We start from the raw sequence: 139468 nt of genomic DNA, 5'->3' as shown, positions 1-139468 counted from the left end.
GCTCTATCCACTGAGCCACACCGATTGGGCTATGGAGCCTCATTTTACAGATGAGGACACCGAGGCCCAGACTGAGGCGGCTTGCCTAGGGGGGCACAGGGTGGGGCGGGAAGTAGGGCTGCTGCCACTCCAATGTTGTGTACTGAGGCAAGCTGTTGCGGGTGTTTGGAGAGGACTGCCTGGACTCCCCACCGTCCAAAGTGAAAAGTTGTGGGAAGAAACTATAAGGTCTAACATCTGGCCTTTCTTTTGCAAAGGAAACTTCCGGAGCGGCGTGTAGAAGCAGCTTGTTATTGTGGCTCCGCAGCAGAGAAAGGGTCGGCGAAGGCGGTGCAAAGGCCCCTCGCCCCACCTCGCCGCTTAGCATCCGGCGCTCACGTCCGCCGGAGGTGACTGGGGGTTGGGGGCCGCCGAGGGCTCCTTATCGCCGAGCGTCAGTGGTCCCCGGGGGCGGAGCTAAACGGCCGCCGGCGGGGGCGGCTGGGTCACCACCATCCCCCGGCTCCTCGCCCTGAACTGGCCCGACGCCCGGCAGCGCCTTCCGCATCCTCGAGCCTCCGCTGGAGCTGCCAGCACCGAGCCCAGAGCCCCGGCGGGGGCTGGGGAGGCCACCAGTCAGCCCCGGTTGGGACCCCCGGCTCTCGGTTGCTCACACTGGGGACACACACACACACACACACACACACACACACACGAGCCCAGCTCCCAGCCCCTCCCCCCTCTCCGGGCTCAGGCGCTCGGAAGCCCAAGGCGATCGTAAGCTGCACTGAGCCGGGGGAGAGTGGGGGTGCAGGGGCCTCGCCGCCCTCGGCTTCCCGGCGTCCCCGTGCACGCGGGCGCCCCTGCGGCGCGCAGCCAGGCCTGGGGATTCCGCCGCGTCCTCCGCTCGGGGAAGTGGCCGCGGCCGGCAGGGACTTGCCAGCTGTGTTCCTTGCTGACCGGGATCAGAGGGTCGGGTCGGCCTGTGGTGGGGAGAATACGCGCTCCGGCGAAGCTTGGCTCGACCTCGGGCGGCGGCGAGCAGGCGCTCAGCCAGCATGTCTTGGATTGACCACAGCCTGTCACCCAACGACCCGGTGTGTGTGTGTGTGTGGGGGGGATGTTCGTGATCCGAGGTGGCGTGGGATGATCGCCTCCCCACCTCCTCCAGCCTTTACTTTTTAGCTCGCGAAGACCTTGGAACGAACTGCCCTGGCCACCCCGGGGCCGCTGCCCGCCCGACCGCACTTGCCGGCGGTGCGAGGGGCGCCGGGAGCTGGGCGGGCTGCCCAACGCGGGAGGGAGCGCAGCAGCCCGCGCGCCTCCAGGCAGAACACACGCCTTTCCCGGAACCTTGAAACCCAGGGGAGCCGCTGCCATCTTCGCGTGACGAGCAGCGACACGCCGGTGATTAAGTGTTTCTTTCCGGCTCCCTCCCCGGTTGCGGCTCTCCTTCCCGCAGGGCTGGGAGAATAAAACCCGGGGAAACACACACACAGCCGCGCTCTCCGCTCCACGTCCCTACTGATCTCCCGGGGCGAGTCCACGCTGGGCGCCGCCTGCCCTCCACACCTTGCCTCGCGGAGGATCGAGGCTTTGGGGGTCCAGGGCCACATGCCTCGGTTGCCATGGCCTAGGCCTGGATCTGGGAGTTTAAAGGGGAGGGGGCACCCACGGCTGAAGCCACCAGACCCCCATCTCTTAAAGGATTAAACCTTAACCCAGGAACCCTCCCACCACACACATCAAGGGACCAATTCTATCGCCCCTCCTGGGATTACTTGGGCTCACGGGTCCATAAAACACTTCCGGCCGGGCAGAGGGTCTGTCTGCAGAAATACTTAAAAACGGTCCTCCGGGCCTGGGGTGGAATTGACCCCCTGGAGGGAATGAGTAAACAGACGGCGGTTTGCAGGCTGTGGAAGGAGCTGCCTAAAATGGGGGTGGTGGGGGCTGACTCAAGCCGGATGGTGGCCTGGACCCCAGTAGCTAGACCTCAGAAAAGGGTGTAGCATTCACTACGTGACATGAAGCTGGGGGAGGGGATGCGGGAAGGAGCAGGCCAGTTTCACCTGGTTCTGGCCCCAGCTCAACAGGCCTAGATTCCTGAGACCTGGGGGAGGAGGCGCTCAGTCCCCTCATCTTGGCGTTGGGAGGCCCCTTACCTGCCCCTCGCAGGTGGGGTTCTGAGGACCAGCGTGTTAAAGCTCTTTGTAAACGGGGCGTGACCTCTGCACTTTACGGTGACGAATGCTCAGTTTCACCCTGGAAAACACAATGACTTGCTGATTAAAAGAAAACAAAACAATGTGAAAAGCAGCCCGACCGCCAAGCCAGGCAGGAGTGCGGGAGATAAAGGAGATCCAGAAGCAACTTCATTTGAACTCCTCTCCTTCTGCATCACTCCGAGTTAAGTTTCTGAAGTAATGGGAGAATCTTTGGAATGTTGTAAGAAAACTCCCGGTCAAAAAATGGGGGGGGGGTGTTAAAGGAAGAAAATTGGGTCAAACCACATTGTACAAAGGAAACTGGATAAAGAACATCAATGGCTAGGTACCCTCCTGCCAGCCGGGAGAGCAGGTGCCAGGGATACCCACTCCACCCCCGGGACCCCCGAGGTGACGTAGGCGGTCAGGGTGGGGACAGCGACGAAGGGCAATCATTTGCTTCAAATGCACATCAGAAGGAAGACGTAGGCCCGCCTCCGCCTCCTGAAGGCCCAGAGCTACTAAAAGCGCCCCGTGACCTCCTTCCCCGCAGATGGACTCACGGCAGCGTGACCGGCCCCAGGTGACGCCCAGGCTGCGCCCTCACCCCGCCGGGAAGACAGCGAGAGCGGGCCTCTGGCTGGACCGCCCGCCGACCTGCCTGGCCCCGAGGCCTCAGGGCAGGGTCTAGGCCGCTGCCCCTGGTGCTGCGCCCTCCCCGCCCTGGCACGGAGCCGGGATCCCGAGGCCTCCCCCGCCCGCCGCCCCCCTCCGCCCCTCGTGATTCATTCAGCCGCGGAGCCGAGAGCTGTTTACCTCTCCGCCCAGGGCGACTCGATCTGCGTAAAAAGCCCGAACGCCGGCGCAGACCAGTAGGGGGGGATTGTCCTATAGAGATTATTTCTCCTCCTGGGCTTTTAAAAAAAAAACAACGAGAAGGCTCGGTTGGAAAGGGGGTGGGGTGGCGTGCTGCTGCTGTTTTTCAAAACACCGTATTTGAAAGAGAAACAAAAGCCACACAAAAGCTGTTTCGGAGGGACCAAGGCTTTTTTTTACATATAAAAAGTGCAGCGAATACCTCGGGGGCCCCCAGCAGTGATCAACTAAATGGATGGCCGATTCCGACCATTAGCAGTTAATCTGTTATCTGCGATCAGCAAACAAGTTTTGAGGCCCGAAGGACACCGAATTCCGGTTCTAGTCGGCGGCGTGGTATCGGATCTGTGGGGCACGTCCGGTGCTCTCGGTTTCTCGGGTGCGAACCCACCTTCCGCAAACGTGGGTTTCCCAGGGTGTGTGTTGGGGGGGGGGGGGGGCGGGCAGGCTTGAGCCACAGCAGATTCACGGGCGGCCAAGGTGCCTCCACCTGCATCGCCCTCGGCCGGAGCTGGTCTGGTTCCGATTGTTCCAAATTGGTTTGCACCCCCGACCCCCACCTTCACCCCCCGTTTCGCAGACCTCATTTTACTCGAGGCCAACAAACGTGGAACGAATGACAAACTAGAGTGAGGCTCTGGGCCCGGAAGGCAGCTCGGCGCGCGGCCTCGCCCTCGGAACCCCACTCTGGTGCCCAGAGCCCCCGGCCGCCCCGCCGCAACCTGCCTGCAGCTTCGCCCCGCGCCGGCCGGGCGGGCGGGGAAGGCCGGGAGGCGCAGCGCCCGGAGCTGCACAATGATAAATACTGCGCAGACAGCCCATAAATAATTTGCATTATGTTCAGCTGACAACGCAGGGCGATTAATTTTAATAGCTACATATTTGCCTGGGCTGCTGCTTTCGTAGGCCCAGTAATGAAAGGCGAGAGGCCGCCCTGGCTCCGTGCTCGGGGTTCCGCAAGGCAGCAAAGAGGTGCGGGAGGGCAGGACGCGGCATCTCCTCCAGGCAGCCCTCCTGTCGCCCTCCGCGCGGTGTTGGGGGTGGAATGCACCCCCCCTCCCCCTGCCTGGAGCAACAGGAGCCGCCGTAGTGACACTGCACATTTGTCCCGGTGGGAGCCACTTGTGGGCCGGGAGACCTTCCCGGAGGCGGTGCCCACACCCCCTCCCCCCGCCCCGCACAAGTCCGGAGCGAACTCCGGAGGGGATTTCACGTTTGGTTTGGTGGGGGCAGGGGATGCTGGTGTGGTCTTTCCGCCCTCGGGACCCCGGCAAGGGACCGAACAAAGGTCAGCTGCCCCAAGGGCCTCTCCGCGCGTGTCCTGAGTCCTGCCGTCCCGCGCCCCGCGGGAGGCCCCCCCTAAAATGCTTTCTGAGCTCCTCGATTGAAAGGTCCGTACACATAAAGGGCAGGAGAAGGGGTTTGGAAGAGCTCCTCCAAAGAGGGGGAGGGGGGGCGCGCGGCGAGGGAGGACGCGGGGCAGCCGCCGCGGTCCCGCGGAGGCCGGGTGCGCGCGTGTGCGTGTCTCCGTGCGTCCGGATGACAAAGCCCCGCCGCCGCCAGCGAGCGCCTGCCGGTGGGGGAGGGGAGGGGAGGGCGGCGGGAGCCAGCGCGCTCGGAGGTGGCGGGGAAGCGAGGGCTCCCGGCAGAAGGGGTTCATTCATGAGCTGGAGGCCTCCCGGCCGGGCCAGGCGCAGCCTCCGGAAGCCAACACCTGCGTATTTTCAGTTTTGGAAAGGGGCGAGCGCGCCGATCATTACCATATTTTAATTGCCTTTCGCAAAGGTCACCTCTAATTATGGGTTGCGAGGAGGTTGGCCAGAGGCTGGAGCCCTTTATTGTTTATGTGTGTGTGGGGGGGGGGGGGGCGCTGCGACAATGCGCCCGGCTCTTCTCGAAATGCCAATCCGTGGGTGTCCGCGCGCCTGCGAGGCGGTCACGACGTGCTGGATCCACGCAGACAGACCGGGCTGCGCACACAATAAAAGCCGAGCAGGCGGCGAAGGGCCGCGCAAGCCCCACGGCTTTTCTTAGAAACGTGGTGCGAAGAGACTTGGCAATAATAACACTCAGCAGGCTGAAATCAGGGCGGGAAGAGGAACACGCGCTTTCGTTTGTAGCGCCACAAGCTGTGCTTAACCCGTCTGATCCCCCGAGAGCTGCTGTGCCCACGTGGAGTCGGTCCCGCGCCGGGACAGGTGCCGGCGCCCGGCGGCTCGGGACTCCCTGGCTGGCCGCCTGACTCGAGCATGAATCTCTTCCTTTAATTCAGCGTGCTTGTCAGTTACAGCGCCGGGGGATCCTTAACGATGTCTGTTTTATGGAAAATGATACCCGGCTAGTTGAAAAAAATGAGGGTTTTTTTTTAACTTTTAAAAGTTTGCATTTTCTTACTTTTCACCACTTGCAGAAGCAATGGAGGCAGAAGCAGCTCATCTTAACCTGGAGGGAGGGAGACGAGCAGTGGGACGGTTGCTGGAGGGTCAGCGTCCCTGGGAGGATATGTTGGAGATGAGGGGGTGGAGATCACTGAAGAGCTGGTGGGTCAGGGTTGGGCAGAGGCCACTCTGAACTTGACTTTCTCCAAGGAGTCTGGCCTCTCTGAGCCACCGTGCTGTTTCTGGGGGTCCCACCTGGCAGAGTCAAGAGCCTCGGAGAATTGGGGGATTTTGTACTGGCTTTGCTTCCTGCCTGCCCCCCACACCTGGCCTCCCCAACAGCCAGCTCTGCCCAGAGAAGGCAGAGCCAAATGACTGCTCCAACCCCCCAGAGACCGCCTGGCTTTCTCCTCCCCTGTAATCAAAACCAGATGCACTTACGCGCCTTTCATCAGAGGAAGCCCGGGGCCCTTTAACAGGCTCCAATAAAAGCCCTGCTAGGGCCTACCAGCCTGCTGCGGGCCTGGGCCCATTGCTCTGCTGCAGAAGCCTGGGGCTGCCGTCAGGTTCGCCCGCCCCGGAGCCCCAGAGGCCGAGGACATCTCCCCACCCAGGCAGCCTTTCCAGGCAGGTAGGGGCCAGGGTCCCTGCCAGGTGTGTGGGTGCAGCCATGGGAGGGAAGTCAGCGCAAGCAGAGCAACCTGTGAGACCACCGGAGGGGCTGAAAGAGTTGAGGTGGGGGCCGGGGTGGGGGGGGGCGCGTGATGATCAAGGTATTCTGAAAGGTATTCTGAGTCCCTAGCCCACGCATGCGGCGTTTCTGTCTCTCCCACTAGCCTACGAATTCCCCAAGGACAGAGAATGTCTAATTTACCTTTGTAAGCCCAGCACGGGGCCAGGCACAAAATATGTGATCGGGTTCAGCATCGACCTATGAACCAGGAGGTCACAGTTCGATTCCTAGGGGTCAGGGCACAGGCCCAGGTTGTGGGCTTGATCCCCAGTGTGGGTGTGTGTGGGAGGCAGCTGATCAGTGTTTCTCTCTTTCATCATTGATGTATCTCTCTCTCCCTCTCCCTTCCTCTCTGAAATCAATACAAATATATAAAAAAAGAAAAAGAAAAAAAGATGGGAGTTTCCTGGTCTGTAAAATGCGCATGAGAAGGCCTCCATCACAGGGCTGGGGAGAGAATAGGTGAAGTTACTGCGTGTAAAACACGGGGAAAGGTTGTGTCCTGGTTCTGGAGCCGGCAGGGGGGGGCGGGGGGGGGCTGGTGCTGTTTGAGTGTTGGAAGGTCCTCGTTGGGGACAGCCTCACTGACCTGGCTGGGATTTGGGTCTGAGGAGAGAATTACTTCTAAGATGTCTGTCCCCGTTGCTCTTGTGAATTGGGAGGGCAGCCTCGCCAGCTGTGGGATTCAGGCTCCGGGGGAGGGGCAGGGCCCAGGCCCTGTGCTTCCCTGCACGCGACTGACTGTGCCTGAGCCCTCCTTGTGCACTGAGGGCCGAGCCACCCCAGAGAGTGGCGGGCAGATCAGCCCGATGGTGCTGGCTCTCTGTGGCCAGGGCGGGAGCTGTCCCTTCGCTCGCCCTCTGCTCCACTTTCATGCAGTATTTGATCTTTGGCAAGTTCATCCCTTAACATTTGGCAGGTGGGGATGGGGTGCTGCCTACTTTTCTTTGCTGCTTGTCCCATTCTGGCCTGTTCAGTAACTCCCCACCTACTCCCTCCCCCCCACACACACACATACACACACACACACACACACACACACACACACACAGTTTGGCCTATTTATCTCCTGCTCCCCGGCTGCCCTGCTTGGTGGGGTAAAGGTTAGGACCTGGGCTCCCCCCACCCCCCTCCACAGCCATCCACATTCCTGATGTCTTGCAGCCCCTGCCCAGGTCAACCCTGAGCTCAGCACCCCCAGGAGACAGTCCGTGAGCCCAGCTTCAGGGAAGGGACGGGAGGAGGGAGGGGCCAGTGGCACCACCGACTCAGTACTGTAAATGGAAATGCATGTGCCTGGCCCTAGCTGATTTGACTCAGGGGATAGAGCGTGGGCCTGCGGACTAAAGGGTCCTGGGTTCAATTCCGGTCCAGGGCACATGTCCAGTGGGGGCCGTGCAGGAGGCAGCCAATCCATGATTCTCTCTCATCATGGATGTTTCTATCTCTCTCTCCTTCTCCCTTCCTCTCTGAAATCAATAAAAATAGATTTAAAAAAGAAAACAAAATGCATGTGTCTGGAGTATGACACAAGTCGGGGAGCTGGGGTCAGAGATGGAAAATAGTGGGCTTTGCAGGAGGGTGGATTGAGAAGAAAATGAGGTAATGACAGTCCTTCCAGACTTCACCCCTACCCGTCCCTGACCAGAGAATCTTCGAGAAGCAGCAAGGAAAAGGTGGGGAGAGAAGAGAATAGAGGGACAGGAAAGCTCACCCAGAGAAAATGCTTGTCCCTCCTTTTAGGGGAGATGTGAGATCAGATGTGCGGAGGAGGCAGGTCACTGGCCAGCGGGGCTCAGTGGTTGAGTGTCAACCTATGAACCAGGAGTTCAGGGTTCAATTCCCAGTCAGGGCACATGCCCAGATTGTGGGCTTGATCTCCAGTGTAGGGTGTGCAGGAGGCAGCTGATCCATGATTCTCATCATTGATGTTTCTCTCTCTCTCCCTCTCCTTTCCTCTCTCTGAAATCAATAAACACACACATATATAGATATACAGATTTTTTAAATTCCTCACCAGAGGATATTTTTCCATTGATTTTTAGAGAGAATGGAAGGGAGAGGGAAAGACAGAGAACATTGAGAGGAGCCTGCAACCGAGGTACATTCCCTTGACTGGAATCAAACCCTGGACTCTTTGGTCCGCAGTCTGATGCTCTAGCCACTGAACCAAACCGGCCAGGGCAATAAAAACATATTAAAAAACAAACAAACAAAACCTCATCTCCCCCACTTACTGTCCCCAAAAGAAGGGCCAGAGCATGTGGGCAGCCAGGGGGCTGGCTGGGAAGCAATTGGCTTCTGCTCGTGGATTCTGTGGGTGGGGGTTTTGGTGGAAAGACTCAGCAGCTGGGGACTAGAATCATCTGGAAACGCCTCCCTATGTAGCCAGCTACTGATTGGGGCCTCAGCTGTGTTCCATACACACGCCTGGGCGGCCCCTGCGGCCTGGGCTTCCTCCCAGCAGGGTGGCTTAAGGGTAGTAGGACTGGAAGTTACTGGCAGCTCAGGGATTCTAAAGCAACGCATGTGCAGCCCACAAACAGCTGGGAGCTGGGAGCTGCGTCACCTCCTGACCTGCCCTCGGAAGTCACCGAGCAGCAGCGGCATTCACGCTGCCGTCTAGTCTAGTGTTTTTACAGTAAGTCGCGGGGCCACTCAGATTCAAGAGGAAGGGACACAGACCCTCCCTCTCAATGGGAAGAGTGTCAAGAACTTGTGGCCATTGGGAAAAAAGAAAGCAAGCCCTGCCACGCACTGCTGAGAGCTAAGCTTAATTAGCAGCGGCCCCAAACAGAAGAGTCTACGTTATAATAGGAGCTTGTACCCTCCAGAGGGTGGGTGGGGGGACAGGGAGCTGAAACTAGGCCAAGGTCAGAGAAACAGAGCCATGAAGCCAGTCTGGATCTTCTGAGCAATAGCAGATCAAAGGCCAGCTCCTCCATGAGCTCGTGCAGAGTGGGGAGGACAGAGGAACGTGGGCGGTGGGCCCTTCAGAAGCGAAAGGGAAAGTGGGTAGGCGATGCGAATGGCAATCTGGTTGCCACCAGCCTTTGCCCACCATCTTGGGGGGGAATCTGTGGTAACCCTTTATGGCTCCAGGCAATTATTTTCACTGTTTGTTTACAAATCAGTTTTTTTCCCAACAGACAGATACCTTTACGTACAAAGCTGGATATGTAGTCAGTGTATTTCCTAAAGGAAGTGTGGAAAACACAATACATTATTCTAATAAGAAATTACTCTAATACTTAATGTGCCCCTACCCCCAAGGTGTGGTTTTCAATAACCAGCATGCAGCTCGGCCAGTGTGGCTCAGTGGTTGAATGTCAACCTATGAACCAGGAGGTCACAGTTCAATTCCCGGTCAGGACACATGCCTGGGTTGTGGGCTGGATCCCCAGTGTGGGGCGTGCAGGAGGCAGCTGATCCATGGTTGTCTCTCATCATGGATGTTTCTCTTTCTCTCCCTCTCCCTTTCTCTCTGAAATCAATTTTTTAAAAATATCCAGCAGGATACGTTGTGACTGCAAGGGGCTGGGTACATCTCTAGGGCCCCAGGTTCGCATTCTCCTTGTCTCTAACCCCTGAATGGAGAGTTTGACTTCAAATTTCATGCTCGGGGTTTCACAGGCGGCATAATTGTATTTGCCTTTGCCTTTGATCTGCTATTTGATCTGCTATTTCATTGTGGCTCGACTAGGAGATAGAGACACGGTAGAGAAACCTGATTCTGTTTTGCTTGGGAATCATCAGTTATTATTTTCTCTGCTCCCTTAACACGACACACCTTCCCTAAGATGAAATCTACTCATTTTCCCAACAGGCAGGCGCACCCTCTGGCCTGCTTTCCTTTTCGCTCATCATTTCCTTCTCAGCCCGGCTTTGGGGCACGAGGTTCATGCTTTGGATGTTGATGCAAATGGAAGCCCAGAGTTCCTGGAGAGTTCCTGGGTGAACTCTGACCTACCCGTCTGGCTCCTGACCTCACCCTGATTTCCCAGGATGCACCTGGCTCGCCCCTGCCTTCCTTCAGGTGATTGGGGTCTGCAGGGCCCAGTCTTTCTATGACCCAGGAGACCCAGATTCAGCCAGAACCTTGGGGCTCAGAACTGAGCCATATTCGGGGTGGCCCCTCAGATAAGCTGGCTTCTCTGGCAGGACCCATGCGGCAGGCTGTGCAGTCTGCACACTACACCCAGGTCCCAGCCAAGATGAGGCGTTAGGGACTGGCACGCAGGCCCATGGGCACAGTTCTCCGCTTCTCACCAAGCCAAGCCACGGGGTAGGTTAGTGGCAGCTCTATTCTCAGGGCAGAGGAGAAGCAGAGTCTCTCTCTCTGATCAAGAAGAAAAGAGATGCTGACACAGGGCCGGATGGGGGTCAAAAGGGCATCTTGGCAGCAGAGCAGGCCTAAGGCTGCAGCCCGGCCCAGTGTTGACCCAGCAGGTTGGTTCAATAGGCCCATTGACTCGATCTTTGTTTTGTTACCGCTCATCTGCTGGTCCAGTGTTCATAAATTACTGGGTCACTTCTAGGCTTGGTTTGGGTGTTAAAAAAAAAAAAAAAAAAAGACTGCGGTGTCACCCTAGCGAAGTGTCTTGTTTAGCTAGCAAGGTGGGATTTGGGGGTCTGTTTTCTTTGGTTTGGAATGTGAAGCCTTTAAGTGTGGGGTGTCAGGTATAAGGTGTCTGAGTGTAAGACCCTAACGCTGGTGCAATAGAGTTTGACATCCTAACAAGTTACCTGTGAACAAACATTCACACTCACGTGTGGCGGATGAAGAGAATTTGCATTTAAAAGTGCAGGATCTCCGGGGAAAGCAGCTCCTAATCAAATGAGGGCTTTGGTGGGGCCAGCAGTGCTGGTGCGGGAAGCCTCAGGTCACTGGGTTGCTATTGGGAATTCCATTAATACTTAGCAAGCCGTTTCCACAGTAGGAGCCATAAATGGGGGGTCTCTTGGGAAGGCCACATTCAGGGCCTGCTCTCCCCTCATCACCAGGAACGTGTAGCCCCGGGCCCCCAGCCCACTCACCTCCCCTCCCGCTTTTTCTACACTTTGGGTAATTTGAGTTGGGTGTTTTGAAGGAAGAGACTTTCAAAGGGCATTCATTACATCATTGTCACTGGGATTTCTCAGAGTTTTATTTTTTTATAAATATATTTTTACTGATTTCATAGACGAAGGGAAAGGGAGAGAGAGAGAAAAACATCAATGTTGAGAATCATTGATTGGCTGCCTCCTGCACACCCCCAACTGGGGATCAAGCCCACAACCCGGGCCTGTGCCCTTGACCAGAATTGAACCTGGGACCCTTCAGTCCGCAGGCTGACGCTCTATCCACTGAGTACACCACCTAGGGTTCAGAGTTTTATTCTTCTAAGTCCGTGTGTGTTTAATTTTTAAAATTTGTATTTTTCATAAAGGCATTATTTCCCCAAAGCTTATGAAGCCAAATAATAGGGAAAGAAAGACTTGGTGCAAAAAAAGCAGTCCCCCATCATATTTCTAAGTAATGTGTAGGTGTGGGCTCTGAAATAATCCATGGCGACTATCATGTGTTGATTTCCCCCGCAACATACTTCCCCTCCCGCATTCTCACAATAGAACTGTATCATAATTTGTTACTAAATTCATATCCAATGGTTACTTTGTGACTACATTCATAGTGTTTGTTGCTGAGGCAATTACGCTTTAGTGATTGTATATACTTTCTTGTACGGACCCCCCCCCCCCCCCGCCCCCGAGTTAATAATTGCCTCATTTTTAAAATTTGCTTAATTTTCTTGGACCTGTGACTGATTTTCCTACACTCTCCAACCTCTGGACAAATCATCTTGGAGAACATCTGTACATAGACGGATCTTTGTGCTTGTGTGTATTTCTTTTTTTAATTTCCCCTTTGTGTTGTTGTTAATTCTTGCCTGAGGATATTTTTCCATTGATTTTTAGAGAGAGTGGAAGGGAGGAGGAGAGACCAAGAGAGAGAGAAACATCAATGAGAGAGAAACTCCTCTGATTGGTTGCCTCTTCTGCAGGGCCCAACCAGGGCTGGGGATGGAGCCTGCAACCAAGGTACATGGTATGTGCTCTTGACTGGAATGGAACCCGGGACCCTTCAATCCGTGGGCTGACGCTCTATCCACTGAGCCAAATTGGCTAGGGCTAATTCCCACTTTAAGTCTGAAACCTTTCTAGAAGTTTCTAAGCTTCCCTTTAGTTTTATTTTCTAAAACTTTTCTTTTTATGGCGTGGTGGGAATTTCACTGATTTCAAACGGGTATTGTGTGTTGATGGCGGTTTGCATCTCTACCACCCAGTTAATGTCAGGAGCTGAGAAAGGAATCCAGTTTCTGATTCTCAGTATTTTGCTTAGTTTAAATAAACTTTCCCCATTTTTCCTAAACATCAACCTTTCAGAAGTGATGACTATTCTCCCCTGGAATCCTGGAACTAGCCAGTGTTAGTAAATTTTTATCTTCCCCGTCCCTCCTAGAACGGAGTCTACATTTTTAGAAGTAAAGGTTATTTTTTAAATAATTAATTGGCCCTTCCCCAGGCCATTTACTTCAGGATTCATGCCCATTGTTTACATTCGTTTCACGTTGCTTTTTATTTGTTTGGTTAGTCATTTACAAGTCTGCCTTTTGTACTTCTTGATTTCCCGGGACCTAAGGCAGCGCCTTGCCCATAGCTCTCCGTAAACACATTCCCAAGGTGGACAAATAGGGTGACAGTGTTCTCCAGTCAACCCAGGAACCAAGAGGTTGTTGGTTCGATTCCCGATCAGGACATGTGCTGGGGTTGTGGGCTCCATCCCCAGTAGGGGGCGTGCTGGAGGTAACTGGTGACGTTGCTCTCTCGTGGATACTTCTTTTTTTTCTGTTTCTTTTTGTTCTTTTTTATTTCTCATCGATGAATCTATCTCTGTGTCCCTCTTCCTTTCTCTCCAAAATCAATAAAAGCTATTTTTTGAAAAGATCCCTTAAAGAGAGGTAGCTTTCTCATCCTCTCTTGCCCTGAAAGCTCCTTGCAAACGCCTAGCACGGAGGGGGTGCACTGCAGGCGTCGCCCCCAGGGCACTGCCTCCGCGGGTGGCAGCAGCCCAAGTCCCAGGGTTGCTGCCGGCCGCAGCCGCGGAGCGCAGGAGAGGCGACAACGTGTTGATCAGTTAGGAGTCCGGGCACGAGAGGTCCTTTCTCGGAATTGACATCCGCCCTGGCGTCGTGGGGACGGCAGGCCGCGCCCTAACCAGGAGCAGCCGCCCGGGTTGGGGGGCCCGGGCGCGGCTGCGGCTCCGGGTCCCATCGCGGGGGGGGGGGGGGGGGGGGGCAGCGCCGCCCCGGGGCCCGGGCCAAGATGGCGGCCGCGCAGCTGCCGGGCCGCCCGCGGGGACCTCCCGTGCGCACAGCTGTGTCCCCGGGGGAGGAGGCGGCGCTCCTCCTGGGCCCACAAGGACCCCCCAGGAAGCCTGCGCCTTCCTCCGGCAGGCGACCTACCCGGGCAGGCGCTAGAGGCATATTGAGCACCCAGCCCCCCTCCCCTTCCCTCCCCCCTCCCCCCGCCTGGAGGAGGTAGGGACCGGCCTTGGCTGAGACAAGACCTGGGAGGAGGATGGTGGATGGGGGACCAGCGAGTACCACGGGTTGCTGGCCTCACCTCGAGCCATCTCTGCCCGCCGTGGCAGCCTGGCCAGTGACTGCAGGTGGGATCACACCCTGTTGAGACACAGGGCCCAGAGCTCCTGCGATGAGGAATGTGTTGGAAAATCTGGTTGTGAAATCCCAGCATTATCTAGTGGAGGCTACAGAGTGAGTGCCGCCCAGCACACTCACTCTGACGGGTATGTGCCAGGTGTAGGCAGCCTTTCTCCCAGGACACTCCCAAACCTCCGTCCGATTTTCCCCAAAAAGGCAGCGATGGATGGAAAGGCAGCGATGAACGCGGTGCTTTCGGAGGGATCTCGCCTGGGGCTCGGGTTGGGAGGTCAGCACGGCCCCCCGGGGAGGAGCTGCCGCAGGTAGAATCACCATGGGGGGGGAGGGAAGTTCCTGGAACAGCCCCCCATCCCCTTTGTAAGCCGGGGCGGGCGGATCCTTCCCTCTGGTTCAAGGTCCCATCCAAAGCCTACAGGTTGCTTATCAGCTCAGCAGGAGGTTGAACGTAAACCTTTCGGTTTTGTTTTGGTGAAACTGAGTCATTCTGCAGAACGCTTCCCAAGCCTGTTACTCTAAGGGCCACCCCTTTAATTACCTCTCAGTTGCCCCCGTTTAGGCAGCACCCAGAGCTTTGTTCAAGTGCAGCAAGAACCCCAAGGCTGGGCCTGGTCTGCCCTGGTCCTGACCTTCCCTCTAGCGATTCCGGAGGCTGGCCGGCAGCCAACTGATTAGGGCCAGAGATGGTGTTGTGTTGACGTGTTTTCTCCCCTCGGCACACTTGTTGGGACTTCTCACAGACCGCTTTACCGCTTCACCAAAAATAAATCGTATCCAAGAAAAAGTTCAAAGTCACCCTTTGGAGCCAACCGGCTGGTTTCTAAACCTAGAGCCCCCCTCCTGCTGTAGCGCCAGCTCCAGCGGCCCAAGCGCACCCACCTCCCAACGGCTCGGCCCCAGCCCCCTCCCCGGGGCGCAGTGATCTTGCACAAGCGGCGGGCCGAGCTGGGTCAGTGATGACTCCCAGGAGACCCCCGCCCCGAGCGCAGGCCCCACCTGCAGTGCAGCTGAACTAGCTAAGCTGCCCCCAGCGTGAGCCGCCTGGGTGGGGCCTGAACCAGAAAGAAGCTGCGGGAGCCCCGGGGAGCCCCAGCCTCAGCCTCTGGAACCCCAGTTACAGAACTGGGTGGACCTGACTCGGAAGGGCTGCGTGGAGGCCTGGAAGAGCCCTGTCAGTGGCTGGGGAGGCGGCCTTGGAGCGGGGCCCAATGGAAGGTCGTTGGGGGACCTTGGAGTCACAGAGCGAGTGCATTGGTCAGGGCTCCCGGGGCAGGGAAGGTGCTGCCAGGCCAAACTAGCAGCCTGGAGCTTCAACACCCGACCCTCAAGATACAGGCGGGCCAGGGAGGCGCGGCTCTGCGCAGCCCCAGGTGCGCCTAGGTTACTGGCCACCTCGGGACAGCCCGCCCAGCCGGGCCACCTCTGACCTCCGCCCTCGGGCCACCAACCTGGGGCCGGGCTCCACCCCGCCTTGGCCTCACAAAGGCCGCGAGTGGCTGGGGCTGAGGAGGAGCGGCCATGACTCTCAGATCTTTAATTACGCCCCTACCCTTCCCCCCACCCCGTCGCCGGCTTCCAGCCCTTTAATCAATTTCACGATATTAAATATTAATTTCCCGCCAGCCAGGCTTTCTCGAAGGAGGGGGAAGGGACAGGCAGAGTAGTTCCGAAGAAGGGACGGCTTTGTAGGGTGTACTGGGAGCCGCCGGGTACTGGGAGCCACCGGGTCTGCGTCCCGCAGCCTGGGAACTTGGAGAGCTCTGAACACCGGAGTGCAGGCCTCCGGGAGGGGCAGCGAGGGACTCCGAGTCCCAGTGCGATAGGCGACCGGCTCCTGCGCCGCGGGCCCCCGCCCCCAGCCCCGAGCCAGCCTCACGCGGGCCCGCGGCGCGCCGCGATGATGGATCGCGCCTGGCGGGGGTGATTTGGTGTTGATCGCACATTATCACTGGCAGGTTGGACTGGTTGCTGATGGACGACTTCTAGCGGCGGCAGCAGCGTCTTCAGACACTGCGCGGGGACTCGCTTGCTCTGCGAGGGCCTCTCCTTTGCCTCCAAGCACCCCTCGCCCCACTTCCCTGCGTCAGGGGGACCCGAGAGTCCGAGCGAGGTCTGGCCGCACCCAAGGCCGCCTGCCCTTGTCCCGGTGCTATTGTGGGCCGCAGGCCGGGAGCCAGGACGCCTCTCCCACTTCCTCCCATTCCTCCTTCCCTCATCGCCTGCCTCCTGCTCCCCGTCTTCCTTCCTGCTTCCCCATCGAAACCGGGAGGGCCCGGGTCACTGGCCGGGTAGTTTCCCCGCCGCCAGGGGTGGGGTGGCGAGCTCCCCCGCCCGTCTCCCGGGGCTCGCAGCAGCGCGGCGCTGCGGTGCGCCCCTCCTCGCCTTTCTCTAAAGTGCCTGCAGATACAAAAGCGGTTTCGTAATGCCTTCCGTCTGCGAGAGCCGGAGGACCTTGGCTGACCTTTCGGAAACTGATTGCAACTGCCTGTTAACAGCCCTTACTGACCGCACGGAGCGGAGCGGAGGACAGTCATTTAAGTGACAGACGGCGAGGTGGCCTCGGCTCAGTCGAGCGGCCTGGTTAAGCCCGCCCCGCCCCTCCCCCCTCGAAACCCCCCTTAAGCTCTGGGCACACCGCGCGCTGTGGCGGGCGCCCGGGCGGACGGGGAGGGCTCGCCGAGCACGCGTGTGTGAGTGTGTGTGTGTGTGTGCACACGTGTGTACGCGTGTGTGCGTGCGCGATCACTGGCCAACGGGTTAACCCTTCGCCAAGCAGCCGGCCCCTTTGAGGCTGGACGCTGTCGGCCTGATCTGCCATCTGCAAAGGAGGGATAAAGGGTCAACTGTCCCCTGTCTGTGTGACCGGAGCTGCGTCCCTGGTGCAGCCGTGGACAGATCCCGACCCTCGGCTCTTCCGGCACGTCCCCAGTCCTCTCCCTCCTCCACACACAGTGACACTGACACCGGGCTCCAGTGGGCGTGGGTGTTCCGAGTGTTTGGTGTTTGGGAAACGGGAGAAAGGTGGGGAGGGGGTCTGCACGAGGAAGGCGAGGTGGGGGAGGGGAGGCTGGTGGCCGGGCACCTCGGGCTACGCTCGCTCCTTCTGTCGGGAGAGATCGCCAGCTGCTCTCCAGCAGGCAGCGCCCTGAAATCTATTTAAAGAGGGAAAGGGGAGGAGAACAAAGGGGGAGGAGGGGGTGGCGAGCGGAGCCGGGGCGAGAGCGAGCGAGCAGGGAGGATTCGCGGCTCCGCGGGCACATCAAGCGCTCACATCTGTACACTCCGCGATCGATGGGGAGAATGGATAATATTTGTCAGCTGCAGACCTTTCTCTTCCCGGTTCTTGGGAGGGAGGGGAGGGAGGGGGCGAGGGAGGGGGAGGGGCGGGCAGACCAGGCGAGAGTCCGCCTCAAGGACAGCGCGCTTCCCGCTGCAGCCACACGGAAACCCAGAGCCATGAAAGCCCGGGGATTTTTCTCTGATTATCATTATTAATTATTTTTTATTATTCCGCGGCAGCCAGCGAACGCTCGGCGGCGCCCCTCCCCCGCTCGCCCGCCGCCTCCCTTTGTTGATTCTCAGCTTGCGAGCGCGGCGGACCCGAGCCGCCGCCGCCGCCGAGCACGATCTGCTCTTGCGCCCTCGGTCGCAGCTGCGGTCCAGGAAGCCCCGGCTGCGTCCCCGCCCCCCGCCCCCCACGGCGTGGCGGCCCCCCTCCCCCCTCCCCCCGCCACGAGGCCGGCCCGCCGCTTCGCCTCTTCTCGCTGCGTCTCCGCGTCCCCAACGCCGAGCGGAGGCACTGGCTGCCGCCGAGCCTCGGCCGCGCGGGCCCCCGCCCCCCCCCCCCCCCCGCGGCTGCACTCGGAGGCCGCCGTCCCCACACATGGTCTTCATTTCGCACACCAGCCGCGTGCTTCCTCTCGGGGCGAGGAGGGAGGTGGAGAGGAAGTTAGAAACACAGCGAGCCCCGGGGAAGGGGAAAAACCCTCGCTCTCGGTCGGAGCTTCCGAGGCCGAGGGGAGCGCCCCGCAGGGGTGGGGCAGCGCTGGGGCGCCCTCCCCTCTCTTAGGTGCGGGAAGGGCGCGTGGGGGGCGGCGGTCGGAGGAGAAGAGCTGGACAGCCCCCCAGTCCGCTCCCACCGCCAGGAGAGAGAACTGACTCGCCCCCTGGGGCAGAGCTGGCCTGGGAGCCCCGATCGGACCAGCGGTCATCAAAGGAGCCCAAAGACACTCAAGCCTGCCCCCCGCCTTCCGCGCCGGGGGCCTGAGCCCTGGCCCCCACCCTCCCAGGTCGAAAGCCCCACGTCGACGAGCCACAGGCCCGGGGTCTGGGTCCACTCTCAGGGCTGGTGGCGGTGAGGTGCAGAAAGTTCTAGCCTGGGTTGACTTGCGGCTTCGCACCCCCACCCCACCCCGCTGGCCTGAGATTCCGGGCCAGCCTGCGGCGGCGTCCCCGGCTGCTCCGCGGTCCTGGGCAGGGCAGGAAGCTGGCACGGCCGCCCGCTTGGGCCGGCGCCACCTGGCCGGGCGGCTGCTCGCTGGAACTCGCGCGGCACCTTCGCGCCGAGTCGGGTTCCCGGGTCTGCCGCCCGGTCACCCTGAGCGCACCCCCCCCTCCCTCGTTCCCTCTCCGGAGTCTCCCTGTCTCCGCCCGTCCGCCCTCTCAGCTTTTCCCCTCCTCGCTCTGTCTCGGGAGCCCCGTAGCGCAGTCAACCGCCCTTCCCGAGATTCAAAAAGAAGTTTTGTGTTTCCCCGGGGGCAGCGGCCTAATGCTTCCCTTGTTTTCCGGAACAAAGCAGACATTCAGTGGGGAGGGGGCAGGCGCTGGCTCCTTCCCCTCCCACCGCACCCCGCACCCCGCACCCCTGCGGGTTCTGAACGCCGCCTCCCAGTGGCCTGGGGGTGGGGGACTCTCTCTCCCCAGACTCAGCTACAAAAGCCTTGCCCCCTCCCCCCCCAGCCTCGGCTGGGAGCTGAGAGGCGGCGACACGGTGTTTGGGTGAGGCTCTCAGCCCGGGCAGGGAGGGCGGCACGCAGCTGTTTACAGAGCCGGTGCCGCTGGGAGCTCCCCCGCCGACGCCCAGCGGCCCGGGCACCAGCGCGCTCCCAGCCCCGAGGAGGCGGCCGCGGGGAGCCTGCGGCGCTGGGCCCGAGGCCTCCGAAGCCCTGGGCCAGGGCGCGCAGGGAAACTCGAGGTCTCCTCCCGCGCCCCTCCTCTAACCCACAGATCGCCCCCCCCCCCAACAATGGCCGGGATCGGGTAGTATATCAAAGGCACTGGGGGGAGGGCGGCAGAGCTCACCAGGGGCGCCCTGAGCAGCCCTTCCCCTCCCAGGGGTAGGTTTTCTGGCCCCAGCGAGCGAAAGCACCGTGTTCTTGAGACTCGAGGGATGCTTCGGCCCCCGGGTCGCGCCTCGCAGCACCCCCTGACCCTGCGCACCCCGCCTGCTGGGCTGCCCCCGTCCCCCCCCCCGGGGGGAGCCCGCGGCCCTAGCTGTGCCCACCCGCGCGGGGCCTGCACGTCCGCGCCGCGCGGCCTCAGATCCCGCTCCAGCTCTTCCCCTCTCCCGGGCCTGCGGCCGGCCCCCGGCGCCTCCGGCGCGGCCTGAAACTTGATCCCGTGTCGGAAGGACAGTGTGTAAACACCGGGCGCGCTCCGAGGGCCGCGGGAGGGGCCGGCGAGGGCCGCCCGCCCGCCCGCGCTGCTCCGCGGCCCTGCGCCTCCGCCCGCCTGCTCGCCCCAGGCACGATCGCGGGCCATCGCCTCGCTCTCTGCCTTCCCAGTTGGCTCAGCTAATTGGAGCCGCCGCCGCCCCCAGTGCGGCAGCCTCTTGTTGAATTTCCTAGCTCGCCACCGTCCAGTCCTGGCTGCCTTGGCTCCCCTCCCCCTCCCGCAGCTGTGATCTGGGCTGGCAACTTGTTGGTGGTGGGGACGGTCCCTCCACTGCCCCTGGCCTCAGGCCCCGGGGTCACCCCAGCAGTTCTGGGGGGCGTGGGGTGGGAGGTAGAGTCTTAATGGCAACTGGGAGGTTTTGCGCCAGAATCTGTGGCTCCTTGTTTGGTGAAATCAATCCAGTGGGAATACGGTGCGGGCCACCTCTCCCAGGGAGCCATCTTCCCCGCTGTCTTGCATCAGGAAGGAATGACAGTCCCCGTGAGGCTTGGGGAATAACTCCACCCGCACCGCCAGTTCCTTCCAGGAAACGTTAAAGAAGTGGGGTGATGGGAGGCACAAAGGTACCGCCTCTCCTGCTCCAGCCCCTTCCCGCTGGCATTTGGGACTTCATGTGTGCGTCCCTCCTGCACCTTGGGCCTGGCCCACCCAAATCGGATAAGGACACTTGCCCTCTAGGTTTGAAGTACCAGGTGGGTCCAGGGGGGGATGCGTGGGCCTTAGTGGGTTCTGGAGGTGCAGCTCCCCCAAGCTGGGTCCCCCCAATCTGAGCTTCTCTTCTCCCCTGGCCAGCTGTCTTATACCTTAACCACATGGCCCCACCAGGTGCTAGCTGTCAGGTCGACTGGGTCCGTAGGAGGCCCAGAGCCTGGCCCACAGCCAAGGTGGGAAGAAGGGAGGCGGCGTGGTAGTGCTGAAGGACTCCAGAAGGCGTTGCTAATGGCTGCTGCAGTTGCTTTCTATCCAGCATCCACCTTAGAATGTCCTTTCCTCCGAAGAGAACTTTCGTTGGTGGTTTCACAGGCCCGGCGCCTGATGGTGTAGAAGGAGCTGCACCCCAGCCCGGGAAATGCTTCCATACACACGGGCTGGGGGTCACCTTTTCCTGCGACGGTTCTGTGAAGGGGACCTGTTCCCTCCCTTTGCTCCTCTGACAACTGTACTGGTAGGGAACCAAGAGATGAGGCCACTGGCTCCTTTGCTGTCACTTTTACCCAAATCACCACTTCGGGGGTTTCCTGAGGTGTCTTTTGAATCTATTCATAAACAGCAAGATTTTCAACTCGGTCCCTATGCGAGTGAAGCTGGGATGAAAAGGGAATCTGTAACGTTAATATTCTAACTTGGTGTCTCGAATGGCACTTCCTTGGTGTCTCAAATGGCACTTCCGTAGGTCAAGTTCACTTGGTTCTTTAGTGTCCAAAAGCCCCCCAGCCTTTGCAGTCAGATAACCAACATGTGTCTCCCACTGTGAGTTTCTCTTCTCTTTCTGTAGTGGAAAAGGTGAATCTGCTCAGAGATGTTTGTTCTCCTCCACCACTACCAGCCAGCCTGTGAGGACCTGGGTTCTGGGTGGGGTGAAGTGTGTTTCTCTGTTTTGCTGTTCCTCTTCAGGCCTGAAAAGAGAATTGTGTCCTGGCTCTTTAACAGACACTCTGGGTTCGCATTCAATGTCCCAGCCTCCTTCTCAGGGTTATTGTCCCCTTCCCTCTGTCAGCACCCAGCCACCACCAGGCCCTGGGGCAGGTCACGTGGCCTGAGGGTTTCTGTCTTGAAGGCTGGTGGTGCCTGGGCAGACCCGGCCCCTCTGAGCCTGGTATCAGACATTCGCACTTCTTTCACGGTGCACAGAACCTTCTGAGCCGTCGGCATGCCTGTTCCAGCTCGCTGAAAGCTTGGCCAGGAACTCCTGATGGGACCGATGTTGATGGATGTCTCGAGAAGCCATCATGGTGGGAAGAGCTGAGAGTTCACCTGCAGGACTCAGATCCAAACCAAAACCAAAGTGCAAACAGCAACCAAAAAGCACTCCATCCACCTGGTAGCTTGTTGGAAAACAAACCCTACGCCATGCCCCCCCCCCCCACACACACACGTGTAAAGCCTGAGACATGGCATTCCTTTGGCCTCCCCTAGCCGGGCTTAGGAGAATGCGCAGTTAAGCAGCTCCGGAAGCTGAGAGGCATCCACCGCTCCTCACTTCCCCCGGCGCTGGGCTCGGCTTGGCTGAACTTGCCGTCCTTGTGTCAGAGGAGCTGGTTGTGTTCCTGAAGCAGATCGCACTGTGCCACCTCCCCACGGGTCCTTCGCTATTGATTTTTAACATCCTATTCAATATTGTGTATTAAATATTGAATCCATGCACGAGAGGATGTGATGCAAATCGCCAGCCGAGCCTGAGACTTTAATAGTTGTTTTATTGCCCGGAAACCACAGTTGGACGCTAGGCATCCTGCAACCGAGGCTGGGGGCGGGGACGGTAGGCCGAGAGGAGCGCTGAGCAGCCCGGCAGGAGGGTGGGGGTGGGGCGATCTGAGCCCTCGGGAATGGCCACTGCCTCAGGCTCAGCCAGGCACCAGGCAGTGCTCCCCGCTGCTGGGGAGAGAGCCTGGGCCGGGGCTGTCGTGTGAGACCTGGGGAAAGGAAGAGGCGTGGGGCTGTCTGTGTCCTTCCTTCCTGGATTTCCCTAACTGGATTGTTCATTCCTGTCTGGCCATCCCTTCCCCTCCACACAGCTCTTCACACACACACACACACGCACGCACGCACGCACGCACGCATGCACACAGAGTTATTGAACAGGAAAGTGAACTTGGGGACAAGAAAGCCAAGGCCTCGGGCCTCCTCCAGCACTCAGCTCTGCCCCCTCGGTACAGACATCTCTCAGCCTGGGACCCATTTCTCTCCCCTGCCGGTGGGGGTGTAATGCTGTCTGCTCTACCTCCCTCACAGCCCGGTTGCGAGGCTGGTGCAGATGAGATGATATTCAGGGAAAAGGCTTTTGTGAACTCTCAGGCCCCACGCAGGCAGGCTGAGGGATTAGTGCTGGCTTTCCCTCTGCACTCCCCTCTCCGCAGACTGTCTTCAGCGCGTCTCTCTCTCTCCACCAGGAGCTCCCTCCTTCATTCTGGGCCCTTTCCTCTCCCTGGGCCACCTTCGCTTGATCTCCCAGGGTCCCCACTCTGCCGGGACTCTGCGCTGAGCCTAGGCAGTCAGGTTTGGAGGACGCCCAGCAGGGAAACAGGAAGGGCGAGGGGAGGGAGAGAGAGAGAGAGAGAGCGCGCGCGATGGGGGTGGGTGCAGCGAGTGTGCGCAAAGGCAACAGCCTAGGGAAGCGCTAGGCTTCATTTGAGAGGCTCGCTGCACCTCGGCTGCCAGGGCTGCGGAGCTGGGGGGTGGGCAGAGAGTGGGGGGGGGCGCTGCTGGCGGGGGTGGGGTGGGGGCGGCTGCTGCTGGGACCTTTGATTGGGGGGGGGGGGAGAGCGGCGGAGACCCCGAGGCTAGAGGCCTCTTCCCACATGACATTGTTCCTCGATGCGGGAAGTCCAGTCAGGATCTCCGATTGTTGTAAAAAGTCAGGGCGTGAGCCGCGCCATCAGGGTCTTGCAATTGTGAAGCCCAAATGTCAATCCGGTACAGGGTGGCGGCTCCCCAGAATCTCCACGTCAGATAAGCAGTTGTCCGAGGCCTTCAGGTCGGAGACCTGAGCTGTTCCCAGACCTTGCTCCTCTAACCCCACTATCTTTGTCTGGGTTCCAGGAGGGGCTGAGACCAGACGGGTCCCTATCAGTTAAGATTACCCAGGGGACCCCGCCATCTGCTGGCCTTCCATGCCAAGCCGGCCCAGGCCCAACAGAGACCAGCTGGGGCAGTAGGCCCCACCGGGAGGCGAGTGGTCCCTGGGGCGCACACCCGGGTGTGTCGGGCAGGGCCTGGCTGCACACGCCTCCGCGGCGGCCCGGCGTCTGCTGCTGCCTGGGTTTCCGGGTCTGTGGCGGAGCCTCCCTGGCGTTCTCCTCCCGCTTTGTCTCGCTGCCAGCTTCCCGGAGTCTGCCCTCACCAGCCTCCCCTCGGCGGGTCGTGCCTTTCTCTCGGAGTGCGTCTCTGCTTTTAGGCGGCCGCGCTCTGTGCGCTCGTGTGGCCACCTCCCCTCCACCCCCACTCCACTCGGCCTCTTCTCTGGGGCGATCTGGCGCGGCCTTGGGCTTGCCGCCAGTGCCACCTCCTGCGCCCCCCCCCCCAGCCCCCAGGCTGCCGCATCAGGAGCTCGGTGATCAGGGCTGAAACCTTCCCAGGTTCTGGCTTAGCTCCGCCAAAGCCAACCCAGGAGGGCTCAGAGCATCCCCGCTGCTCCCAGCCCCAGGCAGCGGCGGGAGCGGGGTGCGGAGACCCGTGTGGCACAGCTGAGGGCAAACACTATGCGGCCGACCCCGCGCCGCCTGTGGCGGTCCTTGAACTCAGTTCTCCAGGCTGGAACCCACCGAGTGCGCAGCTCTGCGGCTGACCTGAAAGTTGGCCAGACGCGTGAGCCCGGGTGGGGGCCCGAGAGCGTGTGCTGTGCCCATCGCAGCGACTCTTGGTGGATGAGCTCCTACCAAGGGGGTGGGGCAGGGAGCGCTGGGCTAGGGACCAGCCAGGGGCCTTCGGACACCCCAGGCCGCAGGGCAGGGGAACCCCCCTTCGGGCCTGCCCCCTCGCTCCGGGCCTGCACGAGGCCAGCCTTGGAGGCGAAAACCCGTCCAACTCCTGGAGAGGAAACTTGCCACGAGGGAAGCAAAGGAGGGAGGGGCCGGCGGGGGTGTCTTCGTCGCGGAGGCTGGTGTCAACTTTTAGCCCCTAATCACCCCCGGTGGCCAGGCGCCAGGGCCCGGTAACAGCAGCGGGGTTCGGGCGCGAGTGGCCGCCGCGGTGGGACCGGACTCGCGAACGCCAAGGCTCCAGGCGCGCGCTCGGGCGGCGGCGGCGGGGAGGGGGGCGGCGGGCGGGGGCGGGGGCGGCGGGCAGGGAGGGGGCGCTCCGGGAGCCGGCGGAGCGGAGGAGCGCAGGCATCTTCCGCAATCCATTCATGCACTGGAGCGCGTGCAGAGCTGCTGATCGCTGCCATTGTTACTCGCGGGCGGTGTGGGAGCCGAGCCTCCACTCTGGCGAGAGATAAATGGCCCCTGACAGCCCCTCCTCGCCCAGAGAGCTCCTCGGATTTCACCGCGCGGCGGCTCTCAGGTCTGTGCCTCGCTCGCTTCCCGGTGAGAACCTCTAAATCAGCCCTCCCTCCTCCCGGACGCTCCCCCCCCCCCCAATGCTCAGGCCCGGGTAGGGCCCGGGCGAACTGTGCGCAGTCTCCCCCCTCGCCCCACCGGGAGGGGACGAGGTGGGGAGCTCCCGGAGGACCCTGGGCGGCGGGGGGAGGCCGCTGGCGCCCCCCTCCCCGGTTCCTCACCTCCCCGGGAGCGGAGCCCCGCGCCCCGCCTCCGCGCCCACAAGATGGATCAGGCTACCGTGCGGAGAGCGGGCTGTAAATATTTAAAAAGTCTCTCGCGCGCCGGCGGTAATGGCTTTCGCAGTCGGAATGTGTGCTAGGAGGAGAGGAAGGGCGATATATGCTCTGTGTTGCGAGATGGGGGGGATTGCTCCGGTGCCCCCCCATCCCGCCGTCCCGGGGGGGCTGCACGTTCTGTCTCCCCGATTTCCCGCCCTCCGCCTCTGCCACCGAGTCCCGCCATGGCATCGGGAATGCCAGTCGGTAGGGAACTTGAGCCTGGCAGGGCGACGGAGACCCAGGCCAGGCGACCTGGAGCCGCTCTCCCCCTCGGGTCTCCCAAGTCCTAGGCTGGGACTGGCCAGGACCCCTGGTCCAGGTCCGCTTCTCGGGGGAGGGCGGGAGGCGCACCGGCGGAAGCCCCTGAGTTGGGTGGTCGCTGACGCCTGGGTGGGTTGCAGCGGCGGCGGGGGGTGGGGGGTGGGGGGCTCGGCCCTGTTTGTGCCTTTACTCGCCTTCCCATGCCTCTCTTAAGCCTCGATCCACTCTGAAGGAGAGCCCTCCCTCCCTCCTTTTTGAATCTGAAAGTAGCTTTGTGGCTGCCGGACCGAAACCTGGGAGGAGGCGGCGCGGAGAGATGGGGGCGCGGGGGTTGCTGGTGCCGAGGCTTAGCGGAGGTCACACGTGGATGTGGAGGGCAATCGTTGCTTCTCTGGCCGGTGCGGGCCTGAGATCTTTAAGGCCGAGCCCAGCCGGATGGCAGCCGTGGGGGAGGGGGACCCAGCCTTCTCGGCTGGGAGAGGCTTAATGGGCCCATCACTGGGTGTGTGCCGGGTGAGGCTGTCTCCTTTGCCAGCAGCCCCTCCCTGGCGGGGCGGGGGCGCCGAGTTGCCTAGAGCTGGGGCGGGCGGGGCGCCGAGGCGGGTTCGCGCAGAAGGTTGGAGGTGAGGCGGGGGGGTGGTGTCCGGGCCGGGGCTGCTCCCCTGCACCCCTCCGCTCCGCCCGCTCGGGGACCGGCCAAAGAGAGGGTGCCGGCGGCTTGTCGGGGCGCGCTGGGGCGGCCGCGATGGAGCGCGTGGAGCTTCAGACTCCTGGCAGCTCCGCGCACTCCGCTTCCAGAGGCTTGTTTGTCTCGTGTGAGTCTCGTAAACCGCTCTGATTTATTACCCAGACTAAATGCTTAATTTGTGAATATGAAACAGATTAAAAGGGGCGGGGGGAGGGGGCTGGAGGTCGGCATATTTTAGCAATCAGACCAAAGCAACCCGGCAGATGTTTCAAATTTGTCGACATTTTCAGGCTCATGTGGAAAGCCAGCCAGAATGGTCAAGAGGTCCTTTCTCCTTCCTTCAACCTGAGAACTTGGCAATGATCAAAAGGAGGTGATTAGTAGCTACAGAGAAAAGACACCAGCAGGCAAGGAGTTAACAGAGAGGCTGAGGCCTCCACCTCCGGGAGTGGGATGGGGGTGTGTGTGTGTGTGAGAGCTGCTCACAAAGGCCCAAGTCCTAGAAGCCAACTCTGAAGAACAAAGTAGAGGATCCATTAAAAGTTAATTCAGTAAATAAACTTAATTGGTGATAAAACAAACAAGAAAGATGGAAAGGCCAACTTAAAATAGCCGAAGGATAATAAAAATAAATAGTTTTGATGTGGCCTAAACATATGTGTGTGCGCCTTTGGGCCAGGCGGGTCCCTACAGTGCCCTGCCGGACACAGGCTGCTGGGGAGCACCCCTCCCCCGGAAAAGCCCCCGTGTGGATAGGCAATATTTGGGGGGCATTTGTTGGGTGTTTTTAGGCAACTTCACACATCAAAGGTGAGCACCGTGTTCTTTTCAGCTCTCTGGTTCCAGCCGCCCAGTGAAGCAGATACAATTTCTATAAATTGGCCTTCTCCTCTGGGTTTTGATTGATCATCACCGTATGAGATTATTGAAAGTCTAATGTCTTATTTCACTTTCTCCGAGGGGTGAGGAGGGGGAACAGTTGATTGGAAGTCAGGCCACGTGAAGGCTCCGGTGCTGTGCAATAGTAATTTCCATTAGCCTGGGGAAAGCGGCCTCCGGAAACTCCCAGGCATCGCCTGCTGGTGCGGGCCCACCCTCCCCCGCCCCTCCCCCGCCCGCCCAGCTTCAGGCCTTGTTAACAGGTACAGGACAAACCGGAGCCTTTGTAGTTGAGGGAGAAAATGGCTGTTGACGAAAAATAAGGCAACAAAAGATTCCTTTTCTCACGTATTTATTGGAACTTCAGAATGCCCTCTTGAGGGTCGTTTCCCACTCCAAACTTTTCCGTCTCCCTTTTGCCTCCATACCGTCTTTCATTTTATTAAAGTTGATTATGGTTTCTCTGTCTTGTCCCCAGCCAGACAAAGGCTTAGGGAAAGTCAAAGAACGTGTTAATTATATGTTTCTTGTAAACTGACTTTTCATTTCCCCCGAACACATTGAGTTGGCTTGGTGTTTAGTTGAACACTCAATTGCTGCAAATATGCCGCTTAAAAATACTGTCTTTATTAAAAACAAATAAATGAATGCAAAGACCTTTCTAATTTCAACTTGCGTGGGCTAGAAACAGAAGAGAAACCTGAAAGCGAGAACAAGAATGAGGGAAAGGCAGCAGGGAGGGGAGAGCAAAGAGACCAGGAAGTGTACACATGTACACACACACACACACACACACACACACACAGGCGGCATTCCTGCTGCCAGCCCTCCCCCAGCCGGGTTAAACTGGTCCATACAATTGTCCCTGGCTGCGCCCTGTAGCTCACCAGCCCGCCTGGATTTCCCATCACTTGGCGCCTAAGGCGATCATTAGCTGAGAATGGACAACCTCCCCTACCTGCTGGCAGCCCATCACTTACCAGCCCGGGGAGGCTGGCTGCGGGCTCCTGCACTGGGGCTGGGCCCATTGGCTCAGCCGAGAGGGGTCCTCGCTTCTTGCCCCTGGGTGCTGCGTTGGTGCCTAATTAAACTCTATCCAGGGCGACGTGCACTAAATATACGGAGGCTGAGAGGCAGCTGGGAGGAAACGGTCATTACCTGCGCAGAGAAAGTGACTCTTCTGAGGGAGAGGAAGGGCTTCTGATGGCACTTTCTGCTTCCCCTCAGCAGAGCCGGGAGTGCGGTTAGCTCCTGGGCTGAAATCAGGGAGAGATGGAAATTAGGGGGAAATCCATGGCCCACACTTAACCAAACAGGGCCTGTGCCACCACCAGGCAGGAGGGAGGCCCCGGGAGCTCCGAGCAGACAATGCCGGCGCAGAAAAATGACTCGGGTGCCTTTGTGGCATTGGAGTTATTGCTCATGGGCCATGGCCCCGTCACACGCGGGGCTGCAGCTATACAAATGGCTGTGAGGACAGAAAGGAGCAGATGCGGCAGGCGCCCAAGGCCCAGGTATGTGTTGTGAAGCTAAACAGAGCGTGGAGAAGCAGGGGGACTTGACACCACTGAAGGTCAGGGACCCCACAAGACCTGGGCCTGGTCTGCCCTGAGTATAAGGCAACAGCCGGCGAACAGGAGGGGGCGGAGGTCTGGTCGGCTGGCTGTCGGGGCTCTCGCTGAGCCCCCACTTAGCGCAGCTGAGGAAATGGGTGCAGAGGGTGAGAACACTTACACAGGGTGACACGTGGTGGCAAAGGTAAGACCAGAACCCAGAGCTCCCCGCTTTGGGTAATGGATCAGAGGAGGCAAGCAAGTTTGGTTAGAGAAAGATCCAGGCTGCTCTTGGTCACTGAAGAGGCCTGGTGTGTAGTCAGTTATTAAGCACGTGTGCTGGGCCTACGAGGCCACAGTGCTATGCGCCCCCGAGGACTGAGTAGGGGAGACTTTTCTGTGCCTGATAGCGAAGGGCATGAGGATGTGGGCACGGGGCTGGAGAAGGGAAGGACGCCCAGCACTTGCGGGGGAGGGGGGAGGATTTTGCATTAAAAAAAATTTTTTTTTTTCATTGATTTCAAGGAAGAAGGGAGAGAGAAGCATGGATGATGAGAGAATCATGGATCGGCTGCCTCCTGCACTTCCCACACTGGGGATCGAGCCCACAACCCTGGCCTGTGCCCTGACTCCCTGGTTCATAGGTTGACGCTCAACCACTGAGTCACACCTGGCCGGCGTGCAGGAGGGCGGCCTGGGCGGCAGCCTGTTCTCACAGGGGTGGAGGTGCACGAGGCCATGTGGGCCCGGGCCCTTCCCGCCGCCTCCGTGGAGGCCTGAGTGCTCCCAAGGCCGCCAGGGAAACGAGTCTAATGCCAATGGAGGAGGCAGCTTGTCTGGCTGGGCGCTCCCCGCAGTCCCTCTGTTGCCTGGACAAATAGCAGAGTGGAGCTTGTCCCCGGAGCTCCCCGACAAATACGGGCTCCCCGGGGGAGCTGGCGAGGGAACTCTGCTGCCCTCCCTCCCTCCCTCGGCAAAACAAACCCATCCTCCCCGGCTCAGCGCTCCCCGCTCTGTGCCCCCCAGATTCCACCTGCCCCTTGGGGAGCTCGCGGTGTGATCACAGGTGCCCTCCCCGCAGCCATCTGGCCCGGGCCCAGCCTCTGCTCTTGGTTTCCCGAAGCAGAGGCGAAACATGCTGGAACCTTCAAAGCACATTCCTCAGCGCTAAGGGAGAGCTGTGGGGAAGTGAAAACAAAGAGGCCAAGGAGTGCCGAGCAGTTCAGCTTACAGAGTCTGTGGGCCAACAGGGCTGGCCCGCGTTCAGTCAGACTTCCTGGCCCAGGGCCAGCCCGAGCTGGCAGGGCGCCCGAGCCGGCCCACCACTCAGGCCGAGTGGCCCCCCGGCCCTGGGCACACCCTCGCACCCAGCCGGGCCCCAGGGAGCCCAGCTGCCCCTTAGCCCGTCCTCTCTCCCTTACAGTTGCTAGTTCCAGAGCCAGATTGGCCTCTGCCGTGCCTTAACCCAACACTTCCTCAGAGTGGCTGGCCCTGGCCAGTGTGGCCTGGTGGATAGAGCATCGGCCTGTGGACTGAAGGGTCCCGGTTTCTGTTTCGATCAAGGGCATAGGCCCAGGTTGCGGGGCGTGCAGGAGGCAACCGACCCATGATTCTCTCTCATCATGGATGTTTCTCTCTCTCCCCCTCTCTCTTCGTCTCTGACATCATACAAATATATTAAAAAATAAAAAAGGAGTGAGCGGCTTGCCAGTTGGCCAGCTCCTCAGGGTGGCCTGGTGGGTCTGGGGGTGGCCCGAGCCCCCTGGCTGATATCTTCAGGCCTTGAGCGACCGTGCTGGGCAGTCTGAGCACTGGGTCGCTGTTTGCCATGGTGTGCCATAAAGATGCTATCACCTGTGTGTGTGCCAGGGCTTGGAAGCATTGCCGACTCGTGGGAAGTGCAACATCCAGGGCCCCAGAGGTACCCACACATACAAGGGGGAGACCACCAGGCCACGTGGCCCTTTATGGCTCAAACATTGAACAGACATCCCATCCAGCCGCCTTGTCGTTGGGCACTGTGGTTGCGGCTGTTGGGGGGGGGGGTGGCGCTCCTTAGAGAATTGAGTCTCATGGAAATAGAGACAGCACCCTTGCTATTCCCCCTCAGGCACGTGCTTGCTTGCAAACCAAAGGGCGGACGGTGCCTCTGCCCACGTCCACTCACAGCTAGGTAACCAGACTCCCGTGCCCACACGTTGGCACGTTAGCGGCAGGCGTTAGGGGTCACCCCTGCACACCCACACAGCTCTCAGGTTCTGGGGTGTGCCCAGGAGCAGTAAGCTTCTTCCCTCCCTCGGTCACCCAAGGTAGTCTGTGAGGGCTAACTCTTCAGAAGACTTCTATTTCAGCCCTGGCTGGGTTGCTCAGTGGTTGGAGCGTCGTCCCGTGCACCAAAAAGGTTGCAGATTTGATCTCCTGTCAGGGTGCCTATGGAGGCAACCAATCAATGTTTCTCCCTCCCTCCCTCCCCCCTCCCCCCTTCCTCTCTAAAATCAATAAACATATCCCAGAGTGAGGATTTTTAAAAAACAAGATTTTTATTTTATTTTAAAAAATCCCAAACCCACAGAAAAATCGAAAGAACAGTACAGTGAGCACCCATATACGAAGGCCGACTTTCAAAAGTGCTATATTTATTCAGCACACCTCCCGTTGGCAAGAATTCAAAAGCCCGTCAGAGATCGAAATTAATTTACCTTTATCTTCAAACGTTACTTAGGAATACTGTGCCCTTGTAGTTATGTTGGATGTTCACCCTCCGCCCGCCAGCCCCAGCACTTCCCGGTGTGCCCTGCTCACAGTGGGCATTTGACGAAGCTGTGGGTTCAACAGCAGAGACTGCACTGTGGCTGCTGGTGGAGCCGGCCTGCCTGGGCGGAAACCTGTCTGCCACTGGCCCAGCTGTGTGGCCTGGGGCAGTGACTCCAGGAGCCTCACCTTGCCCGTCTATAAAATGGGTGTTGCGACAATTAAATTAGTTGATGGACATAAAGCACTTAAAGTCACGCCTGGCATATGGAAGGTGCCCGATAGGTACCGGGTAGACTTAAACATGTTTAGTATCACCTTTGCTTACGTGACTGCAAGTGACTCATTTGGCCCTGAGCTCACGGCTTCCCCCTGAGCGAGGCCCAAGGAAACCAGGAATGGGCTTCCTAACCCCTCCCCCGCGCCCAGCTCAGCTCCGCGCTGAGGCCCAGTGGCGTCTATAAGTGATGGGGACATCCCAGGGACAGTTTCCACGCTCACAGAGTCTCCAGCCATGCTTATTAAAAAGACATTTGGAGAGAAAGTGGGTTTTTTCCTCCCATTTGCAGCCTGGCCAGTTGCTGCCCTGCTGATAGAACCATGTTGGAAAAAAGAACTAGCATTTACTTTATTTTTATTTTTTTTGTTACTCCTTGCCTGAGGATATCTTTCCCATTGATTTTTAGGGAGAGTGGAAGAGAGAGGAAAGACAGAAATATCGATGTGAGAGAAACATATCGATGGGTTGCCTCCTGTATGAGCCTGCTACCAAGGTAACCTGCCCTTGACCGGAATCGAGCCCGGGACTCTTTGTTCCACAGGCTGACGCTCTATCCACTGAGCAAAACTGGGGATGGAGCCTGCAACCTGGGCATGTGCCCTTGACCGGGAATCGAACCCTGACCTGGTTCATAGGTCTACGCTCAACCCCTGTATTTACTTCAAAGACAGAGCCGGGCTCACAAAAGCCAGGCTCAGGCCCGAGTCGAGGGTCACACGGGCAAGTGGGTGCACTCCCAGGAGCCTCCCCTGTGTGACAAGCCGGAGAGGGTCTGTGGACCCTCCAGCCAAAGCTGACTGGGATGTTCCTCACATAGGAATGGTCGGATGGTGGATGTTTTAAGAGTCAGAGCTTTGACGGCTGGAGTATCTGACCTTGACATTGTGGTGTTTCTGCCACGTAATTTAATTAACGTGTGATGCTGGCCCGATGCCAGAAAGTCAACCGTCCTGACAGCTCTTGGGAGCCACCTAAGTCCCTTTGAAGTTCCCCTCCGTGAGCTGACACAGAGATGGAGCTGCGCTGTGGTCACAGGGACAGCACTGGCCCAGCCACCTGCCGCCTTGTCGCAGTGCTGGACGCCAGCTGCGGTTTCTGAGGCCCCTACCTCTGGGAATGGCTCCTGGAGGAAGAATACCTCATCCTCCTTGGGGGCGACACATGGAGGTCTCCTGTTTGCGACTTCTCTCCGGCAAATGCTGGCTTCTTCCCCGGCTTTGCTGCGCGCCGTGGCGTGGAGCTGACACAGAGTGTAAATTAGAGAAGCATTTTAACTTCAGACAAAAAGGACCGTATCCATCCATTCCACACATCGGCATTTAGCTCCCACTCGGCACACCTACCGTGGCTTGGGACATTCATTTATGGCTAGCAACACAACAGTGTGTTGGCCATCATAAAACTTCATTTTTCTGGAGAGAGAAAGAGAATAAATATATGAGTGAAAATATATATATATTATTTCAGGTTGTAATAAATGCTATAAAGAATTATGAAGGATGACCTAGCTGGCTTGGCTGAGTGGATAGAGTGTTGGCCTGTGGACTGAAAGGTCCCAGGTTTGATTCCCGTCAAGGACACATGCCCAAGTTGCGGGCTTGATCCCCAGTGAGGGGTGTGCAGGAGGCAGCCGATCAATGGGGCTAGAGATGGAATATTCTTTTAGAGCAGCGGTTCTCAACCTGTGGGTCGCGACCCCTTTGACGGTTGAACGACCCTTTCACAGGGTCGCCTAAGACCATCCTGCATATCAGATATTTACGTGACGATTCCTAACAGTAGCAATGTTACAGTTATGAAGTAGCAACGAAAATAATGTTATGGTTGGGTCACACCATGAGGAACTGTATTTAAAGGGCCAGAAGGTTGAGAACCACTGTTTTAGATGGTAGATTGTATGTTATAAATCTTGGGTTGATGGACTAAAGTACTTAGGGGGGATGTATTAGTCAGTACTTTGCCACAATAATGCTGTGTAACAAACCACTCCAAAACTGAGTAGCTTACATCAATACACATTTTTTTCTATCAATAGCATTTATTTCTCACATATGTGTCTATGGGTCACCTGTGCTCTCATCTGTGCTCAACTGGGCTTGACTCTAAGTGTGGGTGGGTCTAGTCTGCTCCATGCATCCCTCGTCCTCCATGGATGAGTGGGCTACCTGGGACATGTTCTTTTCATGGGTAGAGGGGAAACAACATAACTCTTAAGTCCTAGACTCAGAATGCTCACACGGTGACTTCTGCTTACATGCCATTGGCCAAGAGACAGCCTGTGGCCTGGGGTCAAGGGCATGGGGAGGTGTGCTCCACCTCTAGCGGGATGCCTTGTGGAGTCCTATGGTAAAGGGAGTAGATACGGGGCAAGGTGAAGGTTTGAGAGCAGCAATGCAATCGGAAACAGATGGTTCAAACCCAAACTACGTATCTCTAGCTAAGACATTTAGATACACAAATACATAGATCAAATGTGAGAACTGCCTTGGCTGGAATCTTCTGTTTAAAATTAAATTGAAATAAATCCAGGCAATAATTACACATTAGCGGCCCTGGAGTGGTTTATGATGGGGCCAGAGGCTTCTGGGTCATGGCTACCAACCTCAGGAAACCTGGGAAGATGGACCACAGGCCATCCCAGTGCTGAGCGACACCATGATGGGTGCCTTTCCTCCTGCCTGCACTTCCGGTGCGGGGATGGTGCGCGTGGGAAAGACCATCACTAAGTCTCACTCTACTACCAAGCAGACCTATAGCTGGTCCCACCGGCCATCTAGGCCGTGCCTTCTTGTGCTGTATAAAGGCAGCGATGGAAGATTCCAGCCCTTCCTTGCAGCTCCTTGTCCTCTAGTCCTGCCCTGCCTTTCGCCTGCCATCCTTGAGCAATGTGGGCGGGATCCGTAAGTGTCTCTTCAGAAAGTAATGATGTTGAAAATCGGGCCTCCCTTCCATGAATTCCTCCAGGGCTGTGCAGTCGGCCAAGTCCTGGAACCTGGCCCTTCCCTGCAGGAAGGAGAGCTGTTCAGTTGGTTCCAATGGCTAATGGAACCTAATCGCCTTTGCCCGGAGCGTTTCCAATCGGAGGAATCCACGGTCTGAAAATTCCAGGTGGCAGCGTGGAGCGTTACATCTTGGAAGCAGAGAGCGAGGTGTGGGGGCAAACATGTAATGGTGGGGCCTCATGGAGAGTCAGACCTTCTCTCATTTGGCTCCTGGCTCCAAACGTGTTCGAGGTGATCCATCTTCTGGACCTGATCCTAGCCTAGACCTGCATGCAATCGCCTCCTGGACCAGCTGCCATTATGGAGTGCGTCGGGCATGCCTGACACCGCAGTTTGGTCTCTGATTTCACGGGTCCATCTTGAACTTGTCCATGCCTGGCCCTCCCTCTCTGCCACTCCCCATGTAAGTCTCTTCACGACTGTCCCCTGGAGGACTTTCTGCGCTTTCGGCTTTCATTCCCCATTAGATGATAATGACAATGATGATGATTTACTTTTTATTGAGTCAAAATAGCTGTACAGAACAGAGCGCATGTCATAAGTGTAGGGCTTGGTGAGCCCACCCATATGGCTGGTATTGAGATCAGGAAACAAACATCACCAGCACCCCGGAAATCAACTCACGCTCCCTTCCTGGTACTGTGGCCCCAAAGATAACTGCTGTCCTAACTTCTAACAGCGTTGATTAGCATTGCCTGATTTCGCACTTTATAGAAATGGAATCTGCAGTATGAACTATTTCTGTGTCTGGCTTCTGTTGCTCTACATCAGCGGTTCTCAACCTGTGGGTCGCGACCCCTTTGGGGGTCGAACGGCCCTTTCACAGGGGTCGCCTAAGACCATCGGAAAACACATATATCATCACATATTGTTTTTGTGATGAATCACTAGGCTTTCATTATGTTCAATGTGTAACAATGAGATTGGGGGTCACCACACCATGAGGAACTGTATTAAAGGGTCGCGGCATGAGGAAGGCTGAGAACCGCTGCCCTACATGGTGCTTCTAAGATCCATCCGTATTGTGCGCCGCGTGGCACATTTTATTTCTCTACTGTTGTCCTGTTGATGGGCATTTGGGCAGTTTTGCTTCAGGGCGATTACTAATCTCGCCGCTATGAACACTTGTGGAGAAGGGAGGGACACATTCTTGCCGGGTGTGTGTATCCCCACCAGTTGAATTGTTGGGGCCATAGGTGGGGCCTGTGTTCAGTTTGAATAATAGTGCCCGAACGGTCGTGCCAGTGTGTATTCCCGCCGCTGGGCATGAGAGCGCTCCTTGTCAGCACTTGGAATTTGCTTCTCTCACTTTTAGGCACTGTGCGGACCCTGTGAGACTGCAAGCTCTGTAAGGGCAGAAACAGTCTTTTCCTTCCTTGAAAATTCTTCCAAGTGCCTCCTACAAAATCATCCTGGGAAAATGCTGGCTGATGTCCTGGGAAATGCAAGCCTATGGCTTTCTTTTCATTTGCAAGAAAATCTGAAATTGGGTCCTTGAGCCTTCATGACAACAGCTTGATGATCGAGCTTCAAGGTCCCCCTCTCCTTTCCCCCCACCTGGTCCTACTCTGGTTTCCAGGCAACCCAATGCTTCCCCACTACCCACCTGCGCCCTCCTGCTGGCTCTGACCTCCTTGCTCACTATTGACACCCAGCTGCAGGCGCACTTGTTTTCTTTGTACTTATTGTCACGGCCACAAAACCTTTGGTTCCTCTGAAATGAGTGACATCTAAGTTCTTCGAGGGCGGGGACCGCAGGACCTCCAAGGTGTTAACGCATCTTGCCCACAGTGTTGCCCAGTGTCCTTCCTGATTGGTCCACGCCATTAGGTTGTCTCTTGGCTGTGTGGGGCCAGAGGAGACTTCTCGGACATTAGGGTCCAACAAGTCTGAATGTAGTCATGTGAGCACAGATCAGGAGGGCGTGTTGGTCCCAGTTAATTGTCTACAGCAGTGATGGCGAACCTATGACACGCAAACTCATTTTTTTGGTTGATTTTCCTTGGTTGAATGGCATTTAAATATTTAAAATAAATATCAAAAATATAAGTCTTTGTTTTACTCTGGTTGCAAAGATCAAAAAATTTCTATATGTGACACGGCACCAGAGTTAAGCTAGGGTTTTTCAAAATGCTGACACGCCGAGCTCAGAAGGTTGGCCATCACTGGTCTACAGTAACCTGGCTGAGAGCGGAGTCCCCTGGCTGGCTCAGTCACGGACTAGCTGCGACTTGGGGTGTCGGTGTAGAACGCCCTGGCCCCACGCCTGAGTCTGACTCAGGAGCCGGGCAGGCCTGGCCGCCTCTGTCTTTGACACGCACCGCAGCTGCCTCTGACGCACAGCCAGGTTTGGAAACTAGTTGAGAAAACACCAGGGGCCCCAGGGGAAGGGGCTGTCAGGCGATGTTCTGAGGTTGCCTGAGTCCCAGCTCTTCCCCTTCCCAGGTGAGGGATCGTGGGCAAGGCACGCAGCCCCTCCGCGCCTCAGTTTCCTCTTCTGGGAAAAGGAAATGCCACAGACCTGCTTCGGCGCAACCGATCCCCCCGGCTTCACCACTTCCAGAAACCGCCTGGTTTGTGCACGGTTCTGCGCGTGAGGACGGCTGAAGGGTCCCGGGTTCAATTCCCGGTCAGGGCACAGTCCCGGGTTGCGGGCTCGATCCCCAGTGCGGGGCGTGCAGGAGGCATCCGATCCATGGTTCTCTCTCATCATGGATGTTTCTCCTTCCCTCTCCCTTTCTCTCTGAGATCAATACAAATATATTTAAAAAGCTGTCACAACATCACCCAGGTGTCTAGGAGAGGGGGCATCGACCCCACCTCTTGGCAGACATGTTTGAAACCACCACAGCTCCTCATGGTTGTTGAGGGTTGAGTGAGATGGTCTCTGAAATGCTGGCCAAACGTGAGTGTCCCTGGGGTGAAGGGACAGTCTTTGCTGGTCTCTAGTCCTTTGGAGAGTTGGTACAGGGCAGCGGGTGGCACCTTCTCTTGCCCGTGTGGTAGCTGTTGGGTACATGAGGAGCTGGGTCCATAAGGTGCCCCAGGATCTCCTGCCTCCTGTCAACCCTGCCGTGGGCTCCACACGGGGCCACCCGGCCGAGAGCAGTGTCATCAGCACAAGATGCGCACCCTGGAGAGAAGGCAGTCAGAGTGGTTTTGTGGGCATGGTGGTCCACTTCATGGTCAGGCGTGGGTCCCCCTGTTTCAGTCCCAGTCTGAAGAGATTCGGGGGGCTGACCGTTCAGGCCACTTTCCAGGCTCCCAAAGGAAGGGGGAGGGGCGGTGGCTTGTGGATGAGGCTGCATTGGCAGGAGGCTGGGCTCCAGTTGCTGCCAGGGTGGCATATGTGCCCCTTTATGCCTCTTGCTCACTTTTATTCTGGTTTGTTTGTTTTTAAATCTATTTTTTATTGATTTCAGAGAGGAAGGGAGAGGGAGAGAGAGAGATAGAAACATCAATGATGAGAGAGAATCATGGATCGGCTGCCTCCTGCATGCCCTCCACTGGGGATCGAGCCTGCAACCCGGGCCTGTGCCCTGACTACCTGGTTCATAGGTTGATGTTCAACCACTGAGCCACACCGGCTGGGCTTGCTCACTTTTATTCTGGAAAAAAAGTAGTAGGGCCTGGGCTTGGCAGGCCAGGCAGCTGCTCTCTGGTCCTGCTTTCACGTCCCAGTGGGGTGGGATGTGCTCAGAGCTGCGCGCAATGTGCCAGCCTCGTCGCCGGAGTTCACATTCTTAGGCTCCTTCTGTGAGATGTGGCCTGTGGGCCTCCCTGGTGCGGGTGGAGGAGCCACACCACGTGCCTATGATGACACACGTGCATGAAACCTTAGGAATTCACACAGGAGGTCCCGGAGGACTGTGGAGGCCAGGAGAGGACTCCTGCTCGGAATGACTAAGCAAGGCCATACCGCAGGCTGTCCGTCCTCTCACAGCTCCGTGCCTCAGTTTCCCGTCTGTAAATTGGGGGTCATGAGGTGCCCCCTCAAAGTGTCTCCATGAGGATGAAATGAAGGTTCTGGCACTGTGGGCCCCTAGTCATGCTGGTCCTCACATGTCAGGGATTCGCATAACCAGGAGGGGGAGAGACACACACACACACACACACACACACACCCCGCCCCCCCCCCCCACACACACACACGGAGTTGCCTGAAGGGCGGAGATCTGGAGGAACCAGAAGGAGGTGGGGGGCGGGGCAGCCTGCTCCAGGGGGTGGGTTCTATGTGACTGGCTGGTTCTGCCCCCACCCACCCCACCCCCACCGGAACCTCCTCCAGCCTCCCAGCCCCTCCCCCTTCCTCCTGACTGGTTTCTTCTTCTCCACCCAGGGCTCTGCCTTCTCATACCCGCCTGGCCCAGCCCACCACTTTCATGTGACCATCTCTGCGCATTCCTCCTCGCTGGGGCCCAAATCTCCATTCTCCTTATGTGACCGCCCCCCACCCCCTTAATTGTCAAACCCTGGGGGAGAGGGAACACCCCGTGTTTAGGAGGCCAGGCCTGCCCGCTAGCTTTGTGGCCTCGGGAGAGCGACTTAACCTCTCCGTCTCAGCTTCTTCACCTACGAAAGAGGGTAGTCACGGTGCCTAGCAGCTTGTGCTGACCATACTTCCACGGGGATTAAATATATGCCTTGTGCTTAGTAGGTGCTTTCTAAATGGCGGCTATTTCTATAGTGTTTCTATGCTGTGTATCTAGAACAGGGGTGGGCAAACTTTTTGACTCGAGGGCCACAGTGGGTTCTTAAACTGGACCGGAGGGCCGGAACAAAAGCATGGATGGAGTGTTTGTGTGAACTCATATAAACTCAAAGTAAACATCATTACATAAAAGGGGACGGTCTTTTTTTTTTTTTTTTTTAGTTTTATTCATTTCAAACGGGCCGGATCCCGCCCGCGGGCCGTAGTTTGGCCCATGGCTGATCTAGAAGGTGTTTGATTTGTCGACATCTGGGGATTTAAAAATATATATATTTTTATTGATTTCAGAGAGGAAGGGAGAGGGAGAGAGAAACATCAATAATGAGAGAGAAGCATGGATCGGCTGCCTCCTGCACGCTCCACACTGGGATGGAGCCTGCAACCTGGGCGTGTGCCCTGACTGGGAATCGTACCCTGACCTCCTGGTTCATAGGTCGATGCTCAACCACTGAGCCATGCTAGTCAGGCAAATAAAGAAATGGGGTTCTCTTTCTTAATGATTCAGAGAGAAAGCTCCTTGCCCGTCCCTCCTGAGAGGCCCCTCATGCTGTGCCTCAGAATAGGAGAGAGCAGGCTCCCTGGGGGGAGAAATAGTTGCAGATAAGGTTTCCACCTTTGCCCAGTATTCACGAAGACATACTTTCCTCTGAGACTTTTGGATGGAAACCTTTCTACAGGATGTTGCAATGAGGTGTATCAGTCTGTTGTTGCTGTGTAACAAACCACCCAAAACTGGCTTGAGCAACAATGGCTTCTTCTTCCTCACTGTTAGGCGGTTGGCTAGGCTCACCCCTGCACTGGCCTCATGCAGGTGGCAGTTGGTGGCAGCTCTTGGCTGCGGCTCTTTTCCCTGTCGCCTTGCTTCCCTGGTACACGAGGCTGGTTCCTTCCCTGGCTGCTCAGCACTGAGAGGGCGAAGCAGGGAGCTGCAGGCTGCAGGCTCTGCTTCAAAAGTTACACTGTGTCACCTCGGCCACATTCTGTTGATCAGAGCAAGTCACCAGGGCAACTGGATTCCGGGGGCGGGGACACAGACTCCGCCCTGTGTTAGTTTGCTTGGGCTGCCAGAACAGAGTACCACAGGTGGTGGTCAAACAACAGACATGGCACTCACCGGTGTGGCTCACTGGATAGAGCGTCAGCCTATGGACTGAGGGGTCCTGGGTTCGATTCCGGTCAAGGGCATGTATCTTGGCTGCGGGCACATCCCCAGTGGGGAGTGTGCAGGAGGCAGCTGATCGATGTTTCTCTCTCATCGATGTTTCTAACTCTCTGTCCCTCTCCCTTCCTCTCTGTAAAAATCAATAAAATATATTAAAAAAAAACAAAAAACCCCAGAAACATACTGCCTCACAGTTCTGGAGGCAGCAAGTCCAAGATCAAGGTGTCAGCCAGGTTGGTTCCTCCTGAGGCCTCACTGCTTGGAGTGTAGACGGCTGCCTTCTCTCTGTGTCCGCACACGTCTGCCCTCTGTGCGTGTCTCTGTGTCCGTATTTCCTCCTGTTATTAGGACACTAGTCGTATTGGATTAGGGTCCACTCTAATCACCCCACTTTAACTTAATTCCCTCTTTACAGACTTCAACATATGGATTTGGGGGACACACCATTCAGCCCATAACACACCCCCTTGGTGTGAGGAACTGCAAGGAAGTTGTGGCCAAGTTTAAGCTACTACAAAAGATTGTACAGTGCCCGACCATAGTATGTGCTCAAACATGTCAGCTTCTAGAATTACTATTTCTGCTAGTTTATTACCAGCTCCTTGTGAGGCCAGCCTCCCAGCCTCCCCTGCTTTATCCCCTCCCCACGCCTCCGGGATGAGGGAGCATGCGTGCTTGTTCCCATAGCGCCTGCCTTATACATAAGGGCTCTCCAATAAGCATGTGTAGAATTGCATCCATTTCAGAGGCCTCGTGGTCCCCTTAAGCCCCAGCTCAACAATTCTCCCGAGGCCTCAAATCCCAAAGTCACAGAAAGCCCCGCTTCTCGGTGCGTATCACCCCCCAGTCCATCCCTCAGCGGCCCTTCCTTACGCGCATGGTGCCCTCAGAGACTCGGAGTTTTGACATTGAACCTGACTTTTATCTGCTGTAGATTGGTGGAAGGATAGTGATGGGAGAGAGGCAGTATTTCTGCTCCCTCTTAACTCTCTCTGTCTCTCTCTCTCTCTCTCTCTCTCTCTCTCTCTCTCTCTCTCTCTCTCTCTCTCACACACACACACATACACACACACACCCCAGGAGGCTATCCCACACCCCAGCCTGCATTTCCTCCCAGGCTGTGACCCTGCACTTCCCCAACCAGAGAAGTGAAGAAAAGAAAGACACAGTTGCCCGGCTGGTGTTGCTCAGTGGTAGAGCGTCAACCTCTAAACTAGGAGGTCACAGTTCAATTCCCCATCAGGGCACATGCCCAGGTTGCGGGCTCCATCCCCAGTGGGGGGGTGGGGGGGTGGGGGGGCGTGCAGGAGGCAGCCCATCAATGATTGTCTCTCATCTTTGATGTTTCTCTCTCTCCCTCTCCCCTTCTCTCTGAAATCAATAACAATTTATTTAAAAAATAATAATAAAGGAAGACATAGCTGCAGGTTCAGCCACCCCAGGAGAAATGAGAACGTGAGGGAGAAAACAAGAAGAACTGGCGTGGACTTTGGAGAGATGTAGCGCCCTGTACTTGGCGGCTCTGATGGGCAAATGGTGCAGCTCAGGGACATGGAGGGGGCGCTCTCCGGGCCGTGGGACTAGGTGTGTCTCTGAACAGCATTGTGAACCGATGGTGACTATGCAGAAACCTGCCCCACAACCCGCCTAACTGGCCGCAGCATCCCTGCCTGTGCCCCCACCCCCTGTACACAGCTGGCTGCCAGTCCGCACAGGACATGCCCTCGAGGTGGGAGAGGCCGGTTTATGTAGACGGAGGATTTCCCCAGGGACTGGTGGCAGGAAAGGACCAGACGGAGGCGTTCTGATCCCTGCAGCCCTGTTTTTTAAAGTTGCTATTTGAGCCCGGCCGACGTGGCTCAGGGGTTGAGTGTTGACCTACATACCAGGAGGTCAGGGTTCGATCCCCGGTCAGGGCACAGGCCCGGGTTGTAGGCTCCATGCCCAGTGAGGGGCGTGCAGGAGGCAGCCGATCCATGATTCTCTCTCATCATGGATGTTTCTATCTCTCTCTCCCTCTCCCTTCCTCTCTGACATCAGTACAAATATATTGAAAATAAATAAAGTTGCAGTTTGACCCACCGCGGCCGTCGTGGCCGCCTGGAACGTTCCATAAAGGAAGGTCAGCGAGTGTCCCAGACTCCAGGCCTCGGAGTTGCCCCAGGGCTGAGGAAAGAGGTCAGACATGCTAAGTGCCATGCTGTGGCCAGGAGCTCCCGCCGCGCCGGGCAGGTCTGCTGAGCCAGACCGTGTTTTCCAAACAGTCTGGCTGGCCAGGCAGGCTCTGGCGGCGGTGGCAGCAACAGGCTGTGCGACACCGGGCTGCGGGCCTTTAAACAACACAGTCCCCTTCCCTCTGCACTCGGAGCTGCCTGCCCGCACAGAGGACGGCTCTGCCCTGGTGGTGAGGGATCTAAGCCCTGGTGACAGGGGAGTTGAAATGCTCAGGACGGGCGGCCAAGGGCGGCTAAGAATATGCAGCCACAGGCCTGACCACAAGCCAGTGAACGCCCACGTGGTGGCCTCCCTGGTCCTTCGGGCGTGGGAGGAGGGAGCCCGTGGGCACGCAGTGCTCTTGGGGTCCCTCAACTGGAATTGTGTAGACATGGAAGTAAAAGATCAGGTAAAGTAACATTTTTAAAAGGCCAACGTGCCCAGCCTGCTCTCAAGGAATATATGATCTGAGGAGAGAGGACATTCCTGCCAGGAGGGAGATAGTGTACATTTCAGATAAAAGCAAGGATAGCCAGCCCTGGCCGGTGTGGCTCAGTGGTTCGATTCCTAGTCAAGGGCATGTGTCTGGGTTGCAGGTTGCGTCCGTGGCCAGGGTGTATGTGGGAAGCAACCAATCAATGTGTCTCTCTCACATCAATGTTTCTTTTTCTGTCTGTCTCTCTCCCTCTCTCTCCCCCTCCTTCCTTCCCTTCCACTCTCTCTATTTAAAAAAAAAAATCATTGGGAAAAAATCTTTTGTAAAAGGCAAGTACAGCCCAGTGGGGTGGGGCTCAGGGGTTGAGCGTCAACCCAGGAACCAGGAGGTCACGGTTCGATTCCCGGTCAGGGCACAGGCTCAGGTTGTGGGCCTGATCCCCAGTGTGGGGCGTGCAGGAGGCAGCCGGTCCATGATTCTCTCGCATCATGGATGTTTCTCATTCTCTCCCTCTCCCTCCCTCCCTCTCTGAAATCAATAAAAAAATTTTCTTTTAAAAAAAGGCAAGGGCAGCCATAGAGAGGGGGCCAGAGGTACGCCGCCTCACACGGGGCTGTGAGACCAAGTGCCAACGACAGAAGCCACCTGGCTTCTCCCAGTCAGATTGGTTGGATCGTGTGGCCTAGCAGCGGGCAGCCTGGCAGGCAGTCCCTCCTCCACACCTTGGTTTCTCCATCTGCAAAGTGAAGGGTTGGGATCACTGTTTCATGATGGTTCGTCGCAGATCCTCTGCGATTCTGATGTGGGCAGAGGCATGAGGGCTGCCATTTTCATATGGTTTCCAGGGATGGCCTGGCCCCCAGCAGACCCTTGGAGGCTCCCAGGGGAAGCTTCTGAGGTTGGGTTTGGGTAGGAAGTGTTCTGGGGGGTCTGGAGTGGGTTGCGGAGAGCTCACAGAGAACGTGGGCTTGAAGGAGGGGCAGAACTGAAACAGCAACTCCTCCTTCACCCACAGATGCATGAGCACCCCTGGGGCCAGCTGCAAAGAGAACACGGGGTCTTGTGTCTTGGGGGACTGTCATTACCTCTAGCCCAGTGGTTCTCAACCGTCTGGCCCTTTAAATACAGTTCCTCATGGTGTGACCCAACCATAAAATTATTTTCGTTGCTGCTTCATCACTGTCATGTTGCTACTGTGATGAGTCGTCATGTAAATATCTGATCTGCAGGATGGTCTTAGGCGACCCCTGTGGAAGGGTCGTTCCACCGCCAAAGGGGTCGCGACCCACAGGTTGAGAACCGCTGCTCTAGACAGACAGCCCAGCCGGCTCCAGTCACGTAGGCCGTCCTTCCTCAGCTCAAGGTCAGTCCGACCTCGGGCCTGTGCGCTTGCTCCTTGGTTGCTTGGAGCACTCTTTCCTCATGTTCATACAGCTGGTGCCTTCTCAGCTCAGAAGTCCTTCCCTGGCCCCAGCCGGTGTGGCTCAGTGGATAAAGCGTCGCCTTGTGGATCAAAGGGTCCCAGGTTCCATTCTGGTCAAGGGCACATGCCCAAGTTGCAGGTCCTCCCCAGCCCAGGCCCTGGTCAGGGCGCATACAGGAGGCAACCAATTGGTGTCTCTCACATCAATGTTTCTCTCTGTCTCTCCTTCTCTCTTCCACTCTCCCTAAAAAGAATGGAGAAATATCCTCAGTGAGGATTGAAAAAAAGTCCTTCCCTGGCCCAGCCGGCGTGGCTCAATGGTTGAGCGTCGACCTATGAACCAGGAGGTTGTGGTTCGATTCCCGGTCAGGGCACAGGCCCAGGTTGCGGGCTGGATCCCCAGTGTGGGGTGCGCAGGAGGCAGCCGCTGCATGCTTCTCTCTCATCATTGATGTTTCTCTCTCTCTCCCTCTCCCTTCCTCTCTGAAATCAGTGAATATATATATTTAAAAGTCCTTCCCTGAATGAGACCTCCCGGCCATGCTGCCTACAGACGCTCCTGCGACCGCTTGCAGCCCCGCTGCCCGGTTTCACTTCTCTGTAGCCTCTGGAGTTGTCTTCTCTTTGCTTTCTGTTTACGCCTGTCTCCCAGAGGGCAGGGACCTGTGGGTCCTGTTCCCCACGGTGCTGGCACCCAGGACAGTGCGTGGCACAGAGCAAACACCTGTCACAGATGCGATGGCCCCAGCGCACTAATTATAGACTTCATGACGGATCGTTGCGGACTGGTGAGGCCTGGAGTGTGGGGGAGGCAGGGCGCTTTGAGGGGGTGAAGCTGGGTGGGGGGGACTAACCTTCCGTGGAAAGGTGTGTTGGGGGAAGTGGGGTTTGAGTAGAGCCCCAAATGAGAAGTCCAAAGGAGGGGGGCATGGGGCGGCGCCAGCTCCAGGCAAGGCCCAGATGTGGGAAGGGGCGGAAACAGAATCCAAGAGCCAAGGTGAGAAGGGCGGGCCTGAGGCATGGCTGAGGGTAGTGACAGCTGCGGGGCTCCGTGGTTCTGGCTGCAGGGACCCCTGTGAGCCCTCGGATTCCTCCTCCTCCTTTCCACCTGGAATCCTGCTTGTTCCTTAGGGGCGCCCCCTCACCTCCTTGGAGTCTGCTCATGGCTCACCTTCTCTAAGAGGCCTCTCCTTATCCTTTAATCCCGCAGCCTCCTCCCCACCTCCTGCCTTCCCGACCCCCCTTACCTACTTCTGTTTCTCTTTCGGCAGCGTTTACCATCCATCTCTCTCCTGCTGGAACACAAGCTTCTGGGGGCAGCCATCAATCTGTCCCCGGGGGTGGGGGTGGGGGCGCCTGGCGCCCAGGGGCAGTCCATCTTTGCAGGGGTGGAGGCTGCTGGTGGCTGCTCAGCCCGAAATGGACTGCAGAGGGGCAGGAGCGCATGGGGAGACCAGTTAGGTCACGGCCATGGCCTAGGCTAGGCAAGAGCTTGTGCTAGGCAAGCGCCGGAGGCACAGGACTGCGTGACTCCTAGAGCTGTGCAGCGGGGGGAAAAACAGAATTGGGGCCCAGCCTCTATGGCTCAGTGATTGAGCATCAACCTCTGAACTGGAGGTCACAGTTCGATACCCGGTAAGGGCACATACTCAGTGTGAGGCATGCAGGAGGCAGCTGATCGATGATCTTCTCTCATCACTGATCTCTCTCTCTCCTCTCTCTCTCTCTCTCTCTCTCTCTCTCTCTCTCTCTCTCTCTCCTTCCCTCCCTTTCCCTCCCTCTCAGAAATCAATAAAAAAATATATTTTTTAAAAATGAAAGAAAACAGAAGTGGGGGAGGGTCAGGTTGGAGGGGTGAGGCGCTCAGAGAGGTTCCTGATTGGCATCGCAGGCATAACTGCCTCTGATGGCCAGCCAGGTGGTTGGTGGGGACCCGGGGAAGAAGCGAGGTCAGGGGGAGGAAGGTAGCAGGGTGGCTGCAGGGGGCCATGCGTGGGCGACAAGGCTGTGCCTGCTTCGGGGAGAGGGAAAAGTCCAGTTTCATTGGAGTGGAAGGTACAAGGGAGAAGGTGCCAGGACTGACAGGATGGGGGTCTGGCCAGCCGCCAAGGTGCCTCCCATCCACTCACTCCGAGGCCTGGGCTGCAGGCAGGGCTGCGGGGAAGCTGCCCCAAGAAGCCTCGGCCCGCACCTCTGCCTGGGGCTGCACTGCCAACCACATGTGTTCAGTGACTCTAACCTGTGCTCAGTGCCCCCCTCGCGGCCCCTCCACCCCCAGCTCCCCGCTCGCTCGCTTGCAGCCGGGTCTCCTGCCCAGAGCTCACATGCAGCGATAAACCTTATTCTTCCCCAGTGTGTTTATGTATTTTTTATTTATTGTATTTTTTATTTTGTTAACATTTTATTGAAGTGCAGCAAACAGACAGAAGTGTGTAAATCCTCAATGTACAGCTTGATGAATGTTTACGGCTGAGCGTGCCCGTGCAGGCAGCAGCCGGCTCGACATGCAGTGCCCCCGCCCCCCAGAAGGCCCTGGTGCCCCCCTCCCCCTTCCGACACCTCACGTTGGCTTTGCCCACTTTAAAATTTAATGCAAATGGAATCTTGTGCAGTTTTTTCACCCACTAGGTCACCAGTTTACTATAAAAGCTGTAACTCGGGAACAGCCAGATGGGAGGGTGCTTAGGGCCGGGGAGAGGATTTGGGCAGTTCCGTGCCCGCCCAGGCCAGCCACTGGCCCCAAACCTGGCGTGGCCACCAGCCGGAAGCTTGGGGCCTGTGTTTTGAGGTGGCCTTCCTTTGTGTAATTTCATTCCTGGGGTGCGCCCATGTTGCTGCATGTGTTTGCATTTGAAAACTGCTCTCTAGCCCGGCCAGCGTGGCTCAGCGTTTGAGCGCCGACCTAGGAACCAGGAGGTCACGGTTCGATTCCTGGTCAGGGCACAGGCCCGGGTTGCGGGCTCGATCCCCAGTGTGGGGCGCAGTCAATCCATGATTCTTTCTCATCATGGATGCTTTTATCTCGCTCTCCTTCTCCCTTCCTCCCTGAAATCAATACAAATAAAAATCAAATAAAAACTGTCTTTCCGGCAACCTCCCACTCGAGACAAGTGATGAGGGCTGAGCCTGCGGTGGCCCTCTGGCCGGTGGATCCTTGGAGAAACCCTGGCAGAAGCCCTGGTAGAAGGCAGTGCAGGGCCAGCGGAGCCATTGGGTGGGGCAGGACAGCCTGGGTGTTTGCTAAGCATTGTGCTGGGTGCGCCAGAGGCTAAACAAGTAGCAGGTGCGGCTCAGGGAGGAGAAGGGGAAGTGAGACTGGGGTTGGCCAGGTTAGAAGAGGCTCTTGAACTGCAAGAGGAGAGAAAGAAGCTCCCACCAGAAGGGGGTGGAGGGGGCGGTGCAGGATGGAGCGCGTGCTTCCTGGGAACCCATTTCTCTAACAGTAATTCCTCGGGGGCTTGATGCCAGATGGGCAGTGCTGGCTTCTGCCGGGAGAGGGGGGGTGGGCAGCTTAAAGACATTTAAGGATTTCCGAATCCGAAGTCCAGAGAGGGTGAGTGACTTGCCCAAGGTCACACACCGAAGGGGCCAGCATTAGCAACGGGATTGCTGGGCCCCCCCACGGCCCTTTCCATGACCGCATACCCCCCGCCCTCACCCGACAAAGAGCCCAGTGTTGCCACCAGAAGAGCTGAATTACCTCATTTCTGAAAGGCGTTATGAATTCAGTTCCATTATGTGGACGGGGGCAAAGATGTGAGCAGGCGTGACATTATAATTCATGTCCCACTTCTTCCGTTGCTCTGTGCTGGGTTTTGGGTATCACGGAAGCAGCCTCAAATCATTACTGGAACACAATGGGGAGAGAAATAATAATACATAATTGCAAACAAGGAATGGACCGTGCGATCCTATTAATTGCCTTCCCTGCCAACCTTATTTTTGGTATTTTCAGAATAATTAAAAGATTAAGCTCTTATTGCTGGAGGAGGTGGGTGAGCACGGAGCCCTAAACAGTCCCGTCACCTCTGGCAGAATGGCCCGGTGCCACCTGCCGCCTGGGACGCTCTCGGAGGCGCACCGAAGGCTGGGCTCCGGTCCCTGAGTATGTACTCTCTTCTGGGTTGAAACTCTGGCAATGGCTGTAAAATAAACCCCCGAGCGAGGAAGAAGCCGGGGAGAGGAAATACTCGGCTGCGCATTAATCACCGTCGTCAGGCCCAGAACAGAGGACAGAGGCTGGTTCGAGGAAAGACAGACCTGAATTATCTAGAAGATGGATCTCCCCTCCTCCGCACTCCCTGTGCCAGCGAGCAGGTCAGCGAGGTCCCGGCGCAGCCAGTGGCAGTGAACGGGCCAGGGCGTCCGCCCGCTGACCAGAGGGCACAGGGCAGGGGTGTCACGTTTTTGGAAGCCACTGAACAGAAGAGGCATCTCAGAGGGGCATGGGGACAGATGCACGGTGGCCATGTCCTCCAGCGACATCGCCCGCGCCCAGGCCATTTCCCTCAGGTCCGGGTAAGGCACCCGATGGCGATGAGCCCGTGGAGTGGGCAGAGCCTAAAGCCGACCACGGTGTCTGGAAGGCCTGAAGGACCGTGTGCAGAAACGTTTGGGCTCTAGGAATGGGGCGATGAGTGTCCAGGCAGGAAGGCAAGTTAATTATCCTCCAAGCCTCAGTTTCCTCATCTGTGCAATGGGGATAAGATGCCTTTGTTATAGGGCCGCTTTCTGTATGAAATGAGTAATGCAGTGTTTAGGACTGTCTGTGGCAGATATCAGCCCTTATGAGTCCTAGCTGCTGCTCTTCTAAGAGCTGAGCAAAGCAATGATCCTTCTGTCCCCACAGCCCAAAAGTGTCCAGCTTCAGAGGCCTGTGCCGGGGGCTCTTCCTGGGTCCTCTTTTCCCTGCTGTAGCTTTCCCCATGGTAAGAGCAGCGTAATTGCCTATATACATATTATATATTTACTGACTTCAGAGAGGAAGGGAGAGGGAGAGAGAGATAGAAGCATTGATGATGAGAGAGAACCATGGATCGGCTGCCTCCTGCACGCCCCACACTGGGGATGGAGCCCGCAACCTGGGCCTGTGCCCTGACCAGGCATCGAACCGTGACCTCCTGGTTCATAGGTGGATGCTCAACCCCTGAGCCACACCGGCAGGGCTGCATTATCAAAGCTTAAAGCGGGGAGAAAAGTTGTCCAGAAATAATGAAAGGACAGCTGCTTATAATCTGGCCAGAGGCTGGGCCATCATTTAGCATTGGTGGGCGTGTAGAACTTCATCAGCAGCAGTAGAGTCTACTTGTTCTGGGGAGGAAGTCCCTCCCTTGAACGTGGCCCCACATTTTTTCCAAGCTTACCTGGGAGGAAGGCAATGCTTCCTGTAGATGATAAATTCCTAGGTTCCCATGGCGAACACAGCAAATCAGCTGAGTCCTGCTGACCCCAGAAAGAAACAAACTCCTTTTGCGATATTTACAGCAGTTGGTGAGTTGCCAGGACGACCCCAGAGGGACAAGACTGGAGAATCTCTGTAGGATCTGATTCCAGAGATACTTTAAGGTTTGGGGGAACAGTGCATGTGTGCGGGAAGCCAACAGTATACTGGACGCGAAAGAGCCCAGGTTTGGAGTCAGAATCTCGGTAGCCGAACTCCGCTAGGTTGCATGTGTATTTTGGGAAGACAGTTGTAAGAGCTTAAATTTCCTCAAACCTCAAGTGTGAATTGTAATACCTCACCCATACTTGGAAATGGATCTGACAAGGTTACTGAAAAGAGTAAAGGCAAAAACAAACAAACAAAAAAAGAGTAAAGGCCTTTAATAAACAGTAGCTATTTTAAAAAAATATTATCTTTATTGACTTCAGAGAGGAAGGGAGAGGGAGAGAGAGCGAAACATCAATGATGAGAGAGAATCATGGATCAGCTGCCTCCTGCAGGCCCCACATTGGGGACCAAGCCTGCAACCCAAGCATGTGCCCCAACTTGGAATCCAACCAGCAACCTCCTGGTTCATAGGTTGACACTCAACCAGTGAGCCACACTGGCCAGATAGGAGTTTGGGTTTTGTTCCAAGTGCAGTGGGAACTAGTAGGGTAGTGTTGTGTGGCGTTTCAAAAGCCCTTCCGAGCTGCCCTGTGGAGAATGTTGGAGGGGTGAGGGCACAGAGCCCAGCTGGAATAACCCTGTATAGAAGATGGTGACCGGCCTCAGGGGGCTGTGGGAGAAAGAGTAGATTTACCCTGGGAAAGAGTGGGTTTGCCGCGTAGAACGTGTGGAAGTAGAATCAGTGAGCCTTGCCAGTGGACTGGAGGTACCAGACGGAGATAAGTCAAGAAGGAGCCCCCGCCCCCCATTTTGCTTTAAGCACTTGAGTGGCTGAGACATTTTCTCTGAAAGGGAAGGGAGTTGTGACAAAGACAGGATCCAAGGGAAGGGAGGAGCTCATCCCTTCTTAAGGGGCAGTTTGCTCACCACTGTTTCTTCAGCACCTACTGCCGTGTCTGGCCTTTAGCAAATACCCAAAGGAAAGAATGAAAAATTTGAATATATTTTTATTGATGTCAGAGAGGAAGGAGAGGGAGAGAGAGAGTAACATCCATGATGAGAGAGAACCATGGATCGGCTGCCTCCTGCAGGCCCCACACCGGGGATGGAGCCCACAACCCAGGCCTGTGCCCTGACTGGGAATCAAACCGTGACCTCCTGGTTCATAGGTCGACGCTCAACCACGGAGCCACACTGGCCAGTATAACTAGTGATCTTGAGCACTCTCTGCAGAGTGGCCAGCGAGGCTGGAGGTGTGGGTTGAAGAGTGAGAGAAATAATGTATCTATACAAACGAGACCCATCTCCATGTGCCGATAGAAAATAACCTGTAAGATTTTTGGAAATAAAATTAAGGACATGCGTGTGTACAGAGAGAGCGGTGGTGGTGGGGGGTGCTCCCCATGGTGTTAAGGATGTTTAGTACACATACAAATAAACATGTTTACATCTCCCCCTACTTTGTTTTGACACAAACTGTAACATGCCCACATTGTACCATATTATACGTCCTCATTCCTGCCTGTACCTTATGTCCTCCCCTTCACAGTAGATCTTCGGGGTCATTCCATATCAGTACACAGAGCAGCTGGGCATTTGGGTTGCTTCTAATCTTACGCTGTTACAAAGTTGTTTTTATACCAATATATAGAATAACCTCAACACTCGCTGAGCTTTAGCATGTGCACCAGGTAAGGAAATGGGGTGCCGCCTGGACGCAGACACCCCTTTTGAGAACAGCTGTGCAAGGGAGCAGATAAATAGGGAGCCGGGAAGGGGATGTGGGGTCAAGATGGGAGGTGCTTCAGGGGAATGAATACACAAAGTCATTCAATAAAGAGTGTGTGTGGTGGGGGAGGGGACGAGCCTTAGGGTCATATTGTAGCAAGTGTAGAAGAGATACTTCAAGTGGTCTGAGGGTGGATGGGTGGGCGAACAGGGAAGCTATGATGTTTCGAAAATCAGCAGCAACATTGTTAGAAAGTGGTTGATTCTGTTACTGAGGTACAAAGGTGTACAAACTCCCCCCCTCCCCCACCCCGGCCTGCTGGGCGAGTTTCCTCACATTTCCAGTGGCTCCCTGGGTTCCTGATTGGACCTTAGCTGGAGGAGAGGAGAATGACATTTTTGCCTGAAATTTGTAGATTTTCCCAAAGGGATTAAATGACATGCATGTCCTGGAAGGCTTTAAAAAAGGGGCAAAGAAATAAATAAAAATCCCAATAAGAATTTATATTCCTGATGGCTTTGCTGATGGTCTTGTAAATTGTATATTTAATCAAAGGCACTCGAATGTCTTTTTTTTTAACTATTGAAGAGCCATTTAAATGTCAGCATAAGTGATTCCCTCCCAAATAGTGCTGTTTATACATTACTTCCCCTAATAGACCATAATGATTCATAAGGAGGCATTTCGCGCCTCTAAATTGTGGGCCTATTGAAATATAAATTAAGATGATAAATAATTTGACCTTACCTGAGAGAAATAAGTATTTACATGCGTCAAATACGAAATTACCCTGGATATCAGGGTCCTAAAAAGACAGCCTCTCTCCCCTGGCTGAATTCAATAAAACGGTTTAGAAATTCCCTCTAGTGTGTGGAGGAAAGGGAGGGACATAAACAAAAGAACAGGCCGGTGGCCGGCCTTCCCCACCCTCCTGACTTCCCATGGGGCTGGGGGGTGGGGGCGCTGAGCCCCCCGCGGGGAAGTGGCAGGAAGGTGCGGACTGCGCCCTGCGCGTTCTCCTCCCCACCCCTGCTCCCCCCCCCCACTCCCGCAACGCGGCTGGAGTTTCTAAACATGGAGTTTCCACGGGAACTTTGCCAGGCCGAGCTCGCAGCCCTCCCGAGTCCCCGCAGCGGGATTCGCCAAGTCGGCGGCGCCGCACGGCCTCCGCGTCCCCCTCCCCCCGGGGAGCCGCCGACCTGGCCTGACTCCTCAGCTCCGCAAAGCCGCTCCGCGGGGCTCATCACCCGGGAGGGCGCGGAACCTCCCGCGATCGGCGCCCCCGCCCGACCCGACCCCAGGCCCCGGCGGGTGGCAACCGGGCGCCCTTGGCGGGGCGCGAGCCAGGCCTGCCCGCCAGGCCTGTCGGTTTGCCGCCCCCGGCGCTCGGGGCCCGAGACGCGGGGGTCGCCGAGGCGGCGGCGGGCCCCGGCTGGGCGCGCTGGCGGCCGGCGCTGGGTTTCTGTTTTGTTTTGAAGCCGGCGTGGGGGAGGGGCGGCACCTTGTCAATGAGAAATTTCCTGTTCGCAAGACTCCGCTTGCAGAGTTTCTGTCCTGCCCTTGAACTGACAAGAGGATCTCGGCGGTGCGGGTCCCCGAGAGCCCAGCCAGGCGCGCCGAGCGCGCGCGGGGGTGGGGTGGGGGCGGGGCGCCCGCGCCGCGGCTCCCCGGCCCCGGGAGTCCGGCCGAGCGGGGCCGACGCCTGCCCTCCCGGTTCCCGGGCGCACCCGCGAGCGCCGAGCCGAGCGGTGACTAATCTGCGGCTTTCGGCCTCTTGGCGCGGAGCCCAGGCTGGCCTCCCGCCCCTAGTCCCCCCCCCGCGCCCCCCGCCGCCCTGGCCCCGCAGCGTCGGGCTCAGTGGAGAGGATCGCGCGGGCCAGCGCCGCCGCCGCGTTCCCGGGAGTGTGGGAAGCGGGTCGAGGCGGGCGGCTCCGAGCCTCTCTCCGAGGCGGCTTTCTTCGACCCAGGCCCGAGGACGCGCGTGTTTCCTCCCCTGTAAGCACTCTGATCGGCGCTTCCTCTGCGCCGCCGAGGAGCCGGGGCGAACCGGAGAGGTTAACCCCCTGCGTGCTGCCCCACGGGGGGCTCCGTAGAGAGGGCGCCGCTGGGAGACGGGTCGACGTGGGGGCGATCAGCTGAGTTGGGCCAACCGGAGTCTGGAGGAGCCCGACCGGATCAGAGGCGCTTGCCCAGGCGCGGCAGGCTCTCCGGGGGAGAGCAGGCCGCGAGGCCCGGGCGGCTCGTTAATGTTCAAGCCCTCCCCGGGGCTGCGCGGTAACCCGACCTGCCAGGCGCGGCGAGGTGCGGGCCTGAAAGGCACGGCAGGCGGAGGCTTCTGGAGGGGGTCGAGGGCGGGGGGGGGGGGGGTGGAGGAGGGAGGGGAGGGAGACTGGCCTTCACGCACCTTGTCGGCTGGCACGTGGATGGCTCCTAACCCGAGGCGGGGGCCTGGCGCTCGCCCCACGGCCTCGCCTCTGGCCGCCACTCCCCCCGCTCCCCTGGCCAGGTTTCGCTGGGGAGTTAATGATTGATTTACTGGCTCCGCGCGGCCGGCGCCCTCCAAAGCTATTTGTCCAAGCCGAGGAGTTGCTGGCGAGCGGCGCAAAGGCCGGGAGAGAGGGGGTCGCCCGGGAAGGGAAGGCATGCTGCCCACGGGCAAGAGCGGCCACTGGATTCGCCCCCACGGAGCGGGGCGAACCCGCTGGAGGCCCGGGCTGGGCGAACGGAGCATTGGGAAGCGCCACACGTAAACGGGTTGGCAGCTGGTGATTAGGCCGCCCGGTTTTATGAGTCATAATGGGCCGCCCGCCTGGCCCTCAACCTGCTCGCTGTGGGCTCGGCGCGCCGAGGTCCAGGCGGCGGACAGTTCCGCGCGGCGCACGGGGGGATGCTCCGGGGGGCCTGGCCCGCCGAAGGCGCTGCGAGGATTTCCTCTCGTTTCTCGCTTAAGGCAACACAAACACCCTAAATCAAACCGCTCCGACAACCCAGGGCTCCACACAGGCACATCAATAAGGATTTCGCCTCCCGCGTTCGAACGCACTGAAACACAAATGACACCACGCAAATAGATCTCCCAGGCCCAGGAGGAGGACGAGAAGGAGGGGCGCCGCCGCCCCAGCCTGGAGGCTGAGAGCGGGGAGGGAGTCCCAAGCCCGCACCCCGGGGCCCGCGCCGGCTCAGGCACAGCGGGGCTGGGACTGGCCAGGCAGCCCGCCCCGTGCGCGGTGGCTCCCTGCCAACGCCGCCAAGTCGGCCGCGTCCCCAGGCTGCCTGCAGAGGCGGATTAGGGAAGGAGCGAAGCGAGCCTGTGACTAATCGCGGGGCCTCGGACCGGAGCACCAAGGCCATGTGCGACTGACAGGATCGACACTAGCAGAGGACACGGCGACGCCTCGCTTAATTGCAGGCTTAAAAAATTGCCGCCTGAGCAGCTCCAGTGCGGAGAGCCACGGGCGTTCGCGCAGGACTAGGGAGCGCGCCAGGGGGAGGGGGGCCTGGCGCTCCCGCGCCGGGGAGGGAGGTTCGGTGTCTCTGTGTGGAGGGACCTGGCCCCCACTCTGCAGGAGGGTGGCCGAGCCAGCCAGCAGAGGACGGTCCAGCGCCCAGGCCTAAGGTTCTGACCCTTTCCCCGTGGAGCCCACGGTCCCCTTTCTCGCCCGAGATCCTATAAAGGAGGCCGTACAGCGGGGGTGAGAGGTTCCAACAAACTGAACATAAAAACCTCACACACGAACCACTTTCTTCTCTTCCCTCCCCTTCCTTTCCACCGGCTCGTACAAAGCCCCAAAGATCAAGGAGAGGGAGAGGCAAGTCAGGGCCGCCAGGAGCCAGATCACCGAGTGCCCCAAACTCGGGGCTCACAGACACGCACCCCAGGCTCTTCCCCCCTGGGCACGGTCCTTCAGGCCCAGACCTCCTTCCTGGAGCGCTGAGGCCTCTCTGGGGAGAAGGGGGAAGCGTCGGCAGGCCTGCTGGTCTGCGTGTGTGCGTGTGTGTGTGTATGTGTGTGTGTGTGTGTGTGTGTAGCGGGGGAGAGAGGAAGGCGGGGTGGCGGGGAACCCAGCGAGAGAAGTTTCCACCACGCTCTGGTCGGCTGCTGCCAAAATCCCCGGGCCCCTCCCCGCCCGCAGCGCCTGGCGTTGCCACCACAAGTTTGGTTTAACGAGAGCTCGGGACAAAAGCAAACGTTTTCTATAGACCCCGAAAACAAAGGGGAAAGAGACGCGCGGGGCCGCCTCGGAGAGGCTGCTGGCGTAATGGTGCCGGGCCGACAGCAGAGCAGAACTGCAAAAGCCGCGCGGGCGGGAGGAAGTGCGAGGCGGGAGCGCGGGGAGGCGGGCGGGGGAGGGGCGCTGCGCCATGTTTCCGTGTCACCCGCCGAGTCGCCGGCGCTGGGCTCGGCCGCCGGCTCCCGCCTGCCTCCGTAAGAGCAGAAAGCGTGCGATTAGCAGCCAGACAGGCGGGGACTCCGGGCCCGCGGGGCCGCCGCACACGCTGCCCGCGGCCCGGGCCCGCGCCCCCGCCCCCCGCCCGCCGGGTAATCATCCTCCTCGCCGCCGCGCTGCGTGCACTCTCATTAGAGCGGGGAGGCTTTTCTCTGCGCACTCGCTTGGCTCCCGCTGGCAAAACAACGCCTTCCCCGGCCGGGCCCGGGGCCAGGACTGCGAGGGAGGGCGGGACGGGGAAGGCGGTGGCGAGGCAGCGCCAGCAGCGCGGGTCACGTCGGCCGCCGCCATCCGCGGGGCACGAAGATGAGGAGGGTCCCTGGCCCTCCCCACGTTGGGTCCGTACCTGGTACCAGGCCCTTCGTGCGGGGGTGGCGGGGGAGTCGCCGGTGCCCCGTGACCTCCTCCCGTCCGCCTCCCGAGGCTAGAGTGGGGGCCGATTGGAGACGGGGGCGAACACAGGGAAGGCTCCCCAGACAGGTTTTGCCCCAACTGTCCGGCGGACGACTACTTGAGGCCCTTTGACCCTCAGAGTCCCCAAGATTCGGGCCTGATCCCACGGGAGGGCTGGCAGAGATGGGGGTGGCCGACGTGCGGCCGTGTCGCGCCCCGAGCCTCGGAGCCCCATTTTCTCCCCCGCGATCTGTGCACGCAGCAGTAGGCAGCCTCTCCCGGCACCACGCGCCCAGCTGCAGGGCCTGGAGCAGGTGTTCCTGCCCGGCCGGAGCGTTGGCTCCGCGCCCCTCCCGTCCCAGCTGCGGGGCTGGCGGGAGGCGGGGGGCGCGGAGGGCGGGGTGGAGGGGGATCTCGCTGGAGGCGAGAAGGATCCTGCGGACTGAAATGGGGAGACCCCAGGGGGAGGACGGCCGCCGGGGCCCAGAGGGATCGAGGGTGACGCGCGGCCAGCCGTCTTCTGGAACCGCCTTGGGGGCCAGCGGAGGCCGCTCGGGCGGCGCTAGGGCTTCCGGTGCCGGTGACTGCGGCGGGGCGGCCGGGAAGTTCCCGGGGCGGCCGCGAGGAGCACCCTCCCCGGCTGCCACCGCCGCGCAGCTCTCGGAGCGGTGCCCGGGGAGCCTCCCGGCGTCCGGCCGCGCCGCTCGGGGCTGGAGCGGGGCTGGGGGCTGAGGGTGGTCCGGGCCCAGCCCCCGGCGGAGAGGGAGGCGGCGGCCGGGACCCCGCGGGGCTGCGGCGCGCCTCCCCGCCCCCTCCCCTCCCCTCCCGCCGCCGCTGATGGCGGGCACGTGAAGCGCAGCTCGGCGCCTCGGCGCCAGCCAGGGAGCGGCCTGCCCCGCCGGCTCAGCTTACCCGCGGGCCCAGGAACGCGGAACCGAGCCCGGCCGGGCCCCGCAGAGCCCGCGCCCCCGCCCCGCGCCCCGCTCGCGGCCGCCCCGCACCCCCTCCCCGCCCGGCCTTGGGGCCGCGCCAGACGGCTGGCCCGAGGGGAACTCAGGCTGACTAATGGGTCGCTTGTGGGCCTGACGTGAGGCCCGGCTGTCAGCGGATGCCCGCTCGCTCGGCGCCTACGCCGCGGTCAGGCTCTTCGGGGAAGGGCGAGAGGAGGGGTTTCCCCGCTCCGCGGTTTCGGCTCCCCGGGGACAATCCGGACGCCGCCGCTGGCCCCGGGCTGGAGGTCGTGCAGCCCGGCCCCGAGGGGGCACCCCGAGGCTGCCTCCCGCATGGAGGTGCGAACTCGGGATGGGGGATGAGAAGATGGGAGCTTGGGGCTCCGAGCCGGACGTGGGCGCAGAGGCTTGTCCACTGGGCCCGGGGCTCCCGCCTGGATGTTTGGGATCTGGGGCCGGCGGCCGGGCTGGGCTGGGGTGAGTTTCCAGGCTGCCCTGGGGGCCTGGAGTTCAATACCGAAACCGCTCTCAAAACAAAGTCTTCCGGAAACCCCTTCGTGAGATTTTTGTGTGGAAAAAAGGATTTTTATAAAACTCCCGAGAGTCCAGCTGAGGATTCGTGGGTTTGGGGCGTGCGATGCCTTGTCCTTCCTTTCCAGGGGCCCGTAAAAATCAGCAGTTTCTTATTTCGCATTAACAACCACTTCGTGTTGACACAGTTATACGACCCTCCCAGATATAACTATAGTTTCAACACACCAGCGCGGTGGTCAGACACAAACACCCACCAGTAACTAAGAAGGGAAACCCGGGGTTGGGGTTGGATGCAGATGAGCCCTCCTCACCATCTCTGGTTTTATTCGGCCTAATTACACTAGTAATCCTGCCCCCCCCCCATCCTGAAACCCTGGAGTTGAGGTGCGACTTTTCCTGGGGAGCCCTGCCAATGGGGAGGGAGTTGCTGGCCTAGAGGAGGTGGGTTTTAAATGTCACTTCCCAATGAAAATGCTTCCCTTTAGCCTTTTTCTTTCTTTCTTTTTTCTTTTTCTTTTTCTTTTTTTTTGATGCAGTTTTCCAAAGGAGCATTTTGGCGAGATAAGAAGTGACCGATCAAAATCGCTTTGCCCCAGCTTAACGTTATCTTATCTTTCACACTTGCGCGGCGGAAAAAAATTGGCTTATCTTCAGCCCCACCCCCTTCTCGCCTTAATTGCTAAAAAGCACTGGTGTGTTCAACCTGGAGGAAAGAGGCCTGATCGCCAGTGGGAAAGGAAGATTCCAGAATATGGGCGGCTGGGAACAGCAAGGTTGGCAGGATTTAGCTTTCCCCCCAGGCCTTCCTAGTACAACCAGATTGGGGGGGGGGGGATTCTGGGGATGGCCTTGGGTCATGTGGCTTCCCGAGGCCTCACTTTCGGGGCTGTTTCCCAACCTCTCTTCCCCTTCATCTCGCAAACGCTGGCGTGAGTCTCCGATGGAGGCCTCTCGCTTTGCTTTCATTCCTTTTGGGGAGGGGGGTGCAAGGCCGGGACGCAGGGCCTGCTGGAAATCATTAAAATATATGCGAGTGTCTGCAAACACACTTTTAAATCATGGCGTTTCCCCTCCGCTGGTATATTTAAACTCCAGAGCCGATCTCCTCCCTCTCAGTCGTTTATCTGTGTCACCGGCAGGCCGCTAATGGCCGGGCTTCCAGGCGCTGTGCATTATGCATTCGCCTCCTCCCTCTGCCGCACACAGAAGGTTCTGTCAGGCCTCGGAACACAAAACACCCTGCGTCCCCCCACCCCCCTCATTCGTGGCTGGGGGCTGCCGGCTGCTAACCGGCTAGAGACGCAGGGATGGGGGAGGTATCATGGGGGGGGCAAGGCTGAGCACTGTGGGAGGGGGGGATGGGAGCGGGTCAAAGCGCCGTGGATTAGGCCGTGTGGACTCTCCGGCTCTGTGCCACCCCCCAGCTTTGCTCCTGGCTTCGACCTTCCTGAGGCAACCCTCCCTACGCCACTCACTTCTGCGCCGAGTTGGGGGGGGGGGGCTCAGAGGTATTTGGGGACAGATCAGCTTAGAATCAGCACGGAGTTTGCTGGGCCCTACACCCTTCCTGCCCCCAGCAAGGGGCTGACAGGGGGCCTTCCAGATCCTTCCAGTCCCAGGGGTGGTGGGTATCCGCAGGGGTCCCACGGGAGTGAGGGAGGAAGCCTTGATCCAAAATGCCTTGGGCTGGAGGCTGGGGCGCTGGGCCGTTGGACCAGTAGTTGATGGTTCTCCGCTCTGCATCCCTGCGGTTAGTCCCGGCACTACCCCCAGCGGGTAAAATCTGGCGGCCGGGTTTACCTGCTGGAGCCACTTCGGCCCAACACCTGGGCCTGAGGGCTCTTAAGGTGGGACCAGGTGGAGTGCAAGACAGGACCCCCCCCCCCCCACAGCGACTGCATCTATCTACCCAGCGGGCCCCCCAGTGGCAGTGGCAGTTCACCCACTGTCCCTGGGGTTGGGGATCTCAGAGCCTGACACTAATCCAGCCCAGACCAGAAATTCCCAGAGGCAGCTGCTTGCTGCTACCACGTGGGCCTGGCCTTTGGGGCCATCCTACCCCAAAGGCCCAATAACTCTTCAAAGGCTTCCCCCATGGAAGGCAGCTACCTTCAGTTTCTCTCTAGCAAATTCCTGGGACAGGGATGCCCTGTGCTTGGGAGGGTGGGCTAGTGGCTGTTTTAAGGGCCCCTGAGTGAGCCCTGAGTTCTTTTACAACTGTGTGTGTGTGTGTAAATGGTTAACATTAACAGGCTGGCTCACACTGTAAAGTAAAAATACATGATCTGAAATCACCCAACTCCCATTTATTCCAGTGACCAGTGTCATCAGTTTGAGAACCGCCTCTGAAGAGAGCCATCGGGCCCTGCAGAGCTTTATGACTTAGATCCTATGCATGTGTTACAAACGAACCCCCCCCCCCCCCGCAATATTGGGATCCCAGGACCCTCCAGACACCAGTAAGAACCTCACCATGGGGTGCCTGGCCTTTTGCCCTAGGCCTGGGCTGTGGATGAAGGTGAGGAGGAGGCCCTGGGCCACCCTGCAGTTAGTCTGGCCTGAAAAGAGTGGCCAGGCTCCAGGCCTGCTCCCTGAAGCCCCAACCTGCTCGCCCAGTTGCAGAGCCTGGATAGAACCTGTAGCAGGAGAGTGCCTGGGAGCTGGAGGTCCAGGCATACGTTCGCACCAGGAGACCCTCGGGAGGGGAGAGGGGAGGGGCGGCCCTCCGCAGGTCAATTAGAAGCGGCTCTTCTGTGTCTCCACTGCCCTGCACCCTCCCTCCCTCCATCACACTCACTCACTTGCTCTCCGCCTGCTCTGCTTTCATTGAAACCCTCCCCTGACAGAGTGCCTGGTCTAGCGGCCTGACCCCGCGTCAGCTCCCAAGGGGCTGGTGGGAGGGAGCAGGCTGAAGGCCCCGGCTGCCCGCACACACGCTGCAGGCTCCGTGTGTCCCCAGCTCCTGGAGCCCCTTCTTGCGTGGGAACCCATGATGGGGCTGCCCTTGAGCTTTCCTGCTAACCGGGCCAATAGGGATGCAATCCCTACCCACCCCCTTCTGGCTTGGAGCACCTCAGGAAAATCTCACATTTTAATTCTCAGTGAGTCATGAACACCTCCCTGCCCCCCCCCACACACTTATGCCTCTTAGGACTCCCTTAATAAGATATTTTTTTAAATCCCACAGAGTTGGAAAATGTGCCCTTAGAGATGGAAGAGAACCCCTTTAATCCCATCAGCCCAAACGAGGATACCTTGGAGGCGAGACTCCTGAAAAAAGGGGGGTATGAAATGCGGCAAATTACGTCAAAGGCGAATTTACTGGCTTGTTTGTCTCCAGCATCAAATTTCTCCCACAGTCAGCCCTCTTGGAGGCCCCTCCACATTTACAGCGACCCCCCCCCCCCATTCATTTCAACCCTCAGACTTTTAAAGTCAGACAAACAGGCCCCTTTGTCAGCAGCTCCGGGGGGCCGCGGACTCCTAGAGGCAGCAGGCTCTATCCTCTCGCTTGGTTCCGGGATTTTCCAAAAATTCTGGCCGGTTACTTGCAGTTCTTAACTCCGGGAAAAGCCTATGCCTTGGGGGAGAGTCGGGAAGGCAAGGGAAGGGGAGCAAAGAGGGTTGGGCACGTGGCCAGCGTCCCTGCGGCCGCCTGACCGAGCCGGAAGAGCCTGGCAACGCTCCCCAATCGCCAGGCCAGCTCGCCAGACCGGCCCACAGCGGCTCAGCGGCCTCTGCCTGGAACCGTGTTGGGAGAGTTTCCCCACAAGCGCCCAATTGAGCCTTCTCGGTCATTTTAGATTTGTTTTGAATAAAAGGAGTCGCTTCAAAAAGAAATGTTGCTCCAACACACAACCAGAGGCCTTTCTCCAGCTGCGTCTGTAACTCGCATGCATTCGGTCTAATAACTTTTAATGTCTGGCCCTAAAACGTCTTTATAAAAAATAGCTTTACAGCATAATAGTCCAGGTGTCTTTCTGCTTGTTACCGGAGATTAAAAAAATGTGTGGGTTAGCTTCCAGAGACATCCACCCCCAGAAAGACGAGGGAAAAAGCGGGCGTTCCACCCTGCAGGCGCAGGTCCTAGGAGCAGGGGCCACGGGGCTGGGCACCGCTGGCGGGGCACTTGCCCGCCTGTCTTTTACATCAGTTCTTATAAGCAGCCCTGCAGCACGAAGATTTGATTCTGCCCGAAGTTTCGGGTTTCAAACGGTAGAGATGTTTCGCTTCTGCTTTGGGAAGGGCTGTTTTTATAACTGCTAAGAACTAAGACAATAAATAAAATCGCACCTAACACCAGTCCCGCAGTCGGCGTTAGGTCTACATTTTAAAAGGGATCTTCTAGCTGGAGCTGATTTTGGCCTTGACCTTGACTTAGTAATCAACTTGAGATGCTTTTGATTATTTTGGGCATGGACACACTCCAGGATATTTTAAAACTTTCCGTGTGGATTCACGAGCCACCTCCATTTCGGATGGATGTTCTCATCCAGCCTGCACCATCTTGTCCTTAAGCAGAGACTCCCCATTTCCAGCACGAAAAGACCCCAGTGTGCATCGGAGTGGGGTCACCTTTGGCCGCGTAGTCCCGGCGATCCGGGTGCGGTGAGGCCCGTACACCCCACCCCCACTGCCACCCCTTTCCGCTAGCTTCAGGTACTGGGGCTTCTCGGCTCTCCCCAGAGGCCCTGAGCTCCGGGGAGGCCGGAACCTCGCCTCTCCGCTTCCCCCTCCCGCCTGCCTGCCCCCGCCTCCCCCCTTCGCCGCCCCCCCCCCCCCACCGCCCGCGCTCAGCGCCGCGCCGGGTGCGCTGGAGAAGCTCAATACGTGTCAATTGAATTAACTGCTGCGGGCGCGGGCTGTACGATCAGCACAACGTTACCGAGTGGAAATTTATGGGGCGAATGGTGTAAGCCAAAAGTTGCTCCCTGCCAAGGAAAATAAAACGCGGGAGATAATCTCCTGAGGTGCGGGTGGGGGGCTCGGGCAGACCCTCCCGCCCTCTGAGGTGCAGACTGTGAAATGCCCGCGAACTGGGAGACATTCTGGCGGATCTGCACTCTTCTACCGTGCCCCCCCCCCCATTCCCGCCTCCGGTGCTCCGAGGGCTGCCTCCTCCACCCCCCGCCTCGCCGAGCAATTCCCACACAATTGAAACGTCCGGGGAACTCGGGCGCGGAGTTCGGGGCGGAATGGCCCCCGGTGCCTGGGGCCGTGTTTGCAGGTAGCTCTTGACAGCTCAACGGGCAAGGGCTCCTCCGGGAGGAAGGGACGCCCCGGGCGGGGGATGGGCGCCCATGGGCACTCGCCGGGCTCCGCTGGGTCTCAGAGGGGCCGGGCGGCCGGGGGAGCGCCGCGCTGGTGGCAAGAGGAGGCGGCGGCGGCTGTGGGGGTTTGACAGCTTTGGCTGAGCGGAGCGCGAGGCGCTTTATGGTAATCGCGGGCCTCCACTGGCCTTCTGGGTAGCGAGGGGAGTCTCGGAGAGCCGCCCCCGCCGCCCCCATCCCCTGCGCTGGGGATCTGCGGGCCGCCCTCGCCGCCGCCGCCGGAGTCGGTCTGGGGCGCGCCCAGACCCGGTGTGCGCCGCCAACTCGGTCCGAGCGGGGGAGGGGAGGGCCAGGGGCGAGGGGGGCGCCACCCAAGTGGTCTGGGGTTCGGACCCCGAGAGGCGAAACGCGCCCGGCGGGGGATCGCTGATGGCCGGGGCCACTCCGGCCCCCCTTTCCCGGGGAAGCGCCCCGCCGCGAGCCCACCGCCGCGGCGCCGCAGCACAGGGTGAGCGAGGCCAGGGGAGCTCAAACTTGCGAGAGCTGGAGGCGGCGGCGGGCGGGCGGTTGTCGCCCGAACGCTGCGCCTGCGGGGGGAGGGGAGGCGGCTGCTGGGAGGAAGGGAGGGAGAGAGGGCGGGTGGAGGGAGGGGGAGGAGGAAGAGGAGGGAACCGGGGAGGGGAGACGCGTTGGGATCGCGGCGTGCGGCGGCAGACGGAGCCCGGGCTCCCAGCGGCAAGGTGAGCCTGAGCTACGCTCCTCGCTGATCGCCGGCGGAGCTCGGCAGCTGCGGGGGAGCCGCGCCGGAGCCCAGACCGCGACCGAGAGCGGGAGCGAAGCGAGCGGCGGCGGAGGGGGAGCCCGCGAGCCGCCAGGCGGGGAGCCCAAGCCGCGCTGTCGCCGCGCAGGGACGACTTGGCCAACACACTCACGCTCTCTCTCTTTCCCTCTCTCGCTCTCTCTCTCTCACACACACACACACACACAGACACACACAGCCCGAGCGGGCGCTCACGGCGATCCGTCAACATGGCGCTGGGGCTCCTGCCCGAGCGCGGGTGGCAGCAGCGGCGGCGCGGGAGCTGCTGAGCCCGGCCGAGCCCGGCCCAGCCGCGGGAGCCCGGAGGATCGCTCGGGGCTGTCGCCACCTGCCCGGAGGCTTTGAGCCCCGCCCCGCCCCCACCCGATCCAGAGCCCACCCCTCAGCGGGGCCGACCCCGAGGGCAGCCGGCTGGCAGCAGACGGCGAGGGAGGCGAGCGAGCGCGGCGCCGCGAGCGGGTGGCGGCCAGCCGGGGACGGCAAACTTTGCCGCTTGCCACGCTTCCCCGGCGCGGCTCCATCTCTGATCGCTGCCGTCGCCACCGCACTTTCCTCCTACCCCGCACACCTCTCCACACTCACCCACCCGGCCGCCCCTGGCTCCTAGCCGCCTGGACTCTGCTCGGGGTCGGGGGGACTTCACAGCTTCGGATCGCCAGCTCCCGGCTGACTCCCCGGCCGGGGATTTCAGGTCAGTGCCCGAAGCCCCTTTCCCCGGGGAGGCCGCGCGGGCGGGCGGGCGGGCGCGCCGCGGGCTGCAGTCGGCCCCCTCCCTGGGCCCCCGCCCGCTGCGGGCTGCTCCTCTGACTCGTGGACCCCGCGAAGCTTTCGCCTCGCGCTTCCCTGGGCTGCGATCGCTTTCGTTTTTATGTCTTCGCTCGAACTTATTACACATGCAGCCACCCTCAGCGGCCCGGCGCGGGCACAGGGAGGGGCGCGGCGGGGGTCCTGCCGCCTCCCGGAGGCCCGGGGGGAGAGCCGGAGTTCGCCGAGTGGAAGTTTGCAGCCTGTGTGTGTGTCTGCGTGCGCGGGAGCGCGGTCGCCGCCGAGCGCCGCGAGTCGTGCGCGGGAGGGGGGGCAGCGGGGCTGGAAGCTGGGAAGCTCGGCTCGGCGTTAGCTCGCGAGCAGGAAGGGGAGGGCGGCGGGTTCCCGTCTGCTTTCTTTTTCGACTCGGGAAAGAACTGTAAAAACCCCCAGCCGCCGCCGCCGCCGCGTCTCGCCTCTCCGGGGGCGCTCGTTCCTCCTGGTGGAACTTGGCGTGTGCTCGCGCCAGGGTGTGTGGCAGGCGCCCCGGCCGCGCCGAGCTCGACCTGCTACCGCCGCCGCCGCGCAACTCGGGAGGGGAGTCCCGGGTTTTTTCTTGGCTTGCCCCAAAGCACGAATCACGTGGATTAAAAAAAAAAAAAAGAAAACTACTAGGAAATCGACCGGAGCGAGGGGTTCCGACTCGGCCCGTCCGCCCATCCGCCAGGTCAGACGCTTTGTTTTGTAAATGTTCCTGTAAAATTGCAATCGGCGACCCCCTCCCATCCCCACCCTGCTTCGACCCCGCGGGCTAGGTTGGAAGTTCTGAGCCCCCAGGGGTGGGGGTAGGATGTGTCGGGGCGGGGGCGGCGGCGGGAAGGGAGGGCGGGGGTGGGGAGCCCTGGGCCCTCCGCTGGGCAGCGGGGAGTCTGGTGGGCAGCCCCGCGGGGCGGGGGCGAGTCTGCGGCCGGAGGAAGTTGGTCCCGCTCGGAGGCTGTGCGGTGTGGAGGTGGAAGGTGAAGAGGAACTTGCGCACCCGGGCGGGATCCTCGGCCGCGGCGGGGAGGGCGAGGCGCCGCGGAGCCGGTGCTGGGCGCAGGCGGGGGGCGCGCTGCGGAGCCTCCGCCAACTCGGGGGCTCCGGGCGGCGGCGACGCGCGCCTGCTGTTTACGAAGCGAGCCCCGAGGCGCCGTGTGCGGATACGGACGGCTGCAGGCACGCGTGGTCCCTGCGGGCTTCCCGCTGCTGCTCGTCCTCGGAGTGGGCACGTCCCCCGGTCCCGGAGACGGCGGAGTCTGGCCGTGTGCAGGCCGAAGCCAGGCGAGGCTTAATTTGCTGTTAATGAATCTTTTCCAGAAAGTCCAAGATCTCCAGCTAGAGGCTGTGAGTGCCCGCGCGCGAGGACGCGCGCCGCCGGCGTCTGAAGGGTGGGGGTTGGGGGATGGAAGCGTGAAGGGGGGAGTATGCGTATTTAAAAACAAACCTTGAAAAGAAACCAGTGCGCTTCAAATAGGTATTCGCACAGCTTCTCTGTGTCTAGACTAGACAGCTCAGGGTTTTAGGTTTTCTTTTTTCCCCTCTTTTTTCTTTCTTTTTCTTTTTTTTTTCTTTTTTCTTTTTTCTTTTTTTTTTTTTGAGAGGCTAGGGGAGAGGTAATGGTGTTATGTTCTAGGGCTAGCCTGTTGGAGAAAGATCCTTAAAATGGCCTGGGAGTAAAAAATGGGGAGGAAATGGCCCACCCCAGAAGGTGGTGGGTGGTGAACCCAGACAGACTGGGGTATTTCTAGCGACCTGACACTTCCTGTGGCTCTGGAAACGGACACCGCGGGTCGAAATCAATCCTGACGAGGGTGTTGGATTGGGTTTTGCCAACAGAATTGCTGGTGTGGAAGGCGTTTTAATTGTCAGCCTAGGAGACTCCTGTACCTGGACACTCGGAGAAGACGTTTGCTTCTCGACCTTCCCACTCCACCCCCGACCTGTGATCTGGTCTAGGCTTTGCGGAGCTGGCTCTCGTGTTTATCTGGGGCACGCTTTCACCGCGTGCAGGAAGTGTGTGTGTGTGTGTGTGTGTGTGTGTGTTGGGGGGGGTATGTTGATTCATATGCCGTCCAGGTTTAATCCGAGCCTGGCCTTCGGTGTGCCGAGTGTACGCCACTGCTAACCTGGGCCGCCTGGGGTAGTTCGGGGAATGCGCGGGGTTCGGGCGCCCGGCGCTCGGCGGGCAGCTTGGGGCGCGGACAGCCCCCGCGCTGTCCTTTGAGGCGCTGTCACCAGTAGGTGACTGAGAGTTAATTAGGAAGTGCTCTCCGGATCAATGGGCCGCACAGCTCATTAGCGATTCTCTCCAGCCCTTTGCAGGGCCGGCCGGGCCTCTGCCTCCCACACAGGCCGAGCCCCGCGGCCCGGGCCGCTGGGAGGTGGGGAGGGCCGGGCCTCGAGGGGCCCGGAGGCGAGTGGAACTCCGCCGGGCGGCGTGTTGCGTGCGGCGCCGCGGGGCCCACGCGGCCGCTCTTTCTTCCTGCCCTCGGTCGCCTCGCCTGTGTCTTTAACTCGCTCCGCTCGCGTCGCCGCCTCGCCGCCCCTCCCGCCTCCTCGCCTGTCTCTTGTTCTCCGAGCGCGACGCCGGTGCTCCCCGCCCAGTTGGGGATTAGACCGGATAAAAATAGGGCCGCCCAGCGCAGAGCGGGGCCTGCGGCCGGGCCGCCGGCTTGGCGGGAGCTCGAGGGGCCGGGGCCGGGGCGGCCCGCGCCCGCAGGCTTCCCCCTCCGCCCCGCAGTCGCGGTCACGCTCCCCGGGCTCTGTCCGTCGGGAGCCGCGCGGGCAGGGGCACCCGGGCAGGGGCTCGCGCTCTCGCGGGGGTGGTTGCTGTGCCGGTGATAGATCGGTCTAGACAGGCATGCAGGCTCCCTCCCGGCTGAAGGACGGGAAGGGGGGGGCGCGGAGGCGGCGGCAGACTCCCGTGAGCAGCGTGAGCGAGCCAGCCTGCGGGCCCAGCGAGGAGGGTGGAGGGGGGCGGCTGGGTGGGGGGTGCGGTGGGCAGGAAGCCTGGCAGGAATTCCTGGAGGCAGAGGAGCCCCCGCGGGGAGGGGCAGGAGTCTGGACCTGGGGTTTTTCTTTCTCTAATGTTTGCACGCGCACATCCTGGTGCGTTGGGCTGGATTCTTCCAAAAAACCAAGTGCAGCTGATTAGATGATCGAGTTTCACCTGGTGCTTGTCTCTGGGGGAGGCCTGGACGCAGGAGAGACCTGTGGGCGATCCAGGAGGCGAAGGTCGGCTCAGAGCTGTGGTCGTTTTGGGCCTCTGACCAAGACGGCTGCCAATGGAAGACCTAAGCTGCAATGCCAGGCCACTGTGTACAGGTCTGCATTGGAGAGAGCAGATAGGCCCTTGAGTTGTCTGTATAAATAGACCCACTTTTACCTTGAACTTGTGGGGAGTTAGTATGAGATATGTGAGGGGCTGGACAGTGATGTGTACAAGATGGATCGTCTGTGTACACATACATGGGGTCAGTGTTGAATTGGTCTGTTCTCTCCAGGGGTTGAAATTGGTGGGTGGGTTACACTGTATATAAATAAATCATTAGTAGCACCCCGGTCTCCTTCCCCCTCCTCTCCCTTTTAGGGTTTGCTGTCTATGGGACGTTCTGGTTACATTTAACCTGCCTGATAACGAGCCACATGTAGCCAAGGCAAGAATGGAAGCAGTGGGGAGGTGTACACGTTAGACAGGCTCAGATTAAGATGTGAGCCTGGGTGACATGTGCTGAGACAAATCAAGACACTTGGGCCCCAGTGCCCGTAAGGAGCAAGAGATCCTTCAGGAGGGATGTATACATGGACTTGCGGGTGCAGAGACCTGTAGCGATATTCTAAGAAAAAGCCCAGACTTGGTTGAGCTGGAAACGGGCAGAATTTCTGTAACTTGGGTCCAGAGACAAAAACCCATTTAAAGGTGTGGAGAGGGTCACTTGGAAACAGAAAGCATTCATACGCACACATCCATGCTTAGCTACACAGGCTGAATGGCCAACAACTCAGTGTCTGACGTACACTTTCCTTCGGAATGAGACCATGATGGACACGGGAGCGTGGGCCACGCCGTCACTTTCACACCCTCCTTCACAGGGAGATTATGTGTCTTTGGCTAGAGGGGAACTGCAGGCAAAGCTGACCAGCGTAAGGGTGGATGGCCTGCAATTACCAATATTCCTTCTGCTTATAGTTTCTTCCCATCTAGACTGGAAGAGATGGGTATGTGTGAAATGGAAGAGATGGGTATGTGTGAAGCGGGTAGGAGGATTCCTACGAGATTGAGAGTTCTTGACCTTCAGTGGATGGAGGAACAGGCGGAGCGGGTCACACTGGGTGAGGAGAGAGGAAGAGGTGGTGCTCTGCTCAAGGCCATCCAGGGCCCCGTGGGCTGAGAATCCAGAACCGGGAGAGGTGCGAAGCTGGGCCCCTGGGAGGAAGGGAGAGGGGCGTGCTTTCATTTTGGTTCGCTTTTTCCCTGGAGGGGTTCGGCCTGCGTTGGGTGATTAGCAGGCACCTCTGACCCCAAAGGCGCACGTCAACGAGGCTCTGGTTTGCTTTGCCTGCGGCACGGTCCCTCTTTGTCTGAGCCCAGCCGGGAATTCCAGCTTTTATTGGGAAGACCGCACTCCCGGGTGGAGCCCGCTCCGGGTTGGGCGAGGCTGGGCTGGGCCACAGGCCGGACGGCAGGCTCAGAGGCCGTCGTGCCGCCTGAACCCCAGCACCACCAGGACCGTCCTCAGGAGCGCCTGGCAGCCCTGACAATGCCACCTTGGTTTCCTCGAGGGCTCCTGCCCGGTGGGGTTGGGGGACTGTGCGCGCGTCCGGCCCCACCCCTCCCCCGCCAGCCCAGGGCTGAAAGGAGCTCAGATGGCCCTTTGTTAGGCCCCAGGGTCACACCCGTGCCCCAGGGGCCGCAGAGGGCGGGAGAGCGGTGCTCTGGGCGAGAAAGGACCATCTTGGAGGCTTCATCCCCCGACCCCAAGGTTCGAGCCGGGCTGCTGAGCCCTGGGTGGCAGTCGCCCTAGTTGAGAAGCCAGCCGCCTGATCACCAGCACTTGGCCTGGGATGGCCACCGACCTCCAGCCCTGCCTGTGGGCTTTCTGTGGTTGTCCCCAGTGTGTTCCTCTGGGAGTGAGAGGTGACCTGGTGTTGGATGGAAATTAGTGAACGACGCTTTGCCAGCGCAAGCTCATCTGTGCCTGCCCCCCAATGGAGGGGCTCAGAAATGGGGATCCCCAGTTGTTTAATTTTTAGAGCCATGTCTCCCCAGCCGACAGCACCCCTCAGCACCCATGGCTCGGCTCCCCGTGGCTAGACCCGTGGGGAAGTCCGCTAGGAGATCCTGACAGCATAAAATATAATTTGTGATCTAAGAGACAGTTTCCAGTATAATCTCATTATGCACCACAGCCTCCCGGTGTTATTTTGTGGAAGGCGGACAATGATCAATTTACATTGACCCGGGGCTGGGCGAGCTTTTAGATGGTAATTGCCATATTGATTTGCATGCAAAAAGGAGACCTGCTAAAATTAAAGACCGGAAGCTAAATTAAACTAAATTTATTGTCTAGGTGCAAACCGGAGGAACTGCTGGGGAAGGGGGGCGAGTGGGGTCAGTGTGCCGGGGGCAGAGCAGGTGAGAGGCCCCGGAGTTTCAGGTCACAGATTTGGGAGTGACATTTGTGGTTCCTGATGTGAGGAGGGGACGTGTTTAGGCTGTGGGGACCCAGCGGGGAAAAAGTTATAAACAGGCACCATTGCATTGAAGGCACTGGAGTCTTTTAACGCCCATGGGCGCTGCAAGGGGGAGGAGAGGTTTATGGGGGTCTTCCCGCACCATTTCCGCCTCTTTCCCCGTTTCTATTGTTCTACCCGAACGAGCGCTTGCAGTCGTGTCAGGGACACCCAGAACTCTCCATCTGAAGAGTTTTTTAAAAAAATTTTTAAGCGGCCCAATAGCCCTTTCTGCCTCAGTCCCTCCCTCTCCTCCCTCCGCCCAGGGCTGACTCCGGCCGGCCGTTGGAGGCTGCGGAGTTCCCACCCAGACCCAGCGGACGCCGGTCGCTGGAGAAACCGCCCGCTCCAGGTGGCCCAAGTGGGGGGGGTGGCGTCTGCCGGGGTCACGGTCTCGCGCGGTTGGGGGTGGGGGTCACTCCCCTGAGGTTCGAAGCGCCTATACCCAGCTGGGGGGCGGGGAAGCCGGAGGTGGGGAGCTGGAAACCCTGCCCCGATTGAAGATGCTGGAAAGTTTAAAAATGAGAGCAAGCCACTGGCCCGGAGTAGGGGAAGCCGGGCCTCGAGGGTGTGTTGGGCTGGCTGGCAGGGTGAGGACCTGGCCCACCATCGCCTGCATCGGCGATCCCCCCCCCCCCCCCCCCCCCCGGCGTAGGCCGACCCGCGGCTCCTGCAGGTTTCACACATCCGGAGCCCAGGCTTACGGAGGAGCAACTGGTCCGGTGCGCCTGCCGCCGCTGGTGCCTTCCCCCTCCGAGCTGAGCGGCCGGGCGTGGGTAGTTTCAGGAGCATCTGAAAGCCCGGGGCAGACCTGGAAATTGGGGGTGGGGGAGGGAGGGGATGTTGGGCGCTGATTGGGAAGGAATGGCTTTCTGTATTGGGGACCCATAGGGGTCCAGTAGGGCTCTGCGTCTTGCTAGCCACTTCCACGTTAATCCCCTCCCCCACCACACTCGGGTCCCAGGGTTTTTTCCTTACAACCCTAGGAATGGTGGGTGCAGGCACTCTCTCCAAAGGGCTTTTGCTCTATCTAGATCATTTGATTTATTGCTATGTGGTGAAACTAGGGTGGCAAGCCTAGTCCTGGTGGCAGGAATCAGCACTTTCTGCAGACCCGAGAGTAGCAACCCACCAACTCTCCGAGCCTATTCTGAGATCCCGGATGGAGGAGAAAGTGGAGCCCTGGCCTCACACCAAGTGCAGGGAGATGTGGAGGATGTGGGGAAATGTCGAAAGACTTCAAATGGACCGAGAGATGACTGGGTGGAGGAGCAACCGGGTTCCAGGCTCCCGTGGACGGAGTTCCCTCGGTGTTAAAGGCCAGCTTTTTAACCCTGGACTTGAGTAACAGGCCTGTGGAAGCCTTCTGAACTTCTTGGGGATTTCGAATGGCACAATTAGACCAATAATTGGCTCCTCTCCGCAACTCCAGGACTGAGTTTGACCGTGGCCCATTTTTACTAGCTGTGTGACCTTGGGGGCAAGTTATTTATGGCCTCTGAGCCTCGGTAAGTTTCTTCATTTGTAAGACTGGGAATAATTATCCACCTTAGGATCAAAGAATACTTGGCACATAGTAGGCCCAGAGGATTAGGGACCGCTTTGAATGGCCGGTCGTGTTCCTATAGGTTGCTCCGTCAGTCCCCGCTCCCCTGAAGACCTGAGGCCTGTCTGGGGACCAACTTGCAGGTTAAGTTCTCCTCCCAGGGTTGCCCCAAGGATATTTCTCCCCCATCCACCTCCCTGGGTCCCTCCCTCTCTCCCTTTGTTACAGTTCTTTGCATTCTGCATTTTAAAGGGTTCCATATGAAAGGACTTGGCTCCCCCCGCCCCCCAAGTGGGATCATTATATGGTTAGGAATTGATTCCAGAACCGGTATCTGGGTGCTCTTTGGCGAGGTCTTCCCGTCATTCTTTGGGGGAGGGGACGGCAGTGGCTGGGGGGGGGGGGGAAGACCTGGTTGGAAGAGGTGAGAGGGGGTGGCCTGCTGCAGAAGCCAGAGGTGCTGTGGTTTGTTTGATAGGGATTAAGTCCGGATGTTATGAGGGCTCAGTGTGGTTTTCAATAAAGTCTGCCAGGGATTGCTTCTTTTATATCGATATGTATTTAAAAAAATTACTAGCATGAGAAGAAAACCAGACCTGCATGGATCCCGGCCGGTAGTGTGCTACTGTGATCAGGTTTCCTACTCACTCCCAGAGGGGAAGTCAGCGTTTGATTGAAGCTACACTTGGTTCTTGACTCTCAGGGGATGCCTGCTCTGAAACAGGAGCCCTCCCTCTCTCTCCTCCTCCTCCCTCTCCTCCTCCCTCTTTTTCCCTTCTTCCCCTAAAAGCCTTTGTGCGGAAAGAGCTTCAGTAGGCACGAATCCCCGTCCCTCTCTAAAGAATGCCTCCCAGCCTTTGCTGACATTGTTTCGTGAGCAGTGGGTTTTATCAGGCCAGCAGTTTTGCCCCCATCTTAGCTCACTGTTCCCCAGGACGCACCGAACAGCGGCCCTTTGCATAGCGGGCAGCCCGGGCTTTGCCTGCCGTCTGAAGACACCGTAACCTTTGCCCTGGGGACCCCCAGAGGGGGGTGAAGGGGAGCAGGGCAGGGGGCTGTTGTTGAGGGTCTCAGTGGGGCATGTTCCAGCTTTGAGTGTGAAACTTGGTTCCATCGGAGAAACTGAGGCATTGACCAGTTCTGTCCAAAGGCCAACTTGCGCTCGCTTCTGGCTCGCTCCTTTAGGAAAGGCGAAATGAAGTTTAGAAACATCCAGTCATCTGCCCATAAACACAGGCAAGTGCCAAGGTCTCGCCAGTCAAAACACCCGTGGAACCAGCAGCCTCCACCTTTGTATTTATTATTTTATTAACAGCATTTTACACGGCATTTAACAAGCAGCCTGCCCGCGCTGCGCTCCCTGCAGACGGAGGGGTGGGGGGGGAGGGGGTGGGGGGCTAGGAGGCTTCTGGCTGGAGAAAGCTCTTCAGTGAGGAAGGAGGAGTGGCATTTGGGGTCGCTTTCTGCTGGCTCCAAAGAGAAGGAGAAAGTAATGTTTCAGACGAAGCCCACCCCCTCTTCTCAGGACCAACGCGCAGATGTGGCGGGTCTGGTCTCCCCTTGGACTCCAGAAGGTGAAATCTAGTCCGTTCCATCACACTTTGCCCATTGGTTATCGGTGATTTTCAAAGACGAAGTATTTGTCTGATATCGTTATTCTATATCCTGGTGGAAAGTTTATAACGAAAAGTAATGCCTTTCTTAAGTCATAAAATGAGCCTTGTATGATTATTTAATTAAAATCTATTTAAGGACCGATTAGGCGTGTAATTTGCGCTAATAATGACGATTATGGAAATGTTCGACTTAACCAAAAATCATAAAGGAGACATTTTGATCAGTGGGGCGACCAGTAAGTATTCAGGGAGTTGGACGATTTCCGAAACACAGGGGCTGGCGAAAGCGCAGAACTGCCTGGCGGGCCCCTGTGGCGGGCAGTAGAGCTGGAGGCCTCCCCGCCCCGTCCTCAGCCCAGCGTGGCCCAGGCAGGCTGGCCCATGCTCTGCTGAGCATAGCAAGCAGCCCTGGGAGCCTGCACAACCTCTATTCCCAGCTGAGGAACTGGGCGGGGGGAGGCGTCCCCCAGGCCGCCAGGAGGAGCAAACTAGGAGCCGGCTGATACACCGCGCTGCCACCCTGGTGAAATGGCCGTGCTCTCTTGCTTTGACAATCTGGCAGCGACAAACGCATGCTGCCTTGGCTAGCCTCGGCTGGAGGCCGGAGGCGCGGGGGGTGGGGGGCGGGGGTCCCCTGGTTCCGGAGAAACCTGCCAGCTGCTGGGCTCGGTGCGAAGGCCGCGGAGGCAGGCACAATGCTGCTGTTGTTGGTTTGATCTCGAACTGTGGATTGTTAGTCTGGCTCTATGTGGTAAGGGGGGAATGTGAAGGCTGTTTACAGCGAGTGCAAATAATGTGACAGCTGTTGGTGCACGAGCTGCGCTGCGCCTCCCCAGCGCGCACACAAAGCGCACACTATGCGGCCAGAGTGTCCTCCGATGAGAGAACGCTCCTCGGCGGCGCCCCCCCCCCCCCGCCCGCCCACACGCACCTCTCCGGCTCCCGGGGCTGGCGGTGGCCGGGCAGGATGGCTTGTGTGTTGTGGTTGAGGGAACTTGTTAGAGAGAGGTGGCGGGAGCAGGCCCCAGGGGTGGTGGGTGTCTCTGTCTGGAGGGGCTGGGCCAGGCAGGATCTGTGGGCCTGGGTCCTTAGCCGCTCAGGACAGGGGTTTTCAGGTTTGGGGCGCTAACTTTGGGCCCTGAGCACGCTGCTTGGAAACTGAAGGCTCTGAAGGCCCTTGTTCCTCCTCTGAAATGGCCCCGCTATTCACACAAGTTAGACAGGCGGGCGCTGTGTGTGCTCGGCACGGCCCGCGTCTCGCCTTGGCTACCCAAGTGTGTGGGGTGGCAACCCAAATAGGGGGGTGTGGTTGGGTGGGAGGGGTGCATTTGCTTCAGCTGCAGGGCAAAGAGAGGCAGCCCTGAGGGCTGCCCACAGCGCCACCCACTCTGACTTAGTCAACTGGAGGCCCGCGGCCACAGGCCTTCTGAGTTCCTGCCACCCCCACCCCCACCCCGGTCCCCCGCCAGGCTCTGCAGGGAGGCGCCAGGGTGGGAGGGACAGCTGTTGGTGGCAGTGATCGCCATCTCCAGTCCTGGAAATTCGGGGATGGCCTCAAAGTGGGGGACTGCCCCTGGGCTGTCCTGGGGCCAGTGGTGTCACCCCCTCCCTCCCCAGGGGGGTGGCCTTCTGAGCCCCAGCCCCCAGGGTGCGGAAGAGGACCCTGCCCTGTTCCGGGTGACTTGGCGGGTCCCCAGGTGCGCTGCCTACAGGATGTCTGTAGATAGAGTCCGCCCTGCCCCCACCGGCCAGGTCTCCCCGTCGGAGCGGTAACGTGGACTCCCGGAGATGCTTCTGGAGTGATCCGTGAACTTCGGTGCCAGTTCTAGAAACCGGGCTCTCTTTATGACGTGTGCCATTTTCTGTAGGAATGTTGCTTGCAAAACGAGTTTCGCCTCGGAGGAAAGGCGGAAAGATAAACAAGCTCCCATCGCCAAAACACTGGCAGCCTCTCCCTCCTTCCAGCTCTCTTAAAGCAGCCGGCCTGGATTTCCAGGATTAGACTCCGTGCTTGCTTGCGAGGAGGGACTCTGGTTGGCTTTTTTTTCCCCCCAAGCAAATGCAAATTAGAGAAAAATAATTTTCTTTCAACGATATGCAATGTATTAGTCACTTGTTATCGTGCTCCGAGGCAGGCCTCATTTGCGCGTCTGCCAGCTCGCTCACATCTGCTCGGCGCTGTTCGGGCCATTTTAACCTTGGCGGTGGCGGTGTCGTGTCTGGTCCCACGGATCAAGGAGGAGTAATTAAGCTCTGAGCAGCTACAAACATTCACGGACCCCCATCTCAGCCACACTTGTTCCCAGCTTTGTTTGGGATGTTCCGAGTTCCAAGGCTGAGTAGCAGACACGGGGTTCCCATTGTTCCCTGTAAAGAAAGTGGGTGCCCCTCTCCTCCTCTGACCCTCGTCTCCAGCCTTCCCAGGACCCCCAGGCAGCACACAATTGGCAAGGAACGCGGGTGCAGGCACAGGACCCTGTGTTTTCTGCATCTTTTATTCGTAAAAAGTTCCTTTGTGCTTCCTGTGTGTGCTGGTGGTAGCTGTTGTTAATAGCCTCATGGTGTGGCTCGTTCCTTTGGGGGGGGGCATTATGTGGGCTTCGTTTCTGCAAAGCCCTGGTGGGGACCGGGGGTGCTGACACCCCCTGTGGAGTTGTGGGAATCGGTTAGTCTGGATCTGCCCCCAGGTTGTATCAATGCCAAGTGGGAACCCAGCTCTGTAGAGACTAGACAGAATGGGGTGTGGGATTTGGGGGTGGGGGGTAAGTGATTAATTGCATTCAACCTAGGGTTCCCGTCTGGGCCTCCTCCTGCTGGGGAGGCCACGAGCTTCCACATGGACCCCCCTCTTGCAAACGCACGTGGTTGTGTGTGGCACAGCCGGGGGAGAAAGTGAAAGGAACAAAAAGCCGGGGAAGGGGACGGGTCCAGCGTTGGTCCCTTGAGCTGTCCCCAGGCCATGGATCTACCTGGGGGCGGGGGGGGGGGTGCAGGGCTGGGCTGCCAGCCCCAGAGGGGCAGCAGCTCCCCCTCATCCTGGGGCTCCCCTACCCCTCCGTCTTTACACTTGGCTACACTTGGCTTGCATCTTGGGGGAGGGGTCTACCGAGGCAACACTCCAGGCTGGTGGGGAGGGAGCCTAGGCGGGGAGGTGGGGCTCGGCTGGCAGGCAGCACACCCTAGCCTCCCTGTGCGCCCTCCCGAAGTTGCTTTTTGTCAGAAACAGTGTCAGGGAACGGAGGTACCGAGCGAGCGAGGGCTCGGGAAAGCGGCCCCCAGGAGTGTGCGGGGCGAGGGGTTAGGTTAATCCAGGTCAGGGGCTGGGGGGGGGGGGGGCGGTTCGTGGAAGGCCAGGTGGGGTCGCGCCGTGGGAGCGAGTGAGCGCGGCCCCGCGGGGAGGGCGGGGAGCCCGGAGCCGCCCGGGTGCGTGCGGTGGGAGAGAAAATCCCTTTGTTGCCGACTGATCGCGCTCGGGGCTGAGTCGGGGGAGGGGGCGCCCCTGCTGCTCTCGCAGCCGCCGCGCAGCCCGCCCCCCCAGGGCCAAGTTCACTCCTAGTGGCTCTCTCCTCTGACCCACGGCCCTGCGAGGGGGTAGGGAAGGTTCTGGCTGCTCGGAAAGGGGGGGGCTGCAGGACCGCCCCGCCCTCCTCCCCTCCCCCACCCCTTGCTCCGTCTATTACTAATGCAAAACTTGGGGCGTGGGTGGGGAGGCCCCCGGAGGCTATCGCCACGACTGGGAGTGTGCCAGGAGCCAGCGCAGGGGCAGGCAGGATCGCTCCCCCACACCGCACCTCCCGCAGCCACAGCCCCGGAAGCCTGAGGCCCGACCTTGGGGAACAGCCTGGGGGTGCCAGCTACCTGCTGCTATGCACACCCAAGGGGACCCGCCCCAACACTGCACATGGGGGGGACTTTCTCCTCTCATCTCCCACCCCATAGAGCCCCCCATCGTAAAATAGCAACCCCCACCCCACCCCAAGCAGAGCAGGACCCAGTGTGTGACACCGGCTGCACTTGGAGCTGCCCCAGGAAGGGTTCCCTAGGGGTAGCTTCTGCTTCCCCGAAATCCTCGCAACTCTGCTGAAGGTCACCCTCCCCAGCCCGGCCCCTCCGTCCCCGCCTCGGCCTTCCTGGTGCCACAGAGAAGCTAGACTGCGATTCTGGGGGTGCTGTCTAATGGGGTGAAACGCGGCCTGTACCCGCGATTGCCAGGCAGAGCTCAAGTCCACAGGGCAGGCCGATCCCCTGGAAAGCGTGTGCGCATGTTTACAGATGAGGGACCAGGGTTGACGAGGTTCAGCCACCTGCCCAGAGGCACACATGTTCTCCAGAGAACAGCCAAGCGGTGAGGGGCACCCCCTCCCGGAGGAGGCCCCACTGCACCCCGGCCGGGGTCCCCGCCCGGGACAAGGTGCCCAGCGAGGGAGACCCTGGGAAGGGGCCCCATCAGCGCATGTGTGAGACGCGGGAGTTGGACGGTTCGGTGGCGATGTTTCCATTCTGTCTGCTTCACTTGACAAGCGTGGTGTGCAGACTTTAACTGATGGGCACCTGAGGGCGGGCGGAGGCGGTGGAAAGTGGCCTGGCGCCAGGAGGAGCCGGGCGGGGAGGAAGGACAGGTGCCAAAGGGGTCTGTGCTACCTCCCTCCCTGCGCTCAGCCCGCCTCTCAGCCCGGCGCCTTCTCCAACCTGCTCTTTGTTTTCCCCTTTCCCTCCGTCCCTCATGGTGTCCTCACGGCAGGAATAAGTGACATGCTGGTGCGGGTGCTGCCTGAGGCCCGTGCGCCCCCTTAGGCCTTGTCACCGAGGGTGGTCCCTCTGACCTCTTTCTGCCAATCAGGCCCTTCTCCGAGGGCCAGGCCGGGCTCAGACACTAATCATAGCTCTTGGCTCCCAGAGCAGATGTCTGCCCACGTCTGTTGAGGGAGCCCTGAGCTCTCCCGCGCTTCCGGTTACCGCCAACCTGAGAGCCAGAGACCCCTCGGTGTGTGGGCCCCTCGATGTGTGTCTGCATCTTGCGAGCCAGCTCTCTCCCCAGACCCGCTGTTCCAGCCACTCCTCAGCCTCCCCATCTTCCATCTTCCATCTTCATCCCGTCCCGCAGCCGTGCGCCCTCGTCTCCGCTCCTGGGAAAAGGGTTAACCTGGAGCCTGGGTGTAGCCGGGCAGCTCGCACTGCGAGCAGGTTGGTGCCTGCCCAGTGCTTTCCTGAGTGACTTCACACGTCCTGGCACTCGTGAAGCAGAGCCGCCTGTGCGGGAGGTGGGGGTGTTGAGAAATAGGGCAGATGAGCCTCTTCTCTGTAGCCGCAAAGTGCCTGCCCTGTTGATCCTCCACGGCCCAGGGTCAGCGAAGCCAGTTTTGAGACACTTCCCTTTAGAGGTTTTTTTAAAAAAAAAGTCCCAAGTAGATCAACAGCCACTTCTAGATCTCTGCCTCTCGCTCTCTTTTGGTTTCTTACCCTCACCGTCCCCCCTAGTAAAGCATCCCAGAGAGATGGGGGGTTCTGTGGTCATGGTTGGGGGTACACAGTGTAGCCTTTGGCGAGCATGTCCCTGCCGGGCAGTTGGGCTGCGCTTGTCTGTCACCCTGAGAAGGGCCTGGTGCCAGGCAGGCCCACGGCTCACTGGCCCTTTCCACTCGGCTCCATCTTGGGCCAGGAGCCTGAAGAGTTAAGTCTTTAGCTTGTTGCAATGGAATTATGGCTGGCAGTGGCGCCGGTTTGTTCAACAGACCTCCACTTTTAAACAGTTCACAAAAAGTTCATGGGGCAGCTACAGATTATAAGTGTGGGGTGTGTGTGTGTGTGTGTGTGTGTGTGTGTGTGTGTGTGTGGTGTGTGTGGGGGGGGTATGTGTGTGTGGGGGGTGTGGGGGTGTGTGTGTGTGGTGTGGGTGTGGGTGTGTGTGGTGTGTGGTGTGGGGGTGTGGGGTGTGTGGGTGTGTGTGAGGGTGTGTGTGTGTGTGTGTGTGTGTGTGTGTGTGTGTGTAGTCAGCAGGATCCAACAATGGAAACCCCCCGTCTTTTTTTGCTTCTTCGTGTTCATCCCTGCCCATCCCCCTGCCAGCGTCACCCCTAAACACACACACACACACACACACACACACACACACAGGTGACGCTGAATTGTGCGTGTCTGACTGTGTGCATGTGAGACACCGCATCCTGGCGCCCAGGAAGGACCTCGGGGCTGATGGAGGCAACCCTTCCCTCCCTCGGCCTTCAGCCAGGTGTCGGGGGTCTTGTCACCGAGTGGCTACTAAGGAGGTGTGCGGGGAGGGGCTGTGCAAGGGAAGGCCAGTTCTGAAGACGGACCACAGGTGCACACTTTTCTTCTTCCGCATCCTTTTCTTGGGGGTTTGATTCAGTGACCCTTCAGCTCCTTGTGTAATCTCCGCATTGAGCCTGGCACACAGTGGGGGTGGCGTGGTCCGGTCCCACTGCTTCAGCCAATGGCCGAGGACACTGGCACCAAGGAATGTTGCCCACCGTCCACATCAGGCCGCTCATGATGTCTTCCTTTTGTTCAGAGGAGCCTTGGGGACATGCCTGGTGGTTGTCCCAGCACAGGTGGTGGCCTCCCCCAACTCAATTTGTATATTTGGACCAAAAGCCCGTGGGCCTCTGCAGACCTTCAATACCTGACTCTTTTGGGGGCGGGGGGCGTGGCTTGTGCTTTGGAAACTACCGCCATCGATGAAGAAAGATGCTTCCTGGAGGACTAGTCCCTTCAGGACCCCACCAGGCTTGCTGCCTGCTGCAGATGGCCTCCGAGTTCCTCCGGCTTCATTGTTGAACGTGGGGCGCGGTGTGCCCACGCCCGTGGCGCTTGGTGAACAGACGGTGTTGTATGTCTAGGGGCTGGTGGGGCTCTGCTGGTGGACAAAGGGCCTAGTTGGGACAAAGAAATGCCCAAGGACAGCCTGGCATTTGGATTCAGGCCTCCCTGGTGCTCCCCACCCCCACCCTCTGCGCCTCTGAAAAGATCCGGACCCGGTGCCTCCATCCCAGGCGACCCGGCAGGCTTTCTGCGCTAAAGTGTAAAAAAACGATCATTTGCATATTTTTTCCTGCTAACAAAGGAAATGTGTCGACTTAGGGAACATTTGGGCTTTCGGAAACTGTGTGGGTGGGTGTGTGAGGGAGAAGGAGGAAGAAAGTTCCCCTGATGGTGTTCGCGTCAGTGGTTCCACGCTCGGGCCTGGGTCCAGGGGAGAGATGCCGCGTGGCCTGTCCGGCCAAGGGAGCCGGGCTGTGATTGCGATCAGGGAATTGCCCAGGGCCATCGGTCCCAGGCATTAAAGGCTCCCCTACTTATTAACCCAGCATTTAACAGCAGGATATGGGCTGAAGCGCAGTCAAAAGAAACGGCTCAACCTCCGAAGAGCAATTAAAATCCTGCACGAGGATAAATCACGCGCCGTGATAATCCTGTTAATAAAATGCAGCTTGTCCTGACCCTTCACTCATGCAGCAAACTAGAATGTGCTGGGGGTGGGGGCAGGGCTGAGGGGGTAAGGAAGTGGGGGTGGGGAGAGGCGCTCTCCCCCCTCTGGCTGGCAGCCGTCCCCTCCCAAGAGGTGGAAAATGGGTGGCTTTTGGCTGCTCCCAGGGCCCAAGCGGCTTGCAGCCCAGCAGCCTGGGCTGCTAAGACCTGTGCGCTCGCTCGCTAATGATTTGTGTCCCCAGTGAGCAGGCGTCATTGAATTACTCAGCCGCCTCCCCCTGCAGCTCCCAGGCCAAACCACCCAGGTTCGGTGCTTAATATAATCTAGAGTTGGGGTGCCGTGGGCCACCAGCCCCCCGACTCTTTAACCCTTGAACTGGAAGTTGCACGGCCCCAGAAACTCAGGGTGGCGTGGGCCTCGCTGGCTGCTGTGCCTCCCACCTGCCCTAATGCAGAGGCCCGGCCCAGGCAGAGGAGGCCAGCCTGCGGGCAGGGAGGGGCTCCGTCCTGGGTGGTGTGAGGTGGAGCTTTAACCCTCTCGCCTCCCTGAACCTTGGGGTGTGGTGTGTGCCATCCGTAGCCCCCGGGCACCGTCTGCCTCCCCGGGTCTGCGCTCTGTGGGGATTGCCTAGAAAGAGGGCTTCTCTCGTTTCCTAGTTGGCTCTTTAGTCAACCTCCTGGGATTTTGTTTTGTTTTGTTTTAAACAGACTAGACGCTTGAAGAAAAGCTGCCATCCAAGAAGACGACATGCTCTCAGCAACCCCCCTGTATGGGAACGTGCACAGCTGGATGAGCAGCGAACGGGTCCGCATGTGCGGGATCAACGAAGACAGGTGAGTGCCCACGCCCGGCTGGGAGGGCTGGGAGGTCGGGAAGCACGCGGGTCCCCACAGCCACGGTGGGCCCCGAAAGGGGTGGGGGAGAAAGATCTGCCTCGCTGGCGGCCCCTGATTTACAGTTTTAACAGGCAACCCAGCTCAGCGAAGCATCGCCGCCCTTTAAAAGATTAGCCCCTAAAGCGGCCTTTCAGTGCACTTTCGTTCTTAATTTATTATTTCATATTTATGAAGGAGAATTAATCCCAGTCTATATGCTGCTTTAACTCGAAATGTCAGAAGTGCGGGCCCAGGTGGATCGGCATTCGATGTGCTTTTAAAACAAATAGTTTGCTCAGTAATAACTGGGGAGAGAGCCACCCTTCACTGCGGTTAAGCCCAGCGTTTCCAGGCATCCTGTGCGGCCCATTCAGCGCGGCTGTTGGCTCCTGGGTTCAGTCAGCTGACAGCTCTGTTAGTTCCTAAGCGGTGATTTTGGGGTGTGGGGTGGAGACATCTAAACAGATGATCGAGGCTGGTTTTCGGGGTAATGATGAGCTCCCCTGCTGTTTGTCAGCGGTTTTATCCTGGGGATTTGGGAGTTGGCACCAGGCGCTTGCTTTATCGATGCTCCCTGATAACAAGTCCCAGGGCGGCTGCCGCAGCCTGGCACAGACGTGCGGCTTCCTCTGGAGCCGGGAGCAGCTGACATTTGTATGATATTAGTGTTTATCCCTCATCGTTTTGATAAAGGCAATCAAATATGGCTTCATTATCACCATGGAAACCAGTTTCGGAGGACATGGACCTAACTTTGGGGAAAAGTTTTGAGAGCCTGCCCTCGTGGGTAACACGGAAGTGGTCGATGTGGCCAGTACACTCCAGCCTTCTGGCCCCTGCTTTGGGCTTTGACCAGTGTGCTAATATCTGTCCTCATGTAGAGCTTATAAGGGTCGTGAAAGACAGCAGAGCCCAGATTGGCATCTCTGGAGAAAAGATTGTGCTGGAGGAATGGCTGGGCTTAATTTTCTGCTGACCCACCTCGGGGTGGGCCATGTTTGTGATCTCCCATCCCTGTTGTCCTGCCTTTGTTTTCCCCTCTTTTCTGGGGGCAATCTGGGAATGATGGCTTAAGCGAGGGATGCTTTCATGAAGTCGGTGTGTCCTTTCACTTAGGAAAATTCCTGTAAATGACGGTGACGCTTCAAAGGCCAGACTGGAACTGAGGGAAGAAAATCCCTTGAACCACAACGTGGTAAGAGATGAATGGCTTCTGTTGATGTGCTATCTGAGTCGCAGTGATCTGTAATCAATCGTGCATTAATTTGCATACCATTAAAGGGCTTGGGTGGGGGTGGAGCCTGGTGTTTCAGGGCAGGGCTCAGTGGGAAGCCTCTGTCTGCCGCAGGACTAGGCCCTCACCTTACCTCATCTCGTCCCACCCACCCCGGGTCCCGGCCCAGTGCTCCTTTGGACATGCCCACGTCCCCTAGCCGGGTGGGAGATGTGCCGCCTTTTCCTCGCTAAGCTGCGTGCCACATCAATGCTCCCGGACAGAGAGATTGCCAGCCTCCAAATAGATCCTTAGGGTCTCCGTTTCCAGTAAAATCTGAAACGCACGAGCTTCTCAGACACCAGGGAGAGGAAGTCAAAAGACGCAACCGCAGTTTGACCCCTGGTCTCTTTATTGATTTAGAAATGAGCCATCTCCAGTCCTCCGCTGAAGATTGTTTCTTGTTATGTTAAATAGCATCCAGGAAAGACCCAGTGAGCATGGCCACGGAGGGTTAGTCTGAGTTCTGGACCCTGTGAAGGCGCTACTGAGAGGTGTGGAGTTAGTGTGTGTCCGTGGCGGCACCATGTTTTTTTGCTGAGAAGGTGAATTTCCCAGAGTTAATAGATGACTGATAACGTGTGGGCCGCGAGTCTAAAGGGATCGACATTTTCTGGGCTTTCAGGGTCCCTAGTGCAACTGGCAGCCAAGGGTTCTGGATGAGGGGGGAGGGGGCCAGAGAACCCGTACCCTTTCCTCCTCCCCCCTTTCTGCTCAGATGCTGAGGCGCCTGGTGTGTTGCTGAGCAGGTGGCAGTCGCTCTTTGGGACGGTCGGGTGCTTGGGAGGAATGTCTTAGTAACCCCCGTGTTCTTCCGCCAAGGTGGACGCGACCACTGCCCATCGGATCGATGGCCTGACGGCGCTTAGCATGGACCGCACCGGCCTCATTCGGGAAGGGCTGCGGGTCCCGGGCAACATCGTGTATTCCAGCCTGTGCGGGCTGGGCTCCGAGAAAAGCCGCGAGGCCGCCGCCAGCTCCCTCGGCGGTCTCGGGTTTTCTTCCGAAAGAAACCCGGAGGTGCAGTTCAAACCCAACACCCCCGAGACGGTGGAGGCCTCCGCCGTCTCCGGAAAAGCCCCCAATGGCTTCAGTGCCATCTACAAAACGCCACCCGGAATACAAAAAGGCACGGTGCCCCCCGCAGAGGCGCTGGGCTTGGACCGGCCGGCCGGCGACAAGCAGAGCCCTCTCAACATCAATGGTGCTAGCTACCTACGGCTGCCCTGGGTCAACCCCTACATGGAGGGGGCCACGCCAGCCATCTACCCTTTCCTGGACTCGCCAAACAAGTACCCCCTGAACATGTATAAGGCCTTGCTACCTCAGCAGTCCTACAGCCTGGCCCAGCCGCTCTACTCCCCCGTCTGCACCAACGGGGAGCGCTTCCTCTACCTGCCGCCGCCCCACTACGTCAGCCCCCACATCCCCTCGTCCCTGGCTTCGCCCATGAGGCTCTCGACGCCTTCGGCCTCCCCGGCCATCCCCCCGCTGGTCCACTGTGCCGACAAGAGCCTGCCCTGGAAGATGGGCGTCAACCCCGGGAGCCCCGTCGATTCCCACGCCTACCCCCACATCCAGAACAGCAAGCAGCCCCGGGTGCCGTCCGCCAAGCCGGTCAGCAGCGGCCTGCCCGGGGACGCGGCGCTCCTGCTGCCGCCCTCGCCTCGGCCTTCACCCCGGGTCCACCTGCCCTCGCAGCCCACGGTGGACACCTACCCCGAGTTCCACAAGCATTACGGCCGGATCTCCACGTCGCCCTCCGTCACCCTGTCGAAGCCATACATGACGGTCAGCGGAGACTTCCCGGTGGCCCGGCTCTCCAAGTACCCGAAGGTGGCAGAGGGGACGGACAGCGCACAGCCGGTGCCCGGGCACCCTCGGAAAACGGCGGGTCAGGACAGGAAAGACGGGGGCTCCCCTCCTCTCTTGGAGAAGCAGACGATTACCAAAGATGTCACCGATAAGCCGCTGGACTTGTCCTCAAAGGTGGTGGACGCAGACGCGTCCAAAGCCGAGCACATGAAGAAGATGGCTCCCACGGTGCTGGTGCACAGCAGAGCCGCCAGTGGCCTCGTGCTGGCCGGGGGCGAGATGCCCAAGGAAACCTTATCCCCTCCGGGGAGCGGCTGCGCTATCTATAGATCTGAGATCATCAGCACGGCGCCCTCGTCCTGGGTGGTGCCCGGGCCCAGCCCCAGCGAAGAGAACAATGGCAAGGGCCTGCCGCTCAAAAACAAGGCCTTGGACTGGGCCCTCCCGCAGCAGCGGAGTTCCTCGTGTCCTCGCATGGGCGGCACGGACACCGTGGTCACTAACGTCTCGGGGGCGGTGTCCAGCGCGGGCCGCCCGGCCTCCGCGTCGCCAGCCCCCAATGCCAATGCCAATGCCGATGGCAGCAAGACCAGCAGGAGCTCCGTGGACACCACGCCGTCCGTCATCCAGCACGTGGGCCAGCCCCAGACCACGCCTGCCAAGCACAGCGGGGCCAGCAGCAAGGGTGCCAAGGCCAGCAACCCAGACCCCAGCTTCAAAGCGAGCGAGAATGGCCTCCCGCCCAGCTCCATCTTCCTCTCTCCGAACGAGGCGTTCAGGTCCCCACCCATCCCCTACCCCAGGAGCTACCTCCCCTACCCGGCGCCCGAGGGCATTGCCATCAGCCCCCTCTCCTTACACGGCAAGGGGCCTGTCTACCCTCACCCGGTCTTGTTGCCCAACGGCAGTCTCTTTCCCGGGCACCTGGCCCCCAAGCCCGGCCTGCCCTATGGGCTGCCCACCGGCCGGCCGGAGTTTGTGACCTACCAGGACGCGCTGGGGTTGGGCATGGTGCATCCCATGTTGATACCTCACACGCCCATAGAAATCGCAAAGGAGGAGAAGCCGGAGAGGAGGTCCCGGTCCCACGAGAGAAGCCGCTACGAGGACCCCGCCCTCCGGACCCGCTTCGATCTGCTGGACGCGGGCAGCACCAAGTTACACCCCGACGTTCCAGCCGACAAGAACCTGAAGCCCGGCCCCGGCTGGAATCAAGGCAAAACGGCCATCAAGAGCGACAAGCTCGTGTATGTGGACCTCCTTCGGGAAGAGCCAGACACTAAACCTGACGCGAACGTGTCCAAAGCCGGCTTCGCCGCCGACGGCATCGGCCAGACCCCTGAGCCCGCCAAGCCTGCGGCCGAGCCGGCCCTGCAGTCGCACCGCGATTTCATGGCCCTGAGAGAGGAGCTGGGGCGCATCAGTGACTTCCACGAAGCTTATGCCTTCAAACAGGCTGCGGGCCAGGCCGTCTTCGGCTTAAGCAAGGAGGGCGCTCCTGCGGGCCCCAGCAAGGAGAACCTGGGGGTGCCGGTCTCCGCCTCGTTCCTGGACCCGACACTCGGGAGCGATGGCCCTGCTGTAACTTTTGGTAAAACCCCAGAGGACCCCAAACCATTTTGTGTGGGCGGTGCCCCACCCAGTGTGGACGTCACCCCCACCTATACCAAAGATGGAGCTGATGAGGCAGAATCTGATGGCAAAGTGCTGAAGCCGAAGCCATCGAAGCTGGCCAAGAGAATCGCCAACTCCGCTGGTTACGTGGGTGACAGATTCAAGTGTGTCACCACCGAACTGTACGCAGATTCCAGTCAGCTGAGCCGGGAGCAGCGGGCACTGCAGGTGAGCCCCACCCCCGAATCTCAGTGACTTGACCAGTTGTCAGCTTTGTAATGTGTAAAGGGACGGGGGTGGGGGGGTGGGGGGGTCTGGTAAGGCAGGTGTGGTTATGAAGCTTATGGTAATTTAAATGTATGAAAGGTGGCCAGTAAGGGGACCTGAGGGGGAGCACTGAGGAGGTTCATGTGCCTGGTTATTTTAAGTTATTCTGTAGATTTTAAGAACGCCACTCAGATGCTGATAAAGACTGCATGACGTTTACCTATCAGTTGCTTTAATTTCTCTGCCGTGACTGTACGTTAACGAATATGCCTGACGCGCTACTTGGTGGAGGTGTGTAGCAGCCGCATGTCTGTGGGATTCGTGCAGTTGTTTTTCACCAAAAAAAAAAAAATAAATAAAAGCTCGCTTAAAGGGATAGAGTATGTATTTAACTTGCTAGTGAATGATAGATGTTGTATAGGAATTTCCTTAAGATATTTTACTTTTAATTAAAAGATAAATAAAGCCAAATTAAAATGGGCACTCAATGGATCATTTAGATAACTTCATCCATTTAATTACATAGATGGAAGGATTACAAGAGGACAGTATTTTATGTCTACCCGCTGCTTACTGTGAGGTCAGTTCTTCAAATTTTTATTACTAGAATCTTCCATAAACCTTTTGAGTTAAATTTCATTTCCAAATACCAAGGGAAGTTTGTGGGCCATGGTCGTCTTTATTCATTGTGCACTTTTTCTTTTCTGTTGTGTTTTTGTTTTGTTTTCTTTGCGTTGTGTTTTCGTTCTGTTTTATTTACCTTCAAGAGAGAATGTCTGTCTCTATGCAAGAGTGTATGTATGGCTATACATACACAGCGCATACGTATCTATACATATGGCTTTATGAATAAAGAATGTGTGACTACTTACATATAGATCCTCTTAAATTTTTATCTGTTAAATTTTAAAATATCTCAGTTGTATCATAAATTGTGGTTGGTTTTGGGCAAACTTTTCTTTGAAAATACTTTCCTTTAAGGTAAGGCAAATGAAATAGCTTTTATGGTAAGGTGTTGTTTTTGTTTCCATCTTCGTTCTCTTTCTAGCGTGCAATGATGCGCTTCTCAGAGTTGGAGATGAAAGAGAGAGAAGGTGGCCACCCAACAACCAAAGACTCCGAGGCGTGCAAGTTCAGCCCTGCAGAGTGGGAAAGCTTGAAAGGAAATCAGGACAAAAAGCCAAAGTTGGTCGCCCTGGAGGAGGCCATTGCTGACCAGAATGACAGTGAGCGATGTAAGTGAACCCGAGTGGCGCCTTTTGAACATTGTGGCCTCCGGGAACGAGGCACCTATGGAAGACTGTGTCCTGTAGTTAGTGACAATGTAAATGTAACAGCAGAACGGCAGCCGGAGACTGAGTCAGGTGTGGCCCATGTATGTTCTTTTTTGTAGCAGCGGAATGATACTTGTAGCCAGAGGTGGCTCCCACCACCACAGGCACAGTCTGGGCTGGAAGACGCAGAGGGTTTGAATGCGATGCAGGCTGAGGAGCAGACTCCTTTTCTGTGGCGGGTTTGCTTGTCATCATGGGGAGGCGACAGCGCAGTGCAGGGGCACCGTGTAAATGAAGGGCTTCTTCCCACTAGACAAAGTGTGTTTCCTGTTTTGGAGGCAAAATGTGGACAGAAAGCTCGCTTTCCTCCAGCCACTCTTCAGTCCCACCAGCTGGTCTACGGCTGCGGTGGCCTTTGGGGGTTGCTCACATGACTTCTCTGCCCGATGTGTTGGTGATGGGGAAGTAGGGCATTTTGAGAGAGTGGGTGCAAAAGCCCCCCCACCCCCCAAGACAGGACAGTCCGGGATGATGGGTGCGATTGGGAGCGCTGTGCCTTTAAATGTCAGAGGTTTGCCATTCCTCCACACACTTGATGGAGTTGGGGAGGATTTGTGGCCCAGGAGCGCTCACCCTGGGGGTCGGCAGCAGCCTGTGGCCGGGGTTGTGAGGAGGCCACACCGGGACCAATGTGCCCTGCGTTCGTCCAGGACAAGGCGCTGCTGTTGCTTGTCAGGGCCTTACCTGAGCAGCAGGGGTTCTGGATGCACCTGAAGTGAAGGTGTCCTTGTTCCTTGGCCTCACGGGCTTGACATGGTGAAATGGAGGGTCCGGGCGGCTCATGCCCACACCGGGCACATACCCTTCCCGTCCGAGGCCCCCGGGTGCCAGCTCTCCGGGAAGTTCCCTGGGGAGACCTGGTGGAAGTGGGCAAGGCCGGCTCCTGGGCACGTTCTTCTTTGAAGAAGGAAAAGCGCCTGCCAGGGAGAAGCCTCCAGTCTTCCTGCGCTTTGGTTTTCCAGTGACATGGCCAGACCCACGTGGCGCACACCCCTCACATGTCAGCGGCCTCACCCCGGCCTTGCTCCCAGAGAAGTTGGTGTCCTCCCCAGTCTGTTCTGCTGAACCTGGAAATGAGAACTCGGTGTGGCCAGAGGGGAGGCAGGCCAAGCCCGGGGTGATTCAGAAAGGCCTTCCTGACGCTTCTCCAAGCCCAGGCCAGTGGGGCTCCCAGGACATGGCCAAGCGAGCCACCCATGGCCACTGGGGGCAGAGAAAAGGTTGGGGAAGGCGAGAGGCTCAGTTTTAAAGATAGGGGACAGTGGGCTGGGTTCATTCAGCTGAGCGTGAATGGGCCTTATGGGCCTCTTTCTCCTTCTGGCCTTGTGGCTTGAGCCCACGTGGGCTTGGTTTGCCCCCCCCCCCCACCCCCCATTGGTTCTCTTCTCATGAGAGCGCTGTGGCTGAGAGCCGAGCTCTGAGCACATGGGGGCTGGAGCAGGCAGGGGTCACAAAGAGGGTTCAGGGCGCCTTCCAGGCACCTTGCCCCTCCCGAGACAGTCTTCCCTCCACTCCTGGAGGCACCAGAAGCTTCTAAGATGGTGGGTGCAGCCCGCGCAGAGGGGCCGGCTTGGGGAAGGTGAATGAACTTGAAAACACAATGGCCAGGATTCTCACTCATTCTTGGTCTGCGAGGGAGGTGGCTGAGTGAGGTTTTTATTTTAGAAGTTCAGCCGATGAGTCAGGAGCCTCCTCAGCCTTGGACTTTCTGAATAGGAGCCATCAGCGGCGTTTTGAGGGTGGGGCAGGCAGGAGGCATGCGTCCATCTCGCCGTGAATGTGAAGTGACAGCTCCTTTGCCAGCCCTTCGCCAAGGCAGCCCCAGGACCTGCTCAGTGGCGGCGCCTGGGCAGGAGCTGCAGGAGGCGGGAGTCAAAGGGCTCCACAAAACTTCTTGCTCAGGAAACTTGTCTTCTGGCCGGGCACCTGCGAGTCCTGGAAACTGCTTTGAGTTGGGAACAGAGATCGCCGTGTCTTTCCTGTAGACGGTGTGTTCACAAGCTTAGCCTTTGCTGGGGCTGCTGTGGTTACCGAGAGGGGGGACTTCTGGCACGGGCAGCCCTCCCACCTTGTGTCGGGCTCACTGGGCATGGCTCACCAGTGGTGAGGGTGCTTTGTTGCCACGGTGACTTGTAAATGTTGCCATGGCAATGCTGCTGCAAAATAATGCAATGGCATAACAATGATAAATTATGGGATGTATGTGCTGAGTCATATGACCAAGCTGCAGGGATGAAATAAGTGTTAAACCACAAACAACACGGCCACAGTTACATCTGCTTTACACCAAGTGGCCGGGAGCACATGGCCTGCCCCTGGCAGAAGGGCCGAGAGCAGTAAGAGTGCAGGTGCGGCGAGAGGCCTGCGCCGCTATCAGCACATCTCCTGCCCTCGAGGGTGATCCTGTGGCTTGTGGTTGGGAGACTCCTGTAGGAGCTCCCAGGCGGTGTGCAGGAATGTGACCCGGAGCCTCTGCCCCGTAGCTGGCGGCCATGCATGCCTCGGCGGTCAGGGTGTCCTGCGGGCTATTCTCAGGCCTGGGCGGCAGCGGGGAACTGGGCTCTTTGCCTGAGAGGCCTAGAGGATGGGGAAGGGTGGAGCACTGAGTTTGGGAAAAGATCCTTGTGCGAAATGGGGAAGAAAGCAACTAAAGTTTATGTGCGGGCGGGGGGCGGGGGGATGGCAGTGAGCCCCAACTTTAGGAATGGGGGGTTCCTGATGACACTTCAGGAAGAGTCAGGGATATCACCCTGCAGGGCCCCTGGGGACAGGGCAGGAATCCAGGCCTGTGCGCGCTGGGGGGAGGGGGGGAGGGGGGGAGGGGCGCCCTCCACGCCCAGGCAGCCTTACCAGCTGGGAAGCCTGCAGGAGGCTGGACAGGCTTGTGGGAGGGAGACACCTGAACTAAGTCATCACACAGCCTCCAGGTGGTTGTCCCCGGTGGGCAAGGCCGGCCCTGCGGCCAAAGGCCAGGTCTGGGAGCTGGAAAGTCACTTCGCTGTCAGGAAGTTGGCCGTGAGGGTGAAGATGTGGGAAAGCAGCTCCCCGAGGAAGGTGCCTCTGCAGCGGGGTTGGGACTGTCCATGCTCGGGTCCCCACGGCCTGGAGCGGAAAGGTAGAGTGTGGGCGGGGTGACGGGCCGAGCACCCCATTCTGGCCGGGGCCCATGCAGGCCCAGCCCCGGCCTGATCGTGGCCTTGGAAGGCGCGTGTCATCACCCTGTCACCTCTGCTTGCCAACCACCTGGTTTGGACATCTTTCCTGCCTAAAGGAGGGGAGGGGGAGTACACTTTTAAAATTGCACGTGGTGATTGTTAAGAAAACGCTTAGTTTCCCACGGCTCCCCAGGCCCTCCCCGGGGCTCTCTGGGATGGCTGAATGGTGTGACCAGGAGGGCTTATGTCCTTAAATGTAGTGCATCTGGGGCTGCGGTTCCACCTGGTTGGAGAGGCTTGGTGCCCTTTGGTTGGAGCCATTTCTCCCGGCTTCCCCGGTGCGGCTGGGCCTGTTTATGACGCCCGCCCGGGAGGCGGCTCGCGGTCATGTCCCCACTTCACAGCTGAAGGGGGCCGGGCTGGAAAGCCGCGTTGTTCCTGCCGGAGCGGCTCAGCAGGTCACGGAGCACAGAGCCGCAGCCGCGCTGCGCGGGCTGGAGATGGGGGTGAGCAGTGGCTCCCCCGGCTCTGCCAGCTTTGTGTTGGGGTGTTGCCACCACGCTGCCACAAGGGGGGGACCCACGTGGCGGGGGCAAGCCCTCGATCCTTTGCAAGAGTAGATGCGGCTCCCACTGCCCCACCTACGGGGCCCAGCATTAAGAGCACAGGCTGGCCAAGGCCAGATGACACTTGTCCCCAGAACTGACTGCTACTGAGCCCCGGGAATGCCCCCCAGAGAAGGCTGGAGGTGACATTGGAAGCGGTCAGCGTGTGAGGAGTGTGTTGATTTCACCCAGAAATGGACATGGATGGTGTCATTAGCTCAGTGTTATGGTGACGTGCAGGTCAGTGGGGGGAGCACCTGGACATCCCCATGGTGGTTTGGGAATTGTTTGTGTGTTAGAAAAACTGGGAACAGCCAAGTAGCCGATGAGCTGGCTCATAGGGAGAGATGGGCTGAGGTGATTGGGGAAGGCAGTTCAGCCAGTGGTGGCCTTGCGTGGACAGGGGTGACTTGATGGAGGGAGGGGTGGCCTCCTGCCTTGGAAAGGTCCTGTGGGTGTGCATGGTGCAGCGATGCACTTCCCCCTCCCCCTGAGGTGGGTGAGAGAGAACAGAGGGGAGGGATCAGGTTGAGTTCCTTGAAATTGAACTTGACCCTGTGTGTGGGCCACACCCCTTCTCCCAGTGTCCTTGGTCTCCCAGCCTCCCTGGCCCCCAATACTCCCCCATTCCTCTTCCTTCACCATCTCCCCTGTTACCCAGGGAGGGGTGGCCGTGGCCATGGCCGTGGCCTGGTTGGATCTTGCTTTGGGGTCACCTATCCTCTGAGAAAAGGCCCTGGAGGGGGCCTGATCACCATCGAAGGTGACCAGCTGGGATGGAGCAGGTGGGGGCTGTTTTATCACGTGCCCCGTTTCAGGTCACGGAGGGCCTGCCTGCTTTCCACGGTGACCTTGGGGCCTTCATTTCTGTGTCACTGTCCCCCCGCCCCCAGGTGAATATGGTGTTGGAAACAAACACGACCCCTTCGAGCCCCCGGAGAACAAGGACCTGTCCCTGGAGAAGTACTTTGTGGACAGGCAGCCAGTGAGCGAGCCGCCCAGCGAGCAGGCCGCCGCGGATGTGCCGGGCAGCCCCGCCCTGCAGCTGGACAGAAAGCGCAGAGCCTCGGGTGACAGCACCCACGCGGAGGCCCCCGGAGAGGAGCTGTCAGAGGACCCGCTGCTCAAAGCCAAGCGCAGACGCGTCTCCAAAGGTGAGCGCGGTCAGCGGCGGCTGCCTGCTTAGCGGCCCCGGGGCGGCACTGGGTGGTGCAGTGGATGCTTCTGGCGCTGCCCTAGAGCCCTGGGGAACCCGCTCACACCTCCCTCCCCCAAAGCCAGAGGCAGAGCTAGTGCCCCCCCTCCCCTCCCCCACTCCCGTTAGTGATGGGTAAGACAGTTGGTTCCCCCTCCCGGGAGGCTTTTTGATTAATTTGTAGTTATTTCTCCATTAGATGACTGGCCTGAGAGGGAAATGACAAACAGTTCCTCTAACCACTTAGAAGACCCACATTATAATGAGCTGACCAACCTGAAGGTGTGCATTGAATTAACAGGGCTGCATCCTAAAAAGCAACGCCACTTGCTGCACCTTAGAGAACAGTGGGAGCAGCAGGTGTCTGCAGCAGACAGCAAACCTGGCCGGCAGGGCAGGAAGGAAGTGACCCAGGCCAGTCAGCCTGAGGCCACAGCCCAGGGCAATAGCCTCTCCGAAGAGAAGCCTGGCAGGAAAAGGGCAGAGACCAAAGGCAACAGAAGCTGGGCGGAAGAGGCCCTCAAGTGCAGTGACAATGAGCAAGGTAAGCGGGGGCCACCCTGGGGCTGCCCTTCCCGCCCCTGGGAGGGGGACCGGAGCCACATAGGTGGCGGCAGGCGGGGAGTTCTTCCATGACGTCCTTCCAGCCCCCGTGCTTCCTTCTGGAATGTACAGTGAGGAGCAGCAGCTGGGGGTCCTGGGTTGCTCCTCGCTGGGGAGTCTGGGTGACCCCCGGGCACTCACTCAGCCTCGGGTGTGTCTGGCCGCTGGGTCCTCAGCACCCAGACTGGCCCTGCTTGGGCAGGTTGTAGGCTCCCAGGCCCCGTGGGGTGGGAGCCAGAACGCCCCTGGAGAAACTCACCACAGTGCTTTGTGGGTTAACCTATTTGACGTCTGGATGTGGGCTAATTAAAATATTAACGCCTTGAAAACGTAATTGGTGTATCTTTAAGATAACCCGAAGCCGCTCTAGCGAGGGGCGCCGACAATGGGCTTTTCTCCGCTCCGGCTGCAGCTCCGTAACGCCTGCCTCTCCCCCTCTTGCCCTCCGCGTCCAGGTTTGCCTGTGTTCGCCGCCTCTCCGCCCATGAAGGGCCTTTCCTCCCCCAATGCGAGCGGCAAAAAGCAGACTCAGCCAAGCTGCACGCCAGCCTCGAGGCCGCCTGCCAAACATCCGAAAATTAAAGAAAACCCGAAGACAGATGTGCTGTGCACGGACGAGGAGGAGGATTGCCAGGCCGCGCTGCTGCAGAAATACACCGACGGCGAGAAGCCGTCCGGGAAGCGGCTGTGCAAGACCAAGCACCTGATCCCGCAGGAGCCGCGGCGCAGCCTGCCGCTGCCCGGGGACTACTACGTGGACAACGCTGACGGCAAGGTACGTCTGCCCCTCGCCGGTCCCTGGGCCTGGGGGACACCTGCTTCTGGGCACCAGGCTTTCCTTTGCCTGGACTCCGTTCCCAGGATCACTCCCCCATGGTGGGGGGCATGGCTCCTGGGTGGTAGTGAAGTTTCAAAGTAGCGAGAATGGAATCCCTGCCCCCAGCACCCCTCCCCGCACCAAAAGCAGGGAAATTGCCCGCCTCCGCTCGGGTGTTTGCCGCCCAGGGAAAAGGCTGGGGAGGCGGCTGGCCTCACGCGTGTGCGCTGCCCGCTTCTGTGACAGGTGACCGTCAGGAGAGTCCGAAAGCGGCCCGAGTCCAGCTCCGACTACGATCTGTCCCCGGCCAAGCAGGACCAGAAGCCCTTTGACCGTTTGCAGCAACTGCTACCAGCATCGCAGTCCTCCCAGCTGCCTCGTTCCAGCTCCCCACCCGAGGCCACGCAGTCGCGCCCCATGCCCCCCGAGGCACGGAGGCTGATTGTCAACAAGAACGCGGGCGAGACCCTCCTGCAGCGCGCGGCCCGCCTGGGCTATGAGGTCAGTGTCCTTGGGGCCCCCGGCTTCCCCACCAAACCCCAGGCGGCCGCCCCTGGCGCCGGGGGGAGGGCTGGGAGTGGCGCCCCATGGGGTGGCCCACAGGCTGGCGGAGTCGCCGGCTCCTCTGCCGTCTCTCTCTGGTGGCCTGTTCAGCCGCCGTGTGGAAGGAAGGCCTGTGATGTGCAGGCCGTGTCCCGGCACGCAGGCGGCTTGGCATCCTTCCATCCCGCTCACTTATCTCTGATATGAAATCTGACATAACCCAGGGCTTGGCGACTGGGGGAATTTTAATGAGTCCTTTTGGATTCTGATCAGCATGGGGGAAAGAAGTTGCTGGCTCTGTTTTGGGTTGCGGGCAGGAAATGTCTGTGCAGGTAGGGGGTGGGGGAGACCTGAGCCCTCTTTCTGAGCGTGACAGAGAGTCCCAGGGCTGAGGAGGAGGGGAGCTCAGGTTTTGCCCCCAAATCACTGCCCTCACTGACCCCATATCCCCATCTGGCATGCCCTGAGGCGCTGGCGCAATATCCAAAGAAAGACACCTTTTGTGTTTCTAAGCCCGTATGACCCAAGTCACTCATTTCCCCCTTTCCGCCTCGCCTCTCCCCGTGCCGATCACTAATGTGATCCCGCTCTCGGATGAGGGAACAGCCCCAGAGGGGTTAAATGACAACTTGTACAGGTACTGAGTGATCCTGGGAGCCCAGCCCCTCCCCCGCCTCCCGCCCCTCCCCCGCCCTCTCCCAGGCCAGCTGGGCTCGCACTGGAATTGCCCTTTGCACAGCTAACCTCCAAGAGATAGATGACTCCCTCTGCCCCAGCGGCTCCCCCACCACGCCTGTCAGTTGAAATTGTGATGTAATAGCCCACAGGGCAAAGGCATTTTTTTTATGCTGGCATCAGCCCTCTGGGAGTTGAATGGGGAAAATAAAATGCAGCTCAGCAAGCTGAGGGAGGAGGTGCGGAGAAGCTCTGGTGGCAGGCCCTGGTGGCTGAGGGCCGCAGGGTTGTCTGCAGCTCTGTGGCTCCCACAGCCCGGCTCCCATGGCGCAGGGAGCCCTCCCTGCTGGGCTCCCACGTCTCCGGGCCCCCGAGGCATGACTGTGGGGAAGCTGTTGGAAACAGTGCTTTCTTAGTTTGGGGCTATCTGGTTGTTGGTTGTATGTGCTTTGCTTTTGTCAACATGTCCGTCCTGGAGTTGATCGTAGCAACTGGGAGGACCGGGTGGGTACTGCCCGTGGCACTGGGTTAGACCCCTCGGGCCACGTGTGTACCCTTGACTAGTTGTGGTTGAGAAAATAGACTTGTGTCTCCAGCACACACTGGAGGTGGGGGGAGGGGAGGGGAGGCAGGAGGACAGCCTGCTCTACATGTGTGGATTTCGGGGTTCCTGGCCTTGCCTTTGATCTTGGCATTGTTCCCACCAGTCTCCCTTTGGGACCAGAGACCTCAGGAGGCCCTTGTTGGCCCCTCCATGAAGCTTCCGTTTGCGTTTTGTAGAGCCGGTGGGTCAGAGGCTTGGGCCGAGGCGCCCTCGACCATACTTTTTAGGCTCCCAGGCCTTTGATGGCTCCTGAGACCTTGGGAATGTTTGTGTCTGGACAGCTGCTTCCATATGTAAATTGCGCAGGTCACCGGTTCTGGTGGTGAACATTTCACGGCTGGGGGAACCATTTCAACTTCGAACCCAACTTTCGAGGATTTCTTTAGGCAGAATTTCTGTCAGGACGGCAGCTGGTCAGGAGATGTGGCAATTGGAACCTTTGAAAGTTGAAGGACAATTTGCTTAACCCGCTGGAGGTGTAGTTTGGACGCACGGGGCGGGGCGGGCTTTCCTGGAGTTAGTCTTTCCCCGTCGTGACTTGGTGCTGAAGAGCCAGGTGCAGTCAAAGGCCGTCTGAGCCTTATGTCCTGCTAAGCTGCTTCCTGAGGTTTGCAAACACCCTCTGCATTAAACAGACGACTCGCTTGGCCAGAGACGCCCAAACCTTCCCTCCCAGTTAAGGCTTCTGGTTCGTAGGCTAAAAGGCCAATGTGCAACCACATGCTTGCGCGTTTAGTGGTGATGGTTAAATTTTCTATGAATTGAATAAATCATGTTTTTTAAAAAGTTAATGAGGCATTTAATTAATTAACAATGTCGGGTTTATGGCCTTTATGGTTACATTTTGTGGTTAATGGCATTCGGCTTATAGCCGCTTAACAGAGAACTGTCCAACGAAAACAGTGTGATTTTGTTTGGGAACGGGTGGGCTGCCCGGCAAGCGCTCCCATTTCTAGGGCAGAAAATAAACCAAGAAATGTATTGGGTGGACAGGCATTGCCCGTCCATTTAGAGGCCGTCCCGGCCAGAAGGTAGTCAGCCCACTTGACCCGGGCAGGGCGCTTGCGGGTGCTCGTCACGGCTGGGTTGCGTCCCTCTCACTGGGGCCTTTTGAACCTTGCCAGCTGCCCAGAAACCAAAAGCCCCGAGTTCTAGCTCCAGGACTTCATGTTCATTGAACTTGGGGTTTAACTTCTCTGGAGTTTGGTTGCCCCAAGTGTTGAATGAGAACAGTGCCATCTTCCCTTCCTGGCACGTCACGGGTTACTGTGGCATGGCATGGGGCGACAGAAGGCACGCTCATTGAAACGAGCAGTGCTGTGTACATAGCGACAGCAACGTGGCTGTGCTAGGACAGCCCGTGGCAAAACGGCTGGCCTGGCTGTGGGTTGCTCCTGCCTCCTGCCACCCTCCTGGGAAGGAGTTGACTTGCCCGTCGGCTCTGCTGCCCTTTCATTTCTGGGTGCCCTCCGCTCAGCCCTGGCAGCAATGAGGGTTTCCAGGTGAGGGCCATAATTGTCAGAGCAAATAAAGCCCGGGTGACAGGCCACCAGACAGGCCACCGGGCCCCGGGGAAATTGATCTGTGCACAGCAGTCAGTGGCGCTCAGACCTGATCCCAGACCACGTGACGGGGCCTCTCCCCGGCGGGGCACACAGCTCATTAGCTTGCAGCCGCCCGCTCCAGCCTGGCTGGGGAGGACCTGCTAAAAGAGCAGCAGCTTCATGCGGTATCCTGGATACCGGGGCTCGGGGCAGGTGGCCTGGGAGCCCAGAGGATTGTGGGCTTGCTGGCAGGTTAGGATCTGAAGGGAGAGCGCATTGTGGGCATGGCTTGTCCCTTCCTCCTCTTGTTTTTGGAAGGGAGCTGCCGCACTGACCTGAAGCCACAGGGCACCGCTGGCCGCGTTCACCAGCACGCAGCCTTCACTTCTCATGTGGAACATTCTGGTTAGCTCCCAAGTGGTGGGTCACCTTTGATTGACATGTCCCGCAAAGGGCCTCGAAGAGTTGTCATGGAGAGGCCTGCCGTGACCCACGCGGCAACCCCGACCCACTAGAGCATGTGTCGGGCCATCTGCTGGGCGTGGCTGGTAGGAAAAGAGTAAAGTGTGTCTTCTGCTGGCCAGTGCCGTTTTCTGTGTTTGAAAACGTCCTTCGTCAGGGTAGTAATAATAAAACAGGGACCAAATGACTGCTCCGCCTGCTAGGAGTGCTTCATAGGACTGTGAACACTCCAAAGAGTAAAAATCCAGCGATTCTGGTGCGAACTGCTGACAGAACTCCTTCTGAGAAAGGGCCAGTGTATGGTATCTCAGTCCCTGTCGTTCACTGAAGTAAACATGAACATGCTATTCATTCAGCCCCAAGTGGGTGGATGGTGAGGCAAAATGGGGCAAGGGGTGTATGCGAAGCATTTTGTGTCATTTCTTGGTGATGCACAGACAGAGCTTTGCTCTTCCTCTACTCAACATACGAACGGGAGCGTGTGCGCCGCAGGCTGTACTTGTCCATGTGTCATCTAAGAGATTAGAGCCGGACACCTGTCCCGGCCAAGCCAAGCCTTGGCCTGAGGCCTCAGCTAGCTGATGGCATCCTCCCGCCGCCTTTACAGCTTCCATGGCTCTCCTGTCTCAGGAGGAAATGGACGTGAGGAGAAGTTCAAGGGTAATTTGCCCAGGGCCAAGCTGCTGGTTTCACGTACAGTCACCAGCCTGCAGAGCCCAGAGGACACTCTCTCCATCACTGAGCCCTTCACACGTGCTCTCGGACCCAAGGATGGGTGCCTCGGCCACCCTGACCAGGTGCATTGTGTGGCGGTCTGATGGCGGTCCCCCTTCGCTCCCCGCAGGAGGTGGTCTTGTACTGCTTGGAGAATAAGATTTGTGACGTGAACCACCGCGACAATGCCGGATACTGTGCCCTGCATGAAGCCTGTGCCAGGGGGTGGCTGAACATCGTGCGACACCTTCTTGAATACGGTGCTGATGTCAACTGCAGTGCCCAGGACGGAACCAGGTCAGTTGCGGGTCTTGGTGGCAGCCTGGCCCTGTGGGCTGCGGGGCACAGGCAGTGGCTTTTAGGGTACATGGGCAACCCCAGAAGGAAAGATGGAGAGTCACATGGCAGCACATGGATGGTGGAATCGACCAGACCTTTCTGGCAAATTTAGGGAGAACTTTCAAAGTTTGCAATGTTCCCATGGACAAAAGTCTGAAAATGTCGAGCCTGCCTGAGTAATTGGAGACGTTGCCCTTTAAGACCCCATACTTCCATCAGCATCTATTGAATTACAGTCCCAGAATCCAAGCAGGGCCACTGCCACCGGCTTGGTGTACGATCTGCCCGGGCCACACACATCTGTAGCCCGCACACCCTGTCCTTGACCTTGGTTCATGGGGTGCTGCTGGGAAGCGGAGCACGAGGCCTTCCCTGACAGTCATAACAGCAGCAAAAGGGAAATGTGTTTACGGTTTCCAAATAGCATTTCCCATCCGTGGACACTGGTGAGAGGGCCCTGCACCTTTTCAAAAACAGACGAGGCTTTTTTATTTGTTTTTGTTTATTTTATTGAGTTCAGAGAGGAAGGGAGAGGGGGAGAGAGAGAGAGAAACATCAATGATGAGAGAGAGCCATGGATCGGCTGCCTCCTGCACGCCTTCACACTGAAGACTGAGCTCACAACCCGGGCCTGTGCCCTGACCGGGAATCAAACCGTGACCTTTTGATTCATAGGTCAATGGTCACCCACTGAGCCATTCCAGCGAGGCTGGGCTTTTCTTAAACAGCATAGGGCTTGCTTGTATTGGCTTCCACAATGGTGGGCCTTTTCTCCTGTAAGTTATCTCAACTACTTAAGTTCATTGAAAACGCTTTCATTTTGGCTTGTGTCCCTCCTTAGGCCTGGAATAGTAGACACGTTGCTTGACCTTGGGCCAGTCACTGCCTCAGTGTCCCTCTCGGGAGTGTCAGTGGCATCACACGTGTCAGTGTTGTTAGAGGCCAGCGTTGTGCGCGGGAGCTGACCCTCTGCCCGTGTCCCCCAGGCCCCTCCACGATGCGGTCGAGAACGACCACCTGGCGATCGTCCGCCTGCTCCTCTCCTATGGTGCTGACCCCACTCTGGCTACATACTCAGGTAGAACCATCATGAAGATGACGCACAGCGAACTCATGGAAAGGTTTCTAACAGGTACGACAGAGTTCACGCCATGGCCTCATTCAAACCCCAGGGTGGGGATTCCCCGAGCTCCTGGCCACTTGCTCAGTGGGTCACGCCGTGTCGTTAGTTTCGGAAAGGGCAGATACGGAATGCAGAGAGGAGATGCCAGCTTTATTTTTGCCCGCGAGGGCGGAAAACATCCTTAGCTTGCCCGTCTAGCTTTGGTTTGCTGGGCGAGGGGCTGATGAGGGCGAGGGGGGCCCGTCCCTGGTGGGGAGGGGCGGGCAGGGAACGGTGTGGGAGAGGACGCGCCTGGGTGGACTGGCCTCCCGCACCTGGTCCTCACCAGCAGCTTTCCCCTCTTTCTCCCCAGACTATTTGAAAGACCTGCAGGGCCGCAGCGACGAGGACTCCAGCAGCTTCTGGGAGTTTTACGGCAGCTCCGTGTGTGGTGAGCAGCATCACTCTTTCTGGTTCAGCGGGAAACGCGTGCCTTTCGGACCATTTCTCTGCCGGGGGTGAGGGTGTGGGTGCCACAAGCCGGGCTCGTTGGGAAAGAGTCTTTGAGTCCTTCTCTGACACAGTCTGGCTGTGACTGATGCCTCTCGCTCTCTCGCTCGCCCTCCTCTAGAGCCGGACGATGAAAGTGGATATGACGTGTTAGCGAACCCCCCGGGGCCAGAGGACCTGCAGGAGGATGACGAGGCCTACAGTGATGTGTTCGAATTTGAGTTTTCAGAAAGCCCCCTCTTACCATGTTACAACGTCCAAGTGTCCGTCGCTCAGGGGTGAGCATGGCTGTCGTGTGCTTGGGAACTGGCTCAGCTGCTCTTGGGGGTGGGGGTGGGGGGTCCGGAGTTAGAAATCCCCTGAAACAGAGTAGGATGGGTGGGGGAGGGAATTCCAAAGTGTACCTCAAACTCAAAATGCAGATCTTTCCCTGAAGAGGGGTGGGGGTGGGGCCACAGCATGGTTGGTAACTGCTCTCATCAGAACACACCCCCAGAGCCTGGCTGGTGTGGCTCAGTGGTTGAGCATCGACCTATGACCCAGGAGGTCACGGTTCAATTCGCGGTCAGGGCACAGGCCTGGGTTGCGGGCTCCATCCCCAGTGTGGGGCCTGCAGGAGGCAGCCGATCCATGGTTCTCATCATTGATAATTCTCTCCCTTTCCCTTCCTTCCTGACATCAATAAAAATATATATTTTTTAAAAAAAGAATACACCCCCAGAGCTCAAAGGACCTGGAAGTCAGTGACTGGAAGTTTCCACTAAGGAGCCTTCCAGGGCACTGCGGTCCCCTGACCTATGTCACTGGGGACATGCCCTTCTTGTATCCGATGGGGAAAAGCGCTGTGAGGCGCCTGGGCTCTTGTGTATCATCAGATTTGGTTAGATCCCGTGTGGCTCCCGTGGCCGGGCGCTGCCCCTGTGCCCGAGGCCTGTGGCGGACCTGTGAGGAGACTGTGTTCTCTGCTGTGTGTCCACATGGTGCAGAATGAGTAACACCCTCCTCGGGCCCCAAGGCGGGAAACAAGTATGTACACAGTGACGTCCTATTAGTAATAGGAACCGTAGAGGGCGGCGAGGACGTGCGTGAGGAAGGTAGCTCACCCCTGCAGCGCACTGCGGGCCGGGGTGCGGGTGTGGGAGAGGAAGGAGAGCCCGCCTGTGTTCATGATGCGCTATCTGTGAGGGTGGAGGGAGGAGAAATCAGAGGCGGCTGTGCCTGGCCCCCTCCCTTGGAGAGCGAGGACCTGAGTCAGTTTCCAGCAGCGCCAGCGCCTGTGACGCAGTACTTTGTTGCGGCTCCTTCACAACTGCTGCTCGGCTTCTGGCTGAGTTGCTTGGTCCTCCCGAAGGGGCCTCTTTTATTTGTTTGTTCCTAATGTGTTTGTATTGATGTCAGAGAGGAAGGGAGATGGGGAGAGAGAGAGAGAGAGAGAGAGAAAGAAAGAAAGAAACATCCATGATGAGGAGAGAGAATCCTGGACCAGCTGCCTCCCGCATGCCCCACACTGGGGGTCGAGCCCGCCACCCGGGCCTGTGCCCTGACCGGGAATCGAACCCTGACCTCCTGGTTCTTAGGTCCACACTCAACCACTGAGCCACGCGGGCCGGGCCCTAAGTGGCCTCTTGATAAATGGAGATGGAGCCAGAAGAGAGTGGCAATAACTAGATTCCCTGTTCTGGGCGGGAAGTGCTGGGGCGAGTGGTGTCCAGGCAGAGGGAGTGGCCCTGTCCCACCTGGGCCCGAGCTCCCGGGGTGGCAGGTAACGCTTCGCAAGCGCTTCGCACGTTGCCCGGCACTGGAACGGCTTTCCTTGCCCTCGCAGGCCTCGCAACTGGCTGCTGCTGTCGGACGTGCTGAAGAAGTTGAAGATGTCCTCCCGGATCTTCCGCTGCAACTTCCCCAACGTGGAGATCGTCACCATCGCCGAGGCCGAGTTCTACCGGCAGGTCTCAGCCAGTCTCCTGTTCTCTTGCTCCAAAGACCTGGAGGCCTTTAACCCCGAAAGCAAGGAGCTCCTGGATCTGGTCGAGTTCACGGGCGAGCTGCAGAGCCTGCTGGGCTCCACCGTGGAGTGGCTGCACCCCAGCGACACGGGCTCAGACGACTACTGGTGAGCCGGCCCGGCCGCCTGTACAGTGTGTCATAGTGTTAATCCTTGTGCATATGTGTCATAATACGGCTATTTCTGTAAAGAAAGGACACTATTACATATGGAAATATCTCTTCTTTATATAAGAGAAACGGCCCCAGTTGGAAGGACTTAGCAACGTGTTTTTGTTTTCTTTTTAAACTTTTAAGTCAGTTTTTATGAAGTTGTTATAACGTTCCTTTACTTGTCCATGCACACACGCTTTGGGATATGTTTGTGTTTTTTTTCTTGGAAGATTTGTTTCTTTGCTTTTCTTTTTTAAGGAAAAAAAAAAAATGAGGAAAGGGAGCGCAACACTTTGACTTAATTTCACACAAAAGCTCCGATGGATGGCCGAGGCCGCAACCATGTAGTGTGGTCGCAACTGTGTGGTTGGTTTGGGGGTGAATTCGGTGATGTTGTAACTTTATGTTTTGTTTACAGAGTACCTGCTCGGGTCAGGTAAATGCTATTGGATGCAATCCAGTGGCGTGTAATATAAATTCAAACCATATCCACACACAACAACTAATTGTATGAAACTTTTATATCCTAATTTAAAAGCTGTGAAATTAGTTTTCACGCATCAAACCGGATTGTTTATATGTTTAAACATTTTATGCTCTTATTTAAAGAAGACTTTGAGCTATTTTTTTCTGTACCCTGTAAAATATTGAAAACTAACATAATATGTTGAGGTTGCTTGAAAATGTACATAAAACTAAAATTTTCTGAATTGTGTGTTTATGTTTGAAATCTGTGTTTTAACTTTGTAAGTAAATTCTCTGCCTTTGTATTTATATTTTACAAAAATTTTCTTAAAAGGCAATAAACCTGTTGAAGAAAGGAGAACATTGAAGTCTGTTGTGTCCTATGTATTCCCAAAATGTCAGATTTTTTAAAAAAATCTTTATTGTTGAGAGTATTACAGATGTTCCCCCTTCTTCCCCCCATTGCCTCCCTCCACCCGGTTCCGCCCCACCCCAAGCCTTCACCACCGTGTTGTCTGTGCCCATAGGTAAGATCTTTGGTTGATCTGTATTTGTTGCCATTTGTTCACATTTTTTAATCTTTTTTTTCTTCTTCTTACTCTTCCTCATCTTAAAGAATACCCCTCAACATGTCATATAATACTGGTTTGGTGGTGATGAACTCTTTCAGCTTTTTCTTGTCTGTGAAGCTCTTTTTTTTTTTTTTTTTTTTTAAATATATTTTTATTGATTTTTTACAGAGAGGAAGGGAGAGAGAGATAGAGAGCTAGAAACATCGATGGGAGAGAAACATCGATCAGTCGCCTCCTGCACATCTCCTACTGGGGATGTGCCCACAACCGAGGTACATGCCCTTGACCAGAATCGAACCTGGGACCCTTCAGTCCACAGGCCGACGCTCTATCCACTGAGCCAAACCGGTTTCGGCGTCTGTGACGCTCTTTATCTGACCTTCAGTTCTGAATGATAGCTTTGCTGGATAAAGTAATCTTGGTTGTAGGTTCTTGGTATTCATCACTTTGAATATTTCTTGCCACTCCCTTCTGGCCTGCATGGTTTCTGTTGAGAAATCAGCTGACAGTCGTATGGGTACTCCCTTGTAGGTAACTGGGTTTCTTTCTCTTGCTGCTTTTAAGATTCTCTCTTTGTCTTTTGCTCTTGGCATTTTAATTATGATGTGTCTTGGTGTGGTCCTCTTTGGGTTCCTTTTGTTTGGGGTTCTCTGCGCTTTCTGGACTTTTAAGTCTATTTCTTTCACCAGGTGGGGGAAGTTTTCTGTCATTATTTCCCAGTGGCTCAGCCTCACCAGTCAGTCACCTGAGCTGGGCCCTGTAGGTGCGTCTCTGGGAGGAGTTGACCTCCAGGCCAACTGGCTGTGAGGACCAGTTGGGACTACAGTAGGAGAGCTGCTGTGCAGGAGGGAGGCCCAGCTGTGAATCAAGGCAGGCTGGTGCTAGAGCAGGGTCTCGGGCCTTTTATTGATAGGTTTAGGGCACATTGTCACCAGCTGCAGCTTGTTTGAGAGCCAGGACCAGCCATTCATATGGGAAAGCTGCTGCAAACAACGTGGGCGGAGCTAACAGCGTGCTCCAGGCTGATGGGGACTCAGGTAGGGCTGCCAGTCAGCCCTCCTACCAGGGAGGTCCCAGCACAGGAACAGTGGCCCCTGCGAGCACCGCGCCTGGGAGAAAGCCGCCCCTGAGTTCCTGCCCTGATGCCAGACCATCCAGTTCCTCCCGGTTTGCGTCTGGGTCCCGGTGCTGGAACTAGGAAGAACGTGGCCATGTAAGTTCATGCGCCGGCCCCTTAAGAGGAGCAGCTGGGCCTCCAGCAGCCTCTGTGTCCATCAGCCCCAGTCCCGCTGGGTTTTACAGCCTGTCGTCGTGGGGACATCTTCTCCCAGCTCTGGGACCCTGGTGTGGGGCTGGGACCCCTTGCTCCCCCGGGCGGCCTCCACAGAGACGACCTCCCTCCCGATTAAAAGGGCGGCCCACGTGGGTGCCGGCCCGGCCTGTTCCGCACCTCAGCACCTCCTGCCAGGCCCGGTGCGCTGTCTCCTGTGCTTCTCTAGTTGTCGGACTGCCACTCGGCCAGCTTTCCGGCGGCTCTGGATGATGGTGGTTCTGTATTGGTTGTAATTTTGATGTGGTTGTGGGGGGCAGTGCGTACAGGCGTTTGCCTACACTGCCATCTTGGTTTCTCACAGATTTTTTTAAAAGTGCTATTGATGGCAAATCTCCTATAGACAACTGTAGGGCAATGCATAGTCTCTGAACTAAAGCAGACTGGAGGATTTCAGGGGAGTTATACTCAGAATGTGATTTGGAGTCTTATTCTGAAAGCCCAATTTGTGGCCATATATTTTGACGTCTCAAATCCTCATCTTCCCCCATCTTCTTTGAAGCCCCGGTCAGGTTTTGCATTGCCTTTGGTCTTGAGGGTCTACAGCAGTTCTGTCGTGGCCAGCCCTTTATCTTCAGGAGTGCTTTTCCAGAAACTGGGCTTTCGTTGTGTGTTTTCGCCCTCCCGACCTCATGTTTTTTGGTTACTTTCTAGGTCAAGTACAAACACATGGCCTGATAGTCAAGGCCTATACCTTTGACCTCTCTGCTCCTCTACTGCAGGATCCACATTGGGGACTGTTACTTGGCCCTCCATTTCTGTCCCACTTCCTTTTAGGTCCTCCTTAGCTGCAGAGGTTCGAAAATGGAAAACTACTAAACTCCCTTGCAGCTAGGAATCTGTTCGGGTTGGAAGGCAGAGTAAGGTAGAGGCATCTCCCTGCTCTAGTGGCTGCAGGGAGACACGCTGACCAGTTGGAGTAACTAGACCAGCCTTACAACACTGAGTCTTCAGCTTTGTAGGTGATGAGAAGCGGTGGTGGTAGTGGCTCTTCCAAAGATTTGATAACTTGTTTCAAGTCCACTTGTGTTCAGAATGCCCTGAGCACGGCCCAGACCGGCATTGAACCCTGAGAATGTGTAGGCAGAGCAGACAAAGCGGGCTCTGGGGTCAGGGACGAGGCTGGGGATATTATGTGCTGGAAGGGAGGGTCTTGAAGTACGTGGAGGGGGAGGGGTCAGCAAACTCCCGCCTGGCAGGTGGGAAAGCCGGGCATGGCTGGGAACGAACCCAGCACTGCCAGGAAGCAGCGTGGAGTGAGCAAGGGAACCCCTTTGGGGGAGACTTGGGGCACCAAATGAAGCGTGGGACGCACAGAACACAGGGCAGCTGACAGGTAAGTGGTTTGGGTCTATTAATTTTTCTGATTATAAGAAACGCCCAAGCATTTCAGACTTTCCTCCCACCCCCACCCCACCACAGAGTTAAAACCACTGTGAATCGTTTGCTGATTTTTTTTTTAAGGCAGTCACTTCTGGCAGGTGGGAGTGATGGAGAGAATGAAATAAATAACAAGCCCAGTAAAATGGGTTTACAGAAATGATTCGAACAACTTGGTGGGGAGCCAGATTGCTTGAGATGGGAGACAGGAAGAAGAGTATCCGTGGTTTCCTACTGTTTACCCAGGGAATGGGGAGTTAGGCATAAACATACATCTGCCTTAAAAATTCCCTTGGGGAGAGAACAGGCTGCAGGGGGAAGGGATGAAAGGGCGAGCCTCTGAATGGCCCTAAAGCTTTGACTTTAGAGTTCGTATAATTATAAACCAGAAGCAATGCCTAGGAATCAAAAGGAAAAATGAAACAAACCTGTCTTCACTTGGTAGCACACCCATACAGAAAGGAGCTATTTCTAGTGACTTTAAGACACAATAAATTGATTATATAATCCCTAGTGGGTTTACCCTAAGCAAAACCACATTACGTTGTTCTCAGTGACCTCATCCTTGTGCTGAAACTGTCGTTTCTGTGTTGTGAGCTCAAGCAAAAGCATTTGGTATTGTTGAGAGCTGGGATTCGGGGCATGGGAGGAAGGAAATGAGAATGTAACGTTGCTGAGATTGGATAGAGAGTGTGGCGCTGAACTTGAATTAGACGTATGGGAGCTTCGGGGGGGGGGGCGGGGGATGCCTGGAGAGGGCATGGGGCCCCTCACTTCTTCCCCTCTTCCATCTGGTTGTTCCAGAGCTACAACTCTTTCTAATAAACCTGTGATCTGGTGAGTTAAAGGTAGGACTGTGAACTGATATGAATTTTATCTCAAAACGTGTTCCCTAGTTCTGTCCACGGAAAAGGCTCAGAAACAATTACCAATGGGAATGAGCACCACTAGCTCTCAGACTGTGGTTTCTAAACACCTTTTCCCACTAAGAGGACTGAGGTTCCTTTGAGAAATTGTGGGTTCCAGGTGAAGAGGGAGAGCGTGTGAGGGGCGTGTGGATATACACAGGCTGCTGGGACCGTGCCAGAGACTGGGCAGCGGCCTGGAGAAGTCCCAACTGGATAAACATGGGCTGCTCTGAGCATCAGTGAGGGTGACTGCAACGAATATAAATATAAACACAGAAGTTGCTCAAATCCATGAGTTCATAAAGGTACACAAAACAAACTGACCCGCCCTGGCCGGTGTTGCTCAGTGGATAGAGCATCCACCCTCGGACTGAAGGGTCTCAGGTTCAAGTCTGGTCAAGGGCATGTACTTTGGTTGCAGGCTCCGTCCCTGGCCCTGGTCAGGGTGCGTGCAGGAGGCAACCAATCGATGTGTCTCTCCCCCTCCCTTCCACTCTCTCTAAAAATCAATGGAAAAATATTCTTGGGTGAGGATGAACAACAAAAACTGATGTGTTTTGGAGGGATGTTGGGGGAAACCACATCATTTGAAATCTGGCAAAGAAAGAAAAAGACGCAAGGCTTTTCCCTGCCTTTCCTATAGGAAAGGAACCGGTCTGCTTTCCAACAGTCCGCGGCCAGTATGTGAAGCAATAATAGAACGCTGCCATTTTCCAGCCCTCAGTGAGGCGGTGCATCTAGGCCGTGACCATGAATGCCAGCATCACCAGAAATAGAGTTCAAAAGGGACATCCGGGCATTCCGAGCCTCCTGATGGGGAAACACCATGCAGGAGTCTAGGAATAGAATGTGAGCCCTGCTTGGAATGTAGCATTTTCTAGAAGCTATACTTTAAAAAGTGAAAAGAAACAGGCAAAATTGTTATATTTTATTTTAACTCGATCTAGCCGAAGTCTTACCATTTCAACGTGCAATCTATGGAAATTACTGAGAGTTAGCTTTTTTTGTACTAAGACTTCTCAACAATGCAATGCATAGTTTACACAGCGGATCGCCTAGACCAGTGGTTGGCAAACTGCGGCTCGTGAGCCACATGCGGCTCTTGGGCCCCTTGAGTGTGGCTCTTCCACAAAATACTGACTTCTGCACGTGGGCCACGAGGTTTCAATTGCACTGTATGTGCGCGCCCGCACGTGGTATTTTGTGGAAGAGCCACACTCAAGGGGCCAAAGAGCCGCATGTGGCTCGCAAGTCGCAGTTTGCCAACCAGTGGCACAGATTCACGCTCAGGCCTACATCTAGTCAGTTCATAGGGAACAAGGGCAGCCGAACATGTGGGGACTCTGGGTACATATTCCGCAAAAGCCGGACTGTAGCCGTGATGGCAAACCTATGACACGTGTGTCAGAGGTGACACGTGAACTCATTTTTTTGGTTGATTTTTCTTTGTTAAATGGCGTTTAAATATATAAAATAAATATCAAAAATAGAAGTCTTTGTTTTACTATGGTTGCAAAGATCAAAAAATGTCTATATGTGACACGGCACCAGAGTTAAGTTAGGGTTTTTCAAAATGCTGACACGCCGAGCTCAAAAGGTTCGCCATCACTGCTATGGGGCCCTCTGAGGCACATGACTTGGTAAAAACCAGTCGGAGGGGCGACCTATACACTAAAAAAGACTCAGAAATACCAAGAGTTGCAAAATAGGCATCTTTGAGTCTGATTTGAAGAAACTAAGGAATAGTCGTGGAAACCAGAGACATAGGAGCGCCACATGTTTGGGTGGCGCTCTTATCTTTGTGCTGAAGCACCTATGGGTGAAAGGATGGGGACCTGGGAGGAGGAGGTATAGCTGAACAAGCCAGACCGGGTGGTAAGCGTTGGTGCAGGTGATGGGTACATGGGGGTTTATGTGCTGGTCTCTCTACTCTTGAGTTCATTTGAAATCAGTGATTAGCGTGTCAGCCTGAGCTCTGAAGGGTCGAGGGTTCGATTTCCGGTCAAGGGCATGTATGGTTCACTGGTTGGGGCATGTTTGAGAGGCGACCAATCAATGTGTTGCTCACATCGATCTCTTTCTCTCTCCCTCCCTCCCTTCCACTCTCTCTAAAAAGCAATGGGAAAAATATCTTCAGGTACGAGATTATTTGATGAAATAAGATAATGCATGTGGAGCACCAAGCACAACGCTGTTCCTTTAAAAAGAAGTTGTACACTAAAAAAAAGAGGGGCCCTGAAATGAGCCTGTCCCCCCACACGGTTTGCAAGCTCTTTGACTAGCTTTGTGTTTGTCTTATCGCTGCCTTTCACTGGGAAAGCTGGGAGAGAAAGAAAACAAGCAAATGGCAATGGCAAAGGGATGGGCAGGACTTCTCTGTGTGCGCCAGCTCTGTAGTTTTTAATGGTTTCAACATCCAACAGTCAAAAACAAAGTTGCTGAATTTGAGCAAGAACAAATGCAACTTTGTATCACACTGCCATTATCACACAGAGGAAAGGATGAACCAGTTTTGACACTAGTACACAGTGTACATCTTTAGTGGAATATATTCTAAGAACAAAAATAGCTGTGAACTTGAACTTTACTTAGTAACTCTCCTATGGAGGTATTTGTGTTGTAATTCTGAAAGAGTTGTATATGCATTGATGACAGGGCAAACGATAAGTATATTGGTAATGTTAGAAACCGCTGTGGCCCTAGCCGGTGTGGCTCAGTGAATAGAGTGTGGGCCTGTGGACTGAAGGGTCCCGGGTTCGATTCTGGTCAAGGGCACACACCTCGGTTGCAGGCTCCTCCCTGGCCCAGGCCCTGGTCGGGGCTTGTGCAGGAGGCAACCCATCGATGTGTTTCTCTCACATCGATGTTTCTCTCTGTCTCTCCCTCTATCTTCTGATACAGACATGGACTGTGGGGAAGGGAGAAAGAACCTTGTGTTGGGTTTGAATTGCCAACTTAAGATTTAAACAAAACAGACACAATGTGCATTGCCAAGCTCCGCCCACTGAACGGCCCTGAGAAGCATTGACACGTGCTGGCAGACCTCCCCATGGGGTGGGTAAACGGACAGCATCGCCTCTGCAAGGTTCTTGGCAAAAATGTGTCACCTGAATCCAGCCATGAGGAGACAGATCCATCCAGAATGGGGGACTCTGCGGGACAATTGGCCTGCCCTTTTATTTTTTTATTTTTTAATCAGTGGTATGGAAAACAAAAGCGGGAGGGAATGTTCTAGATTAGAGAGGACTGAAGAGACAAGGCAACCAACCACAATGCATGAACCTTGCTAGAACCCTAGATCAGGGAAAAAATAACTATAAACTTTAGGGACGACTGGGGAATTTTTAAAAATCAGTTTTATTGAAGTATAATTTCTATACAATAAAAGACACCCATTCTAAGTGTGCAGTTCTGTGAGTTTTGACAATTTTACACCCCGGTAACCACCACCCCCCTCACCCCAAGCAACCCCTGATGTGGTTTCTACCATTATAGAGTCAATGAGGAAATTGAAATAAAAACGATAAATTAGAGGGTATTATTGAATAAATGTAAATTTTCTGAGGAGTAATAATGGCATTGTGGTTATGTAGGAAAATGTTCTTATTCTTGGGCGATGCGCGCGCGGTGCTTGGGGGTGAATTACGATGTCTGTGATTTACTTTCCATGGTTCCGAAAAGAGTGAACACACAGAGATAAGAGCAGGGCAAAACATTAGCAACGGGCGAATCTGGGGAAAGCGTACATTCAACTGTTCTTGCAACTTTTCTATGGGCTTGAAATTTTTCAAAATAAGAAGTTGAGGGCAAAAATGTCATTTTCACCTCAGACTTTTCTCAATGCCTCTCGTAGCTGCTTCCTCAGAGAAAGATGAAACGACAGGTGAAAACATTCATTGCCTCATCACTCTTCTCCCTTTTCTGAAAGGTATTTAGATTCTGTCAAAAACGGAAGGCCTGCCCAGCTGGCGTGGCTCAGTGGTTTAGCGTTGACCTACGAACCAGGAGGTCACGGTTCGATTCCCGGTCAGGGCACAGGCCCGGGTTGCAGGCTCCATCCCCAGTGTGGAGCATGCAGGAGGCAGCCGATCCATGATTCTCTCTCATCACTGATGTTTTTCTCTCTCTCCCTTCCTCTCTCTCCCTCTCTGCAATCAACGCAAATATATTTTAAATACATCCATGCATACAGACAGACAGACCAGCACATCAGGGATTGATTTCAACATATGAAATTTGGGGGGAGCCCAGACTTTCAGTTCATACACCCTCCTTCCCAGAGCCCTCGGTTTGGACAAATGGGAGGATAGGTGTCAGGCTGAGCAGGCAGGTCCTCATTCAGAACCTGCAGGCAGGCAGAACCAAGGCGTAGGCCGGGGTTGCTGGGCCGGCCGGGAGAACAGGCTGTTCAGACCTGCCTTGGAGAGTATATGTCCCGCAAGGCCCCACTGCCTCCCTCCGCAACCCACCCCCACGCTCAGGGCTCCGGCTAAGGCCACACTTTCCATGGGCTGTTCCCAACCAGTGACCAGCACACAGGGCGCAGGCCGGCTCAGTCCCCCGCCTGTGGGCTCCTCCAATGGGAACCTGGTTCCAGGCTCCTCCTGGCCCAGCTGGGACGCATTGCAACTATGTTGCAGTCTGAGCATCTCCTTCCCACTCCTTCCTTCCTCTCTTCCACAAGTGGCAGTCAAGATCAAGATTGGAGGGCTTCCCTTCCCTTTCCTGCCTCCTCCAATGACTCACTGTTTTTTGGTCTAGTCCAGCCGTGGGCAAACTATGGCCCGCGGGCCGGATCCGGCCCATTTGAAATGAATAAAACTAAAAAAAAAAAAAAAAGACCGTACCCTTTTATGTAATGATGTTTACTTTGAATTTATATTAGTTCACACAAACACTCCATCCATGCTTTTGTTCCGGCCCTCCGGTCCAGTTTAAGCACCCATTGTGGCCCTCGAGCCAAAAAGTTTGCCCACCCCTGGACTAAACCATCTTGGCATCTGCTTCTTGGCTGACCCAGATGTCACACACACTGTGAAAGGTGTTTTCCCTCAGTGTTCATATTGAAGGGAGGAGGGAGGAGGGGGAGGGGAGGGAGGGGAGGAGGGAAAGGAGAAAGGTGGGCATTATATGAGTGGTTAGGTCACTTGTGTTGGGGTCTCCCCAGAAGGCCTCTCTGGGGAGGTGGCGTTTGAGCAGGCAAGTGGATAAATAAATTGGCTCATCGTCCACCAACGCGATACTAGATCCCAGCTACACTAACCAAGACGGATGCGTGTCACAAACAATACTGACTGAAATAGAAGGCAAATTGCCAAGGAATGTGTACAGGGTGACACAGTCACACAACATTTACAAACAGGCAAAATAATGCCATCTTCTCAATGGGTTTCTGATCGTTAGTAAAGGTCTAAAAACAAGAACAGGAGTGATCATATCTATCTCAGGACAGTGGTTACCTGCGGGGGCAGGGGCGTGGGAGAGGGAAATAGTTTAGGAAGGAAGGGGAGAGAGGGAGGGAGAGAGAGAAGGTGAGAGAGCTGCCAAGGATACAAACTTTGGAAGCGGCAGTTTCTTTTGACTGAAGCCTGCGCTGCGTTTAAAATAACAGAAGTAACAGAGTCTGGTCTTCAGGCGCACCATGTGCCTCAGCCTAGAAGGAAAATCACACGCGTTTGCAATGGTCCGCTGTGTGCCCGGCTTTCCTCTGCAGATAATCCTGCTAGTGGGTGGCACCCTGATCCTAAACGCATTCTGGAGGCAACTGCAGGCTGGCTGATCCGTCCCAGGCTTAATTCCTGCCTCTGCAACCCCACCCCCAACTCAGAGATTTGCAAAATCTATTCAAGTTCTAACACGGTCCCCAACCAAAGGCTCCATTTCACTTCTCCAGAAAGGAGCACCCCGTGGCCCGTCCCTGGGGTCAGAAGCCAGCTGCCATCACAGGCCGGGGCTGATGGAGACTCAAAAGGGAGCAAGGAAATGCTGTCCTCCCTTCAGCCTTTCTCCTTCTCATCTTTCATTCAATCTCTCCCATGTGCTTTCCCCTCCCTCCTGCCTCCCTGCTCCAGCCACGATGGCTCAGGACAGTCACCCCCAAACTTCCTGGCTCAGGCTGGCCTGAAGGCAGACAGACCGACTGATACAGAGCCACGCAGTTGGCCACATGACTGACTGCAAGGTTGCCAAGACCCTTCAACACGGAAGGGACGGTCCCTAACGGACTCGGCTGGGAAGGCTCTGTATCCGCGGGCACGGGATGAAATTGGACCCCACATCACATGATACCCCAAAACCAGCTCAGAATGGAGCCAGGACCTGCGAGCAAGAACTAAATCTATAAAACTCTTCGGAGAAAGCACAGCAGCTAATCTCGGCTAGGCGATTGCTTTTTAGATATGACACCAAAAGCATGAGCCCCCAAAGCAAAAGCAAATGGAACTTTTTCAAACTGAAAAGCTTTCATGCTGCAGGTAATTGCCATTAAGAAAGTGAAAGACAACCCAGAGACGAGGGGCAAATTAAGCTACTCATTAAAAAAATGGGAAAAGAACTTGAATAGACATTTCTCCAAAAAAGATAAGCATATGGCCAATAAGTACAAGAAATTATGTTCAACACCAAGAGGCCCTGGATGGGTAGCTCCACTGGCCAGAACATCATCCCCCTGTATCAAGGTTGTGAGTTCGATCCCCAGTCAGGGCACATGAATGCATAACTAAGTGCAACAGCAATTCTCTCTCTCTCTCTCTCTCTCTCTCTCTCTCAAAAATCAATCAATAATTTTTTTAAGTTAAATGAGCATTTTCCAAATGCCCCAGCCACTCCACTCAAGAGATATGAAAACATATTCCCACAGAAAGAGGTGTACGCAAAAATTTATGGCAACATTATTCAGAAAAGCCAAAAAGTGGATAGGAACCAATGTCTCCAGCTGATGCGTGGATGAATGTGGACACGTGGTCTGGCCATACACGCATGTTACTTGGCAATAAAAAGCGAGGTCCCGACACATGCTCCCACCTGGTGACCCTTGGGAACGCCCTGCTGAGTGAAGAAGCTGCACGCCCAGGACCACATGTATGATTCCACGTGAGTGACATGTCCAAGACACGCACATCCACAGAGACAGAAAGTAGACTCCTGGCTGCCAGGGGATGGGGGAGGGGATAGGAGGGTGGTGTGGAGTTTTTTGGTGGTGATGATGGTACAACTCTGAATGGACTGAAACCATTGAATTACACACTTTAGCCCGGCTGGCAAGGCTCAGTGGTTGAGCGTCGACCTATGAACCAAGAGGTCAGGGTTCGATTCCCGGTCAGAGCACAGGCCGGGGTTGTGGGCTCCATTCCCAGTGTGGGGTGTGCTGGAGGCAGCCGATCCATGGTTCTCTCTCATCATGGATGTTTCTCTCTCCTTCTCCCTTCCTATCTGAAATGAATCAATCAATAAATAATATTTTTTTAAAAAGAGACCGATTAGACTCCATCTTTTGCAGGAAGAGTGTCAAAGGAGTAGCTGGGCAGATGGGCACATGCACGTGGGTTGGGGTTCCCCCAGAAGGTGGCAGGGGCTGTGCCAACCGGGCAGCGTCCTGTCTAAAGGCGCCGGTGCTGCTCTGCCACAGGCCATCGCTGCCCCGTGACCCTGGGGTGCCAGCTCTCCTGATTCTTCCAAAGAGCAGCCAGCAGTGTGAACTTGGACGCGACCTCGCAGCCAGGCCCGACACCAGCTCACACACTCTGGACACTTTTTTCACTCACGTGGGAAGATGGAATCAGTTTCCAGAGCCCTGGCCGGTGTGGGTCAGTGGATAGGGCATCGGCCCTCAGATGGAAGGGTCCTGGGTTCGATTCTGGTCACGGGCATGTACCTCCATTGCGGGCTCCTCCCTGGCCCCAGGTCGGGGTATGTACAGGAGGCAACCTATCCATGTGTCTCTCACATATCAATGTTTCTCTCTGTCTTTCCCCCTCCCTTCCACTCTCCCTAGAATCAATGGAAAAATATCCTCAAGTGAGGATTGACAAACAAAAAAAGTTTCTAGAATCATGCTCCCCTTTGGTCCTGATGTTTCTGTCACATGCACACACACACACACACACACGCACAGATGCACACACGTGCAGATGCACACACGCGCACAGATGCGCACACACACGCATGCACACGCGTGCGCCCCACACCCCGCTGTAGGGCAAAGAGACCAGACCCAGAGCCCCAGCACAGCCGCTCCCTGGCTAGCTTCCTGGGAACTAAGGGGAGGCCGGCCGCTGGTGAGCGCCCTTCCCACTTTCTGGGCCTGCGCGCGGAGACCTCTGGCCCGTGGCCTCACGTCGCACAGGCGTGGTGCAGCCGCTTCTTACACATGTGTGCCGGGAGCACACTTCTCTTAGGGTGTTGGATGGCGACCTGGTTAGTTACTGTGCTAGGATTTAGTTAATTAATGCCCTGTGGAACCTATCAGGAATGGCTTTGGACTTGAGGGCCCAAACCAAAAAAAATGAACAACCACACGTCAGTACACTAGTCGGAGCTTAAATGAGACAGAAGCGGAAATCTTCACCTCAGGGAAGCCCAGAGGTGACCCTTGCGCTGCATCCCATCTCCCCCCCCCCCTCCCAGGCCCCCCCCCCCAGCCCATCTCTGGTTCAGCCCCTCGCGCGCAGCTTCCCAGCAGGGCTCGCTGAGGGAGGGGGAGGCATCTGTTCTGGCAGACGGGCTGCCCAGGCCCATGCAGGCGAGGAGGCAGGCACTGAGTCTCACTTCCAGGGGCTTCTCTGGAGACGGGAGAGGCCCTTTCCCCACATCTCCAGCTGCCGTTTCCCCCTGGCCGGGCCCGTGTGATGTTTGGAGTCCCCAGCTCAACCCTCCCTCCCTGCTGAGACCCCCAGTGGGACACCCGCCACCACGCGGCTCCCCCACCCCACCCCGACGCCTGTCAGCTCCCGCTCATAGTCCTTCCTTTCCTGAGGCCCCCCAGGTTACCCCCAAATCAGCCCGTGTTTGGCTGCAGGGTCTCTCAGAGCTGCTTTCTTCTCATTCTCCCGGTCAAAGGTCATAGGCCATTCAGTGCCCAGCAGCAAGGCTGGGTGGCTTCAAATCTATGCACCCCCCCCCCCTGCTCTTTCCGTCCAAGGCTCCCAGGGACCCTCATTCCAAGTCCACTGTCCACCACCTGCCCTTCCACACCAGCTCTCCCCACCTGCCTCCTCCCAGAGGTGCGGCTGCCCTTCACCTGCGCCCCCCTTAGCTCTCTCAGAACCCTCCCTGGCGTCACACTTCTAAAGAGAAATAAAGCAGCCCGGCCGGTGAGGCTCAGTGGTTGAGCGTCAACCTATGAACCAGGAGGTCAGGGTTCGATTCCCGGTCAGGGCACAGGCCCGAGTTGCAGGCTCGATCCCCAGTGTGGGGCGGGCAGGAGGCAGCCGATCCATGATGCTCTCAACAATGATGTTTCTCTCTCTCTCCCTCTCAATGACTTGATTCTGAATAACAAAGTAGTGTTTGGGGAAGACCCATTAACCGGAAGTGACCTCAGGCAATGAATTGGCTTCCGAAAGGAAAAGGGAAAGGAAAATACAGAAAAAGGGGCGGTGTTGTCTTCATCTGTCCGGGCTGCGATCATACAATACCATAGAGTGGGTAGCTTATAAACACACATTTCTTTCTCATGGTCCCAGAGGCTGGGAAGCCCAAGATCAAGGCAATGACAGGTCTGGTGTCTGGTGAGAGAACACACTTCCTGTTCCAAAGATGATCGCGCGGCCGAATCACTGACTAGATGGGTGGGTGGGTGGGTGGATGAATCTGGGCTTAAGGAAGGATGGGCTTTGGAATAAGGGTTTGAGATGGAGGAGGCCATTGGCAGAACCAATAAGGATGCTATTGCAGCGGTCCCGCCAGAGTGGTGGTAGCCTGGGCCAGGGTCAAGGCTGAGGGGAATGGACAGAGGAGGACGCTTAGAATCAGAAGTGTTTTACAAGGTGTATAACGAAACAATAGAATTACAAAGGAAACCAATGATATTGAAGTGTGTTATCAACATACCAATATATACAAATCCCTGATGGTCATTTTGTCCACAAATTCTCTGGCACTCCCCCTGTTGCGAGGCGGGGTCTATGTCCCTCCCCTTGTATCTAGACTGGCCTTACGAAGAGAGTCGCTTGACTTTGACCAATAGAATGTGGCAGAAGCAACATGCTGGCGTTTCTCAGGGGAGCAAGGTCAGAGGAAGCCTCGCAGAGGCCCCGTGATGCAGGGCTCACTCTAACCCACAACAGGGAGGCTTCCTCTGACCTCGCTCCCCTGAGAAACGCCAGCATGTTGCTTCTGCCACATTCTATTGGTCAAAGTCAAGCGACTCTCCAGAGGCTTAAGGAGCCCAGAGGCGTTGGGACATCCCTCTGTGGCCTCCGACACTGCCTGGAGCTGAGACCAGGCAGCCTGCCAAGCCCCGCCCAAATTGCAGGTTCAAGAGCAAAAGCAACGATTGTTTTCAGCCACTAAATTCTGAGGCAATTTGTTACGGAGCACAGACAAGCGGAACACGAATGGATGTGCCTCTGAATGACGAATTAAATCAGAAGACTCAGCAGCAGGCCTAAGACATATCATAATTTCAAATTAGCAATGCGATCAATACATCGAGACATCGGCATCGCCTGTGATCAGCAGTACCTGTGATATGATATGAAAATATCTGTGATTTTGATCAGGGACCAGGTCACAGGTGCCGCTAACACCGATGCGACTGTTGTCCACATGCAAGACTGAAGGACGCGCTGAATTTCAGTTCAAGTTTAGATCAAAGCAAAGCCAGTCCCGTGAATTCTAGCCCAAGCTCAGAAGTCCTGTTTTAGAGAAACCGGGGCACCCCTTTGATGACTGAATTCTGTCCTTTCTTAAGAATGTAGTGACGCCGCTTTTATAGGCAGCTGAACAGACTGTATCTTTAAATGTGTTTTCCCAGAAGCTTTCAAAATACCCCTCCTTTCATTCAGCCCCAGAGCCGCGCAGGCCAGGCCAGGTCTATGGTGACTGGAGAGCCGGGCGCTCTCTCCTGGCCACTGAGACTGGGGACACTTCCCCCACATACCGGCCTCTCTGGCTTTGCTCTCTCAGCGCCTTCCTGTTCCCCCCAAGGCTAAGGCAGACTTTCAAGTGAAGAAAAGGCCCCATCGCCTCCTCCAGGGAGCTTTTCCTTAGCTTCCCCTTCCAGGATTAAGTAACACTCCTTCCTCCCGGGCCCACCCTCTAGTGAAGGGCAGCGCCCGTGCAGGCAAGTGTATGCACTGGAACAGACCTCTGTGGTCTCTGAGGGTCCCTCTACGCCTGTGCCCAGTCACCCCCCCCCCCCCAGAGGACAACCCTTGTCCCGACCTCTAACCACAAAGACTAGTTTGGCCCTGAATCAGACAGTAAGTGCCCCCCTTTTTTTAATATATATATTTTCCCATTGATTTCTAGAGAGAAAGGAAGGGAGCGGGAGACAGAGAGAGGGGAACATCGATGTGAGAGAAACACATCCGTTGGTTGCCTCCAGCATGCACCCCGACCAGGGCCAGAGATGGAGCCTGCATAGAGGTATGGGCCCTTGATTGGAATCGAACCTGGGACCCTTCAGTCTGCGGGCTGACACTCTAACCACTGAGCTATACCGGCCTAAGCTTTTTGAGGAGTCGTATCTACACTACCAGGTCCCTGTTCCTGGCACAGGAAGTCATCTGAGTCATCTAGGTCACACTCCAAAAATTTTATCATTTCAGTTGTTGAAAAATACCGCACCGAGAGAAAGGAAGTTATTTCATCTTTGAGCAGCACTTCGGGGCATACCTATAGCAGACCCACTCCTCCAGAACTGAATCATTCCAGGTTTGCTTTTCACGCTTTTGGTGGCTTCTTGCAGGGTATGAATGTGTTTCATTTCGTTTTGACTCTGTCTCCCAGAATGGTCCTCTCTCTGAGTTACATGGTAATGAGTTCTTACAAAGATCTGACTTTCAACTGCAAAGTGATCAAAAGAAGTACTTAAAACTGCTTTACTGCTCCTGCTCCTTTATCATCACTGTTATTGCCGGAAACATTATTTTGCCATCTATATTTAGTTCACTGTTTTACTCCCAGCGATGTGATTTAAGTTATTCCTCGTGGCTTTTAGAAAACGGTTCTCCAGGCTGAGAAAAATGAATGGGTGCCTTCCTTTGGGGGTTGAATGAGGCACAGCCACTCATCTGGGCAAAATAGAAATGACTTTAGTGCTATTAGAACGGCTTAGAGCTATGTCCCGATGCAAGACGACTCACGCATTAGTCATTTATGGCTGTACAACCCATCACCCCACTATTTAGTGGCTTAAAACAACAAACACTTATTATCTCAGAGTTGCCTGTGGATCAGGCATTCAGGAGCCGCGTAGCTAGATGCTTGCGGCTCAGGGACTCTCGCGAGGTTGCAGGCAAGATGTTGGCTGGGGCTGTAGTCACCTAAGGTTCCACTGGGGCCCGGGATCTGCTTCCAAGATGGCTCACTCGCATGGCAGTTGGCAGGAGGCCTCGGTTCGCCGACGCATGGCTCATTCCATAGGGCTCCTTGAGCGTCCCCACGCTAGGGCAGCTGGCTTCCCCCAGATAGCAAGGAGAAAGCCTTTATATCCTAATCGTGGATGTCAGAGACGGTCCCTTCTGTCATGTTCTGTTCATTACAACCGATTCATTAAGCATTGCCCAAGACTAAGGGAAGAGAGAAAAGCAGGCTCCACCTTTTGAAGGTGGAGAATCAAAGAATGTGTGGACACAGTTAAAAACCACCACAGGTAGTAAATAGGAGAATGGAATGCAATCAAGTATTGGAGCCATGTGGGTGGTAGAGTGGAGAGAAAGAAGAGGCTTGAAAGAATCAGGGTAGGATTTACCTTGAACCTGGAACCTGATGTTGAGAAACAAAAAATTCCACCGGAAGGGTACAGCCTTGGATCTTCAGTTGTCCTGGCAACTATAAATGGGGGATTAAAAAGGCCTCTGTAGGCCTGTGCGGGCTGTAAGCAAATTCTCCCTGGAGATTTGTACGGCCCATATCCCGCGTCCTGGCCTCCATTTTCCCGCTGGCCACAAATATGATTTATATCATGTGGTGAACCATTGACCAATGTTAAAGGCTAATGCTCAAAAGAAGGCAAAATCATGCCTCTCATACACATATAAAATGAACGCATTACTAAGGTTTTATTTGCCCGGCGAGCGTGGCTATTTAACTCACTAAGTAGAGGAAGGTGTGATATTATTACCAGTTTAAAGGAGAATCCCAAGAACAGAACTATTTATAGGTCAGGAATATTGAAATAAATTTACAAATGGAAGCAAAACTGACAGGGGTGGGTGTGGTCCCTTCCCAGGTAGGGACGTTGGGAAGGTGGAGAATTGAATATGGAGAAGATGAAGTCAATCAGAGATACTGGGGTGAGATTTCGGTGTTAAGTTTAAGAATAATCTATGAATGCCATTTAATTGGTAGTGTTTATGAAAACTTGATGGTAGTAAAGACTCAGACAGTTTACCCTCTGATTTCAACTTAAAAATGTATAATAGACTTGAAACTTTCAGTAATAAGGTAAAAGGAATTAAAATTTGATTTGCAAAGCAGAGTTGCGTTAAGACAATGGCATATTCACAGATTCAATTTATGTGACTTACAAATGTTTAAGAAGGTTTTGTTTACTAAGGTCATAAGTTTGTTCATTGAGGCATTCAAATGGTTAAAAAGAAAAGAAAACAAATTCAATATACATATTGCAGTCTAAAATGTTTAGGAAAATTTAGCTAAATTTAAAAATGGGGGGGCAGTTTAAGGGAATTTAGTCTGTTCAACTTGTCTTGATTGAGCCTTAATCAAAGCCCTCTCTTAAGGATGATTGCTCTAATTTTATATAAAAATAACAAGGTTAGCCCTAACCGGTGTGGCTCAGTGGATAGAGCGTTGGCCTGCAGACTGAAAGGTCCCGGGTTTGATTCCGGTCAAGGGCATGTACCTGGGTTGCGGGCACATCCCCAGTGGGAGGTGTGCAGGAGGCAGCTGATCGGTGTGTCTCTCTCATCGATGTTTCTGACGCTCTATCCCTCTCTCTTTCTCTATGTAAAAAAATCAATAAAATATATTAAAAACATAAATTGCATCTTCCCCTAGGGTTTAAAAATAAATAAGTAACAAGGTTAATAAATGAAAGTTAAAGACTTGTGAAAGTCTAGATTTTAAAATCTGAAACTTTAACAAATTAATAGTAATTTAAAAAGCCCAATGTGCCCCAGCTGGTTTGGCTCACTGGATAGAGTGTTGGCCTGTGGACTGAAGGGTCCCAGGTTCAATTCCAGCAGAGGGCACAGGCCTGGGTTGTGGGCTCGATCCCCAGTGGGGGGCATGCAGGAGGCAGCCAGTCGGTGATTCTCTCTCATCATTGATGTTTCTATCTCTCCCCCTCTCCCTTCCTGTCTGAAATCAATAAAAATATATTAAAAAAACAAGCAAACAAAAGCCCCCAATGTAAATGGTCTTTTCTATACACACCCACACGAATTTACTGGGATATCAAATCATTCCCATTGATGTGTGGGAGGAAAGAGATGTGGAGGAGTGGGGTGTAAAACAAAAAATGAAGTCACATATTTTGTTTTCTTTTCAAATGGATATGTGGCAGTTTTAAAGCAGAGCCCCAACATTCTTTGGCGTACCTCCCGTCGGGAGAGGAGGGGGGGCTCCGTGTCCTCTCCTTTTGAATTGCGCTCTGGGACTGCTTCACCAATAGAACGTGGCGGAACCCACACTGGTAGCCGCCAGGCTCAGGCCTTAAGTAAATGGCAGCTTCCCTTTCCTCTTGGGCGCTGGCTCTTGGCACCCGGCCCCCACGCTGGGAGGAAGTTGGAGCGACCCTGCGGAGAGGCCCACATGGAGGAGAAGCGGAGCCAGCACCAGCTTGCCAACCACGTGCGAGCCATCTTGAAAGGGATCCTGGGGTCCCAGCTACACAGCGGGGCGTGGAGGTGAATCGTCTCTGTCAAGCCCTGCCCGGATAGCAGATTCTGGAGGAAAGTAAATGATTATTGTTGTTGACACCACTAAGCTTCAGGGTGGTTTTACCCAGTAACAGGTAACCAAAAACAAGGTGTGACTTACACCAACAAGATGTAACTCACTGGTAAAGTGCGCATATAGCCTGATGGATTTTCACATTTTGTATGTAATTGTGTAGCCATCGCTTAGAGATGTTTCCAAACTTAATTGGATTAGAAACAGTCTCCCCAGCATCCATGGATGAAATGAAAACAGGCTGTGGTGTGCGGGCCAGGACTAAGTGAAGGCTCAGGGCAAGACACCCAGATGTTAGTCTGTCACCTCTGGGAAGGAGGTCCGCCAGAAAACGAGCGCTTACACCTCCCATCAGCAGAGCCACCTCGTTAAATGCAAGGGCGAGGGTGCTGTCTTCATCCCTGTGGCCAGGCCTCTGAGGCCTGACTGGGTACTTACCACCCTAACTGCCCAGAGCAACTGGGGCCACAAGGACTTTGGGGAACCTTTAAATTGGGCGGGGCAGCCTCCCCCGCTCCCCAATCTGCTTCACCAACGGCCTACTTCAAACTGTGGGCTGATTCCCATGGATCACGCTCAGCCCTAATTACCCCGGAGCAGCCTTTCTTCCTGGGCCTGGAGCAAGAATTTTAAGGTGCTCCCCACAAAGCAAGTCCCTGAGACCAAACAATGGCGGCGATTCCAGGAAAAGCCCAGGCGAGGAGATGTCCAGGTTCCGGGGCCGGCTGGGGATCTCCCCAGGTAGGAACCCGAGTTCCTCCACTAAATAGATTTTCCTTTTGTTGTCACATTAATTTGCAACTCATTAATAGTGACAGAAGTGAGGTACTGCGCTGAGGTCATTTGCATATTCATGAGTGACTTATTATTAAACAAATAAGATTTTCCTATCTTCCCGAGCACCCAAAGTAAGGCTGAACAGTACATTACACCGGCCTCGATGCTTTATTCTCTCTTTAATATGTTAATAGATGCAGTTGATTTCTTTAAGTAAATACGCATCTATAAAACAACACGTACTTTATAAAAAAGGAATCATTTAAATAATAATCCATTAGCAAAGTTGGCAACAATTTAAGAGGAGCAGCCCATTAATACCAACGCGTGAGAATCAATTTGCGAATTTTAACTCGGTTGGATGGTGGGCCGCGGACGACCGAGGAGGCGGCCTTGCGAGAGTGTGTGCTCGCTCACAAATATATTTTAATGAGTTTCTGGAGGCGAGTACGCGAGGCCTTCCATCTTCGGGGGCGGCTCCCAAGAGGTTGCGTCCTGTCCCCCATCAGCGATCAGCTTTCCTCTGGCGTCAGCAGGGCACTGGATCGTGAGCTGCACGCAGGCCCCAGCGCCAGGTCTACCCGGCCGCTTTCCCTGTGCCCAGGGCCCCTGACAACACCGGTTAACGGGGTGGGGGCGGGGCGGGGCCTGGTCTCCCGGAAAGGCTCCCACACCGGCGGGGACTGGCCCCCCCCCCCCCCCCCCCCCCCCCCCGCTTTCGGCTTTCGTCACAGCCGGATCTGTCCCGCTGGGGTCAAGGCGGACTCCCCCCGCGGTGGCGCGGAGCGCGGGCCAACCGCGCGCCCTTATCTGGGCCGAGTCAGACACTCGCCGCGCGGAATCTGTTGACATTTACTATTGTTCGCAGGAGGCCCGCGCGGGCGGGGCGGCGGGGGAGGGCGGCCCCACGCTGGGTGTTTGTGTGAGCTCGCGGGGGGAGGGGGACGTGGTCTCCGCGGAAAAGAAAAGTGGCCCGCGGGCCTGGAAGCTTCCACACCGGCTCGCCGCCCCGGCCAGGGATCAAGGCGGTGGTGAGGGCGCGGGGAGGGAGCCGGGGAAGCCGGTGGGGTCCGTGGGCGCAGGGGGGCGGCTCCAGCCGCCCGGCCCCCGGTGACCCGCAGGACACAAGTGCATTTGTGTCGATCCGTGGCGGGGATTAAAGTGCCATACGGCCCGAGCGAGGGGGGCGAGGCGGGTGGAAAACAACTCCCCGCGCGCACAAAGCGCGCATTGTTCCAGCGCCTCCATTATGCCGCGCAGCCAACAGCCCGTTTCGCAACTGCCCGCCTGGCGCGCGCACAGACACACACACACACACACACCACAGACACCACACACAGATACACACACAGAGACACAGGCACAGGACACACACACACACAGACACACACAGAGACACACACACATAGAGACACAGGCACACAGGCATACACACAGATACAGAGAGAGACACACTCACACACACAGGCACATAGACACACACACACACACACACCACAGACACCACACACAGACACACACACAGAGAGACACAGACACACAGGCACAGGACACACACACAGAGACAGACACACACACAGGCACACAGACACCACACACAGACACACACACACAGACACCACACACAGATACACACACAGAGACACCACACACAGATACACACACAGAGACACAGACAGACACATGTACACAGACACCACACACAGAGACACAGACAGACACACTGAGACAGACACACACACAGACAGACACACACACAGGCACACAGACACAGAGACACACACAGACAGACACACACACAGGCACACAGACACCACACACATACACAGACAGACCTAGACACACAGACACCACACACATACACAGACACACAGAGACACAGATACAGAGACACAGGCACACTCACAGATACACATACACAGATACAGACACAGACAGACACACAGATACATACACAGAGACACACACAGGCAGGCAGACACACACACACACACACACACACACACACAGGAATTCATCCAGGCCCAGGCCGGGTGGGTGCGCTCCGCAGGGACCGGGAGAGGCTGCTGGGGCGGGAGCGTGGGGGCTCGCAGGCCTTTAAGCGCGGCTATTTGTCAGGGCTGGGCTTTTTCATGTCTTCTCTCCCTGATCCCCTCCCAGGCTGTTTCCTCCCCCCGCAACCCCCACCCCGTTCCTCGTGCCTGCCCCCAGCGCACCCCGGAGCCTGGGGGGGGGGGCTGGGGCGGGAGCGCTCCCAGCCTCTGCCCCTCGCGGGTCGCAGCCCCAGGCGCGTTGCTCTCGCCTGCTCTGCGAAGGACACGTGCTCGGAGCGGGGAGCATCCCGAGCCGCACCGCCCGCCTGCCCGCCGCCAAGTGGGGCAGCTGGGGGGGCCCCCCCCCCAACGTCGCGGACCCCCCCCCCCCCCGCCTATCTCCTCCCCGGCTCTCACGGCCCTGGATAGGACCCGACTTTGCTCCTTCCCGGAGCGGAGCGGGGCGGGGAACGGGGGGGGGGGGGGCCGGGAGACCAAGGCGGCTTGTCGCCTCCCGCCGCGCCCTCCCCGGTGGGCAGGTGGGGAGCGGAGCGGAGCGGAGCGGCGCGGCGAGCCAGCGCGGTCTGGTTTCCTTTACGTTTACGAGCTATAAATACACTTCCCCCCGGGCGGATGCGCGGCGTCCAAGGGCGGCTTCCCGCCGAATCGGGCCGGTGGTTTACGATCGGCCAGGCCGGAGCCGGAGCCGGAGCCGGAGCCCGAGCCCGGGGAGGCCGGAGCCCAGGGTGGGGCGCTGGCTCGGGAGCGCTCAGAGGTCGGCCAGGAGTGGCCGAGTGACCCTCCATCGCCCGCGGGGCCGGGCCGGGGGAGGGTGGGGCTGGGTGATTTATGAGCCGTCACCCCACCCCGCCCCTGCCGTTCCACTTGTTTTCCTCGCCTTCTCCAGCTCCAACCCGGTTCCCAAGGCCTCGCCCCCGACCCTGCCCAGCGACGAGGTGGCAATTTCAGGCCGCGGGAGCCGGGAGCCGGCGCGTATCCTCAGGGTGTGGGTGAAGCCCTGGGCGCTTTCACCCCGGCGCCCCCATCCCGAGAACGACCCGAGGTGGCCAGGGGCGGCCTTGCTGGGGCGGCGGGGAGGAGGGCGGGTGCGAGACTCCGGAAACCACGGGCCTGCGGCGTGGATCGCTGACCTTCAAGGTCACCGGGTGCGGGGAAACCACCGGCCCAGGCCAGAGCCAGGGCACAGGCTACCGCTCCAGTTGGAACCCTATTGGGGCGACGGCTCCTCAAGGAAGCCCAGAGGACGTGAGAGAAGACAGCACAGAGGCCACCCCCAGCACCAACACTGCCCTCCGTGGAAGGAGCGCCCTTCCACTCGGCCTTGGCGCCCACAGTGCGCACTGGGACCGGCCTCCTTGAGTCCCCAGCGTGTGTGTGTAAGCGGTGGGGTGACAATGACAGCAGCTCTGTTCGTTTCCGCTGAGACTAGGGAGGCCGAGGAGAGGCGGCCAGCCGAGTAGGCGAGAGCCTGGCTTGGGAACCGGGAGGAGGCTCCAGAGCGAGGGCCCCCAGCGCCCCCTTCCCTCCCACCCCAACGCGGCTGCACCGGCCGCAGCCCCACCGCGACCCGGGCTCCCTCCTTTGCCCCGTGTTTGTTTAACCTCGGCACCTCCACGGCAGCTGCGGGGAGAGGGACTCCTGGCCACGAGGATCCTGGGGGTGGACCCCAATCATCGCCCAGAGCGCCCCTACCCCTTCCATGCCGGAGGCCGGAGGTCCCAATGGGCAGGCGCCTCCACCATTGAATTGGGCCCTCTTTGTTCCCGGGAGCTGGGAAGCTGACTCACGCTGCACGCTGCGGAGCTGTTCTCGGCAGCCTTGCCCGAGCTTTATTTAGACAGGCTTTATTTACAGTACACATGTTTTCGGCTCGTTTTTCTGGAGGCGGGAATGGAAACTGGGCAGAGCAGGCGCTCTCCCTGTGCGCCTCACGTTTGCAAAAGGCGGGGGCCCGGCGCAGTCTAAGGATCCCACTCCCGCCGGCTGTGTTCACCCGTGAGATCCTGGGGAGGACAGCAGAGGCCGGGTGGGTGCCAAGGGGGCAGGGGGCGCTCCTCGGGGGTCAGTCCTCCTGTAGCCTGTGCGCTTCAAACTGCACGGCATCGAGGAAAGGTGGGACGTCCGTGCACCCATTTCACAGATTCAGGGAGAGCGAGAGCTGCAGGTCAGACAGGCCCCAGCCGAGGGAGAAAAGCATCTTGAACTCCATTATCTGGGATTCTTCCTTACCAGTTTGGCGCTCCTGGGGCGACCCACGGCCTGCTTTCTCTGGATTCTGTGCAGGGCCTTGTCCTGACTCCGGCGCGGAGGGCACAGGCCCACTGGGCGGCTGGGAGGCCTGTGGTGGCCAGCCTGCAGTCATGCCTGCTTTTTGGCAGCGGCTCAGTAAGTGGGGTGGTCCGGTTAGGGACTGCAGGAAATTGTCTGAGCTAGATTAAATATTTTACAAAACCTTCGGGGGGCCTACAGTTGACTTGAAGCTGGCAATGTTAAACCAAACACAAGTTAACGAGTTCTCTCTCCTGACTTTTTAGGGAGAGTTCAGAGAAAACGCAAGGTAGTGCGCGCTGGTTAGAGGAAGCGAGTTTAATGGCCTTTCCTCTCATTTTTCTCCACTTTGAGAAATTGCAGTGGTCCCTAGGGCTGCCTGCAGAGCTCTCTAAGGGGGGGGGCAGGAAGGCCTCCCTAGGGTCCCTCTTTCAAGGGTGGCAGCTGACTTGATCTCTGGTGGCCACTGAATTTGAAGTCTGAGCCCATTTGCTTGCCTCGGACTCCTGTTCAGAGGGAAGTGTGGCCGCCCCAGAGGTGCTCCGGCCCTAGGAACTGGGGGGACACAGGGCAGCCCCTGGGGGGGAGGTCTGCCGGAGACAAGGCCTCACAGCCACTACCGGGTTCCCTCGCCCTCCCGGAGTCTCCAGCTACACATCTGAACTGCTTTCTGGTGTCTGTCTGCAGTGTTTCCCTTCCTGAACCCCCACACCCTTTGGTCCCTGCCCCTGGCCTGGGGGTGACTGCTCCCTTGCACAGATGCCCACCCCACCCCCATATCCGAGCTGCAGTGTAGGAGCTCCGCAGGCCAGCCAGGAGCTGTGGCCATTGGAGAGAGGGGCTGGCTTGACCTTTGCAGGAAGGGAAAGGAAGGCTGATTCACAGCTCAGCGCTGCGGGGAGACCTGGGGCTGCGCGGGGAGCCGCAGGCATTGCCACAGCCTGGCAGCGCTGGCGGGAGGGGGCCTGGGAGAGGAAACCAGCTCCGAGGCAGAGCTGCTGTGTGTGTATGTGTGTGTGTGTGTGTCCGGGCGACATGCACGAACCCGGCAGGAGGAACTGCCTGTGGGGGCTGCGGTTGCTGCCAGTGCAGTGCAGTCCCGGGGGGCCTCACCGAGGCTGGGCCCAAGGTTAGAGCTGTCATAGAGGATGGGGGTCTCCTGAGAAGACAAAGGGCGCTGCTTTTAAGAGGCCCAGCCACCTGGAGAGTGGCTCATCAGAGGGGGTGGGGGGCCCCCAGCAGCTTAGGGAAGTCCAGCCTGGGAAGGGGGGGGGGCAGAATGGCTAGAGGCCGGAGAGCTTAGAGCCGGGTCGGGCTTTAAACAATACTTGGGTGGCATCTTCCCGGGGAGAAACAGCAGGCCTGTCACCACCGTGGAGTCCTCAAAGGCCTCAGCGACAAAGGTCTCTGAGCCAGCAGCCCAAGCCCACCTGGGGAGGGAGGCTGTGGAAAGCGTAGGCCACGCCGGTGGCTTCCCAGGCTCTGGGGGGAGGTGGGCAGTCATGGGGTGCTCGCAGTCATTTGGGGGTGAGGGGGAGAAGGCGCCCCTGAGCTTCGCTGCTGGAAACCATTGTTTGAGTCTGCACCCAGCGCTTCTCCAGCCGGGCTAATTCTCCACGTGTCCAATTTTCGTGTCTGAAAAAAAGCAGCAGCAGCACAGAAACAAAACCATATGACAGGGCTGGGCTGCAAACCTAGAAGAATCGAGCGGGTGGGGGAGGTGGCGGCTGGGAAGGGGGAGGGGAAATGATGTGTGTGGGGGTGCGGCGGCGGCGCACTGCTCAAAGCCTCGGCGATTTCCCAGCCGATCTCACCTCCCAGGGTGCTCATCTGATGCCGTTCCAGCTCCTCCAACGGCTCGGCAGCCCCGCGCCCGCGGGAGGGTGGGATTACAGCCGGGAGGCGAGGTGCTGCGGCGAGAGGCGCCGCGCGGGGCCGGGCGTGCGGAAGCACAGGCCCGCGGCGGCCAGACACCCGCCAGCTCCCGCGAACCGTCGGCCCCCCGCGGCTCTATCCTCCCCCTCCCTGTCCGAAGCCGGAGGATCGGTCACCGCACACCCTCTCCTGGGGGTGGGGGTGGTGGTGAGAAGAGAAAGGGGACAGAGCTTCTGCCTACCTCTCTGGGGTACGATGCCCTCCTCCCTCCCCCCACTCCCCCACCCCCACTTCCTGAGAGCCAGTTCCTTAAAAAATAGCCTAAGGACCAAACATTGAGCTACAGGTTCAAACTTTCCTCCCCCCCCCCGCCCCTGCCCTTTCTGCATTCTGCAAACCAGCGAGGGCATTTGGGTCCAGCTCCCCCCCCTGCGCCCCCTCCCACCCCGCTTCCGGCTGTGCACAAGCGGGTGGCAGTCCCTCTGCGTCTCAGGAGGTCGCCGGCCTGGAGCTTTGTTCTCCCGGGGCTCACCCCTCCCACCTCTAAGTCCTCCCCGTCCCCCCCTTCCCATCCGCGCACACAAACAACCTGGATTCATAATCTCATTAGCATAGGCCTGGGTCTGGGTGACCGCCAGGCTCCCCGCGCCCCCGGCGCCTCGCTAACCTGGGGTTCCAGCAGGCTTACGCCTTAGGGGGCGGGGAGGCCGTGTGCGTGTTGGGGGTGGGGGTGGGGAGACCCTGTTGGCTTTGGGCAGGATTGGGACAGGCAGTGGAGGCCGCCAGGGGCAGCCGGAGTCGCGGGAGGAAGGCCCCTCCCAGCGCCCAGTTGCCGTGGTCCCCGGAGCAGATGGCAACTTTGTCTCCTGGTGTGCGCGCAGCGACTTTCAACACATTCAAAAGGCTGCGCTCAGCCTGTCGGGGAAGCCTCGCTGACATTCAGAACCGATTAAAGACCCGAGACGGTGCCAGGCGCAGTGGAGAGTTATGAATTAATCATGGGGGTTACCGATATCTGAGGCTCCCCAGGGCAGCCCCTCTATTATTAAGCAGCCCCCACTGCCCACTCCTGACCCCCCCGCTACAGAGGGGTAGGCGCAGCGTCCTTTGCGCCGCCCCAATTAACAGCCACCGGGGTACGCCAAAGCGCTTGCCCTGCCACCCTCGGTGGGGCTCGGGCCGCGCCGCTGGGTCTGCCAGGCGCGCGCCGGGCTGAAAGCTCAGCCTCAGGAACAGGCTGCGGGTGAGTGCCGCGCCCGGGTGGGGTGGGGGGGTGGGGGGTGGAGAGAGGCGCGTTCTCAGGCTCTGAGCCCCAGGCCGGGCTCCTTTCACCTCCGCATGAGGGGAGACCCTGGCTCGTGGGCGATGCCGGGGGCCACCCACCACCCGGTGCACGTCCTGGGAGCCCTGAGCAGCGGCACACTCGAGGTTTGGCGGGGTGGCTCTGGCTCTGTGCCAGGCATGGAAAAATGAGGTTCGTGTGTGTTGTGAAACCCTGCAGCGTCCCCGGGAGGCCCAGTGGCTGGAAACTTCCTGCCCCAGCAGCCCCGAGCCAGCCTCAATAACCCGCATCCCTGCGAACCCCGGCCCACGTCTCGGCCGTCGACCCCCCCACCCCCACCCCGTCGGCATATTGTTAAATCACGCACACCCTCCTAATCTTCCCTATTTATTTCCCGGGCCTGCCTGGCCACAGATTTCTGCAAGACAGAGCAGTCTTCGGGTTCCTCCTGCTTCCAGAGGGGCCATAAAAAACAGATGGTCTCATTAGGAACAATTTATGCATATATATTTCGGAGAGTTCAGCAGAGCCGGCGTAGGTTTGCAGCCCCTGCGTCAGGCAGGAGCAAAATATCACCACTTGCAAATGTTTCCAGTTTGCAAAATAATGGCCCATCCAAAGTAGCTAAGCAACGAATTACTCAAACACTAGAAGGTTAGATGCCAATATTATCACTTTCCTCGTGTTCCTTAAACCGTCCTCCTCCGCGGTCACTGGCTTTCGGAGGGAGGCTCGCGGGCTTCGCACCCCTACGCCTGCGGCTTCCTTTCAACGACTATTTCCAATCTCCAAGTCAAATCACTTATTAATTATAGAGGCAACTCGAGCAAACCCAATTACCCGTAGGCAGGCCTTCCCAGATGGGAAGTCTGTCTCGCCGCTCCCACGGTGGCCCAATTTCTGGGGAGCCTTTTTTGGCGTCTGATTTCTTTTTGTCAGTGGTCCGCCAGCGGCCCTGAAGGTTTCCTCTCCCGGATGCCTCTTCCCAGAGGCAACTCCATTTTCTCACCCAATTCCCTTTCCTCCTTCTGAGGAGACATCCCCGCCCCTTAGGCGCTGCAGACCTGGCGCAGGGCTGGCGGAAGCCCCGACAGAGCCCTAAGGCGGAAGACTGAGGGGGTGATTCGCTCGCTAGGCTGTCCCTCCACTCTTCTGTCCTCCCTTCAGGCCTAGTCCGTGGCGTGGGCTCACCTCGATTTGTGAGATGTGGCCCCGGACTCCGAGGTAACAGGGATGCTAACCGCCAGGCCTTGGTGCCAAGCAGTTTACGTACACGTGTCTTCTTTAGACCTCGCAGCCACGCTGTGGGCCTCATCGCTCCCATTTCGCAGATGAGGAAACTGAGGGTAGGAAACTTGGCTCAAATCACGTAGTCGGTTGGAAATGAAGCCTTTACACCCTCCGGGATGGTATAAGCTGTGGGGTGGGGGGCTGGAGGGGAGCGGTTTGCGTGCCCCCCACAGGATGCCTGGCGGCCAAAGGTTTTGGGGGTCCAGGCAAGTGATCTAGGGTCGAGATGGGTTTGGAAAGCACGCGGGTGAGACGTGGAGGAGACCTGGGAAACAGGGGCGCTCTTGGGATTTGGGGTGCTAGGGTGGTGCATTGTCTCGGGGCAAAACACAGCTGCAGGGGTTTTGCAGCGCGTGGAGAAGGGTCCTGTCTTTAACCATCGGGACCACGACAACTTCTCCCAGGGCTGTGGCGCGCGTGGGATGCGCTGCAGGGTGCTGAGGGCTCGCCTGAGCGCTGCGGGGGGGGGAGGGGCTGGATGGGGCGCAGCGTGACAAACCTCGGGAGATCCCCAGAGGCAGTTGGCCTCGGCTGCGATTCCCGGGCGCGCTCGCTAAGATGGAGCCAGCAGTTCTGGGAGGAGGGGAGGGGAGGGGAGGGGAGGGGAGGAGGGGAGCGTGGAGAGCGCTGCGCGGGCGAGCTGGTAACCGTCTGCAGCGAGGAGTGTAATTGCCCTTGTGACCGCGGGCGGCGAGGGCGGGGCGTCCGGCCTCCTCCCTCCCACCCGCTGCCGGCGCGGAGCGGGTTTTGGCCGGGAAGGTGCGGAGCGCCCCGAGGGCCTGGCCGCCGAGCCAGCCCTCGCCCTCGCCCTCGCCCTCGCCGCCCGGAGGGGTGGGGGCGCCCCCCCTCCCGCCCCAGCGCCAACCGCTTCCTTTGGCTCCCAGGCCCTTGCAGACACCGGCTCCCCCTCTTCCTCCGGGTGCGCCCTGGCCGTGGCCCGGGCCGTCAGCTGCGCCCGGTGACGTCCTTCCCTGGAGAGCCACCAGCCTCCCGGGGCCGGTGGCCTGAGCCCCCCAACTCCACCCTCGACAGGGCGGGCCACCCCAGCTCGGCGAGGCTCCCGGGGTCAGGAGGGACATGGCACTTGGGGCGGCCTCTGCGGCGGCCCCACCCCCATCCCCCCGCGCCAAGGGGGCCGGATCCAAGGTGGGGAGCGGGGCCTGGGCCGGCCAGGGATTCCAGAGTTTGTAACCCGTGTAGTTTCTGGCTTTCACGGCTCGTTTGAAATCCTCCCACAGGAAGATGTCTGCCAAGGAGGCCTGAGCGCCTCGGAGACCCGGGCGGCCACCGCGTGTGCGTGTGCGGGTTGTGTGCGCGCGTGTGTGGTGCGCGCGCCCCGGGAGAGGAAGGAGGGAGCGGCCGGCCCTTCCTCCGCGGCGGGGCTGCGAGCCGGGGTGCGGCCCAGGGCCTGGCTCCCGGGGCTCGCCCGCGCCCCAGCTTCGGCCCCGCTGTGTCCCGGAGCCCCTCTGGCGCCGTCCTCCCGGCCCTGCGGCCTGAACTGTTCCCCCTGGCAGGTGACGGCGCCCGCGCGCCCCGTCGCGCGTTGGTCTTTATACCTCGTGAGTTCAACACTAATGAGTTATGGGTTGGCCCACGAAAACATAATGTGTAAATTAGGAATTTAATGATGTGTAAGATTCAAAGCTGCGCAGGGTTGCATTTATTTAAGGCTGCCATCTTGTGTTCACGGAGAAATTACTGGAACGACATTGACCCCCCCTTGCCCGAGGACTGGAGATGGCGCGAACGCAGGGTGGGTCCCGGGACCTTGGGGTGGTGGCACTTGAGGCCTGAGGCAATCTGCGGGGCTCAGGGACAGCTCTGGGGGCTGTGTTCACAGGAAGCGCCAGAAAGGGGGTGAAGTCCCCCACCCCTTTCCCGCCGGGATTGTCAACAGGCAGAGGGTTTGACAATTTCTGGGAAACTTACTGCTCCCTTCTGTCCTGGTGCCCTTCCTCCTCTGGGTTGTCGGGGTTGATTTTAGGAGTAATTTATGTCTCCCATTTCCCTTCCTTTGCCCAAGCTTCTCTCATCTCATTGACATGCGGTCCATCCGTGGAGCAACCAGGGCCCCTGGCGCCGGGCAGGCCTGGGCCCTGCATCCTGATCCCTGGGGTTTACACAGATGCCGCTCATTTTTGTGGGGATTTCCCCCCTTTACCTAGTTGCAAATTCTAGGGGAGATTGAAAGAGACTCCTGCCTTTATGCTCTGACACTGGGGCTCCCTGCTCCAGTCAGCGAGCTTGGGGACAGGCCAGCGGCCACCTCGGCCCTGCTGGGCCCTGCTCATGCCTGCAGAGCTGGGAGATTTGTCTCCTGCAGTTTGCTTTTCCCAGCAAGAGCCCGGGTGAGGTATGTGGTCTGAGGCTCCCTCTCAGGTGCTCCTCACACCCAGGCGGAGCATGCGATGCTGCCTCCGGAGGCTGTGCAGAACAGCCACCAGGCCCAGCCTTCCATCTGGTTCTGCTGCCGGGGTGACTGGCAGGTGGGAGGCCCGTCATGGCCACCAGATGTGAGGCCTCTTGGCCGGTCTCTGCCTAGCCCTGCGGCAGCTGAGAGGAGCGAGGTGAGGCTGGGTGCTCCTGGGACCCAGTACAGGACTCCCGGCGAACCCCCAGGAAACGGGGGGCTGCTCTCTCCCTGGAAGAATGAGGAGACCTGGGGCAGCCTAGTGCTTCGGGGGATGTGGGAGGAGTAAGAGCCGATGAAGAAAGGGCTGGTTTGTGAACTTTTCTTTAAGGAATGAGGGCTTGTCTTGATAAATTACAGAGTCTCAGGGCCTGGGGGGACATCAGGAGGCCTCCGTGTTATCTCGGCCTGGAAAGAGTTAATGCTCAGGCCCCACACTTATCTAACCAGTCCCTGGCAGGGTATCGCTTCAGAAGTTTCTTTCTCTCTCCCTCGGCTGGGAGTTTCAGAAAAGCCTTGCGCAAGTAATCATGATAATCCTTGGAAATTCCTGAGGGGCTGAGGCCATTTGGTGTTCCCACTTGATCCTGTAAGAAAAGATAAGGAGAGAGAGGCTGCCTATGGGAGAGCGCTTGCCTCCCTGACCTGCTATATGGCCCAGATAAACTGGCTAAGTGTGTCCCCGAGTTTCTGAGAAATGGTACTGCCAGGCCGGTGTTGACAGGGAAGAGAAAGATCAAAGGGAGGCCAGGTGAGGGCCAGGTTTCCCCTTTTGGTGACAACGGGAGCGGGACACCTGCCCTCCTGGGGGGCAGGGGAGGCGTATCTCACTGGGAGCAGGTCCGAGTGGAGGGCCTTTGAGGTTCTCTGATAAGACACCTGGCTATTGGGAGCAGAGGGAGGTGTGTGGTTTCTTGGAACTCCTTCAGACAACCTTTTTTTTAAATATTTTTTTTTATTGATTTCAGAGAGGAAGGGAGGGGGAGAGAGAGAGAAACACCAATGATGAGAGGGATTCATGGATCAGCTGCCTCCTGCACGCTCCACACTGGGGATCAAGCCTGCAACCCGGGCATGTGCCCTTGACCGGAATCGAACCTGGGACCCTTGAGTCTGCAGGCCGACGCTCTATCCACTGAGCCACACCAGCTAGGGGCCAGACAACTTTTTTTATTGGTGTCTGTTGCCTGACTTCCCTTCAGCCCAGGACCTCCCCGCTGTTGCCCAAGTCAGCCTGTCCCTAGGCCTCACTGGCCCTGATCCAGGCCTGAGGACCCCAAACATCTTGCCCTTTAAGCAGCCTGGCCTCCTTTAGGACAAGATGACATTTTCCCCCCAAAGAAATTCATTGAGCTCTCGCGGTCGGCTGGCCAGACCTGTTCGAGTTTCTAGGGACATTTTCCAGGTTCCTTTAGCCCTTTATGCACCAGCCCCAGAGAGGCTGCAGGAGGAGGGAAAGAATGCCGACGGGATCTTTGTAGGTGTTTGCTCCTTCTGTTCTGTAGCTATCTAGCCCTACCCGCTCAGCAGGCCTCCTCCCCTCTCTGTGCTCTGGGCGGGGGGTGGGGTGTAAATGGTCTCAAAGGGCCTTTTCAGCTCACACATTCCCACAATTTCTTTAATGAGACTTGGAGAGAGGGAAAAGGCAGGTTTTGATGGATTGGGAGGGTTTTGGTATTTATGGCTTTTGGGGCAGCTCCTCAGAACACTATGGGTGACGGTTTTGGCTTTGCCTGTCCAACATTTGCCCCCCCTTCTAGATTCAGAACCCACAGTGTGTTTGGGGGAACCACTCCCCTCTGAGCTCAGTCTGGGTGCTTTGTGGGAGGGGACTCACTTTATCTCCCGGCTGCAGAAGCGGGATGACTGGAACGTTTGGGCCTGCCCACCCCCCTCCCCCCCGCCCCCTTTGGCCACGGGGGTTGCTTCAGAGATAGGCCTGTGACCATAGCGGGTCTCAGAGAGACAATTTCAGAACTTGCTGCTTTTCGTGGGAGAATCGTGCTTTCTACTGAGGTTACCAACAAGAGAGGCTACAGGCCTGGGCTGGGTGGCAGCCTGAGAACGGAGCCAGCAAAGACAGAGCAGAGCCTGGTGACAGAGTCTCCATTGTTTGAGCTCCTGGATCCCATTGAACCTGAAGCTGTCCCTGCCCCAGGCTATTCAGTTATGCGTGCCAGTAAATGCCCTTTCTTTGCTTAAATCCCTTTGACCTGGGTTTTCTGTCACTTGCAGTTGAGAGAGTCTGGATTTACCAATGGCGGTCAGTACCCCAGACAGGCTGAGAGGAGTTAGATCCAGGAGGCATGGGACCAGGGTGGGGGATGGCCTCTTTACATCTTTCCAAAGGACCCGCCCAGAAGGGAGCCCAGTGCGCCGGGCATCTTTTGCGCCGGGCATCTTTGCCCCGGCGGGTGCCAGGGGAGAATGTCTGCTTTCCTTTGTGGCGGAGCCTGCTGATTTCCTTGCTCTCATTCCAAGGACATTTTCTTAACTCCCATCCATTCCCTTAATCTGATTTTCTATATTCGACTTCAAAGACACTGCCCAGGCCTGAGCAGACAGTGGTAAGTACCTGGTAATTGTTTGTTGTTGCACGAAGTACATTACTTCCTTCCCCTTGTCTCGCAGACATCAATGCTTTGTCTCCCTTCTTTTGAGCTGTCCTGAGCCCCACGTGCCATCTTCCCGGCTCTGGCCTAGATAAGTGTGTGTGGCCTTCTCTCCCCCACACAGCCAGCCCTGTCACAGTCCAACATGCCAAGAACCCTGGACCGGGAGATAAGAGACCTGTTGTCAGGCAAATGCTCCAGCTGAGGCATGTCAAGCTTGTGGCCAGCGGGCCGCATGCTAGTAAATGAGGCATGCGGCCCGCAGGCCATGAGTTTGACATGCTTGCTCTAGCTAGTCTTGTACCCATTTCAACTCCCTTCCACTTTCTCATTCTCTACCACAGAGGCGAGATAGTGAAATTGCCCAATGCCGGGCGCCCTGAGGATTAGCAATGGCCATGTGACTCCCAAAGAAGACAAAACCTTGAATGGAGAAGACCTTTAACCCCATCTTCTTCCTGTACAGAACACTGGACGCTGTGCCTGGAGGTGCAGCGGCCATCTCGGTACCATGAGGGTGAAACCCACAGGCAGTAAATAGCAGAGCAAGAAGATAGAAAGGGTCTGTGTCCTTGATAACTTGTCCTGGATTCTGTATGTTCCTCTGGACTTCTGGTTACAGGAGAAACACAAACCCCTTATGCAAGCCACTGGTTTTATAAGTGTAGCTTTGTATCCTTTTCTGTCGTCTCTGCCCCTGTGCAGGCCTTACCATTTCAGACCAAGTGTCCCGACCTACAGGTCTGCTCCACCTTCGAAATTTCCCTCATTCCCCCCGGCCTGACCCCAGATATAGGAAGGCTGCTTTGTTATACTTGAAGATTCGAATGGTTCTTTCCTGAGTCTTTTTTAAAATTTCCTGCAAATGTCAGGAGGTGAATGTGCTGCTCTGATAACCGAGATCCCGTGTAATTGTCCCTGAAACAAAGAAACGAGCAGCTCAATAGAAGAGTCTAGAAAGAGATTTAAAACACGATGAGGACTTATTTCATGACAAGCTACAAATAGTAGCTGAAGGAATGATTATTTAATAAACGCCATTAGCTCACGTTACTGCTTGGGAGAGGAATTTGAATTTGGATCACACCAGACCCTGCCAAAAAAGAAATTCTGGATGGGTGAGAGTTAAAGACAGAAACAAAAGAAAAATATAAACAACAACAAAACCGGAAGTAAATAGAGCCTGTTTATAACATCTACAGGAGGGCCAGGTGGACTGCCTAGAGAACGGCCAGGAGCGTGCCGTTTTGACATGAGAATGCAGACAACTTCAGCAGATGAAAGCGGGTGTATTTTTGGGTTCTGCATTCTTTCCAACACTGGTGTATGTGTCTGTCCTTCCATCTGGACCACACTGTCATGATGACTGTCGCTAATAAGCCTTCACATCGGGTACAGTGACGATCCTGTCTCTTGACCTTGAGCTGACTGAGCTCACCAGCCCCTCCAAATGCCGTGTTCTGGACCCTATCCCTCACACCTTCTGTGAGCATGCGTAAACTCCTGCTGGCCTGCCTGGAAGGCCGAGTCCCAGGCTGCACGTCAGACCAACTCTTCCATTAAAGATGGATCCCAGTTTGCCTTTTCGGTGAAGCCTTTCTCAGCTGCCACTGCCCCTCACTCCAATCCTCAAGGTGATCGTTCCCTCCCTCCTGACTTCCCTGCACTCTATCTGTGTCAT

At 57.3% G+C, this 139468-nt stretch overlaps 1 protein-coding gene and 1 long non-coding RNA gene across 12 annotated transcripts; one reads left to right on the top strand and one right to left on the bottom strand.

The window, feature by feature from the left end:
- Positions 1 to 24629: 24629 nt before the first annotated feature.
- BCOR (BCL6 corepressor) lies at positions 24630 to 104309 on the top strand. 11 transcript variants are annotated; one of them, XM_059679597.1, is made up of 15 exons: positions 24630 to 24784; positions 81988 to 82113; positions 83272 to 83350; positions 84251 to 87085; positions 87651 to 87704; positions 88173 to 88359; positions 93112 to 93372; positions 93613 to 93957; positions 94472 to 94791; positions 95080 to 95334; positions 99506 to 99672; positions 100701 to 100846; positions 101190 to 101267; positions 101448 to 101604; positions 103152 to 104309. In XM_059679597.1, exons 2-15 carry the CDS (start codon positions 82028 to 82030, stop codon positions 103441 to 103443), a joined length of 5262 nt encoding a protein of 1753 aa, XP_059535580.1. In that variant the 5' UTR covers positions 24630 to 24784; positions 81988 to 82027; the 3' UTR covers positions 103444 to 104309. The 11 variants fall into 11 exon arrangements, with proteins under 11 accessions (XP_059535580.1, XP_059535579.1, XP_059535585.1 ...); XM_059679596.1 differs by having other exon boundaries at positions 24638 to 24807; XM_059679602.1 differs by lacking the exon at positions 24630 to 24784 and adding an exon at positions 64021 to 64846 and having other exon boundaries at positions 93715 to 93957.
- On the bottom strand, positions 47011 to 55949 carry LOC132224202 (uncharacterized). The gene is made up of 4 exons (XR_009450622.1): positions 54145 to 55949; positions 49824 to 49899; positions 48161 to 48307; positions 47011 to 47505 (listed from the first exon to the last, which is right to left on the bottom strand). It is a non-coding gene; the product is annotated as an uncharacterized LOC132224202 (long non-coding RNA).
- Positions 104310 to 139468: the final 35159 nt, after the last annotated feature.

Source organism: Myotis daubentonii, chromosome X, assembly GCF_963259705.1.
Source record: "Myotis daubentonii chromosome X, mMyoDau2.1, whole genome shotgun sequence".
Classification (NCBI taxonomy): domain Eukaryota; kingdom Metazoa; phylum Chordata; class Mammalia; order Chiroptera; family Vespertilionidae; genus Myotis; species Myotis daubentonii.
Note: the sequence above shows the minus strand (reverse complement) of the source record. Positions and strands in the feature narration are given on the sequence as shown.

Bases quoted from the DNA above. Each gene is read 5' to 3' on its own strand.
- BCOR (XM_059679597.1), top strand. From the start codon at position 82,028: ATGCTCTCAGCAACCCCCCTGTATGGGAACGTGCACAGCTGGATGAGC. The intron at 82,114-83,271 runs GTGAGTGCCCAC...CCTTTCACTTAG, and splicing joins TGCGGGATCAACGAAGACAG to GAAAATTCCTGTAAATGACG. The intron at 87,705-88,172 runs GTCAGTTCTTCA...TTCTCTTTCTAG, and splicing joins TACCCGCTGCTTACTGTGAG to CGTGCAATGATGCGCTTCTC.